General features: G+C 37.4%; 9 protein-coding genes, 4 long non-coding RNA genes and 1 other non-coding gene across 15 annotated transcripts in view; 3 read left to right on the top strand and 11 right to left on the bottom strand.

The window, feature by feature from the left end:
• The window catches only part of LOC103405885 (uncharacterized), a 4,700-nt gene extending 2,557 nt beyond the window's left edge, over positions 1 to 2,143 (bottom strand). Inside the window, exons 1-3 of the mRNA XM_008344908.4 lie at positions 1,115 to 2,143; positions 954 to 1,012; positions 707 to 835 (exon numbers count right to left, since the gene is read on the bottom strand). Coding sequence (XP_008343130.3) covers positions 707 to 835; positions 954 to 1,012; positions 1,115 to 1,813 — 887 coding nt within the window. The 5' untranslated portion in view covers positions 1,814 to 2,143. The remainder of the gene's footprint in view (positions 1 to 706; positions 836 to 953; positions 1,013 to 1,114) is intronic.
• A 6,507-nt stretch (positions 2,144 to 8,650) lies between these two features.
• On the top strand, positions 8,651 to 10,930 carry LOC103405884 (GDSL esterase/lipase At5g37690). Its single transcript, XM_008344907.4, has 6 exons — positions 8,651 to 8,918; positions 9,024 to 9,154; positions 9,271 to 9,397; positions 9,600 to 9,712; positions 10,106 to 10,355; positions 10,439 to 10,930. The coding sequence occupies exons 1-6, from the start codon at positions 8,678 to 8,680 to the stop codon at positions 10,627 to 10,629; spliced, it is 1,053 nt and encodes a 350-aa protein (XP_008343129.2). The 5' UTR covers positions 8,651 to 8,677; the 3' UTR covers positions 10,630 to 10,930.
• Positions 10,931 to 11,065: 135 nt separating this feature from the next.
• Positions 11,066 to 11,142, bottom strand: LOC114823026 (small nucleolar RNA Z122). Its single transcript, XR_003771191.1, has one exon. It is a non-coding gene; the product is annotated as a small nucleolar RNA Z122 (small nucleolar RNA).
• Positions 11,143 to 50,149: 39,007 nt separating this feature from the next.
• Positions 50,150 to 53,159, bottom strand: LOC103405883 (transcription factor MYB20-like). Its single transcript, XM_008344906.4, has 3 exons — positions 52,464 to 53,159; positions 51,836 to 51,965; positions 50,150 to 50,839 (listed from the first exon to the last, which is right to left on the bottom strand). The coding sequence occupies exons 1-3, from the start codon at positions 52,594 to 52,596 to the stop codon at positions 50,272 to 50,274; spliced, it is 831 nt and encodes a 276-aa protein (XP_008343128.1). The 5' UTR covers positions 52,597 to 53,159; the 3' UTR covers positions 50,150 to 50,271.
• A 10,375-nt stretch (positions 53,160 to 63,534) lies between these two features.
• LOC139193693 (uncharacterized) lies at positions 63,535 to 106,954 on the bottom strand. The gene is made up of 3 exons (XR_011578095.1): positions 106,454 to 106,954; positions 64,123 to 64,216; positions 63,535 to 63,635 (listed from the first exon to the last, which is right to left on the bottom strand). It is a non-coding gene; the product is annotated as an uncharacterized lncRNA (long non-coding RNA).
• Positions 73,149 to 76,837, top strand: LOC108169796 (uncharacterized). Of its 2 annotated transcripts, XR_011578094.1 has the most exons (4): positions 73,149 to 73,439; positions 73,882 to 73,964; positions 74,045 to 74,143; positions 76,715 to 76,837. It is a non-coding gene; the product is annotated as an uncharacterized lncRNA (long non-coding RNA). The 2 variants fall into 2 exon arrangements; XR_001786134.3 differs by lacking the exon at positions 76,715 to 76,837 and having other exon boundaries at positions 74,045 to 74,385.
• LOC139193694 (uncharacterized) lies at positions 73,732 to 81,168 on the bottom strand. Its single transcript, XR_011578096.1, has 2 exons — positions 80,890 to 81,168; positions 73,732 to 73,956 (listed from the first exon to the last, which is right to left on the bottom strand). It is a non-coding gene; the product is annotated as an uncharacterized lncRNA (long non-coding RNA).
• On the bottom strand, positions 81,828 to 94,787 carry LOC103405882 (ADP-ribosylation factor-like protein 8c). The gene is made up of 7 exons (XM_070817218.1): positions 94,687 to 94,787; positions 94,556 to 94,605; positions 83,284 to 83,365; positions 83,165 to 83,197; positions 82,909 to 83,030; positions 82,266 to 82,427; positions 81,828 to 82,172 (listed from the first exon to the last, which is right to left on the bottom strand). Exons 2-7 carry the CDS (start codon positions 94,591 to 94,593, stop codon positions 82,055 to 82,057), a joined length of 555 nt encoding a protein of 184 aa, XP_070673319.1. The 5' UTR covers positions 94,594 to 94,605; positions 94,687 to 94,787; the 3' UTR covers positions 81,828 to 82,054.
• On the bottom strand, positions 96,094 to 97,782 carry LOC103420773 (uncharacterized). Its single transcript, XM_008358813.4, has 3 exons — positions 96,669 to 97,782; positions 96,460 to 96,571; positions 96,094 to 96,294 (listed from the first exon to the last, which is right to left on the bottom strand). Exons 1-3 carry the CDS (start codon positions 97,772 to 97,774, stop codon positions 96,247 to 96,249), a joined length of 1,266 nt encoding a protein of 421 aa, XP_008357035.2. The 5' UTR covers positions 97,775 to 97,782; the 3' UTR covers positions 96,094 to 96,246.
• A 1,467-nt stretch (positions 106,955 to 108,421) lies between the features above and the next one.
• On the bottom strand, positions 108,422 to 112,036 carry LOC103417450 (probable inactive receptor kinase At1g48480). Its single transcript, XM_008355637.4, has 2 exons — positions 110,444 to 112,036; positions 108,422 to 109,394 (listed from the first exon to the last, which is right to left on the bottom strand). Exons 1-2 carry the CDS (start codon positions 111,696 to 111,698, stop codon positions 108,769 to 108,771), a joined length of 1,881 nt encoding a protein of 626 aa, XP_008353859.2. The 5' UTR covers positions 111,699 to 112,036; the 3' UTR covers positions 108,422 to 108,768.
• Positions 112,037 to 113,974: 1,938 nt separating this feature from the next.
• Positions 113,975 to 115,415, bottom strand: LOC103406010 (15.7 kDa heat shock protein, peroxisomal). The gene is given in 3 exon segments (XM_017324172.3): positions 113,975 to 114,441; positions 114,443 to 114,690; positions 115,274 to 115,415. Coding segments are annotated over 3 exon segments (438 nt in total). The 3' UTR covers positions 113,975 to 114,393.
• Positions 115,416 to 124,464: 9,049 nt separating this feature from the next.
• LOC103426218 (plasmodesmata-located protein 7) lies at positions 124,465 to 126,735 on the bottom strand. Its single transcript, XM_008364312.4, has 3 exons — positions 125,811 to 126,735; positions 125,053 to 125,166; positions 124,465 to 124,877 (listed from the first exon to the last, which is right to left on the bottom strand). The coding sequence occupies exons 1-3, from the start codon at positions 126,541 to 126,543 to the stop codon at positions 124,870 to 124,872; spliced, it is 855 nt and encodes a 284-aa protein (XP_008362534.2). The 5' UTR covers positions 126,544 to 126,735; the 3' UTR covers positions 124,465 to 124,869.
• Positions 126,736 to 132,067: 5,332 nt separating this feature from the next.
• LOC139193692 (uncharacterized) lies at positions 132,068 to 132,454 on the top strand. Its single transcript, XR_011578093.1, has 2 exons — positions 132,068 to 132,182; positions 132,263 to 132,454. It is a non-coding gene; the product is annotated as an uncharacterized lncRNA (long non-coding RNA).
• Positions 132,455 to 132,523: 69 nt separating this feature from the next.
• LOC103432310 (nudix hydrolase 18, mitochondrial-like) lies at positions 132,524 to 134,481 on the bottom strand. Its single transcript, XM_008370499.4, has 5 exons — positions 133,909 to 134,481; positions 133,584 to 133,698; positions 133,406 to 133,489; positions 133,029 to 133,157; positions 132,524 to 132,927 (listed from the first exon to the last, which is right to left on the bottom strand). The coding sequence occupies exons 1-5, from the start codon at positions 134,007 to 134,009 to the stop codon at positions 132,778 to 132,780; spliced, it is 579 nt and encodes a 192-aa protein (XP_008368721.1). The 5' UTR covers positions 134,010 to 134,481; the 3' UTR covers positions 132,524 to 132,777.
• Between the last annotated feature and the right edge of the window lie 9,698 nt (positions 134,482 to 144,179).

Raw genomic sequence — 144,179 nt, 5'->3', positions numbered from 1 at the left:
TTTGTAATGTTTGAGTAGTTCATTGGTAGGCTTAGTTCAAAGGATAGATTTTAAAGTTCATTGGGCTTTGAAAGTCCTCATCCAAATGTAGCATACATTTTTTCATGTTACGAGTTAGAGCATCTCCAACATGCTCCCTGAATGAGCCCCATAGCTAAAATTTAGGGAGGAGTCAGAAAAATTCAACTTCAATCATACTCCCTTTCCACCTCCTAAGGTAGGGATTCTTCTATGAGCTCTCTGAGGGAGAAAGGAGCTCCTAGAGGGTAGATCCTACAGAGTCTAACGACTAATGTTCTCACCAGATATACATAGTACATTAAAATGAAAAGCCACGAAGAATCCATTTCCTAAGTAGAACCTAAAGAGCAATTGCCTCCCGCTACCAGAGTCTGTGAATCACAAAGCAAAACAATTTCTAGGCCATGGAGCAACAGTTACCAAGGACACAAATTTCACATTGGTCTCAAAAAATCCAAAATCCTAAGCACCGGATTCATGCGGATGTGCAAATTAATGATATGATGTAAATGTGCAACAGCTGTAAGTAAGGCAAGTAGCATGCTTGCATTCATTCAGGAATTCATTACCCTTGACTCCATAAGTACCGAATGGCATCAAGGTTTCTTTGTCAATGGACATTCAACCACACTTTCAAGATTCACAAAAATAAAATGACAAGATTGTTGTAAGGATCATGGGGTACCTGCAACATTTGCGCTCAACAATATGATACATCCGACCAGGTGCGTAAAGCCTTCTGGGATCCCTAAGCTTCCTACCTTCTGGTATGAAAGTATCCCTCAAACAAACCAAAAACAAGAAGCAGGGCAAGCTGTCGAAAACCGCCAAAAGTGTTAGTAGTTCACTCCACTTTAAAATCTACAATTCCAATTAAATTTGTTTTATTTTTCGTGATATAATAAAATTTAATGGTTTCAACGAGTACCAACCAAAAGATGGACTTGAAAATATCTTCCAAAGGGGTTGCAGTTCTTGGCAAGAAATCATCCTACAAACACAATCACCAATTCCACAAGTCACGAAAACAATTCGAAACAAAACAAACACATTTACAAACACAAATGACAACCTTAAACTCAGACAAACCTACCTGCAAAACAACCGAGTAAATAACGTCGGCATACTTGACGGCCAAATTCAACGACATACAACGCGCCGGAGCAAGCGCATAGCACCTCACCTTGCTTCGGGGGACTCCGCCTAGCCGGTCCCGATGGTTGACCACAATGACAGTCAGCAGCGCCGCCACACCAGACCCCAAAGAGTGACCCGCAAACACCATATCGTAATTGGACCCGTTTTCGAGCCAGAGCCGCTTCAATGTCTCGCCCTCTTCGTTAAGCAGCCAAATCGCCGACTTCAAGAGGCCGTGGTGGACATATCCACCGTCGAACATCTGCATTCCGAGCTTGTTATCGAGCAAGAGCTTGTAGTCACTCTCTTTGACCAAATTGAGGCCGCGAATGGCGAGGACGAGCTCCTTGTGGTCGTGGTCGACGTAGATGAGGTAAGGAGGCGCCTGGCCGTCGGTTTGCTCGTAGGTGACGCGCTTGACTACCCAGTCGGGGTTGGGGCGGAATCCGCAGGTGGGGATGAAGTGGGGGTTGTGGAGATCGGCCTCGTAGACGGCGAGGACTAAGCGGCAGACACGGGGAACTGGGTCGAACTCGTCGGGAGAGGCGGATGTCCAGGTTGAGCTGTCGTTGGCGCCGATGTAGGTGCAGCGCCGCCACACCCAACGCATACAGCCCAACACAACCACGCACTCCATGCCACACGCCACCGACATTGCTGTTTGGTTTTTTGGTGGGATTAAGGATGGAAGATTTTGATGAATGGGTTTTTGTTTTGCTTCTGTTAAATTTGTGAGAAGCTCATGATTTTTTACGGCGGAGCTTCTGGCGGGAGAGACAGAAGGGAACTGAACAATGGGTGCTTGTCTTAAGCTCCAGGCTATTCTGTAACATGGTTGTCGTTTGCTTTTTTTTTTTTTAATATTTTTTTTTAAGGTAACTTTAACGAAAAGTTATGGTTCTGTTTATTTCAATTAAAAATTATATTTTTACATTAAAAAGTTAATTTTATTAGGGATACTTTGGATGCGATCCCTAATCCTTAACATTCTTTGACTAAAACCTTAATGGTATTCAAAGTTTGATCAAAGTCCCTTGACTTTGTACACCTCATTATATTACAATTAATATTTATATTTTTATATTTTTGACATTAATTGTTTGAGATTTTATAAGATTTATAATCCTATAAATTTAAAATCCCTCATTATAATACTATTGAAAACGGTTACAATAAAAAAATTCAAACATTTTGATTGAATAAATGGATAAAAACTATGTAAAAATAAGAAATAATAAATGGCAAGAGAATGTATCCATAGTGTTAAAAAAATGGGTACATTTCACATATAACAAAGCGGTACATTAATAAAGAAGAATGAGTACATTATAAATAAATTAGGGTACAAATAAAAGATTAAAAAATTATGAGTACAAATGAATTTTTAAAAAATATAGACGCTAAAAGAAATTAATACATGGGTACAAAATAAAACTAAAAAAAAATACTACAAATTTAAAAAAATGTTCCAAATTAAAAGTGGGTACAAACTAAAAATATAAATATATGATACAAAGTTTAGGCATAAAACATAAATATACCATATGTAATTTTTCTATCATTGATTAAATATACAACACATGGGTACAAACACAAATAAAACTTTAAAAAATATGGGCACAAAAAGAAACTAATATATGGGAACAAATTAAAAATGAAAAAAAATTGGTACAAATTAAAAATAGGTACCTACTAAAAATAAAAATATATGATAAAAAATTTAGCCATAAATATAAATATACTAATTGTAACATTTTTAACACTAAAGGAATATATTTAAAAATAAAAATATTTTATTAATCAAATAATTAATGATGTTATTAATACCAAGGACCTTGATCAAAAATTGAAAATGAATAAGATTTTAATCAATGGAGTAGCAAAAAAAAGGATGTGAACCTAATTTCTCCATTTTATTACTATTTACTTTACTTTTTATTTTATCATTTTTATTAAAACTTAAAGTTTTTAAACTCTTTTCATTAATTTTCGTTTTTTAAAGGGTTTTACACGCAAACTAAAACCATCATTTGGCATTTCCGACCACCAAAATGGGGAATACAAAGAGCACATGTGTGACTTTGGATTCTGCGGACTCAGTCATATTGGCCGTCTGATTCAAATCATGAGGCCAGGAATTGATTTAATTTTTTTTATTTCTTTCACAAAAATGGAGGTATTGATGTGGACTTCTTTATTCCTCTTTTCTTTCGTCTTCTTCTTTATTATTTTATCTTTATCTTTCCATCTCTTTTGAGCATGGAAGAAAATATCGATAATATCGATGATATATCGCCGATATTATCGGTTTTTCCCCAAACCGATATTTTAAGTGGTATCCAAGGGGTTTTCGTCAAAATATCGCGATATTATCGATAATATTGCGATATTTTGGAAATATCGCGATATTTTTTTAACGGTGCAATCGGAGAAGAACGCCGGAGATTGTGTGCCTATTTCCGAGCCGATTTCGTCCCAAAAACCTTGCAAAAACACGATTTTGAACTTCAATTTCACATATAAGGTTCAAATTTCACGCATGCAAGAGGTAATCAACATAGGGTTTAGTCGGATCTCACCTGAAAACTTGGGTGTGCCTGGGTGTGGGTGCGATCGGGGAAGCCGAGCTTCCTCTGTGCGTCGCCGTGCTTCCCAGAGACGGAGGAGAGGGAGGGAGAGTTCATGAGGATGGTGGAGATGCTGCGCTGGCATCGTGGTGGACGGATTTGGGTGTGCCTGGGTGTGGGTGCGATCGGGGAAATGGAGTGAGAGAACGAGAGTTCGAGAGAGAGATAGAGTTGAGAACTCTGAGAGAGTGAAGGGTCCGAGAGGGACTCAGGAAAAGAGAGAGAGATAGGGTGAGGGTTAGTGGGCTGCCACGTGGCAGCGTGACAGAGAGTGAGAATCAAGATGGAAGGTCCAGATTAGATTAGGAAAAGGACTCAATTGCACAATTTATATAATTTCAGAAAAAGAGTGAAAATATAAATTAATCTGGGGGTCTAGATTAGATTAGGATAAATGACTCAATTTCAGGGAAAAAGTGAAAATATATAATTTCAGGGAAATAGTAGAAGTTGTATTTATTGGTTAGGCATATGGAAATGCAAAAAATTGTTTTTCTAATGATTCTAATCAATTTCAAGAAAAATAATGAATTTATAAGGGTAAGATGAGTCTATAAAAGTGATATAATGAGTCTATAAGAGTGTCGGTCAGTTAGACAATTTAGATTTTTTTAATCATTTTTGCCAATTGGCTTGTTATCGCCTTGTTTAGATTTTGCATCACCATGTTTTATATTAGGATTTTTTTTTTTATCAAATTGGATTATTATTCATTAATATTATGTTTTATTATCAAATTGGATTATTATTCATTAATATTAGGTTTTTTTTATTATCAAATTGGATTATTATTCATTAAATTGGATTATTATCAAATTGGATTATTCATTAAATTGGATTATTATCAAATTGGATTATTATTCATCACCATGTTTTATATTAGGATTATTTTTTTATGAAATTGGATTATTATTCATTAAATTGGATTATTCATTAAATTGGAATACTACTCTTCACAATACACTCACTCTACACATAGAGATGATGAAGATAGTGAAAATTTTGAACCTCATAGGAACTCTATGTGGTACTAAGTCACTTATGTATCTTACCATGCAATGTATAAAGTGTAAAATATTGTACTAATTCATTATATATAAATGATTATGGTGTGTTTAGACTTCTTTCATTAATTACTACATATTTTCTACACTTACAATGTTTGTTGGCTCGCTATATAATCAACTTGATAATGTTAAATCCATCATGCAATGCATTTCTTTCCAATTTTTTGTGATAAACTAATAGATAATTGACTAAATAAACATCCTACAAAGTTTCAATAAAAATTTCCAAGTTTTTCTTCCAATTTCCGTAGTTTCCATGTAATTTTTATCGATATCGATATTTTACCGATATTTCTATCGATATTTCCGTGTTTTCGGACTACCGATATTTCCGATATTACCGATATTTTCTTCCTTGCTTTTGAGTTGTTTCTCTCAAATCTACCAATACCGTCCAATCCACTGTTGGTGACGACCAAAGAGCTAGAAACCACCCTAGTTTGTGGCTCTGGTCCAATTTCGTTGAATTTTGTTGGAAATTTTCATATTTCAAGAATATTTATTAATATTTATCTTTCGTGATTTGTTGCAAGAGAAGTAAAATTCGTATCGTCAAAATTTCTAACCTTTTGAGTTGTTAGAAATTTGAAAAAAGTGTTATTGAGTTGTCATGCTTTGAAAGAAAAATGCAACAAATAAAAAAAGTGTTATTAAGTTGTCATCCTTTGAAAAAGTGTTACTGACAAAATATTTATTAATATTCTTTATTTAATCGTCATGCTTATGAGTTTGGAAGTAGATTGTCTGCATTCTTATTTCCATACTTTTCACATGCCCTCCTGCGATGTGTGATTACAGTTAAACCACGTTAATATTTTATATTAATTTTTTATAAAATAATAAAATAAAAAGTAATAAAAATATAAAATATTGACGTGACTTAACTGTGACTATACAAACAAAAATAGATGGTAAAAGTATGGAAATGGAAGGGCAAACAGAAATATATTGTCATGAGTCATACTTTAAAAGAAAAAGCAAAAAAAAAAGTATAGCTAGCTGTACATTTGAGAACCTTCCTTCCAGGACTTATGAGTCATACTTTAAAAGAAAAAGGAAATAAAAAAGTATAGCTAGCTGTATGTTAAAGAATCTTCATGTATTCTTCTTTGATAAAGGTGTTACTGAGATGAGAGAAATTTGAAATTTTAAGATAAAACTCAGATGCACAAATAAACGTTTTTGCGACAACAAATTTATTTACTTGTTTACTCAATATTGTAAGTTTTTAAGGTTTTTAATACCCAAATTTGGTGCGCAAGCTCATTATTCAAATTTTATAATTTTATTTTCCTATCACAATTAAATAAAGAATATAGTCAATTAAAAATAATTATTCCTTTTTTTATGTCAAAAATTATTAAAGTTTAAACGAACAAAAAAGAAATTAGAGATTTTATACGAAACGTTAATAATAAATTTTTTTAAATGATAGTGAATATTAATTTAAGTTTGAACTCAAATTTCTGAATTTTTGTCATTGCTTCTCTGAGCTCCCTCTTTAGATTAGCCGATTAGTGGTTCCATTCTCAAAGTAGTGTAGTTGTCTTGTTGCCTAGGTTTGCAAGTGTTGTGGTTTCCACTTTGCGATGGCTATATTATGTGGTCTTGCCGTACAACAATGACTTGATGTGATCTCGCTCCTCTGCAATGATTTTACGTGATGTCACTTCAGCAATGACCGGTATAATCGCCAATAAAGGTTTATTGTATCTATCATTTTGAATAATGAGCTTGATGTGGTTCGGGAGTGCATTTTCAATAAGGTGGATATAGTTGAATGGATGAAAATGTCCATCTAAGATTAGAAGAACTACTATTCACTACTCCTGTTGGATTGGTCGTTGTGTTATGCTTGGTTTATGTGAATTTTGGTATTGATCTAGATTTACTCAATGATTTGATGGGGAGGAACTATATCACTGAACAGCTGCCGTCGGAGTTTTATGATACCCTCAAAAACAAGAGGAGCCGCAAATCTGTTAGCTTAGATGTCAATGTGCTCGCGGCAGCTCTTAAGATGGTAGCTAAAACTTGGTAATAGCAAGTTTTGGGACCAATTGTTCAAGGTTATGTTCAGATGCTATCTTTGTTGACATGGAAGGCCAACCAGTCGAGGGATGACATATTTAGAAAATTGTTTCGTAAACCACCCGTCCAAAAAGCTTCGCGAGCTGGATCTTGCAGTCGTGTGTATTGTGCAACCAATTCTGGGGAGGGGAAGACTGGTGCTCTGCATTAGATAAACCATGTGACGCCGGGGAAAGTTACACTATAGGTGAGGAAAATTGCGAATCCAGCAAGCATCCAGAGTCTCCGCAAACTGATGTTGTTTCTGTACCGAGTGAGACCGGGGACAGTCACATCATAGCCTAGGAGAATCGCATATGCAATGAGTCAAATCTGTTGGCTGATGCTGCGTCTGCTTCCCAATGTAACAGAAACAAGGGGAAGACAAAGAACAAGAACCAGAGGGGCAAGAACAAGGAGAGCAGAAAGTAGCCCGCTAGACATTATATATATGCGATCTGAACCTTGTTTTGCTGTGCAAGAACTTGCAGGTTCCCTTGATATAATATCAGACAACTTATCTTTGATGAGCATTGTTTGTTACAATTCATTACATGTTGCAATGTCAGTTTTGACTGGATACTGTTGGTTAAAGACGAAACCCCTAACTACCATGGCAATTCACCACTAGTAAATATTTACCATTTTATGTAATAATTTATGTAATTTTTTACTATATAGGTGGACCGTGGATCAGCTTCTCCTTTAATTGTTTCCATTATATTTCTCCGTTACAATTTGAAAATGCAAAATTAATAAGTGACGACACGTTAGGGATGTTCTTGAACAACTCTCTAGTTTGTGTGCAGGGAGTTAATGACCAATTACGACATTATTTTTTAAATAACAATATATTTACACTAAAAGAGTGGGGGAATAATTTGGTGAACAATGCTTGACTCCTCAAGGATGAGTAGAAACTTCTACTCAAAACTCTTTGTGTTCGAATCACAAAGCTTTGTGCTTATGATAAAAACCGTTCATATTATGAGTCATCTCTGCAAAAATGAATTAAAACTAACGTCGTTTAGTCGATCTATTGTAGTAAATACATAGACGGCTCATAATGCTTTTATCAATTCATTCATCTATTTTTATATAGTTCGATGACTAAACGACCTTAGTTTTAATTGATTTTTCATAGAGGCAATCTTTATAAAGTAATTTATAGTATGAACGGTTTTGATCAAAACACATCGACAAAGAACAATTTTGAGTAGGAATTCCTAATCATCATTTGAGTAGCCAAGTATTGTTCTAATTTAGTATCGAACTCACCATTTACGAGAATTGAATCTAAAACCTATTACTAGACCGCTCTTCGACATTCAGCAATTCCTCCTCCAGTTGACATACCCGACTCTTGTCCGAATATACTTACGTATAAAGTGATAGTGGTTTCAGAAGAGGTGATTCCATTGATTCGGTTGTTGACAGTACTAAGTAGTTGTTAAGCGTAGTTGGCATCTAACTAACCCAAAGTAGGCAGCCAAATAAGAAAACTCAGAGCAGAACAAGTGAACTTTGACATCATTGTGCATGCTTTCTGTTAATTTCGAAATTTAGTAATCTTTACACTCTGAAGCAACCACCACCTAACAAGTAACAAATCAAACTCTGCTGACTTAGGCAGCTGAGTTGGCCAACTCCCCAAACTGTGCTGCTTTAGACCTCATCAGAATTTTCACGATCAATTTACTATAAATTCTTGTCTCACTAGCTGCCACTTACTCCCCAAGTGAGAAACATTCAAAGATGGAAGTGACAATGTGGATGGCTCTAGCTACCACCATTTTCGCAACCATGGTAGCCGTGCCTTCATTGGCAGCGACTACCGTGACCTTCACCTTCGGTGACTCCTTGACAGATGTAGGAAACAACAACTATCTGCAGTATTCTCTTGCAAAGTCAAATTATCCTTGGTATGGTATCGATTATGTTGGTGGTCGACCTACTGGGAGGTTCAGTAATGGAAGAACCATCGGTGACGTAATATGTACTGTTCTTGATTCTTATACAGTTATACTTACCCGATGTCGATTTTTTTTCTTTTCCTTTGTATCTTGATGAACTTGTTGAATTTTGTTTGTGATTTTTGTAGCCCAAAAGATGGGGATCATTCCATCGCCACCACCTTATCTATCCTTGTCACCGAACGATGATCAACTGCTTAAAGGGGTTAATTATGCATCTGGTGGAGCAGGAATACTCAATAGCACTGGACTCTATTTTGTAATCACATTTCTTCCTAAAATATTTTGATCGCGTCGATGAACCCACAACTTCAGGTGCAGGAGTAAATGCTCTATAATCTTACATCCTTTTTTTTATATTTTTCTTCATGACAGATTCAGAGGCTGAGTCTTGATGATCAAATACAAGATTTCAAAAAGACAACGGATGTCATCAAGGCTAAGATTGGGGCACAGGCTGCAGCCAAGCTTTGCAAGGATGCCGTCTACTTCATTGGACTTGGTACTCTTTTATTAGACAAATGAAATCTTGTTCTAGATGAAAAGAACGCATTTTTTATGTAGACGTGGGATAAGTCAGTGACTAATTTCCTTGCACCCGAGTCTAAAGTCCCGTTTCCCGTAATTAGAGTAGTTTAGACAATTGCTCGTATATATCTAAGATCTTTTACTATATATTTTTTTCCTTTGCTTTTTTTTTTCAGGGAGCAATGATTATATCAACAATTACCTGCAACCCTTTTTACCTACTGGTCGGCAGTACACTCCCGAACAATTTGCGGAATTATTGGTCGGTACCTTAGAGAGACAATTTAAGGTTAGTAAACACTAACGAGTAAACGACACATCTCACATCTTTTACAATATTTTGAGAAAAGAAATACCGCGCTTTGCTTAAATATCAAGTTTTATATTCATATTTTAAATTGGTTACTTTAGCGAACGTATTTTAATTCACTCACAATCTTGGTCTTTGATCTTTCATTCCAAGCAAACTTTTTGTAAACTAGTTCGAGTTGTCTCATTCGAAAAAATCCAGGGTTTATACTCAAACTTGGCTTGTTTCTCATTGAGCCAAAGAACATAGGCTTCGATTGTTTCTTTCACAAGCTTCAACGATCCAAAACTGGTGCAAGCTCGAGCTCTTTCGAGCCGATTTACAGCCCTAAACCCTAGTTAATTAACAATGCATGTTCAAATTGTTTGTCAGAGGCTCTACCAGCTGGGTGCCCGAAATATGACGTTCCATGGTCTCGGACCACTTGGCTGCATTCCTTCTCAAAGAGTCAGATCAAACACAGGGCAGTGCTTAAACCAAGTGAACCAGATGATGCTAGGATTCAACTCCAAAGTACAAAAGCTCCTTGCCTCTCTTAACAGCCAACTCCCAGGGGCAAAACTCTCATTTGCAGACACATACGGAGACGTCCTCGACTTAATCCAAAACCCTACAGCTTCCGGTAATCAAACTCGATAACTCAAACTGTAGATTCGAAGTTGATTCGCAGACGTTTAACTTACAACGTACGTACCAATTTTTCAGGGTTTAAGGTTTCGAACCTTCCGTGTTGCAATGTGGCCACAAACATTGGAGGGCTATGCTTGCCTAACTCACAGGTATGCAGCAACCGGAGAGACTACGTGTTCTGGGACGCATTCCACCCTACCGACGCAGCGAACGCGGTTCTCGCAGATAAACTCTACCCGAAACTATTCGCGCCTCCTTCACCCTAGTAGGCATCTCTCCGATGATTACTCAAGGATACATTACCATTACTATTACCGTATGTAGTTCTGCAGAGTTATGTCAGCCGCGTTTTGTCTGCAGACAACAAGCAGATTTATTTTTCATCGCACCTTCCTACAAAGAATTTGCACTTCAATCTTAATTTGTTCCATTTGGATTGTAATCGGCGTTTTAGTCTTTGCTTAAGATCAAATTACCCGAGTGTAATGTACTATGAAGAAACGAATATATATTTATCTTTTCCCGCCAACCGATTGTTCATGAATCGGATGGTCATTCACCCTTAAATTTGATATCCGAAGAACTCATTCTTTTAATCCTTTAACATCAAATTCAAAAGTGACCAAGAAAACGGGACTCTCGGATTCAGATAATTAACAAATGACAGGAAAATGAAAATAACTTTTTTTTCTGAAGTGGGAATTTGGGATCAGACTGACGTGCAAACATAATTCAGCAGAGCAGAAGCCTATGTCACAGTTTAATCATCATTCCCCAAAATAAATGTCAAACATACGTTAAAGTATCACAATACAATTAGTTATTAAATAATTTTAAAAGTTTTTCAGTGTAATACAAAGTGTGGCGTATCAAATGTTATAATACAATTAGTTAAAAATTATTTTTACTTGCATTAAACAATCATCTAAGAGTTAAAAACCCTAAAAAATTCGACTACTAAACCTTAACCAAAATATTAAGAATAAAAGAGGGTAAGAAACCCAAAAAGATTACAAGAACCCTAAAAAATAAATTAGCAGAAAAATGGTGATTAGTTGCTCTCAGTCAAGGGCCAAAGTTTGTCCACATGAGAAACATCAAACAGTTGAAAAACAAACCCTAACAAGAATCAACCCAAAAAATCAAACAATGGGCTTCAAATGCTTGCCAAATCCTTCTTCTCTTCCCTAAAACCAGAGGTCAGATCCAAAAATCAACCTCTGTTATTAGAAAACGGAGTCATCAAGAAACACCAAGCACAAGAAGCACCGCCGTTGATCTGCGCGGTTAATTCAGGGGAGGGAAGATCCAACGGTTCTAGCCTCGCTTCGGTGTGGTTAAAGCAGATAAAATCATCATCGAGCAACAAGAAAAACAGAAAATTTGGGACTTTTGGGGTGTTTGGGAGGTGAGAAAAATTGTGGGACTTACGAGAAAAAGTCAGAACTCATCGTAGTGATATGAGAGCCTGCCTGTCCAGAAGTACCAAGTATCCTTTTGGACATTGATTTCGCATCTTTTCTTAGTCTCCCTGCCATTAACAACGGCAGAGAAGTTCGTAGTAGATGCCTTTCTGCAGATTCTTAATCAAGAAAATCAAATAAAAAATACGAAAAAATACAAAAAAAATTGAAGGTAAGAAGATTCATAGAGGAGGAAGGCAGAGATTGATAGCTGCGGAGGTGCTTGGGGTTGAATTTATATAGAAACAGAATGTTTAGGGTTTGTGGTTCTTGATGACTACGGAGCATATGCCTTCGGATTTGGTGTTTTGAATGGGCCGAATTTTGTGATTGGGCCTTAACACAACCAGCCTCAATCCAAATGGAGTTTCGGTCCAATATGCTTTCAAAAAGATAAGTTGAGAAACAGAGACTCATATAAGTCCAAATGCTTTTGAGAAGCAATATGTCACGAACCCAAAATTTTCTTTTCGATTTGTTTGTTTGATGCATTTTGTAGGAAGTATAATAAGCCGATGTAAGGAGTTTCGCACAAGGTTAAAATTACTTTGGTATTTCTTTAACCAATAAAAGAAAAAGACGAGTTAGACTTTGTCACACTGCCGGTGGTGAGCTGAGGATTTTTTTTGTATGAGAGCTTTAATCTGATAGATCTTTTGTTATTTATTAAAGATCTATATGAATAATCTTGTTTCGGAATCAATTAAATATACAAACTTTGGTCCCGAGATGTGTCTTTAATTTTGAGATAGTTTCTCCACTTTTTTTTTGCTCATTAAAGAAAGTACCAAGACATAGTAGTTAGTAGCATATTACTGGTGTCATACTTGGCCTTTACTGTATGTCTACACATATGGAACTTCACAACTAATACCAATTTAATTTGTAATGTATTCCCACCTACCTGATAAGGAGAGACTACTATCTGTTATTGCCTTCATTTGCTGGCATATTTGGAAGGCGCGCTGTAATCATATCTTCAATGACAAAGCCATCACACCTGCTCAGGTTATTCACTTCATTTCTTACACCTATGATGCCTACTGGGAGGCTAACCACCCATGCCCTTCACCCTCCCCGCCACCTCCGAACTCCCATCTGCTAGTCTTTCATTGGTGTCCCGCTAATGAGTCTTTTCTGAAGACCAACGTCGATGCCAGCTGGCTCCCCGCAGAGGGTAGGGGATGTTCTGCCGCGGTGGTGTGCAACCATGGGGGGCGCTTTGTGGCGGCCAGGAAGCTATCCATCTTGCCACGAAGGGTGGTGGTTGCTGAAGCGATGGCTTTGCTCCATGTCTGTGAGTTGGCTGCTGAACTAGGCTATCGGAGGGTCACTTTTGAATCTGACTCCTCGTAGATTATTTCCTCCCTGCAAAGTGATGTAGCCAATGGCAGGAACACTTGGGTCAGGCGACCCCAATCTTCACTGATCCACATTCTCAACAAGGAAGGTCTTCCTTGTCCTCCGTAATGGTTTTTTTGTAATGGGGGTGTTAGGGGTGACGTCCTTGCTTTAGGGGCATCGTCTTAGTCTTTGATTCCCTTTTCACCGCCCTTTCTTGTATGTATTTGCATTATGCTTGCCCCTTTCGTGGGCTTTCTTTGTATTGTTGACATTTGCCCTGGTTACGAAAATTTTCAATTCATCAAAAAAAAAAAAAAAGAGTTACAGGGTAGCGAGGTTCGGAAGCAGGGGTGCACCCTTCTACTTTTTGTGAACATGACTTCTTTTCTGCACTAAATTAATTAATATAACAGATTCAACATAAATAAAAAAAAATTACTTACTAGGGTTCCAAATTTTCAAACTCACCAAATCAACAACTTGAAATTTCAAAGTCACTTTGAGGGAAGAAAGTGTAAAGTCGATTTGTAGAATGCATGTATGCCGTCAATTTGGAGGAAGCAAGTAGGCCGTCGTTCCTCAACCCAAATTGCGAACAAAATTCAGTGCGGCTTTTGTGTCGCCATTGTCAAGTTTGGGTTGAGTTCATTTGGGCATTAAGTAACAGGAAAACTAATGAAAATGATTTGAAACTTTGAGTTTTAATGAAAAATCATACACTAATTTTATTTAATGATAAGGATAAAAATAAAAAATAAAAAACATAAAAAATAAAAATCGCGATCAGTGATGTTTGTAAAGAAGCAGTTGTCATTCGTTGCTTCCACGGCTGGACCAAGAAAAATCAATCGGTTTGTGATTTTTGTGTCTGTTTCAGTTGTCACCATGACTAATATCGACTTCTGTTTTCTTCTTCTTCTCAATATCCTTTGTGTAGCGTCCCCTACCCACCCACCTAAAACTCCATCAGACCCAGATTTCAAACCCAAATTTGATCCAAGATACTAGAAGACATTACTAGCAACATATTACAACAAAACCAAGCTAATTTTACCTCCTCTTTTCAAGGGTTGTAGCTTGATTCCATTAGAGCAACTCTCACCAAGAACCCCTGCTTGGATTATCCTACTTCCCATTACAAAATTTAACATGCAATGGTACCATAGGGATCCCCAGCTTGTGCATGTCTTGTATTTGGTGGTTTGGGGTCTCAATTAAAATTGGAATTTGTGGTGATGGTGCTTGGAGTTCTTTTTTGCTATGGTGGTTTAGAGAGAAGGTAGAGAGTTCGAAAAGAGAAAAGAGAGAGAGAGAGAGTTCTAGGGTGTTCACTGGGGAAAAGGAAAAAAAGAAAGAAAAGGGGAAGAAAAGAGAGTGGGCTGGGTTACAAACACAACACAAATGGTGTAGTATTGTTAAGTTTCATAAACAGTGTAGTAAATTTTATGAACAGTGTCGTAAGTTTTCATAAACAGTACAGTAAGTTTCATAAATAGTGTCGTAAGTTTCATAAATAGTGTAAAAGTTTCATAAACAATGTGAGGACGCATGAGTTCACGCGTTAGATTTTTTTTTTAAAATTTTTTTAATATTAAAATTATGTCATTTTCATTAAAATTTAAGTTCTTTTGTCATTTTTATTAAAACTTAAGGGTTTTTCATTAAAATTTAAGTCTTTTTAATTAAATAAAGTTATAGCATAATTTTTGTATTAAAATAAACTTACTCCAATCCATTTTCTTGAAAATTCCCGTAACGGATCATTTATGATCTGGTTTCACCCTAAGTTGGTTCTGGCTGATTAATTGTCAGCCGTTCAGCTAAAATCCAACGGTTTGCGTTGGTCCGCAAACCCAAGTCCGCCTAGTAAATTTGCGGGTTTGTTTCCTTTTCATTTTGTGAGTTTTGGGGTATTCTGGGCTCAGTGTCGTCGTGTACTGATCCAGGCCCACCAATGGAACCCTTCTTTTCCTTTTTTGCATTTTGATTACATTTGGGCCTTGTGGAGGTTTTTGTATTGAAGATTGGCGATACCTTTGCATTGTGGTCGATCCTGTAATTCAGCCATTGATTTTTGAAGTTTCCTTTCAAGGACTATCTAAACAAAAGCATAATCCAAACCGGTTTAGTCATCTAACTAACGTTGATCTTTTTTAGTAAAGCGAGGGGTTTAGATGGTTAGTTGTTATGGGGAAGGATCCGATGAGGATCATACTCGCCCTAAGGTGCATATGCATGATTGTTTTACGCGTTACATTTAGAGGGGTGTATTCAATTGAGAATTTGAGAGATTTTAATAGATTTATAAATCCATGGATTTTTATGGAGTTTAATTGATTTGTAGAGATTCCATATAAAATTTTGATTCAATTCCCTCGAAATCTCATGGGAATAGGTGAGATTTGTGGATGCTTAAAATACACTACAAAATCTCTCCAATTCCCTCTAATTCCTCAACTTTCTCAAATTCTTTAAAATCAATTTCTAATTGAATACACCTAGAATGTTATAAACTTCTTTAAAATCCTAATTGAATACACCCGGATTTCTAAGGATTTTAATAAACTATCTTAAAATTCTAATTGAATACACCTTGAATTTCAGATAATCACTTAAAATCCTGATTGAATACCTCTAGATTCATTAAAAGAATTAAAATCCCTTAAAATCCCAATTGAATACACCCCCTTTAAACAAGTAGATGTAGGGACTAGTAAAACAAAAAGAAACAAATTGATGTTGGGAGTTTTTTATTTTTATTTTTTTCTTAAAGGGGACCACTTGGTGGCGAAGCCATGATAGTTTACTGTTATGGGGCCTGGAAAGACTCACAGAGGCATTTCAGATTTTCTCTGACCACCATCATGTAATTCATCAATGCCAGTAATCGAACCTAGAATTCACCGCAACCACTGAGCCACCTATGGTGGTTGATGTATGGAGTGTTTTAAATAGACGGACAAATTAGTGTACTACTAATAATAAACTACATAACTTTATATTTGGCTTATGTTATAAGATTCCTAAGTAAAAAAATTTACAAAAAAAATTTAATAAACAAAACTCCCTTGCAATACTCACTTTCTGAAATGAAGGCATATTCCATGCTCATATTTAGGCTCTAGTATCTGATTTGGGCTCATAATCACCCACTTGAAGAATAAGGTAAATCATGACTCAACGTTAGCAAAGTTTTGATGTATATGGGAATTTTTGGCCGAATTCCTTCGTTTACTATCCTAAAACCGGGTATTAAGATTTAAGGACTCTTTTAGTATTTGTTATTTGTTTAGTTCGTTGATAGTATGCCTTGAAAGGCTAGGGTTAAAGGGCACTATAAGAGCAACTCCAGCCTTGCTGGTTGCTCGGGGGACAGTGGAGAGGAAAGGGCCCGAGGCCCTGTGGACTGAGCTCCAGCCGTGTGGAGCCCGAGCGAAGGGGGGGGTGGGGAGTCGATGGGCCTGTGGCCCGAGGGCTTTGCAATTTTTTATATTTTTTTTTGTGTCAGAGAGAGAGAGAGGGGGGGACCGGAGATTTTTTTTGTGTCAGAGAGAGAGAGAGAGAGAGAGGAGGACCGGAGCTGGGCTTCCATGGGTGCGGAAGGGAAGTGGGTCGTCGCGGGGGGGGGGGGGGTGGGGAGGGTGGGTCGTCGCGGGGGCGGGGGGTGGGGGGTGGGTCGTCTCGGCGGGGGGGGGGGGGGGGAGGTAGCTGGGTTCTGGTTTTTGCAGGGGGTTCTCGGGGGTGGGAGGAGAGGTGGAAGAAATGGATCGGGTTTCTGTTTTTTTTTTTTTTTTTAATTGGATTAATATTATAATATTTTTAATGTATAAAAAATTATTTATTTTTACCAAAGATTCTGAAAAGATAACGACATATGACACGATAACATTGGATAAAAATCTTATCGAAATCCTTAGCTAAATAATTGTTTTTTTTTTATAAAATGACACGTGGCGCAACGAGAACGATTTAAGAATTCTTATCCGAAATTACAAATAATTTTATTTTGTATTATTTAAACAAACAAAAAAAAACTATTATTTTAATTGTCTATTGCCAGGGGGAGGGCTCTAGGGGTGGAGATGCAAATGACAATTACTGTTTATTAATGGCAGTTACTATTCATTAAAGGCAGTTACTGTTCAAAAGGGTAGATTCAATACTGGATTGCCAGGGGGGAGGGCTTCATGGGTGGAGTTGCTCTAAGCATTCTCTTGGGTGCTAGGGTTGTAATCTTTTATATTATCATTCAATAATAAACTTGAGACTTGTAATATCATGGTGGGTTCCAGGTTTATTTTTATATTTTTATATTTTATGTTTTATATATTTTATATTTTTTTTTATGGGTTCCAGTTTGCAAGTGTATTCTAATTTAAGGTATTTCAATCGGTTTTCATGTTCAACAAACCCGTTTCCAAAAGAATAAAATGCGTTACTCACATTGTATTCTCAATTTCAGAAGAGCCAGAAAAGAATGGAATAATTTAGTAGCTTTTACTTTTATATCTAAATATAGTAAGACAACTTTAATTTGATTTTAGAAAGATAGGTTAGAAAATTGAGTATATCCATCCACCCACCTGCTTTCTTTATTATTATTATTAGTATTTTATTAAAAAAGGGTTTAGGTTAGAGGGACAGGGTACACCACAAGCCTCTTTGAGGATTTAATGATGGGTCTCAACTTATTTTGTGGTTTTTTTTATTTTTTTTATTTTTTTTTATAAATCATCCACCAAAAAGTATTGCCGACAATGGGACTTGAACCCACTGCCTTCTTTCAGTTTTGTTTCTCGTTCTAAATTAGAGAGCTTGGAAGTACAAAACTGGCAAACCCTACTTTAGTTTTATATATAGGGGAACTTTAATGAAAAGCTCATCGTACTGTTTATTTTAACGAAAAGCTACATTTTTACACTAAAAAGTCAATTCTGGTACTATTCACTTTACTCTTTATTTTGTCCTTATCATTAAAACTCAAAGTTTTCAAACCATTTTCATTAGTTTTCCTTTATATATATATATATATCCTAACAAATCAAAAGGGAACACAGCGTGTATAAACAAAGGTGATGTGTTTAAAAATAACTGATACAGGTCGAGCACCGACAAATATAATTGATAATCTCTGAGACTAGGGGAAATCCAAATACAATGCAGAAGGTTTATGTGTCTGAATATTACTGATCTCACGATAAATTATAAGAAAGAAAATGATACATGCATGATGCATGGGTACCCTCCATAACATTTTGTCTGTCCCCCTCTCACATTCCAATTATATTTTCTTTAGATTTATTTTTATTTGTAATCATGCTTTCTAATAATCTAAAGCCTCAAAATCGCACACCTTGACACAAGTCCAGAACAATGTAGAGGCATAATATATATATATATATATATGTATATATATATATATATATGTATATATGTGTGTGTGTGTGTGTGTTTTAGTGTTGCAGAAGATAATATTTTTTTTTTTGGCTACTGGATAGGGCACTATCAGCATGAAGAGAATCAAACGAAAACCCTTTTGTGCAGTTCATCATCATTACGAGAGAAAGTGGAAACTATAAAAAAATAATACAGAAACCCTAAATATTTGTTTGTGCGGTTTCAGGAATGCCTTGTAATGTTTTGTCTCCCTCTCGTTCTCTGATGTGGTGGCAGTTGGCAACCACAGAGATTAACATAAACATACTCATATGACCAAATCAAATGTAGTCGAGTGAGCATATTTTTTGGACCCAGTAACCAAATTCAAAGTCGACATCACCATAAACCGTGTACAGGGAAGCATGTAGTCGCTAAGCAATGTGGACCTTAACAACGAAAGACTAGTCTTTATCCATAAGGTGGTGTAGTGTAGAAAGCCAGAAAGGTCATCATTTTAATATCCAACAAACAGGAAAACGATGTGCGTAGGCAATATATTCAATGTTTCATTTAAAATTCTTTATTTCAACTTAAATGAAAATGTTCTCATACCATATTGTACAGTTGTTAGAATGTGAATGTGGATCATATCAATTAAATCATTTTGCCGGAATGTATATATCATATATGCATCATTCTCCAAACCTAAATCTGGCAAGTGAGGCTACATTTGGGTGAGGAATTTCCAAGTCTTAAGGAATTGAGGTCAAGTTAGTAAGAATTAATCACGAAATGGATAAATATGAGTATTACAAAGGCATCTGAGACGAATTTGCAAATTTGTAATGGGAAGGAGTATTATTTATCTGTTCCATTAGAATCACAAAGTCAAACTCGCTCCAACATTGCTATCATGAGAAGTGATTTAGGTGAATTTATTAATAAAAAAGAAAAGAAAAATATAATATGTTAAAGGGGACACATGAACCCAAACTCCGACCAATGGAAGAAGCCATGAAAAAACAAACCAAAATCACTTCTAGCAAAACTTACATCAAGTTGAGTCATTTATAAATGTCTTTGTAATGTTCATCATTCATATTTAAATGATTGTGATACATCCCTTACTATAACTTAACTCCATTCCTCGAGACTTGGAAATCACTCACAAGAAAGAACAATCTAGTATAAAAGAACAATATCCTAAAATCAAATATTCAAACCTAAAACATGGGTTGGCACTGCATCATCTTAGTGGTGGGTAGGTTAAATCATATGTGGTGTAAAAGTAGGAGTAACATATAGAGCACTTTAGGCCTTTTCCATTAGGATGTCAAAAGCATTGCGGAATTCTGGACTGCCACATGCCATCACACCTTTGGTAATCTTGATACAAATTTGGCAAGAACTATTGTCGATTGAGAACATTGGAACATTGATTAATCATGGTTCATAAGATTAACGAAAAGACTACCTCCTCTTTTTCTAAAGATTGGAGATCGATCGGAGGGACCAAAAATCCACTAAGATCAGAGACAGCAATGATACCAGTTCTGTCCATGAACAACCGGCCTATGATTCTGTGACCGCCCCATTGAGAAAAAAATATGCCTGCGAAACATGTAATTTCTAGTTTGGTCCTTGAATTGAATGCCACATTGCCCCTTTAAAAAGTGTTTGAAAAAAATACTGAAACAGCTAGGACTCACAAAATTATCATTTTCTCATCCCTTTTCCTGAAGAAAAAGAAATAATAACATATATGGCAACTTCTTCATCTTTTCTGCCTCTTCAATCTCCAAAAAAAAACCCTATCTGCTACCCTCCCATTCTCTGTCTGTATGTTGCATACCAATCCATTCACTCTTCCACTACCTATTTTCTCGTTTTTTTTCTTTCTCTGAACCTATATTATGTATATCCTTACGCGGTGGCAATCATTGCTTAAAGGGGACATGCACCCAACTTTTTACGTGTGCAATTTTATATTATGCACTTTATACGTTTAGCTTGTGTATTTTTTTTTCAATACCTTTTTTCTTTCGATTTTTTTTACTTTTGTCTTTCTTTTTTAGGGAAGACTCTTCTTTACCCTACACTCCTTTACCCTATAAGAATACAATGAATGAATTTGATCGTCAATCTAAAATATTTACATAAGTGGATACCACGATATCTTATGTTATACTTGATGAAAGTACAAATAAACTCTAAGTGTTAGTGAATCTATCGCTTTGATGGCATACGAATTCTATGAAACTAATTTTAACGATCGAACCGTCAAACTTGTTTGTATATGCTTCGAGATCGCATACGCCAAAAATCACAAAAAACAAACATTCAGAGATCAAGTAATGAGACAAAACTTTTCGACGGTTATAAAACAAAAAATGACGATTTAACGGTTATTTTAACTCCGATTTTGATGATTTTTTACAACTACACTCCTTGACCCTATATGAATACAATGAATGAATTCAATTTTCAATTTAAAATATTTACACTTGTGGATGCCACAAAATCTTATGTTATACTAAATGAAAGTATAAATAAACTCTAAGTGTTAGTGAATCTATTGTTTTGATGGGATACGAATTCTATGAAACTAATTTCAACAATCCAACCGTCAAACTTGTTTGTATATGCTTCGAGATCGCATACGCCAAAAATCACAAAAAACAAACATTCAGAGATCAAGTAATGAGACAAAACTTTTCGACGGTTATAAAACAAAAAATCACGATTTAATGGTTATTTTAACTCCGATTTTGATGATTTTTTTACAACTACACTCATTGACCCTATACGAATAAAATGAATGAATTTGATCGTCAATTTATAATATTTACACATGGATACCACAAAATCTTATGTTATACTTAATGAAAGTATAAATAAACTCAAGTGTTAGTGAATCTATTGTTTTGATGGGATACGAATTCTATTAAACTAATTTTAACGATCCAACCGTCAAAATTGTTTGTATATGCTTCGAGATCGCATACGTCAAAAATCACAAAAAACAAACATTTAGAGATCAAGTAATTAGACAAAACTTTTCGACGGTTATAAAACAAAAAATCACGATTTAACGGTTATTTTAACTCCGATTTTGATGGTTTTTTAAAACTACACTCCTTGACCCTATACGAATACAATGAATGAATTTGATCGTCAATTTAAAATATTTACACAAATGGATACCACAAAATCTTATGTTATACTTAATGAAAGTATAAATAAACTTTAAGTGTTAGTGAATCTACCGTTTTGATGGGATACGAATTCTATGAAACTAATTTTAACGATCCAACCGTCAAAAATCACAAACTTGTTTGTATATGCTTCGAGATCACAACCGTCAAACTTGTTTTTTTATTAGGCTCTTATTTTCGAGTGTAGATGTAGTACTTAAATGACAAATATATTTTAATGTTTTGAAGTAATATTTATGTGGTAATGTGTGGTATGTGCAAATTTAAGAAAATTTATATTTTTCTTAACGGGTTATAACGGGTCGGGTCACTTTATCCGTTGGGTAAAGTGACCCGACCTGTTAAGGACCCGTTAAAATAACAGGTGTGACACGACACGACCCGTTAAGATAACAGGTGTTACACGAAAATGACACGAATACGACAGACACAACCCATTTGCCAGGCCTAGGGAAGAGGAATGAGAGAACTGGAAGCGAAAACAAAAAGTAAAAAATGTATAATTTAAGCTATAGGAATTTAGGCTATCTCTAACCGAAAGTGGACCAAAGGCTATCTCATTTCTCCTTCATCATTTCTGATAATGTCTGGCCCATCCGACCGTCATTTTGACTTGAACTTTGGTGAAGAGGCAGCCATGCCTTCTCAAGACAACATATGGCGCCCATCTTTCTTATCCCTTACTGATCCTCTTACCATTGGGGACTTTGTGATGAAGAATGATATGACCGCTGCGGTGGTGGCTATGAACATTTTCACTCCAAAAGATAACAGATTACTTTCCAAACGGTTTGATGAGTTGGTTGTTAAGGATTTTCTGGCTCTCGGTGTTCAGTGTGCAGGTTCTGTGTCTAATATGGCCCAACGCCTATTTGCTCAAACCCGCCAAGTTGAATCATTGGCGGCTGAAGTAATAAGTCTCAAACAGGAGATCAGATGGCTCAAGCATGAGAATAAACAGTTACACAGGCTCGCACATGACTATGCTACAAACATGAAGAGGAAGCTCGACCAGCTGCAGGAATCTGATGGTCAGATTTTACTTGATCATCAGAGGTTTGTGGGTTTATTCCAAAGACATTTATTGCCTTCGTCTTCTAAGGCTGTACCGCGTAATGAAGCTCCAAATGATCAACCTTCGGTGCCTCCTCCTTCTGGGGTTATGCCTAGTACTGAGGCTTCGAATAATCACCCTTTGGTGCCTTCTCTTTCTGGGGCTCTGCCGACTGCTGAGACTTCTCCTGAGCAACCTTTGTGAAGGCTCCATTTTGTTTGTTTATTTTGATTCATGTATATGTACATATTTGTAACTTATAAAAGATATCAATAAACAAGATTTGCTTCATTTCAACATATTGTGTTAAATACACCAAAGCCTTTTTCACTAAGTTCTTTGAATTTTTCCTTTTGTTGAATCTTGTATGTTGAAGCTTTGTGAGTGAAGCATGTAGGTTGAGGTAGTGCTCCCTTAATTTCCTGAGTGAGGAAAACTTCTCATTTGGAGACTTGAAAAATCCAAGTCACTGAATGGTCGTGAAACTTCTGAGTATCAAGGTGCAGTAGCATATGGTAGGAGCCCCCCAAGTCTCCGGTCGAGGGAGTTGACGAATGAGGCATTTCCTTTCTAAGTGGTAGCCTAAAACTCATTCTTCATATGTATTTGTTACGAAAGTTGTTAGGCCTAAAGAAGAGGAGGCCTAGGCAATTTTTGGTTTTTTTTTTTGCGAAATTTTTTTTTCGATTTTTTTTAATTTTCAAATTTTTGAATTTCCGAATTTTTGAATTTTCGAATAATATATATATATATATATATATTTTTTTTAAGCTTTATGGGTGAAGCTTTGTAGGTGAAGCTTTGAGGTTGAAGCTTTGTTAGGCACCATGAATTGATTTTGCTTCACATTATCTTGATCAAGATAGTGTGAAGCTTTGTAGGTGAAGCTTTTGTGGGTGAAGCTTTTGTGGGTGAAGCTTTTGTGGGTGAAGCTTTTGTGGGTCAAGCTTTTGTGGGTCAAGCTTTTGTAGGTCAAGCTTCTGTTGGTCAAGCTTTTGTGGGTCAAGCTTTTGTGTTGAAGCTTTTGTAGGTGAAGCTTTGGAGTTGAAGCTTTGTAGGTGAAGCTTTGGAGTTGAAGCTTTTGTTAGGTACCATGAATTGATTTTGCTTCACACTATCTTGATCAAGATAGTGTGAAGTTTTTGAGAATTTGTAGTTGTCCTCCATTGATGAAGCGTTTGTTGGTGAAGCTTTGGAGTTGAAGTTTTGTAGCTGAAGCTTTGTAGGTGAAGCTTTGGAGTTGAAGCTTTTGTTGGGTACCATGAATTGATTTTGCTTCACACTATCTTGATCAAGATAGTGTGAAGCTTTTGAAAATTTGTAGTTGTCCTCCATTGATGAAGCTTTGTTGAATTTCCCAATTTTTTTTATTTTGGAAACTAGAAATTTGAAAATGTGGAAGAGACAACATATACAAATTTTGCTTCCACACTGTTGAGCAAGAGATTGTGATGCAAGCCACACCTTGTAGTAGTCGAAGGTTTGGACGAATCATATAAATTGAATTTGCTTTGAAGGTCTGAGAATTGTAGTTGCCCTCCATTGATGAAGCTTTTGTTGGCACATAAATTGGTTTTGCTTCACACTGTCTTAATCAAGAGTGTGTGAAGCTTTTGAGAATTGTGGTTGAACTCCTTTGATGAAGCTTTTGTTGGCACCATAAATTGGTTTTGCTTCACACTGCCTTGATTAAGAGTGTGTGAAGCTTTTGAGAATTGTGGTTGCCCTCTATTGATGAAGCTCTTGTTGGCACCATAAATTGGTTTTGTTTCACACTGTCTTGATCAAGAGTGTATGAAGCTTTCTACGAGTTTTAGTGTTTCCATTGTTACAGAAGGGAAATGTTTGAAGCAAATGCAAGAGGGCTGAATAGCTTGATCTTCGTATGCCATGCACTGAAGTTGTTATTGGCTTGCAATAAGACTTTGTTGGTGACTATAACTCTTGTTGGGCATAAATGCTCCCCTAGTTGAGTTGTCAAGCTTGAGGGTTTTTGATTATTTGTGAATGCTAGGAGTTCACATGTACAAGTTGTACCACTCGTCTTCTGGTAGGTGGAATGAATGGTGAGTTGCTTTCATCACTTGGTTGGTGGTATGAAGGTGTGTTCCTTCTTTCCCTGGTTGGTGGCATGAATGGCAAGTTTCCAAATGATATTAGAGTACGAGTTGTACATTTCATCACCTGGTTGGTGGCATGAAGGAGAGTACAGGTTGTACATTTCATCACCTGGTTGGTGGCATGAGTAGCAAGTTGCTAAATGATATTAGAGTACGGGTTGTACATTTCATCACCTGGTTGGTGGCATGAATGGAAAATTGCCAAATGATATTAGAGTACAGGTTGTACATTTCATCACCTGGTTGATGGCATGAAGGAGAGTACAGGTTGTACATTTCATCACCTGGTTGGTGGTATAAAGATGAGTTTCTTCTTCACCTGGTTAGTGGCATGAGTGGCAAGTTGCCAAATGATATTAGAGTACGGGTTGTACATTTCATCACCTGGTTAGTGGCATGAATGGCAAGTTACCAAATGATATTAAAGTACGGGTTGTACATTTCATCACTTGGTTGGTGGCATGAAAGAGAGTACGGGTTGTACATTTCATCACCTGGGTGGTGGCATGAAGAGAGAGTTCCCTCTTCACCTGGTTGGTGGCATGAGTGGGAAGTGGCCAAATGATATTAGAGTACGGGTTGTACATTTCATCACCGGATTGGTGGCATGAAGGAGAGTACGGGTTGTACATTTTATCACCTGGTTGGTGGCATGAAGATGAGTTTTTTCTTCACATTTCATCTCCTGATTAGTTAGAATAAGGGCAAGATGTCTAGGCACATTGTAACAAGTGTCGAATGACACAAAATATAGACCCTTTTCAAAGCACGGTTGGCTTATGTATGAATGTGTTGGAATGTATGATTGAACGAATATACTGTGAAGCTGTTCGTTTATTTGTATAGTCTTGTTGACATATACTTAGACTTTGTTTCATGTTGGAAGTATTCATGTTGAAGCTTTGAAGTCGAGTGTTTCATTGCTAGGAATGTAAGAGGATTAGGATCGAGTTGTCTAAATCACCTATTTATTAAATTCATGCCAAATAGTCTTCGTTACATAGGATGCTGAACGGCTAAAGTTTAACACTTGTACAATGTGAGTTTACTTGTAATAGTACTTCAAGTGATCAGCATTCCATGGATGGCTAAAGGTCTTGCCATCGGAGCTTTTAAGCTTGTAGGAGCTAGGGCGACTGATGCCAACAACTTCAAACGGTCCATCCCAGTTTGGACTAAGTGTTCCTTCACTCGAGACTCTGTCACAGAGTAATCTTTTCTTCAATACCCAGTCCCCTACTTTGAAAGAACGAGGTTTGACCCTTGAGTCATAGTAGTTGGAGATGCGCTGCTTGTAGGCGACATTCCTCAAGTGAGCCTGGTTTCTGTGTTCCTCGACTAGATCTAAGTTGAGGGTAAGTTGTTTGTCATTTTTGCTTTGCACGTAGTTCTGGACTCGAAACTTTGCTTGCTCAAGCTCAACTGGGACAATTGCCTCTGTACCAAAGGCAAGTGAGAATGGGGTTTCTCTTGTTGATGTCCGATACGAAGTGCGGTATAACCAAATAACTTGGGGTACAAATTCTAGCCAACAACCTTTAGCCTTGTCCAAGCTGGTTTTCAAAGTTCGCTTGATTATTTTGTTGATGGCTTCAACTTGTCCATTAGACTGGGGATGAGCTGGGGAGGCAAAACAAAAGTTGATGTTGAACTTAGAGCAGAACATCCTGAACTTATTGTTGTCGAACTGTCACCCGTCGTCAGTGACTATCGTATTGGGAATGCCGAATCTGCAAAGGATGTTCTTCCATACGAAGTCTTCTATTTTTGCCTCAGTAATAGTTGCCAAGGGTTCTACTTCGGCCCACTTTGTGAAGTGGTCAACTGCAACGATTGCATAGCCAACCTTGCCCTTCCTTGCAAGCATTGAGCCGATCAAATCAAGTCCCCATTAGGCCAATGGCCAAGGGCTGATCATAGGAGTGAGCGGCTCGGGAGGGGAGTGAGGAATAGTTACGTAATATTGACACTTATCACATGAGCGAGATATTCTGATGGCATCTTGGTGGAGTGTTAGCCAGTAATATCCTTGGCGAAAAGCCTTGTGTGCTAGGGATCGAGATCCAGCATGATCTCCCCAGACTCCTTCATGTATTTCTCGAAGGACAATTTCCGCCTCTGCAGGCGTAAGGCATCTTAGGTATGGTAGGTTAAAACCCCGCTTGTAGAGTTGGTCATTAATGATCAAGTAACGGGTAGCCTTGTATTGAATTTGCTTAGCTTGGACTTTGTCATTTGGAAGGGTGCCATGAACAAGGAATCTATAAATCGGGGTAATTCAACTATCTCCTTGTTGTAAGTTGCACACTTCCGCAGCCATAGTGCTTGGTGCTGCCAACAATTCGACCTGAATTTTTTTTCTAATCTTGTCTTCCACCGCTGAGGCGAGACGAGCCAAAGCATCTGCATGACTGTTTGCCGCTCGAGGAATTTGGGTGATCTGGTAGTGGAAGTGCTTGAGCAACAATTATGTTTGTGCCAGATATGCTGCCATGGAGCTATCCTTAGGTCAAAGTTGTTGGTGACCTGGTTAACCACCAATTGGGAGTCACTGAAGATATCAATTCGTTTAACCCCAAGGTGTTTGGCCAAACGTAAGCCTGCTAGGAAGGCTTCATATTCGACCTCATTGTTCGACGCCTTGAATTTGAAACGAAGAGCATACTCCATCGCCACTTTGTCAGGGGTCGTAAGGACTAGTCCTGCTCTACAACCCTGTTGGTTGGACGAGCCATCAACATATAGACTCTATGTTGGGGTTGTTGGTTCTATTTTCTGAGCTTCCGAGGGTAATGAAACCACTTCTTTAGGCGTAGAAACACTGTCAACAAAATATGTGAAGTCGGCGATGAAGTCTGCCACTGCTTGGCCCTTCTCAGCTGGCTTTGGTTTGTAAGAGATGTCAAACTCACCCAATGCTATCGCCCATTTGATCATTCACTCGGAAGTGTCAAGACTTTAGAGTATTTGTCGAAGATGATGATTGGTAAGCACGATGATGGAGTGTGCTTGGAAGCAAGGGCAAAGTTTTCGAGCAGACATGACCAATGTTATAGCCAATTTCTCAATGTTGGAGTATTGTGTCTTCGCATTTTGTAAGACCTTGCTAGCGTAGTAGACAGGCCGTTCGACATTACCATCATTTCGAATGAGAACGGAACTTACTGCTGAAGCCGATACCGACAGATAGATAATGAGAGTGTCACTAACCTCAGGTTTGAAGAGCAAAAGGGCTTTACTCATGTAGTCTTTGAGGTTCTTGAATGCCTCAGCGCATTCATCAGTCCATGTAATGTACTTCTTACTTCTCTTAAGTGCTTTGAAGAAATGATCACATCTGTCTGTGGTCTTAGAGATGAACTTAGTTAAGGCTGCCACCTTGCCAGTAAGGCTCTGGATGTCTTTTGAAGTTACCAGTTCTTTCATGTCGAGGATTGCTTTGATCTTCTCGGGATTAGCCTCAATGCCTCGTTGGCTTATTATGAAGCCTAAGAATTTACCAGAGCCTACGCCGAAGGCACATTTGTTGGGGTTCACCCTCATTCGATACCTCTTCAGAATAGTGAAAGTTTCAGATAGGTTGGTGATGTGTTGGTCAGCATGTTTGCTCTTGACTAACATATCATCAACGTAAACTTCCATGCTCTTCCCAATCTGTTCGGTGAACATTGAATTGACCAGTCTCTGATAAGTCGCTCCTGCATTCTTTAAGCCGAAGGGCATGACTTTATAGCAATATAGTCCCATGTCAGTAGTGAAGGCTATGTGTTCTTGGTCCGGAGGGTTCATGATGATTTGGTTGTATTCCTGAGTAAGCATCCATAAAGCTCAGGAGTTCACACCCTGCCGTAGAGTCTATAAGTCTGTTTATGAGAGGAAGAGGAAAACTATCCTTTGGGCATCCTTTGTTTAGAACGGTGTAATAGACACACATTCTCCACAAGACCTTTTGGAGCAGGAGACTTTCCTTGGTCGGATTCTTCTTAACAAGGACAACATTTGCTACCCACATTGGATAATTGACTTCGCGGATGAAGCCTATGCCTTTGAGTTTTTCAACTTTTGCTTTCATTGCCTCGTACCGTTCAGCGTCATAAGATCTTCGCTTCTGTCTCACTAGCTTGGTCTTGGGGTCAATACTTAAGTGATGACAGATTATATCGGGAGAGATGCCTGGCATGTCCTTGTATGACCAGGCGAAGACCTCAGTGTTCTCTTGCAAAAAAAGAGATCAATGGCAACCAAATGGGTGGTGACAAGGTGGTACCAATCTTCACCATGCGATCTGGATAATCTTTTGAGATAGAGACCTTCTTCAACTCTTCAGCGGGTTGTGCTTGCTGGGTGAAAGAGTCATCTCGAGGATCGTCGGGTTGATTGTTGCCACTGTGAAGATCCAAGTTGGCTTCGTCTGGGCTGGTCTTTATGACTTGGTCATGTATATAAAGGTTTTCCTTGGGCACATGCAGGTGCTGTTACTTGACCGAAGTGTTGTAACATGATTGTGCACTAAGTTGATCTCCTCTTATGTAACCATTGCCATAGGGGGTTGGGAATTTCATCAACAACATATGTGTGGATACCATGGCCTTGAGATCATTGATGCCTGTGCGTCCGAAGATGACATTGTATACCATTGGGCAATCAACCATTAAGAAGTTAGTGGTAATGGTAACTGTGTAAGGGCATGTACCAATGGTGAAAGGTAAGTGTATGCTCCCCAAAGGTTGCATGATATCACCGGAGAGGCTTATCAGAGGGGAAATCGAGCGGTTGAGCAAGTGTTCAGCTACATTAAGTGCCCTGAAAGCTTCAGCAAACATGATATTGACCGAAGCCCCCGTGTATACCAGGATTCGTCGTACTTCAAAGTTTGCTATGTGAACTTCCACGATCAGTGGGTCATTGTGAGGATAGATGATACATTTTTCTTCCTTAGGGTAGAAATATATTGGATCCCAGTTAGGCTTTTGATACTTACCTCCCCTGATGTTTTCCATGTGAAATGCTTGGTGGCTAGACCTTAAAGCTCGTTCACTATTTTTCATGGCCCTGTTGGAAGATTTAGATATGGGTGTGCCACCACTTATGGAATATATCACATTTACCTGACATTGGTTACGGTTACCCCATGGAGGGTGAATGAGAAATTGATCAATTTTTCCTTCACATTCCAAAGCTTCAATATGATCACGAAAGGTGATACACTTCTCGCTGTTATGACCATTATGCTCGTGGTAGCAGCAAAACGTGCCCGTGTTCTTCGTGGGCTTGTAATCTGGGTGCCTCAGCTTTGGCTTCGGTATCAAGTGTGCTATGCTGGGGTAAATGGCCACGCATGTGGCGTTCAAAGGTGTGTATGTCTTATACCTCGAGGTAGGGGCTGTCCTGACACGTGCTTGACCCACTATGTTGACTGCTTGGGGTCGGGGATTATCATGGTGATACCCTTGGTTATCGCGGTAGTGTCCCTTACTCATTTTACTAAAATGAGATTGGTGAGGATGAAAATTTTTCCTTTTACCCTGAGATTGATATGTCTGTTGACTTGGCAAAGTATTAAGTAAGGCAGGGGGAGGCACCGTTGCTGTTTGGAAGGTCGAGGTCTTCTCATTTGGTTGGATATGGCTTCCACTCCCTTGATATGTCATTGCCTCGGCGGAAACATGGTTGTAAGCATGTGCCATCACCTCAGAGTAAATCTTCCAAGTGTTGGCATTGATCATGTACTTGAAGAAACAATCACGTAGGCCTGCCGTGAAGGCCTTGAGGGCGGTCTTGTCATCTGCCTCAGCACAGTGAGAATACTCATGGCTAAAACGACCAGCATACTCTCGTAGTGACTCGTCCGGCTTCTGGCGAATAGTGTACAAGTCATCTACAAAATGCAAGCGATTGGTCTGAAAGATGTGTTGAGAGACAAACAGTTTCCTCAATTCCTCAAATGAGTCTACTGTCTCAGGTAGAAGACGGCAATACTAGTTTAGAGCTCCGCCAGAGAGGATGGAGGGGAAGAGAAGACATCGCTCTTCGTCGGTGTGTATCTGATATGCCATGATGGACTCAAAGAGGTTAAGGTGTTCAATTGGGTCCTCCCTTCCAGTATAGAGTTGTAAATCAAGCTTTTGTTTTGTTTTCGCTTGAATGGGGGTGTCAAGGATCCTTCTTGTGAGAGGGCCAGGCTTGGGTTGGTTCCAATCAGGTATCTCGGCCTGACGTTCGGCCTTTAACTTGTTTACTTCCTCAAGGAGCTGTAGGACAAGGGGGTCTTGAGTGGAGTTATGTACCACTGGGATTTTCTTTCGTAAGTCTCCATCACCTCTTAGAAGTAGGAAAGTTTGAGCAAAGGCGTGTGATTTTTCCTTGGACTCGTCGTACTGACTTCTAGGGCGAGTTTGTCGGAATACCTCAGAGTCCCCTGTACCTTTATGTTCCTCTAGGACATGTTGTTCTTTCCCTAGATTGGCAGCTGGCCTGGGTCCTAGGAGGGAATCGAGTCTTTCAGAAACCCTTGGATCATTGATCTTCAAACATATATGAAGGGGATTCTCTCGACGTTGCTTTAGGAAGTCTCGGCAGTCACGATAAATGACTTTCGATCCTTCCAACCCTTCTGCAATGAGGTGTCTTCCTCCACTTCTCCTGCTTCGGGTTGAAGCAGCTGGGTTGAGAGAAGTCTCATGTTGATCAATGTTTTGATGATTAGCTCACTCCTCATTAGGGATACCCATGTCGAAGGAAAGTGACCCTCAGTGTTGGAGGGCACCCAGATGATGGTTGATGTCCACGGGGGCAACAAGCTCGTGTGTTTGAGTACGCATAGTTTCGTGGAGCGTTTCAAAGAGCTTCTCATACTGCTTCGGGAGGACCACATTTTTCATTGCTATCTTGTTATTTTGAGCTTCTAGATCATCGACTTTAGCTTGAAGAGCAACCCTCTTTCCTTCCTTCTTTCGTTGCTTCGCACTAGGTGCAAAATGGGTGTCATTCTGTGTGTTGTGGCTTCCTTCGCTCCCCATGTTGGAGAGGGATGCCTGGTCAAAAGAGATTGTACGAATGGTGGAAACCAGCTTGACAAAGCTGAAGAGAGTGGGAATAAGTGTCGTTCCCACAGACGGCGCCAAATGTTGATGCACAAAATCAGTGAGGACTTTGGTACAACAGAAAGTGTTAAGTTTGTGACCTTCGCTAGATTGCTCCGGTCACTAGTGTGGATAAGTATGTAAATGGATAGGGACAGGGAAGCAAACACAAGATGTACGTGGTTCACCCAGATTGGCTACGTCCACGGAGAAGAGGAGTTCTCATTAATTGTGAAGGGTTTACACAAGTACATAGGTTCAAGCTCTCCTTTAGTGAGTACTAGTGAATGATTTAGTACAAATGATATTAGGAAATATTGTGAGAGAATGATCTCTATTTATAGAAGAGAGTTTCTGGTTTCATTCTGACATTGACACGTGTCGTGTTGTGATTGGCTTCTGATGTTGACACATGTCGCGCTATGATTGGCTTCTGATGTTGACACGTGTCGCGCTGTGATTGACTTCCTGGTTGTAGGGAAACTCTGCTGGGTCCTTGACGGTATAACGTTGACCGGTGCTCAGTAGTTTCGGGATTGGTCAAGTATGGTACAAACAGAGACTATAAGAAAAAATGTGAAATACTTGGAGCAAAGGGAAAACTTGGCACAAAACTGTGTGCAGTGACATTTTAGAATTCATACATCTGACTCTACTTAATAAGATAAGATTTTGTTATTGTTGTAATCTTCACGGAATATGAAACTTGACCATAATGGCACACTCCTATACTGTGCAATTCTTTGTGCTCGCCATTGTTGAAAGAAAGAAACAATAAAACAAGTTGAAAACAAAGTGATGAGGCCATTGCATTTGCGTACTGATTATTTTCGGGGTTTATGGACTTTTTATGCACGGATAATGAACTAAAATCAAGATTACTATTATGTATTATCGCAATCTCATAACGGCAATATGAAATTACCAAATCACCCTGGATGAAAATGTAATATCAAGCTTGATTAGACATCTAAGTTGAAGCACATACATTTGAAGGAAAACGATTCACACGTTCTTCTTTAACTTTCGTGCACAACTTTAATCTTAACTGTTGTTTTTGTTTGACTTATTAATTCAAGTTCGTAAAATAAAAAGCGATGTGTAAAGAACAAAAAATACTGTACAAAAACCAACTCATTATTAGAAATGATAGAACAAAACATTAAATGATTTGATATTCGAATTCAATAATACTTTTAATCGTTCACATATTTTTCTTTATTTTTGGTATTCGTATAAGTTGTCATCTGATCATTTGTTTTTTTTGGACAAATGTCACATCTGATCACATTCATAGTATCCTCATACCAAATCAACGATTTGAATCCGATTGATTGTGATGTAATTTGGTGAGAAGTGAAAAGTGAAGTGAGAAGGAGCCATATTCCGCTCCCAGTGTGACCTTAACCTCTAGAATTTCGTGGACTGGAATTTTGACTCTAGCTTATCGTCACGGTGACACGTGGAATAGGTCATCTTTTGTCTGGCACTGGCACCATCGAATCTCAAGTATTTTCGTGCCGCGTCCTGTTGTCCACGCATTTGTCAGCGAGTGGAGAAAAAGGGTGGGACAACCGCGTTTTGACCCTTTTTTGCACAAAGTCAGAGCCGCGATAGGAGCTCATGACGGTCGCCCCACGCGCAAGAACATTCTACTTCAGCGTTGGGGGAAAGAGAGGAAGCGACTTGTGGCGATCTGGTTCGCACTCCAAAATTGGAATGCTCTGTCACTGCTCCTGAACCGCCCCCCCCCCCCAAAAAAAAAAAAACAGTCATACGTTCGTCATTGTGTTGTCATAATTCGAACCATAATCTTTGCATACATTTTACACTTTATAATTTACCTTAAACCTTTTAGCTTTGACCAACTCTAAACCTTTAAATTAATCCAATCATTTTTTAGTGGTTAGGCTTAAAATAAATTTTGGGTTAAAACTTAAAATTTGGGCAAATTTTACTTAGAATTTATGTTAGAGTTAAAAGGCTGGCTCCACTAAAATTTAGGTTTTCAACTAATGATTGAGTCTAAAATAAGTATTAGATTAAAACCTAAAATGTGAGTAATTTTAAAATTTTAAATATATTAAATTCAATGGTTGAGATCAAATCAAATGGTAAAAAAAATCAGACAAAAACTCTTGAAATCTAAATATTTTTAGGTTAAAATGTTAATAAAAATAAACTATGATAATCTACATAATCCTGGAAAAAGTTATCGAAATTTTTTTTTAACCTAAATTCATTCTTTAATAATCTCATGCTTAAGTATTAACCCATAACCTAAAACATCCCATTGTTAATTTGACACGGACCAGAGTAGTTTAAAAAAGAAATCTGTATTCACCATGACAATCTACTAGTTGTTCAGTCTTCTATATAATTAGGATAGTTTTCCAAAACTAAAAAACAACTAAAAGAAAAACTACACTTTTATTTGTAATCAAAATATTATCACTTGCTACAAAAAAAGAATTTGAACTGAAGTGCAGAAGATGGAACACATTGCCGTAGTTAACTTGACCAAACCGAAGACTGTGCACTTGACAGTGTTAAGAATTTTACACCACATGATGGTGTTAGTGACGCAATCGTGGTATGAATTGGTAATTCATGGAAAATTAGCGTATGCAGTCCAAAAAGAAAAGAAAAAGGCGGCCTCCGAGTTGGAATTGTGAATGTGAACGAAAATTAGGGAATCTAGAAGTGATGGTGACTGAGAGTGTTGATATAATGCGCATGATACGTCCACTCCACTACAATATATATCCATTTCATGGGACCATCTCAGACTTTGATCATCACAAACTAAACATTTCAGAATCTCCAGGTGTAACATAATTATTAATTTATTATACAATAATTTTCAGCCCTATAAAATTTTACTGTTGGCCATTTACAAGATATGTCTATCTAGGCGGGTATGTGAGATTGATTCTTATTTGCAAACTGAAAATTTTCTCTCTGTTGGCATTGAGGGGAGTATGTAAATTATACTATGCAACCAATGGATTAAAATCATAAGATCTCTTAGGCCATCTCCAATCGAAGGTTGGCCAGAGGGCTCGTTTTAGCCCTCTGGCCCTCTAAGAAATTAATATTTTAATAAATAGTACATGACCATATTTCTTACTATCTCCAACCGAGGGCCAAATGGCCATAGAGCTCATTTTAGCCATGTCACTAAAAAAAAACTTCAACTAAGCGCCAAATGGCCAAATATAATTTATTATTTAAATTTAAAAACTACAACAACTTAAATTTAAAAATTACAACAAAATTTAAAAAATACAACTTAAATTTAATAGCTACAACTAAAATTTAAAAAATACAGCTTATGCTTATATATTTCAAGTCAAATGTGAGAGGTTTTATTTAGAGTATTAAAAAAACAAAAGGGAAGTGGGTGGGAGAGTCCCACATCTGCAGTGGGAGAGGAAGTAGGAAAAAAAAAGTGGGAGTCCCACATCGGGGGAGTGTAAAAAAAAACAAGGGAAGTGGGTGGGAGTCCCACATCGGCAGTGAGAGGAACTTGAGCAACCTCCAAAGCTTATAAAAAGAACACTCAAACGTTTAGTTAAACATACTTTGTGGGCGTATAATTAAATATTCTTTAAAACATTTTGGCCCAAAACCTTTAGTTAAACATTTCTATAAATAAAAAAATAAAATTATAACAGCTAGCTGATGTCAACAAGTAGCCGTTGGAAATTTGAAATCCAGCCCGGCTTGGGGTTGGCCGATGGGTTGGATTAGGCCAGCCAGTTGGCCCTTTCAGATTCTGTGGGGCTTACGAGCCCTCAACTTAAAAGTTATAAGGTTGTATTTGATTCTAAATGTAGTGACGTAAGTTACACCATCTTCAATGCATATATACAAAGTCAAATTTGGCTTAAATCAAATTTCAACTCTTGTTCATTAGGGAGGAATTAAGTCAAATTTAGAGTTAAATATAACTCTTGTATATTCTAAAGGTGGTAGTGTCATTTTTAACGAGTTATATCCAAAGTTAAATATGACTTTACATATAGCACAAAAGTTATATATATAAGACCCTAACTTTTTAGATGCATTGGAGAGGGATCGAGTCACATTTATATTTAACTATAGCATTTGACTCCAAATTTTTTGATACATTGGAGATAACCTCAGCAGACACCAACGTCTCTCCCAACATGCATAGACATAAAGACACATAAAGACACGTAAAGACACATAAAGAGTGTGAATACTGGACTTCAAGGAGTTCAAAGATTCATTTTTGGTCCGTAAAAGTCTCCAAAAGACATTGGGAATTTCACACCATGTAGGAAGGACACTGAAATTTTTTATGTTTACACTTTCGTCATTGCTGCCAGGGTCGGCCCTGAGTATTTAGGGGCTATGTGTAAAACTTAGATGGAGACCTTTCATTTTTTTTTTATGTTATAATTCTTTATTTTTTCAATTTTTTCATCTATAAAAGTAAAATATTACTAGTTATTGAACAAAAATAAGTTGTGTGATTGGCCAGACTTTTCTCCTTACCTTCAAAGGTCCTGAGTTCAATAAACGTTGTATGCGTTTTTGTTGTCTCCTTTTTATGTTTACAAATTTGCAAAAGAAAAATATAGGAAAGCAATATCAAAAGGATTCGAACCCAGCACATGGGCCACAAGGTAGTAGAGCTTAACCTTTAGCGCTAGAACCACAGATAAGATTGTCTTTTGCATCTAATATATTTATATGCATCTTTATACATGTAATGAAAATTTGGGGCCCTTCCGAATCGGGGGCCTTGTGTGGTGGCACCTTTTGCACACCCTTAAAGCCGGCTTTGATTGTTGCATAAAATAGAGTACAAAGAGTTTGTGGGTGTGAAGATTGCAGCAGCAGTAGTTTTAACGAAGACAATTAAGAAAACTTAGACATGTAGAAAGAGAGAAGAAGAAAGACTTTCTTGTATATTTCTTTTTAATTAAAATGTTTACATTTCTTACACCTTAGTTATATATCTATTGCTTACTGCATAAGCTAGTATCTTAACACACTAACTACACATTCTAACCACCAACAGATTCTAACAGACTCTAACATCCTTATAACTTCCCTTGGATCTTTTGACACTTGTCATCATCTAGGCCCTTGAATTCTCTTCACTTGGATTCTCATCTTTGTGTTTGTTTACACTCTTACATCCCCCCCTCAATCTCATGCTCGAGGGAACTAAGCATGAGATTGTCACAATGCTGCTGGAACAGAGGTGCAGATAAACCCTTTGTGAGTATATCAGCAAATTGGTTGGCAAATGAGACATGTTGAACTTGAAGATCACCCCTTGTAACCCTTTCACGAACAAAGTGATAGTCAATCTCAATATGTTTAGATTTTGCATGAAACACAAGATTGGTGGATAAAGAGATAGCTGAGAGGTTGTCACAGTAAAGCATCGGAGCTTGAGGAATAGAAATATGTAGGTCACAAAATAATTGCCTTATCCAAGCTAGTTCAGCTGCTGTGATAGCTAGGGCCCGATATTCTGCTTCTGTGGATGATCTTGACACAGTGTGTTGCTTCTTCGATGCCCAATAGATATGATTTGACCCGAGAAAAATTACAAACCCTGAGGTAGATCTTCGATCATTTGGATCCCCAGCCCAGTCAGCATCATTATAGGACTGCAGATGTATTGGCCCTGGTTTAAAATGAATTCCATAGTTTGATGTTCCCTTAAGATACCGGAGAATGCGTTTGACTGCAATGACATGAGACTCCATAGGATTATGCATGAATTGACATGTTTGATTGACAGAGAAGGCTATATCTGGTCTTGTAAAGGTGAGATACTGAAGAGCTCCAACCACACTGCGATATTGCTCCAGGCTATGATAAGGCTTGCCATCATTTTTGAGAAGTCTGTGATATGGCAAATAAGGAGTAGCACAGGGTTTGCAATCCTGCAAATCCACTTTGTCAATAAGCTCAGTGATATATTTAGATTGAGAAACAAATAATCCTTCATCTGTGTGACTAATCTGCAACCCCAGAAAATAATGCAGATTGCCTAAATCTTTCATCTCAAACTCTGTAGTGAGGTCTTTGATGACTTGAGAAATCAACTGAGATGAGCTTCCAGTTAATATGACATCATCAACATAAAGCAGTAATATGACAATGCCGTGGTGAGAATGAAGAACAAATAAGGATGAATCACCATGTGAGGGCTTAAAACCCAATACAGGTAGAAAACTGGTGAATCTGTCATTCTAAGCTCTTGGAGCTTGTTTAAGTCCATAGAGCGATTTTTAAAGCTTGCAGACGTAAGTTGAAGGATGTTGAAGGCTTTGAAAACCCGGAGGCTGCTCCATCTACACTTCTTCTTGTAAAAAACCATGTAAGAAGGCATTTTTCACATCTAATTGCCGTAGTTGCCATTTGAACTGAGCTGCTAAAGCAAAAACAAGTCGAATTTTTATAACCATAGGGTGCACATTCATTGGTATTGGAAGAACCACATGAAGGTGTTCTTGTTGGAAATCAGTATCCACAGGGACTAGATGCTGTGTAGGTGTAGTTGCTGGTATTTCAGAATGAAATAAGTGATTAGAACTAGGACTTGATGATGAAGGATTGAAAAATGAGTTTGCAGATGCATGTGTTTCCAAAGAATCTGAAGCTCGAGATGCAGGCAAAGAATCTGAGGCACTAGATGCAGTCAATGACTCTGAAGCACGAGATGCATTTGTAGATATTGAACTTGTGATATGTGATGCAGATGCATGAGAATGAGGTGGTGATGTGACTTGATTTGTTAAGGTAATGCATGGCAGAGATGGACAAGAATGCAGTGAAGTAGATGTGATTGGAGGGTGAGAAGATTTAGGAGAACTTGAAAACTGTTTGTATGGAAAAACTGATTCATCAAATAATACATGTCTAGATATATACAGTTTATTTTGAGCAATATCTAGACATATGAAGCCTTTATAATTTCCTGCATAACATAGAAAAACACATGTTGTTGTTTTTTGTTGTAACTTACTAGTGTTATATGATTTTAAGAGTGGAAAACATGCACAACCAAAGATTTTAAGATGAGTAATACTGGGAATTTGTCCATACAACATTTGATAGGGAGACTGCATTTTTAAGGTAGCACATGGCATTCTATTGATGAGATATGTTGCAGTAGCACAAGCATGAAACCAAAAAAGATTTGGTAATCTTGCAGTTTGAAGTCGTGTAATTGCAGTCTCTACAATGTGCCTATACTTTCTCTCAGCTAAACCATTTTGTTCAGGGGTATATGGACAGGATTTTTGATGAATAATACCATTTGTAGCTAGAAAAGATTGAAATTGTGAACTGGTATACTTTCCACCACCATCACTTTGGAGAACTTTTATTTTGACAGAAAATTGAGTGCACAGAAAAGCATGGAATTTGACAAAGAGAGCAAACACTTCTGATTTATTTTTCAATGGAAAAATCCATGTAAATCTTGTACATTCATCTATGAAAGTTACATAGTATCGAAATCTTTCATATGACAGGAGAGGGGCAGGTCCCCATACATCCCTATGGATGACTTCTAGTGGATGTACAGACTTAGTTGTAGGAAAAACAAAAGGTATTTTGGTGAATTTTCCTTCGAGACATGAATCATGATGTACAGACTGATTGACATGTATCTAAAGAGATAGAGACTTTATTTTGATGAAGCATTGCAGAGGTGATTGCATTAGATGTGTGACCTAGCCCTTAATGCCATAAACTGGTGCTAACAGGTTGTGCAAGAAAGCATTTTTGTGATTGAGATGATGCAGATGATGGTTTCTGAACAATATGGAAAGGAATATGGTAATTGCCAGCCCTACACAGCCCCTTGAGAAGAATTGTCCCTGTGAGTTTGTCCTAAACCCAAAAACATAGATCATCACATATGAATCTGCATCTATTATCCTTACATAGCTGATAAACTGATAATAGATGCTGATATATTTTTGGAACATATAACACATTCTTCAATGCAAGACTATGATTAGGAGTGTGTAATTTTGAAGTTCCAATGTGAGAAATGTGCAAACCTGCACCACTTGCTGTGGTTATTGTGTCATTGCCGTGATATGGATTTGCCAGATCCAAGTTGGCTAGCTCAGAGATCATATGGGAGGTTGCACCAGTATCTGCAACCCAGAACTGATCCATAGGTGCAGAGGGTTGATGATTGACATGCATGGCTACGAGATTTGAGGATGGTGACTTGCCTTAAAAGGCAAAATTGCCTCTGTGATAGCACTGAACTGCAGAGTGACCAAATTTCCAGCAAATTTGGCATTGAATCGGAGACTGTAAACTTGTGACTTGTGAACTATGTCTCTGAAAGCAATCAGCTGCAACATGCCCTTTTTTGTTACAAATTTGGCATGTTGGGATCTCAGAAGGATGATCAGGACAATGGGATCTCTGATACCATGTGAAGATTGCAGCAGCAGTAGTTTTAACGAAGACAATTAAGAAAACTTAGACATCTAGAGAGAGAAGAAAGACTTTCTTGTATATTTCTTTTTAATTAAAATGTTTACATTTCTTACACCTTAGTTATATATCTATTGCTTACTGCATTAGCTAGTATCTTAACAAACTAGCTACACATTCTAACCACCAACAGATTCTAACAGATTCTAACATCCTTATAACTTCCCTTGGATCTTGTGACACTTGTCATCATCTAGGCCCTTGAATTCTCTTCACTTGGATTCTCATCTTTGTGTTTGTTTACACTCTTACAGTGGGAACCCTTAAAAAAATTCTCATCGTCTTTGAATGGATGTGACTTATTTTCTTCTAGGTTGCTCTATTTTTTCACAAAACAATGAGGGTAATTTTAATTTTCTTTTTGGTATTATGATAATTGATGTCATCCTAATTAATTTTTGGATAATGATAGAGAGGTCAAGTTTTAAAATCAAATGATATGTCACCAATAAAAAATAAACACGTTAATTAACAATTAATTTTGTAGGTTTCAGGCACCCATTCAAGAGTGCTAGCCCTCGACATTGTCCAAATACATATATGTCATACTCCACATGTACGCTCCACTTGGAATTTTTATTATTGTAGTCCACCATTTGTGGTTTAGATAGATATAGTGAAATTTACATATACGCACACGCGGTTGCCCATTTTCTTTCTATTTTCTGTATAATATTATAAGTTATCATGATCGATGTACAGCGAAGATCAATCAACCAGCTCACAATTTAAATTTAAGCAAAAATTTAAATTTTCATAATATAAAGCTTATTTCCAATTCATGGGGATAGACAGGTAGTTAGTTTTTGTCACGGTAGACAAATTTCTATTAACCATAATGATCATCATTCAGATTGGGCTGCTGATATCAATACTCGAAGATCTATCACTGGTTATGTATATGGTTTATTTAGGCTGAAATCTTAATCCTGGCAATCTAAGATGCAATCTACAGTCTCTAAAAGCTCTACAGAGATTGAATACAAAGCTCTAACTCACTGTGCAGCTGATATGTTTTGGATTAGTTCGCTTCTCAAGGATGTTAATCAATGCCTATCTGCACCACCATGTCTACACTGGTTAATCTTTCTGCTCTTGCATTGTACCAAGCTCTGATTCTATCTTCCACTCTTGGATTAAACATTTGGACACAGACGTATGAGAGAAAGTTAAAAAAGGAGACCTTGTAGTTTAGTATATTCCCACAGAAGAGCAAGTAGTAAACATCCTTACAAAGGGCCTTCATAATCCTATGTTCCTCAAGCATTGTTGCAATCTCAACTTGGGAATTTCTAGCTTCATTTGAGCCGGGGAGTAATAACCATAATGACACTTGTCATACTTCATATTGGTTGGGTTAGTTGTAGGGATTAAGTTAGTTATATAGTAGTGTTGTAATTGTTTAGAGTGCAAGTATTCTATATAAGGCAATTGTAGGGATTGAGTTTTTTTTTTTTTTTTTTTGAACAAACGATATATCTATACTAAGAGGGTGGGGGAGTGAGCTAAACTAGGGATAGTCATAATAATGTGTTTCAAATTTGCCTTTGGGGAGAATCAAACCTAAGACCTCTCACTTATAAGTAAAGAGAAATATCACTAGACCGTAGTACTAAATGCACCTTAAAACATGATTTTTTTGGATCCAGATCTAAATGCACCTTGAAACAATTAAATAATCTTCATTTAAGTAGATTAATGAAGAATACGCTTTTTCTCTATTTTTTTTATATATTTAGGTTGCAAGAGAGAAGAGTATTAGTATAACAAGTTGATTTCTGTCAGGTTGAATTTTCATAGTCAAACATATAAAATTGGTTTCATCAAAATCAATAGGGTTTACTTAGAGTATTAGTATTACTACAGAAGTCTTCTTGGAAGCTACCTTACTTTAACAACGATCTTCAAATTACATATAGGGTTTACTTTGACTAGGTGTACGGATGACTCTTTCTTTTCTTTGAGAGAGCGGAGGAGAATCGTCCGAGATATTTTATTACTTGTGCTTACTTCTAGAGGGGAGCCTCAAACTTTTCTGACACCCGCAAAGTACAAGGTCTTGTAATTTAAAGTTGTTTTAGTCCAGATAATGAAGATGAACAAATTAGTTATGAGTCCGGTGATATTATATTTTTCTCAGACGTTATAGGGGATATTGTGGTTCCCAATACTATTGCTCCATTTATATATGCATAAAAAAGGTTAAAGACATTTGGATCTAATTGGATAGTAAATCATGTAGCATTGTGAATGATACATGATAAGTATAGATTACTAAAAGTATTATATTTGGAAAAACAAAATCATTTTTTTAAAGGAATTTTAATGAAAAGCTTCAAGTACTATTCACTTTAACGAAAACTCACATTTTAATACTAAAAAGTCAATTATAGTACTATTCACTTTACCCTTTATTTTGTCCTTATCGTTAAAACTCAAAGTTTTCAAGTCATTTTCATTAGTTTTTTTTTAAAGAGATATTATTTACTCTAGACCGTAAATACTAAGTGGGCTAGCAATAATGTGGTCCAAATTTCACTCAACCGTAGTACTAAGTGGCGAAAAAAATCATTAAAAATAGTATATAGTCGAAAACGTACTTATATACATGTTAAATATGTCTCTTAGAAAAAACTTAAGATTACACATGTCAAAATAAGATCACAACCTTATAATTACGAGCATATAAAAAATACAATACAATTCTTCAATCATGGAGGGCCTTTAGTCATAAACCCTAAACCCTAACATGAGGACTAAACATTTCAAGCCCGAAAACTATCGTAGAGGCTCCATGAGGAAAAGACTACACCAACCTCTAATGATCTTGCAATCGTTAGTAAAGAAGCTTTGCTATGAGTCCCCTCCAACAAACGTCGGGTTTTCCTTCTCATTGTATTTGCAGAGCACACAAATCATAAACATTACCATCTCAAATTTGTCTAGTTTTTGCAATAAAGATCTATGAGTGATGAACCGAAATATAGATGATTTGGATCACTAAAAAAGTTATGGAATGAAAGTCACAAAAAATGTGACAAAATATATGCCAAAAAATGTGTGCAATTAATCCTAACAATCCCACTTCGTTCTATTAGCGTTACACAGGTTTATCTTCCAGGACAAAACTTCAAAGCATGCAACATCATCTTTAATAAATAAATTAGTACTAATATTTCATGGCTGAATTAGGAGTATACCTATGAAGCAGTAGATGTTATATTCATCCCAAAGAAGTGTTCGGCATGACGTTATACGGTTGGACCAATATGTCTTTGTAACTCGTAGCCTACGGTTTTAACCTTCACGACAAACAATCATTTTGTACTCATTGCAAGCAAAGATATTGAATATACAGCTCATTTTATGAAATACATAACCAATTAATATAAAAATAGTGTATATTCAAACATCAAACATGACCTTCAAAGCTTAGAATTATTAAGAAACATGCATCTTTTTCATTAGGGTGTGACTTTGAGATTTAAATTTTAACAGAAGTTTTTAGTTGAATATTTAAGAGAGTAATGTTAAGGAGACCATATTTTTAAACCACATATAGGTGTACCATCTCAGGTGACAAGTGATGCATATAACCAATATCCAATCAAATAAGTTCATTAATAGACGTGACATGTATACATCAGTTGCTATGTCAAATGGTTGCTATGTCAAATGGTAGACCCATGTGGTACAAAAATATCGTCTCCCTAACATTTTCGTATTTAAGAAAACAAAAAAGTTGAACAAACAAAAGTGTTGGTATGAACTAACTATTAAGCAATATTTGTTGGAGACCAAACGGAGTGGATGAAAGATGCAGCAACACCAAAGTCTTCTACAAATACACCTAGCCGAATGCAACTATTTTATGGGAAATATTTATTGTGTGTGTCAAGTTTGGATGGACCTTAATATTTATACTGGCTAAGGCATTAGAGTTCCATCTATAAAGAAATCTCAAATCTCACTTTTTAAGCCTACCAATTAGGTATCATAATTGTCACAGCCCGTCCCGAATATTTAATTTCGATGATGTGAAATGACTATTTTGCCCTCAGACGTGTTATGTGATTATGTGATTTAAGTTTGGGAGTGGACTAATTCTTTAAGTCCTTATTATTTGGAACTAAAAAGGACTTGGTTGTTGGTTTGGTGGGTGACCACGTGGGACACACACACACTATCCCTCTCTTTCTTCTTTCCCGTACTCTCTCACCCTCGAACTCACTCTCTCTTCTTCCCTCACGTATGGACGACACCCAAAACCCTTTCAAACTTCATGTATCGACGTCAAAGAGGTAAGATTCTTGTTCCTTGTAAGCTTTTGAGTTCATTGGTACCATTTTTGAGAATGGAAAGCTTCGAAAACCCGAGAAACCTTAACCCCGAATTTGTGCACTGTTCATGCAGACGTAATTTTGAAGGTTTTAAGGAATTTGGAGCTTATAGATAGCTTAAGGAGGTTCCCACGAGGCTAGGAGTGATTCATTGGAAGAATTTGGACGTCGGAATAGCGAGAACGGCGAGTTGCAAGTTTTTGCCGGATTATCAAGGAGCTTTCCGGTGAATCTCGTAGGATTTAGGTCCTAAAACTGGTATGGTTTTGTTCATATTGATAAGATCTTCAAAATGGTTTAAATTTCATGTAATTTGGAGGAAAATTGACGAAGATATAAGGTTTAGAAAATTTCCCTAGTTTCCGGCGTCGGGGACGGTCGCCGGAGGTCCAAGGTTAAGAATGATGGAATATTCCACAACATCGGTTAATTTTAACAGATTCCGTTACTATTTGACGAAATATTCCTGACGGCGTTGACTGATGCCGTCAGTATGCCTGTCACGTGGCCGCGCATATTGCCGTGCCTTGGCCGGCGCGTGGGTGGTCAGTAAATTATTCTAAAAATATAGGGATGTTCGTGGAGTTGTGTAGATCACATTGGTATATTCAAACACCCCATTTTAAACATTGTATGATAAGTTATTAGTTAGTTCTGCCTATGTGCTTTAAATAACGTTTTTATAGTTAATTAACATATAGGTGAGACTTATCTCGAGGACGAGCGCGTTCAAGGGCGACTCAGGGGCTACGATCCTTCGACATACCAGTGAGTGGGCTTTTGGTTTTCAGTATATATTTATATACTTGATATTTTCCCAGAAATATGTGTTTAAATGAAAGTATGCCTTAAATGTCATGCATATGAATTGGTATTTCGTATATGAATTGGTATATGATGCATTATATATAATTGTGGTGTTGTGGATGCTCAGGTAAGCTCATGTGAGTTATGTTTGGTTATGTGAATTATCAATGGTGCGATATGTGATTGAATAATGTTGAGCTCATAAAACTGCACCTAGGGTGATTGTGATTTAGCCAGAGATATGGCACATGCCTGTTTATTATGTCACCTCCCGCACCATATGCTCATATTGGATCCAATTTAGGTGCACAATCCTGTTATATAGACCATCTTAGGTGGTTCCAACTCGTAAGTGACTAGCGATTTATCGCCCAACTATTATGTGTGAGTAGTATTGAGCATGATTATATTACGCCCATTATTGTCGTACAGACCTTTTCATTTGGCTTCGACTCTTATGCAGTATAATGCCGTATAGGTCATTGTAGTGACTCCGGCTAGATTGACTTTTGAGCTATGAATTCAGCCGTACAGACTGCCACAGGGGTTTCGGCTAACATGTTATATTTATATGAAATTATTCTCACCTGAATTGCTTACTCTGTTATATCTTGGCATGGCAAACATATGAATATGATATTGTGAAGCATGATTTGAATTAATATATTTACATATATATATATATATATTTATGTATATGCTTATCTTCTGAATCTGGGAAAAATTATAAATGTTTTACAACGAGGGGTTAGAAATGTTGATAATTGAAATGGTTTTGTAAAACATTTGTTTTTACCCACTCACGTTTTTTGTTTTATGCCCCTCCAAGTTTTAGGTAAGCTTGTTGTTGGTGGCCTTGAGGACTTCGGCAGTTCTGACATATCAAAATAATTGTAGGACATCTTATGGTACTGTATAACTAGTACTTGTCCTACTGGACTGCACCTAGACTTTCTATGCTCTGATTATGAGTACTTACTTTTGTATCTTACTCCTAACACTTCATGTTTTCTAGTGCACTCTAGTAGATTCGGTTTTAAATATTCGTATATTTCTTATCTTTATTGCTTCCGCACTGTACACTTGGCTACGTTACCCTCACGTGATGGCTAGCACGCCTTTATCTCGGTCGGGGTGTGTCAATAATTACATATAATCAAGGACTCAATCAATCTTAATTGTATCCCAAGACTACTAATATAAGATTGACACATAGGAAATCAAATCACAATATCTACATTAACACGTTACAGACATTTTTTTTTTGTAATTTTTTTATTTACAGACTCACTCTTTAGTCAAACTCTTTTACATATTTACATAAAAATATGCCATGACAACGTATAGCCATAGTAAAATACATGGATTTTGATTAACGACCAATTGATTTCATAAACAACTGGTTCTTAGAGCTCTATCTATCATTTCAAATTTCAGTAATTATTCATTATTTTCAGTTTGATCTTGTTAAGAATAAGCTGCCAACAGCCTCTATCAAAGAGTTGACATTCAGTGACCTCTATCAAAGAGTTGACATTCAGTGAAAGTTCCACACATATATAAAACAAACTGAATGAGTCCTCAATTGCATGCATGCCAGACAGCTTCTGGCTGGTAACTGATCTTCAGACACGGCATCGATCCATTTGTAAATACTTGCGCAAGCATTCTAGTAACTTAAACCTAAACCATGACAGAGAAATTTAAATATGATATATGTCATTTATTGTCAATTGCTTTTGACACACCGGAATATACAAATAAACTGATGGACAAACGATAGTATAAACTGAAATTTATCAGTAATTTGAAATTCACATGAAAATAGAGAAAATTTTAAAATTTCATCGATAATATAAATAAACAGAATTTCTCACTTACAAGTGAAAAAAAAAAGTATTAGATTGTAATACTAAGGTCATCTCCAACCAAGGGTTATAGGCCACAGTTAGTCCTAAAATTGACAAAATTAGTGTCCAACCAAAGGGCTAAAGGGAATCAGGTTAAAAGAATCATGTTAAGTTTGGCCCTAGGACACATGATATATAGCCTCAGGGCATGCTAAGTTTGGCGCCAAAAAGTAACAGAATATGAAGAGAAATACAATATGTATACAGTATATAGCCTTGCATGGTTGGAGATTGAAAAAATTATCCCTAAAATAGTCTTTAAAATATTAATTTTTGGAAGCTAAAACATAGCCAAGTCCTAGTTTAGCCCTCCATAATTGGAAATGGCCTAACTTACCACAAAGAAGTTAACACTATGGAAATTTTATTTGAACCTATATAATTAACCTCACCCAATTAAACTTTGAATGTGAATTACCTTTTTTTATCGTATTGTATAATTACCATCACATACAAGATAAAATTAATAATAAAATTAAAATTTAATGAACCCACAACTAAAAATATAACTCTTACCACCACCCAATCTTTTTTTTTCACGTCACAGATAGCCATTAAATTAAAGTCCACTGCTTGCTAAAGACAACGGATCTGTTGGAAAAATTGAAAGGACAAACTAATAGTGTAAATGCAATTGTAAAAAAATTCCATATTTCGTATTTATGGTGGAATTCAGTTGAATAAATCATACCGACATACATCATTTCCACTAGACCAAAAATGATGTTCGAATATCTTAGTTTGTTTTAGGATTTGTAGCTAGTGGAGTAAGGCTTTCATAAGAACTTTTCCCTTTGATTTCAATTGTGAAATCAAGCAAGGATTTTGTGTTTTAATTGAAGCCAACTTATTTAATTCTATAGGGATAATGCTTAGACCCTTTCAGGAGGACTTGTCCGCTCACTTTCGATTGAAACATCCTAATTCGTTGGAAACACAAGTTCCAGAAATCATACTAATATTCAACCAAAAAAAAAAAATTCTAGTGCAAAAGAAAAAAAAAATTACTGATTAGATAGTAATGACTAATGAGTGTTTCTACTGTTATTAAAGAGGAAATTCTTGGCTGAGGCGCCTATTGGTGGATGCTTTTAATTCGGGTTTCTCTTTACCATGTTTAAAATGAAGAAAGTTAAATCTCGACCATAAAATAATTTAGCAATATGTGAAACATAGCTTAACTTCAAATAAGCAAATGCAAAGTTCGTCAAGTTTTCGACATGAAACAACATCCTTTCAAAAACAGTGTGAACTGAGTAATAGTTTCTCTGTATCTAGTCACAGTCTTCAACCTAGGAATTGGGAAACTTGAAGGAAGTTTGATGTGATTTTGTGGACCAGTTTGGTTTCTCAAATCTTCTCCACTGCTCGTAGTTTAGATAAACTTAGGAGGATGTATTCAATAAAGATTTTCAGGAATTTTAATTCTTTTAATGGATTTAGGGGTATCCAATCAAGATTTTAAATGATTCTCTAATATTCAAGTGTATTCAATTAGGATTTAAAGATACTTTAATAAAATCCTTAGAAATCTGAGTGTATTCAATTAGAATTTTAAAGAAGTTTATAACAGTCCAAGTGTATTCAATGAGAAATTGATCTTAAAGAATTAAAAAAAGTTCAGGAATTTGAAAGAATTAGAGATATTTCTTAGTGTATTTTAAACATCCATAAATCTCACATCTCCTTTTGAGATTTCAAGGAAATTGAATCAAAATTTTACATAGAATCTCTACAAATCAATTAAATTCCACAAAAATACATGGATTTATAAATCCATTAAAATCTCTCAAATTCCCAAGTAGTGTAGATTATCATATTTTTGTCTTAAAAAATTTCTTTTTATTCAAGATATTCAATTTAATCCTAATTAATCTAAATTAAGGAAAGTGATTTAAACTTGAGAGTAGAGAGAGAACTAACTACTCTAGCTACCCAACTTGATTAATTTCAAATGTACCACTAAACAATACAAGTTTTGAATAAAAAGACGATGCAACTTAAATAATATGATCTCAGCAAAAGGAAAAAAGAACTTAATTAATCAACATGATACCTAAAATAAAAATAAAACATGATAATGAAATGTAACCAATCGGGATCTCCAAAAGGTTTACTGAATACTTCAAAACAAAGAATAAGAAAACATGATTAGAAAGATGAAACTGAGGCTACATCACATTAAAATAACAATCTAAATGCTTCCATTACACACAAAGTATTAAATTTAATTTATTTCATTTCACTTTCTCAAAGAGTAAAAAATGATATACACTTTTTTTTTTCTTACAAGAATTAGAATCTGGGGTTTACCTTTTGCGCACTCCATCCCAAAGTCACATAAAACAAATCTCATTTAAATAGATGTAGTTTTCTTTGTTGAAATATCCCACTTCGGAAAGAGATGGAGAAAAATAGGACTTTAAATATTTCAATCCATACTAATTAAAATTGAGGTTTTTTGTGACAAAACTTCACATATGTCGGATTGTGCAGATGATAATTAACAAGTTAGAGACAATATAGATATTATAAAAAGTATTTTTTTAACCTGTCTCTTTGATAATTTGACAATCTTCTCTCTATTCTTTATTTATTTTGTACTATTCGGAAAGTAATTAACAAGCAAATTACAATATATAATCCAAGCGGATAAATTTTAGTTCTTTTTTTTTTCTTTTTACAAAAGCCCATATGCCCAAGAATCTTGACCCCAGCTGCTGAAGTCATCATCCCACAAGCCCATGCTGTCATTGTTCTGGTTGTTGTTGTTGTTGTTGTTGCTGTAATCACAGTCAGGCCACTCAAAATCTGGGAGATGCAAGTCTTCAAGAAAAATGGATGATGAATTTGAAGAAGAAGATGAAGACGTTGATGAAGATGGAGCACAAGGAACTAAAATCTCATGGGGCTCAATTAGTGGAACTTCATCTATGCAGAATCCATCAATCAAGAACTCCATTTTATCCAATCCATTACCTCCCATGTTTTTGGAATCTTCCTCTTTGGCTTGAGTAGGGGTGTTTTGACCAATTTCAAAGCTGTCATTAGCTGCACAAGATTGTTCTTCTTCTCCTCCTTGTTTTTGACTTTGTGATTGTTGGCTTTGATCATCGACATTAGCAATTGGTTTGTGGGTGAGAGGATCAATCCCCATTTTTCTCAACTTCTTCTTGATGTGGGTGTTCCAGTGATTTTTAATCTCATTATCTGTTCTTCCAGGGAGATGAGAGGCAATCTTAGACCATCTGCCAAAATAGAAAGTAAAACATCATTTAATTTCGATGGTGCGATGTTTGAAACCTCTAATGAACAGGTTGGTGAAGCCGAACTTAATTGCAATGAGCTGGAAAACTGACTTGATTAAACAGCCTAACCCACATATACAACAAGAAAAACAATATTTGACTTAAGCACACAAGAAAACAAAGAAGCAGAAAAAAAAAATTAAATAATTGTTTGCAAGTGCTTTTCGCATCATGAAAGGTTGATGGACTTTGTGGCCACAAGAAAGCTCCAAGTAAATGTCCTTCAAAGATTAAAAATAGGAGAATATAAAGAAGGACGACTTCATATTCAGCACAGTTGAATTCAATGGATATTTATTAGTGAGTTTTAACAAAACACTCTTGATATTATTCATTTTTAACGAAAAATCACATTTATATCTTTTTCTGGTACTATTCACTATACCTTTAAAAAGGGTTTTTCATTAAAAAAGAAGTTTTTTTGAACTTTTCGTTAGTTTTTCTTATTTATTAACATGCAGTTATTTTATTTATCTCAAGACAAAAGATAAAAAGTTTAAATTAAAAAAAAAACAAAAACAAAGGGAATATATGTTGGAGTGGGTGTAAAAACGGAAGTAGGATTATCTCTTCTCTTTTTTTTTCTCTCTCCTTCCCCCCTTCTATTTAAAGTTAAGATACGTCAACATCTTATATTAATTTTGTATTGAAAGAGAAAAACAAAATAAAGAATGTAAGATAAGAGGATGAAAAGGGATGAAAGAGAATGAAAAAAGAAGGGAAGAGAATCCTAGTCCGTAAAAACCTCAGAAGTCTCATTTCCAAGGAATTGTGCAAAATCTGGTCTTCTACTTGCATGGTTTTATATTTATTAATATTTTACTAGAATTTACAAAGAACATAATCTGTTATTAACTTTAGGAGTGACAGACAGCTCAACAACTCTTGAAAGTTGCTTTTGGAAAAAGCACCTTCCTGAAATGAATAATCACAAACCTGTTGCCAAGTTGAGCATGAAGATCAATGACCATTTTCTCTTCATATTCTGATAAAAGACCTCTCTTTAAGTCTGGCCTCAAATAGTTGGTCCACCTCAGCCTGCAACTTTTTCCACACCTTAATAATCCTGCAATTAAACCATCCACCACATATAGTCAATGAACTGTTTACCATTTTTTTTATTCATTTTTTTCATTTAAATTTCACATTAATTCGGGCAATCATAAATTTTAGTTTGCAGGTGGTTTATTAAGCTCACTTCCTCCTCAGATTAAAACATAAACAATGAAACCAAAAGCAAAAGAGTTTTAAGCCACCATTTTCGGTTTTTTAAGAGGAATGAAAAATAAAAAACAAAGATCAAGAGGTGAAAAAATGAATTAAAACAAACCCCATTTGTGAAAACAAAGAAGAAACTGGTTAAAATTTTCAGATTTAAAAGATTAACAGATAACAAATGTTCTCCCACCCTTCTCCTCCCGAAGGAAAGAAAGAGAGTGAATAACAGAGCATTCAAATTTGCAGAAGCTCTCTCTCTCTCTCTCTCTCTCTCTCTCTCTCTCTCTCTCTCTAGAATGGCCATGGAGCGAGAAAAATGAAGTATATAGATGATCTGATATGAGACCTGCAAGCTTAGGGACAGCTCTCCAGCAGCATTGGCCATTGGCGAGGATGAACTTAATGAGCTTCTTGTCCTCTTCAGCTGTCCATGGTCCCTTCTTCAACCCAACTTTGTCACAGCATGGTTGCCTTCCCATTGAATATTCCTCACCAAAATCAACTCACCCACAAATTAGCTATAATATGAATAGCTAGCTCGATCAACTAGTTTTGTGATATGAGAGATGCGCAGATAACAAGGTTAGACTCATACCACTACCCACCTATATATACACACACAACTCATAAAAATATTAATATAACAAAAATAATTCAAAAGTACCCCCAAGGCTAAGAAGACTTCCCTTCTATGGACTTTTTGCTTGGCTTAGCTGGTTGGTGTATTTTATTTGTTTTACTCTCTCTCTCTCTCTCTCTCTTCTTATTCAACATTTGTAATTCACAAGTGACGAGCGTTTATCTTGACATTAAAACTATGTATTCAGGATATTAATTAAATTCGGATTTTTACAATGAAGTAATGAAGTTTTGTTACCGCATTCAATTTTATTTTAAAAACACCAAATAACTTCATTACAAACGCATCGTCATTACATGTGAGTTCAACTATTATAAATGAATCTTGCATATATTAGAGAATGTGTTGGTAATTCTATCGGCTTAACGTGGCAAATAATATTCATTCTTTCAATTTTTCTCCCATTCATATTCATTTTGATTCCCTACTTAAGAGAGCTTTTCCTCATACTTTGTGTATACACGTGTTGGCATGCTGGGGGTAACGCGTAACACACTGCGAGGGTCTTAATCAGAAAGCTCCACCTCATCAACTTCCATTGCTTGGGTATGAAGCATGAGACACTCTATTAGTCCATTCCCTAACACACCATTGAACATAAAACGACACCGCGACAAATCTTGAAGACGAAAACATGCGAGGAGGATCCTCGTCGGATCTTCTTTGTGAATCTTGTGGATCTTTGAATCACATTCGTTCATCATATATCGTGCGATAAGAAATCATTGTAATTTTTTATATTTAAAATTAAATATAAACAATACTTGATAAAAAATTAACCGCACAATATATGATTGGAGGATTCTCAGATCCTCACAAAGAGGATCTGGGAGGATCCTCTCTCGAAAATATGGAACCTTAATAATATATGCTTCTTGTACTTGTCGTCCTAACTTTAAAATTTACACTAAAAAAACAGTACTATAGGTATGATAGTTCCTTAATAGTCGTATGTAGCAAGCAAAAATAACAAATAAAAAAAAATCAACCAAAATCGGAGGTGAATAAGTTCAAATGACAATGTTGCTAGCATTCTTGTTTGATGAGAACTGAATCATGGGGACCTATCCTCATTTGACCACCTTACCTCGCCTCCCTCATCACTTGGGTTTATGAAATTTCCCCCTTTGATCATCATTATTATCACAGACAAGATGAAATCTATGAGTCATTTACAACATCAAGTGTTTTGTGCAATAGATGAGAAGATTAATTTAAGTGCTGTTATGATTGAGAATTTATTTTATTTCAATATAATACAGTTTAGTCGCCTTAGTTAATTAATTATCAAGTTAAATCATCATCTACATGTACTTATACTGTTTTAATTTGAAATTACTTCTTCTTTATAAATGCACTATACATTTTTTTTATTTAGATTTTGTACACGCCACATATGGTCCTACACACTTTGGTTTGAAGCAAAATTTTCCATCTGCGTATCCATGGAGTTCTTTTGGACTAGTAGGAAGTTTGATCAAATATTCTACTTCCTTAATTGGTGTCAGCTTTTGTGAGGACGTAAAAGTAAAATAATCTCACATCGGTGAAAAGAGAAACCATATAAGAGCTTATAAGTAAGTTAGGTTATTCCCCATATTACCATTTAATTTTATGGTGGAACCCCAACTTTATTCATGGTATCAGAATAGGCTGACCCACATGTGAAGCCCAATGGCCACACGTGCTCCATGTCACCCAATTTGTGTTGTCCACATATTTGGCTTAAAAACTCGTCACACATGTGAGGGCGTAAGGATGTGAAGATTTTTCAAGCCTTACGTGAGGGGCGTGTGAAAATGTGAAAGTAAAAGAGTTGGTTTTATGATAAAACCCTAACTTTCTTCAGTTTTGGGTTGGAAACATTCTCAATTGCTGCGTTCGTATGAATTGATTAGCACATCTTGATCACATGTGTCCTTGTTGTCTATATTTTCCTCATTTGTTCCCGTAAAATAAAATTAAGTCATCACATAAATCTACCAAGTGTGTGTTCATTGATTATAATTCCTGCTCTAATTATAATAAGGTTTCACCTAAATCTATCTACAAAGTTGTCACTTAAATCTGGTAAATAAGTATGTTCGTTGGTTATGCCAAGTTCCACCATCGAAACACGACGCGAAGACAACCTTTACGATAGCATCCCCATTCCCGACGAGCGACATTACTGACAGTGCTGGTACTACCAACACCAACAGGTTCCTCTCTGGATTATTTTGATAAGGATCTTGGGAATTCGTGAATCGTATTCGTTCATCGTACATCGTGCGGTCAGTTTTTGTTAAATATTGTTTGTGTTTAATTTTAAATAAAAATATTTAAAATAATTTCTGACTGTACAATGTACAATAAATAAACACGATTGATGGATTCTCGAGATCCTCACAAAGAGGATCCGGCAAGGATCTGAATTCCTACCAACATTCACTTGCAGGGAAATAATCATAACTTGTCAGCATTATGAAACCCTAACGAAATCTTAGACCAACTGCTTTGGTACGGAAGCAAATGTGACACATAAAAAAGTAAAATACAGCAAACTCTCCAGGATACAATTTTCAGCCTACTCGAGTTGCCAGCCTATGTTTCAGTTCAAATGACAAGTTTTTTTTTTTTTTTTTTTTATCAGAACCAGTTGTGTCTTCCATTTTGGCACATATAGATATAGTTACACATCAAAACAACTTGTTCATCTCAACACCAGCGCCCTTCAGTGGCAGCAGGAGAACCCCTCCAACCCGCCCGCCCATCATAGTTAATCTCTTTCAGCAACAACATGTTGGGGCTGTGACGTCATTTAATTATCTTGCCTAGTGACTTGATTCACATGACCGTCTCAGTTCACATAATTTAATTCAAGACCCAAATTCAAATAAGAAAAATAATTCCTCGTCCCAACCAATCATCCCAATTGCAAGAGAGAAAAACAAATGATTTTGGCGTAAAATAAAATCAAGTCAAATCAAGTCGTCACCTAAATCTACTAAGTGTGCGTTTGTTGATTATAACTCCGGCTCAAAATGTAAGGCCATCTCCAATGGGTTGATTTGCCAAAAAACTCATCTCCAACTGATGTCTGAGCTATAATTCTGTGAAGCCAACCAAGCTATTATTTGGCCCAAAGGGCTATCACGCAGACCAAATGTAGCCCCCCTCCTAGCCCTTTTTGGGACATAACTTCTCAGTTGCAATAATTAATTCAAATTCAATGACTACATTTAAAGAAAAATTTAACAACAGTTTCATTAAATTACCAATAAATTTAAAATATAAATTATTGAGAGGGACTATGTTTAGCTCATTCGGTTGGAGATGATATATGAGTATGGCCTGACACTATTCATTAAAAAATGATTTGTTGCAGGGCTACAATTCTGGACGGAGCTATGTTAAGCCCTTTCGGTTGGAGATGGCCTAATAAGTTTTCACCTAAATCTAGCAAGTGTGTTTGTTGGTTATGCCAAGTTCCCACCATTGAAACACAACGCAAAGATGACAAATTCACATGCAGGGAAAATAATCGTAACTTGTCATCATTATGAAACCCTAAGGAAATCTTAGACCAACTTCTTTGGTACGGAAGCAAAGGTAACACATAAAAGAGTAAATTACAGCAAACTCTCCTGGATACAACTTTCAGCCCACTCGAGTTGTTTCTCCTATTTCATATAATCTTTATCATCTTCATCATCGTCCCCAGTTGTCTCCTGTCTCGATAGAATCATATAGAATGTTGTGAATAATCTACCAAACAAATTTGGCTCGTAACTAAAACCAAAATATTAAGGTCTTGGTCCGCATTCAATCTTTTATTTTCGTTTGACAAAGCATATTTCTAAGCAATATGATTAGAAGTTAGGATGGTGTGTTACCTCGCTGTTCCATTCGTCTTTATCTGGTGAAAAACCGTAGTCTTCTGCATCTGCATCAGAAGCCGAACCATTTTCCTCTTCTACGGGTTCAAGACCATCGCACTCTTCGTCTCTGAGTCATAAAATTAAAAAGAAATCGTATAACTAATGGCATTGAAAAAATAGGGAAGAAGAAAAAGAACAAAGCAACTTACTTTGCGAAGCTATACCTAATACGGAAACTAGCCCCGCTGATGTCCACATCACATGGCGTCGAATGCAAGGTCTCGATATAGCTTCCTCCTCCACTTGCAATGACGATTCGGAACGTGGTGACCCACAGTGGTTGACAATCACTTCTGCAGCTCTCCATGGCAGTCTGGACAAGGCAAAAGTCTGAACCCCCCAGGTGAACGATATACTCCGTTCGCGAACTAGTAGGGTCACAATGCACAGACTCTGTGTGGCCTTTCAAACCTGGCAACGTCAATGGCCTGCTCACCGAGTAGGTAGTAGAATTGAAGTTGAACTCTATAACGTCACCATATCTGCATAGATGCTATCGCCCACAACCACGGCCCTCCCCCGGAAAGGATAACCACACTGGTCACGACAAGGTACTTCTTATTGGTGTATAAATGTATTTGCTGTGTTAGGTTTATTATAAGCATTGTGCAGGTTTTAATGTAAGCCATTGGATCACATTTCATATGGTATCTAGATTTAGAGTATAATGAGTCATATCTCATGACAAGTGTAAGCATCTTACATGATGGCTTAGAAATGAATGGTTGTGATGGATTTGTAATGTTGTGAGAGAGTGAATTTGTTTCTCACTCCTCCAACGGTAAATCATGTTCTTTGAGCTCTTTGTTTTAGAACAAGCTGAATACATTGAAACCTTGAAAAAAGCTCTGCTCTGTGTGTGTGTGTGCACTTACTGTTCCATTGAATCTACCCAGGAAATCAAACACTAATATGGTATCAGAGCAAGGTTGGATCTAAGTCTGGGCGTAAATCTGTGACAAGGTTCGCAGCTGAGGAACTCGACAGAGAATCGAGTTTGCTGCGATTGAAGAACGATCTGAAAATCTCTGGGTAACTCGATAACAAGTCTAATATGGCTGGATCGAGTGGTGCAGATCTTCGAGCACCGATTTTCAATGGGGAAAACTTTGATTTCTGGCAGATAAAGATGAAGACCATTTTCAGATCTCACGATCTGTGGGATATGGTTGAAACGGGGTATAATCCTCCGGTGAAGAAAGAAGACGAAGAACTCACTGTCGCTGAACTAAAGCAGCTGAAGGAGAACATGATCAAGGATGCTAAGGCTCTCGGGATTATTCAAGGTGCTGTGTCCGATGAAATCTTCCCACGAATCGCCATTCTGGAAACAGCAAAAGAAGCCTGGGATATACTGAAGCAAGAGTTTATTGGAGATAAACAGGTGAGATCTGTAAAACTTCAAAGCTTAAGGCGTGATTTTGAATATACTCGAATGAGTGAACATGAATCATTTTCTGTGTATCTTGTGCGGCTGTTGGATCTCATTACACAAATGAAAAGTTATGGTGAGAGTATTGGAAATCAAAGAATAATGCAGAAATTATTGATTAGTCTTCCTAGATCTTATGATAGTATTGTAGCTGTGATTGAGAATACTCGGGATTTGGAGTCAGTTGAGGTGCAAGATGTAGTTGCTACTCTAAAAGGGTTTGAGCAAAGAATTGAGAGACACTCTGAAAATAATACGGAAAAAGCCTTTGCTAGTTTAAGCATAGCTCCCAGGAAGAACAATTACAATGGGAATCAAAGTTTTAAACCCACAAAGAACTGGCAGACAAAAAGTAAGAAATGGGATAACAAATCTGTGCACCAAGGAAAATTTATTGGGCCTTCTAATAATGTCAAGAATGCTTGTAAGTACTGTGATAAACTTCACTTTGGAGAGTGTTGGTTCAAGGGGAAACCAAGATGTCATAACTGTGATAAGCCAGGACATTTTGTCAAGGATTGCAGGTCAAAGAAGGTTACTCAACAGGCCAATTATGCCAAACAAGTGGAGAACAATCCAACCATGTTCTATGTGTGTATGGCTGCTGCAGTGAAGAAGGGAGAAGATGTTTGGTATGTTGATAGTGGCTGCAGTAATCACATGACAGGAAGAGAAGATTTATTGGAGAACATTGATAGAAGTGTTACTGCCAAAGTTGAGATGGGCACAGGGGAGTTGGTTAATGTAGTTGGAAAATGAGAGTTAATGGTTGCAACTAAGCAAGGAAAAAGGTACATCAAGGAGATCATGTTGGTACCTGGTTTAAAGGAGAACCTATTCAGTGTGGGACAGATGATGGAGCATGGATATTATCTTGTATATGGAGGGATTGAAGTCAAAATTTATGAAGATTTTACATGCTCTAATCTGGTAGTTAAAGTTCCCATGAAGGGAAATCGAAGTTTTCCTTTGAAGTTGCAACCAGGAATTCAAATTGCTATGAAGGCAAATGTTAGACAAGATGCTGAGATATGGCATAGAAGACTCGGGCATCTACATATGAATGCTCTAATGCAACTCCAAGAGCATGACATGGTGACTGGTTTACCTGAGCTCAGAATGAACTCCACAGTATGTGAGGGATGTGCCCTTGGCAAGCATTCCAGAAATGCATTTCCTAAAGAAACCAAGTGGAGAGCTGCTCTACCATTGGAATTGATCCACACTGATATATGTGGTCCTATGCAAACACCAACCAAAGCAGGAAATAAGTACTTTATCACATTCACTGATGATTGTACCAGAATGGGATGGGTGTATTTTCTCAGGAACAAATCTGAGGCATTTGGTGTGTTCAAAAGGTTTAAAGCAACTGTTGAACTACAAAGTGGGTTCAAACTGAAAAAATTAAGAAGTGACATGGGAGGAGAGTATACTTCACTTTAATTTTCTCAGTTTTGTGAAGATTTTGGGTTGGAGAGACAGCTCACAGTGGCCTATTCTCCTCAGCAGAATGGTGTTGCAGAGAGGAGGAATAGAACCATTGTAGAAATGGCTAAGTGTATGATGCTGGAGAAGGGTATTCCATTTGAATTTTGGGCAGAAGCAGTTAACACTGCTGTCTATATTCTAAATAGATGTCCCACCAAAGCTTTGAACAAGAAAACTCCTTTTGAATCTTACAATGGAAGGAAACCTGGAGTGAAACATTTAAGAGTGTTTGGATCTCTATGCTATGCACAAGTTCCATCACAAATGAGGCAGAAACTGGATGCAACAAGTGTCAAATGCATTTTTCTTGGTTATGGATCCTGTGAGAAAGGTTACAGGTTATTCAATCCTGAAACCAAGAAGATTATTATCTCAAGAGATGTAATCTTTGATGAGAACTCTTGCTGGAATTGGAAAACTCATGTTGAGAAGAATCTGTCTATTTCTGTCTCTAATGGAGTACATTGTGATGAAGGGAGTAATGTTGAAAGTGAAGGAGATGAGGGGTGTACAGAATCTGTACTAGAGCAACAAGATCAAACTGTTGTTTCTCATTTAAGTCAAGAGGAACAAGTGAATCTTACTGAACCGCAAGAGTTTGATCACACACCTCTCAAATTCAGAAGTGTGAAAGATATATCTGAAAGGTGTAATTTCTGTGTGATAGAACCTGAGTGTTTTGAAGAAGCATCAGGTGATGAAGCTTGGAGAAAAGCTATGTCTACAGAAATTGAAATGATAGAAAAGAATGGTACATGGGAGTTAGTCAATAGGCCGTTTGATAAACCAATAATTGGTGTCAAATGGGTCTATAAGACAAAGCTTAATCTTGATGGATCAGTGCAGAAAAATAAGGCAAGATTAGTGGCAAAGGGCTATTCTCAAAAGCCTGGGGTTGACTTTAATGAGACCTTTGCACCAGTGGCAAGGCTTGATACCATTAGAACCTTGATTGCATTGGCAGCCCAAAAGGAATGGAAATTGTTCCAATTGGATGTTAAATCGTCATTCCTAAATGGTACACTACATGAGGAAGTATATGTTGATCAACCACAGGGGTTTGAAGTCAAATGGAAAGAAGACAAGGTTTACAGAATGAAAAAGGCCTTATATGGTCTGAAACAAGCTCTCAGAGTTTGGTATGATGAGATAGATACATATTTCAATCAGTCTGGTTTCAAGAGAAGTCAAAGTGAAGCTACTTTGTATACTAAATTCAGTGATGTAGGTGTGCTTATTGTATCTCTGTATGTAGATGACATTATCTACACAGGGAGTTCTGATAAGATGGATCAAGAATTCAAAAATGATATGATGAAACAGTATGAAATGTCAGATTTGGGATTGTTGCATCATTTCCTTGGCTTAGGCATCATTCAGGCAGATAATGGCATATTCATTCATCAAAAGAAGTACGCCAAGTCTTTACTGGAAAAATTTGGTTTGAATGACTGTAAAGCTGTGAAAACTCCACTTGCTATTACTGACAGATTATCCAAAGTTGATGGAAGTGAGGAAGCTGATGAAGGTTTATACAGGAAAATGGTTGGTAGTTTGTTATATCTAATAGCTACTAGACCAGATTTAATGTATGCATCATGCTTGTTGGCAAGATTTATGCATAAACCTACCATGAAGCACATGGGAACAGCTAAAAGGGTATTGAGATATGTACAAGGCACATTGGATTTTGGAATTGAATATGTGAAGGGTAAAGCTACTGTGTTAATAGGCTATTGTGATAGTGACTGGGCAGGAAGCTTGGATGATATGAAAAGTACCTCGGGCTATGCATTCAGTTTTGGTTCAGGGGTATTCTCTTGGGCTTCTGTTAAACAATGCAGTGTGGCACTATCTACTGCAGAAGCTGAATATGTATCTGCTGCAGTAGCCACAACACAAGCACTGTGGCTGAGATTTGTGTTGTCTGATTTTGGAGAAGAACAAGTAGAGGCTACATTTTTGCTCTGTGATAATACCTCTGCCATAGCCATGTCCAAGAATCCAGTATTCCATCAGAAAACAAGGCATATCAACAGAAAATATCACTTCATAAAGGATGCTATTCAAGATGGCACCATTGAATTACACTACTGCAGAACAGATGAGCAATTGGCAGACATGTTTACAAAGGCACTTCCTAAAGATCGGTTTGAATACTTGAGAAATGCACTTGGAGTAAAATCAGCAAAACATTTAGAAGGGAGTATTGGTGTATAAATGTATTTGCTGTGTTAGGTTTATTATAAGCATTGTGCAGGTTTTAATGTAAGCCATTGGATCACATTCCATATGGTATCTAGATTAGAGTATAATGAGTCATATCTTATGACAAGTGTAAGCATCTTACATAATGGCTTAGAAATGAATGGTTGTGATGGATTTGTAATGTTGTGAGAGAGTGAATTTGTTTCTCACTCCTCCAATGGTAAATCATGCTCTTTGAGCTCTTTGTTTTAGAACAAGCTGAATACATTGAAACCTTGAAAAAAGCTCTGCTGTGTGTGTGTGTGTGTGCACTTACTGTTCCATTGAATCTACCCAAGAAATCAAACACTAATACTTCTGACTTTACAGGGTACCATTTTTCTCAAGCTACGTGAAATGCCATGAATCTAAATCCTTTGCTACCATATAATGAAACCAAAATATAGCCGCAGCATACGACATAACCAACTATCTCCTCACAATACACAGGTTTGGAGGGTAGAATTGGGAGAGTCTCCTAACGGTCTGCGCCGGGATCATATCGCTCAAGGGGTGGAGATGGCATCTCATATACGAGGCATGCTGGACTTGCAAGATAATAAAGCTTTCCATACGCAGCAATCATGGTTCCAATTGGCTTAGATGACTTGGGGGACCTGAACGTACCCCATGACATACTCTGTGTGTCATAAACATATCCCTTCAATGAGTCGGGTGTCATGGAAGGAGGGGGGCCAAGGGGCATGGCTAGTGTGGATGCAAATTTTCTCCTCCTCGATCTTAGACGATTTTGTACCTACAAAACAAGTAGCACCTTAGGTTAGGCGAAAAGCCTCACGCGCCCACGATGAATGGGGGGCTTTGGTCGAAGAACCTCAAATGCCAAAGTTAGAATTTTAGATAGAAAGAGTGTTTAGAGCATTTGGGATTTTTTTGTAAGAGAATTGGAATGAATATTTGGTGAAAATAGGAGCCTATTTATAGGGCTAGGTTGGTTCACTTTAGAGAGGAAATGTAGCCGGCCACTTAGTAGGGTTTTTAGGTTTTATTTTGGTTTAATTAGCCAATTAATTGGCTAATTAAACATAAAAGGAAATGGTTTGGTGGTTATGGAATTTATTGGATAATAAAAAGGAAGAAATGGTGAAAAAAGGTAGAAAAAGTGATGGATTAGGTTTTGAAAGGGGATAGCCGGCCCTCTAGTAATTTTAGGTTTGAATGGGTGTTTCAATTGACAATTAAGGGATTGATTAGGTAACTAATCCCTTAATTAGTCAATTTTTAGGAAATATGAAAGGAAAATAATATTTAGCTAATTGATTAGCTAAATAATGGAATATAAAACATATAGAATAAATTAGGTTTTGGGAATTACCTTAAATGAGGATGGATGAGATAGGTTTTAAATTGTTACCTATTTTGGGCACTTTTGACTTGGTTGAAAGATGATTGTCCACTTCTTGCGCATAGGAATCCTAGTATGCCTCAAGGGTATTTTTGTCCTCTTTTGTCCAAAAGTCCACGTGTCGCCTAGTGAATATTTTTGGCTCCACAGCTAGGTTATTTAGCAACATGTATAACTTGGAGGGAGTTGAGGGGCTGCACGCGCTCGCACCGTGCAAGACAGCTTGACGCGAGAACAGCAAACCCACTTGATCAAAAAACCTGGCTACAGGTTGTTTAGCAATGTGAGTGGCTCCTCATGTTCCTTCTGATCCTTGATGGATTTCGACTTCATATAACTTGCCTTTATATGGGGGTTGACAAGATCCCGCCAATACAAACACAGATTTATAAGCTCTTCTCTCCTGCCTTATCATGTGCAAGCTGGACAACAGTAGTAAATGCCACATGAAGACAGAGATTAAAGATTTATTTAGGGGAGTTTAGAAAATTTCAAATTTCCTAAATTAATTTTATTTATTTATTCATTTAGGTAGGGAATGGAATCTCATGTAATTTGGTTTGATTAATGTAGTACAGTAGTAGTAGGGTCTTTCTGAGTTATATTTTCCTATTATTGTTGTTGGTTGGGGTACAAGGAAAAAAATGGTTTTGCGAAAAAAATTTGCCAAAGTTTAACTCACAGCTTCAAGAACACAAAGCCAATTCTGGGAAGGTCACTAAAACAAGTACATGCATGATCATCCTCTAATGACTACTCGAAATCGAAATTTAAAACAATTCACAATTCCAACCCAATCCAATCCAACCGACAGATAGCAGAAAAATAAAAAAATAAAAAAAATCAAACTTTTCACAAATTCACAAAGACCAAAAAGGAAGGAGAGGATATGAGAGGAGAGAATGGTACCTGGAAAGTTTGGAAAGTCTGCCTAATACACGTATATGATCAGACTGATCAGAATAAGAAGACGATGACAATGACAACAAAGTGGCAACAAGACCTTCATTCCCCGGTGAATGTCCAAGGAAGTCGAGCTCAATTTTGGGATTTCGCCAGCCAACTTCCGCAAACCCTCCATTACTCAATGTTTACAGAAAACCCAATCCACAACACCTAATCTTGTTCACGAATGTGTAACCTTAACGCTAATTATGCTTTCCAATTCTCAACTTTGTAACACCGTAGTTGTGGAGCCCAAAACAATCAAGAGACGACAATGGGTTTTAGGGTAAAAATAACAAAATTACTCTCGAGGAACACTGGAATTCGTACGCGCGAGTAGTGGATAATCATCTCACTATCAAGTCAAAAGTGCCCAAAATAGGTATTTATTCAAAACCTATTTCATGCATCCTCATCAAATCTTCTCCACAAGGTAACCCCCAAAACATTCATTTCAAATTATATTAATTAGCTAATTAATTGATTTATTACCTAATTAATCTATTAATTGGCTAATTAACTACCAATTATACCCCAAAAATGCCTGGTTACCATCTCTCCAAAGAGGGCCGGCCATGCTCTATATATACTACCCCATTTTCTCTAAAACCCTAAGTTCTACACTCTTGCTAAATTCTCTAAATTCTCTAAACATTTTTCCCTCAAAATTATAACTAAGGCATCGAAGGTTCTTCGGCCAAAGCCCCCCATTCATTGTGGCGCATGAGGCTCTTGGCCTTGACCCAAGGTGTTATTTGTTTTGTAGGTGCAATTTTGTCCAAGAAGAAGAAAACGGAAATTTGCATCCACAAATTGATGTTTTCATTGAGAGTTGAGTCACACACTCGTATAAGTCTCTTGCATCTAAGGTTTTTTGTTTCTTTGCTTATTTGTAGATTTTTCGTACGTTCTTATTCTTGAAATTTTTATTTCTAAAAATTGTTTGATAAAACGTAAAAAAAAAAGTACAATGGTAAGAGATTGGGAAACCTCGACAAACAAAAATTCCAACGTTCAAGGATTAGGACCGCGACGATCTACAAAGCTCTACATAGCAGTGAATGAAGCGGCACCCCCACGAGGCACCACCATGGCAACCATCACAGTGGCCACCACGGCAGCCACCCTTGGCAAAACCCACATCTCCAAAGCCATGGCCCAAGCCGTGCCATTTCAACCTTCAAGGGCCCAAGCCCCAGCCGAGCCAACCCGTGCTGCCCAAATCCAACGTGAGCCCAATGCGTTGCCAAACCAAGCCTTAGCCTCGCACCCATGTGCATCACACACCGAGCAGCCCACTCATGTGGCCCAGCCTGCTCTCGTGGCCTTCCAAGCAGCCCAAATTGGTCCAAGATTAGGTCAACCATCCCGACTTCAAATTTCTGGGCCTACGGTTGAAACAGGGGGTATTTTCACCATAGTTCTCTGCGTATTTGATATTTCCCAACTCAAATCTCGCGCCAAAGTCTACTACACTTCCACTGCTCAAGGAGACGCATTCCTTCCAAGCTCTTCCAATCCAGATGGAGAATAACACTTGTCTCGACAAGTCATAGAATTGATGAGCGCCCTTGCACGACAGACGACCTTGGTGAATCAGCTCTTGCAGCGCACCGAGATGCAACGTGCCCTAGACGAGATGTCCCGAAGTAGGACAAGGCAAACAAAAAACCTCTCCAGCAGTGTCCTGGCAAGCAGCTACTCGACTAGCCACGAACCGAGCGTTCGGGCAGTGTACACTTCTGATTGAGGCCCCAAGATAGCGTATACTCCCGTCTTAGCTCGCGGATGAGCATGTACTCTCAGTCAAGCCCACAGACGAGTATATACTCACGGTTGAGGTCAACCTTCGATAATCAACATAAGCAACCTTCCAGGCGAAGTGTTTATTCACGGCTAAGCCCGCAAGGAGCATCCTTCACCTTACATCGGAGTTGGCAGCATGACGGACGGAGAGAAGCAGTTACTCAATCCGGCTCAAGTTCAACCAGTAGCCTGTGAAGAACTCGCCCGTCTGCTAAGAACGCATCACATGCGCTGCAACCGCAGCATAGACTAGCCAAACAAATGGAAGAACAGCCTAGACCAGCAGGTCATGACTGAGGGCAGTCGAAAGTTCCGCTACCCTAACAAAGGCAAATTCAGGAAGAAGTAGAAAGGCTCCTGACCAAGCGATTGTGCGATTTCCAACGTAACGAGGTCGTTGATGAGGCACTACGACGAGACATGACCAACATAAGCAGGTCACCCTTCACAAATGAGATCGAGCAGGCAGAGCCTCCATGTAAGTTCAGTAAACCACATTTCACATCATTCAAAGGGGATAAAGACCTGGAGAGACACCTAAAACACTATCGAAGCACCATGATCCTCTATTGAAACAACGACGATCTCATGTGCAAGATATTCACCACCACTCTACAAGGTGAGGCGCAAGATTGGTTCTACACCCTGCCGCCACAATCCATCCGGAGTTTCGATGAATTTTCTTTGATTTTTACCAAAGAATATTCATCATATCACTTGATAAAGAAAAAGTCCTACCACTTGTTCGACGTCAAGAAGAACCCAAAAGAGTCGTCTCGCGACTATGTGAAGAGATTCAAAGCAGAGAAGGCAAAGATAGTCGGATGCAACAACTCGATAGCTAGAGTAACCTTCCAAAAAGGACTCCTAACAGACCACCCGTTGTTCAGAGAATTGATCATGAAAGAAGATCTAACTCTGGTAGACTCTTTCGCTTTGGCAAAGAAGCAAGCACTTTGGGACGAGGTTCGCCGATGCAAATTCAAGGCAAATCCAAGCAATCTTGAATATGAAGTCCCCTACTACTCTGAATGAGATTCAAGGTTTGAATGGACAAGCAGCCACATCTGAAGCAGCAATAAGCTCTACCATCATACGAGAAAAGCTGGGGGCCTGACTACCTATATTTCACAGTTCAAAAGCTCTCCTTGATGCTACCAAAAATTCAAAAGCTAACTTTGGAGATAGTTGTTGCAACCCGAAAGCTTAAGTTTTACCTTCAAACGCACGCAATCATCCTTATGACGCACTATTCCACTCAATTCAGATGCGCGACAATAAAAGGCACGACAAGGGCAGACGAACACTAACGAATCAAAGTTTTCTAACAAACGCAATAACTCAGCCCAAAAGGCACGACAAGGGTAGACGAACACTAGAAGAAAGTTGGCTTATTTCCTCCACATGTCCATCTCCCAAGTCTGCCAACATCCTTACTCACAATAAAGCCACTGCTTCAAACCATGTGGATAAACATTCCCACATGAAACTTTTGGTATATTTGCACACCAATCCCCCCAAAATGTCATATTTTGGCTTTAAAATCAAATAAGTAAATTTGTGCATATTTTAGTTGCAAACACATGGAACATTGGTAGAGCCTAGAATGATTGACAAACTCCTTAAATAAGACATTGAAAATGTGGGGGTTTCTTGCACAAGTGCACTAGATCAGATATGGCTTATGTAGTAAGCAAAATCAAGTTTGGCTATTTTGATGTGTTATTCATGGTTTTAAGGTACTAAAGGTACATTATCATGGACTATAATTACGATCTGCAAAGTATATCGTCCACTGTACTAAATGGTTTGATGATGTTTGATAATTGATTTTTGATAATATGAAGTAAAAAATATACATGCAAGTCAAATCTCAAATAAAAGTGCATTGCACAGTTCGAAGAGGAAGCGCACTGGCTTCAAAAGATTTTAGAGGATAATCCTATGTAAATATTGTGATGGTTTGTCGAATTGAGCAAAGCACAATGTCTAAGTGCGAAAGAGTTATTTGCATCTTATAATGAATATTTTAAGGTATGGAGAGGTTAAAGACCTTCCTATGAATACCTTAAATGTGGGGGAATAGATTCAAGTGTTAGCAAATTACTTACAAAAGACCCAACATATATATACTTTTAAGGACTTGACATTGGAAACAACTACTCTCGTAGCCAACATAGCTAATGAATCAACAGGGCGGAAACCTAACTTAGTTGATTGGCGATCTATGGTCTAAATTCAATAGGCAAACTGGTTGGGCATGATTCAAAGAGTTAACACACTATATACCTCATTCCTATGATGGAAGAAGTGTGTTATCTGCAGAAGTTATAGGTTGTGTATTTATACTTAATGACAATGATATATTAACAATAAAAGGAATATAGCAAACTATTCTTAATCAGTGGTCACCTATATGAGAGTATAAGTGGGTCGTTTCTATGAGAATGAGATGATTAAATTCTCTAAAGCTCTCATGAATTCGGGATTTGTTCGGGACCAAAATGAACACAACCGTATGAACCGTAATATATTAGGATTAGTGATGTGCGTTGCTTATTGTCTTAGTTTACTACTGCGGTGAACAGTTCAAGATTCAATATCCACTGCGTCCCCAAGTAAATCCGATAAGTATTCACTAAGGTAGGTTTAAGTCCAAAAGACACATCTCCTTATGCATCTCTTGTTCGCATGTACTTTCAAATTCTTCTAATTTTTTATTCATGTGGGGGATTGTTGGAAATTATATATTATAATATGAAATATTGTTATATATAATTTTAATAATTGAATGAAAAATAGTGTTAACCATATTTCATAAAAAAAAAAGTTATGTTGTTTTGCATTCTCTTGCTAAATGATATATACTTATAGATGAAAAATTACATCTCTTTAACAAGAAGTACTTGAGTTCTATGTAAACTCATGCAACCATATGTGTTAAGAAGAAAAAATTAGAGTTCATTTTTACTCTTGAGAAATAAGGTTTCTCCACTTTATTTATCTCATTTTTCGTTTGTCAAATTCTAAGTCATGTCTTGAAAGTACGGAATATATAAATTCGCCAGAGTCCGAAGATTGAAGTGCTTCGACTTCGGATTATAGATTGTTGAATCCTGGGAGACGGACGCCTACCAAACTATAAGCACAAGAGTAAGGACGAAATTCTGTCTTTAGTACATTACATTTTTGCAAGCCTCAATCTCCAAGTTTGTCAGTTTTTCTAACTTTCTCTCTTGTTGTTTATATTAATCTCAAACATAATTGATGTTGTGATTTTCTTTAGATTATAATCATTGGAATTATATTATTATTTATCATATTTTCTAATATTACTCCAACAACACTCACCAATTGTTTTCAACAAATGCCTTTTATTTGTACTTCCCACTAATCCTAGCTAGTCACATGATACATTATGGGTGTTTAAATATCCTAACCCAACTTCAACTAACACTGAGGCCTTTTGAGATAATACTCCACACCTGAAGGATTGTACAAGTGGTAATTACCAAGTTGGTGACAGTATCGGTGTTGTTGGAAGTGGGCCAAGGGCCTGTCCCTTGATAATTCAACATGGTATCAGAGCCAGGGAGCGAGCTTGTATTGTACTGCCATGTGATGGATGGATCCCCTTGGCCCCGCGCAATGATGGTGGGTCCATTGGCACTACATGTAGGGTGAGTCTCCTTGGCTCCACGATGTGTGGATCTCCCACGCGTGACCCACTAATTAGGTCCCACGTGAGCAAGCGTGTTGAAATGTCCCACATCGACCGTATCAATGAAAAAATCCACTCCAACTAACACCGATGCCTTTTGTGATAAAACCCCTCACCTGACGGATTGTGCAGGTAGTAATTATCAAGTTAGAGACAATATCAGTGTTGTTAGAAGTGAGCCAAAGACCTGTCTCTCTGAGAATTCTACAACAACCAATCAATTTGGGCTTGAAACAAAACAGAAAGACCCAAGTATTTTATTTTGCAATGCACATGCACGTCTTTTATTTTATTTTTCTCAGTCCCAAACAATATGCAAGTCAATTTAGTCATGTCCTTTATCGATCCACGCAGATTTCAACTACAAGTTGGCTTTAACAGATAAATGGTGTGTTTCAACCTTCACTTGATTTGAAATTGAAATGGTTACAGAGGAACAAGGGTAGTTTTGTTAAGGCCGAACCCATGAAATGCCGTGGGCTTTGGATCTTGATCACTCACACTCATGTCACAAATAAGAAAGAAAAAAAGTAAACTAGGCTGAACCCATAGAACTTGACCAATTGGATCGGTGGTAATGGATTACAACAATGACAAACCGAGCATATAAGGTCGGCTTGGCTAGCCGTTCGGGGTTCTACTGGAGGCGACCTACCTAATGCCCACCCTTGGAGCTAGGGTTAGTTTTTGGCTATGTAAGATGGGAATATATGTACATGAGAGGAGGAGGAGGTGAAGGAGGATGATTACTTCAGCTTTTTATAGGCTCCACTTCAAGTTATGGATTTTTTGAATATTTTATTGCACAACCCGTTAACTCGACACAACACAAAAATAACAGATTTTGGTTTAATTCTTTAACGAATTGGGTTGTTAGCAAATCACGTGTTAATAATATTTTTTTTAACAAACGATATAATATCTATTAAGGGGAGGGAGATAGGCTTGGTCTCACAATGGGCTAACAATAATGTGGTTCAAATTCGCCTTTGACGAGAATCGAACCTACGACCTCTCACTTACAAGTAAAGAGGAATACTACTAGACCGTAAAACTAAATGGCAAGAACATGTTAAGATAACGAGTTTGACATAAGACCATCCATTAAGATAACGAATATGATATGAAACACGACAAACAAAACCCGTTTGTAAGTCTAATTTTAAGGCATACGATGCCATTCTAATCTCTCTCTCAATCATTAGTCTCAAAGGCATAAGGTTTAGTTATTAAGGAATGGGCTATAACTACTGAGATATATGGGATGATAAATGCTCGTAAAGAGTAGTACAAAGACATGTGAGAGGGATTATAAAATCCCTATGTGGAAAAAATTATGGAGTAATTAGGTTTTCATCCTTATTTTTACTACTCTATTGATTAAAACCTTATTATTTTTCAATTTTTGATCAAGGTCCTTTGTATTAATAATATCATTAATTATTTCAATAATAAAATATTTTTTATTTCTAAATATATTCATTTAATATTAAAAATGTTACAATTAGTATATTTATTCTTATGGCTAAATTTTTTATCATATATTTTTATTTTTAGTTTGTACCCATTTTTAATTTGCAACCCCTTTTTAATTTGTACCAATTTTCCTTTCAGTTTTAATTTGTACCCATATATTAAATTCTTTTTGTGCCCATATTTTTTAAAGTTTTATTTGTATTGTACCCATATTTTTTTATTTATTTGTACCCATTTTTATTTTTGCTAAATGTACCCATTTTGAAGAATGTACCCATGTTTTGATACAATAATTTTTTGGTTATTTTTATGAATGTACCCATGTTTACACACACACACACACACACACAATAGTATATTTATATTTTAATATTTTTAATCCCACAAATTATGGTTTTTTATTTAAAATCTCATTACTATAAACAACTATAAATTTTAATTTTTAATTTAAAAAATATAGTAACGTACATAGAAATAAATTATCAATTAATTTCAGGGACTTGGATCAAAAATTGAAAACCAATAAGGTTTCAGTCAAAGATTGTTCATAACTAGGGACCACATCCAAAGTCTCCCAAAAATTATTTACACGTTATTCATACATGCTTTTGCAACGATCATCAAGAGCATTTCTAATCGTTTTATGTAAGGGAACTTTAACGAATAGCTCCGAGTACTATTTACTTTAATGAAAAATCATATTTTTACACTAAAAAATCAATCATGATATTATTCACTTTATCCTTTATTTTATCATTATCATTAAATCTCAATTTTCAAATATTTTTTATTAATTTTCCTTTTATGGTAATAGTGTATAGTTCATTCCCCACTAACTTGACCTCATTTCCTTGGAATTTGAAAATCCCTTACCGAAACATAGCATTGGTGCCATATTACCATAAAGAGGGAACTTTGGGTTTATGTGTGCATAACAGGCATGCATGAAAAAGGAGGCAAATGGTATTTGCCTAGTTTTCTTTTATATATTCAGGCTCCCTTTTTGTTAAGCAATGAGTCTCCCTTTTTGTCTATTTGGTATTTAGGCTCTATGGTATTTGTCAAGGTTTTTTTGTCTAGTGGCATTTATAGATTCTTCAAACAGATAAGCTCAGTCTTTTGTTCCAAAACACACACCTAGATAGTCCCTAATTATATTGTATATAAAAAGGCTTTATTTATTAAATTCAAACTCTTGGATGTAGGAAAATGAAATTTAAGGTATGTTTACTTGCCATGAAAGTAAATGACAAGACTAGACTCGATCTCAAGTGTTACCACTCTCTAGTAGTATTTTTCTTCATTTGTAAGTGAGATGCTTTAGGTTTGATTCTCGCAAAGACAAATTTGGACCATATTATTGCTAGCTCATTGTGAGACTTAGCACACTCTCTTACCCATCAATGTAGATAATATCGTTTATTAAAAAGTCTTTCGTATTTCTAAATTTCTAATCCATATTCATGTGCATTTACTAATGAGTGTGCTTAATATTTTTTGCAATTGATTCAGAATTTAATTGCATGAAACCCAGTATTTATTTTCTCTTATATATTATAAAGATAGCAATTAACTCTAATTTTTCCAAAAAATAATTCGCATATATAGAACGAAAGAATTGGACAGCAGGTACTAGTGATGAGCGGAGGCAAAGGTCATGGGCGAATTTGATTAATTTGAAACATGAGGGGTCAAAATGAAGAGTAAGTCAAACTTTAGGGACTATTCAGGATAAAATCAATAGTGTTCATCCTTCTTATTAGTACTTTCTTAGGACTGCAACTTCTCTGATAAAACTTCTTGTTTCTGCATCCTTTGCACTTTTCATAACTTACTGTTTGAGTTCGTAAAGTTCGATAACACGTGGATTAAGACAATTGGGCTTGCAAAGGTATTAATAAATTAGAACTATTTCAAAATAAAAAATCACAAAAAATTAGATCTTTTAGGTTATAAAATTTGACCTAGGTTATAAAAATTAGATATATTCGCTGCAAAATCAAATGTATGAGTTTGTCCGACTCCGTCAAAACGCGAGCGGTTCCCTTCGAAGCTTGGCGGCTGTGGCACCACATTTGGATTCCTACTCCTACCTGCATTTGTGAGAGGCATAAATCCTAGTCTCCTAGCACCGCCTACACCACCGCAGCTCAGACTTGTTCTCTCATCTCTGACGCACGGCCTCTCAGTCTCTCTAGATGCTCCACTATTTGTTCGCGACTTCAGCCTGTCTCACCTGCTTCCAGTGACCTCTCATCCAGTTCCTTTCAGCTTTCAGGTTCATTATGCTCTTTGGGTTTCTGAATTTGGCTTTTACTTTCTTGACTTTCTTGGAAATAATTTGCATCCCCTACTTAGAGACGATTGGGTGAAAGGTCGAAACCTTGTTTCTTTTGCCCCTTGTGGGGATTGAAAACTATACCCTACAAATTCAGCTCCTTCAAATACAGAATGAAATAAAAAATTAGAATGGAAAAGATTTCACTCTATATTTTGTTTAGTAGAGATTTCGGTTAGTATTAAGTTCAACAGCGGGTTGTTTCCTCACTCTAACAAGTAAACAAGTTATATGAAGTTAATGAAACATTTCACAAGAATATTTCACAAAGCTATCAACCAATATTATCAACTACTCAAACCGCCCGGTTCGTTATTACATGTTTCCCAAATGATTTCGAAACCTAGTTTAATTTACTTCCCCCCTTTCATCTTTGGCATAGAAAACTATAGCTCAATGGAGTGGGCAATGCACATAGTAGAGGAAGTCCAGCAAGAAAGGAACCGCAATAATCTTCCTGAAAAGGTAAGCAAATGTTTACTTATAACCATAATGTGTTGTGGCTATTGTTGATTAATGTCATGTACCCTTGTATGTTATTGCAGGTATTTTGTGCAAGTGTTATTCCTTACTGGTACAAGTTCAAAGAGGGCGCATCCGCATTTGATGGGTTAATGCGATTAGGCCACAGCAAAGAAAAAAAGGTGACATATCCTTAAACACAGGCCTATAGCATTGTCGCAAACACCTCGGGCTTAAATCACCACGCAATCCTTAAGGTTTGGTTTGCAACATATTGCAATACAAGAAACATGTGGCTCGTGTGCTACGATCTTTTTGATTGCTATCTGAGACCTTGGTTAAACTGGAAAAATAATGCTACTAAAGTAGTGCCACTAGAACAGAGTAGTGATGTTCCCAATCATCGGTGGTGCAATTTTATACCGTAAGTGTTCTATATTCGTGACCTAATTTATTATTTTTAGTTTTGAAAATGGTGTTGCATTTTAAGTCAAAATGTGATTTCTCTTTTCATTTGTTCTTTGTTGTACATATGATGTGAATATAGGATGATTTTAGAGGTAGCCCACTACATGCACAGTCATGGAAGTTATCATGGAGATTTGAGTTGCATTGATAGTTTCGTGATGGTGGGGAGAAAGGTCAAGCTAGTTAACATCGAGAATGCGTTTCATGACATGCATGGCCCACGAGCGTTGTCACACAAGCTTTCAAATCTAAAGGCATTTCGAGATTTATTAAGGGATGAGTTGAAGCCCGAAATTGATTACGAGGATTGAGGCCTCTTTTTGGGTATTTTGATAAGTATTTTACACTAATAGTGAATCAAGGGTAAGATCTTTAATCTACGGTTGTGTTCATTCGTGTTATGGTACATGTTAATTTTGTCAAAAATAGTTGATTGTTTGTTTTTCTCCTTATGGTTTGTTCAATTACGATTATTTCGTGTGGAGGCTAATCACACATCCGTACCTTTTGAGCCCCGAAGAACGACTTGGGTACTTTTTCAAAGTGCAATGGGCCATTGTACATAGGACCATATTGCTTCCTTCAACGGTGCAACTCATTTTGGATGACAACTTTGTATGTGTTGATGGCTTTGGTCAATTCACATATTGGGTGGCAAAGATTGGAAGCAATTCGGTATTGGTTCATATCAGAGACTATAATAAGGTGCTTAATCCTTTGACCATCATAAGCATCCTTTTTATAGTCTCTGGTATGGACTAATACTGAATTGTTTCCAATCTTTGCCACCCAATCTGTGAATTGACCAAAGCCATCAACACATGCAAAGTTGTCATCCAAAATGTGTTGCACCGTTGAAGGAAGCAATATGGTCCTATGTACCATGTCCCATTGCACTTTGAAAAGAAGTATCCAAGTTGTTCTTTAGGGCTCAAAAGGTACGGATGTGTGATTGGCCTCCACACGAAATAATCGTAACTGGACAAACCATAAGGAGAAAAACAAACAATTAACTATTTTTGACAAAATTAACATGTACCATAACACAAATAAACACAACCGTAGATTAAAGATCTTACCCTTGATTCACTATTAGTGTAAAGTACTTATCAAAATACCCCAAAAAGAGGTCTCGATCCTCGCAATCAATTTTGGGCTTCAACTCATCCCTTAACAAATCTCGAAACGCCTTTAGGTCTGAAAGCTTGTGTGACAACGCTAGAGGGCCATGCATGCCGTGAAACTCATTCTTGATGTTAACTAGCTTGACCTTTTTCCCCACTATCAATGCAACTCAAATCTTCATGATAACTTCCATGACCGTGCATGTAGTGGCCAACCTCTAAAACCATCCTATATTCACATCACATGTACAACAAAGAACAAACGAGAGAAAACAAAATTGGACTTAACATGCAACACCATTTTCAAAACTAAATAGAATAAATGAGGTCACAATATGGAACACTTACTGTATAAAATTGCACCACCATGGATTGAGAACATCACTACTCCGTTCTAGTGGCACTACTTTAGTAGTATTATTTTTCCGGTTTAACCAAGGTCTCAGATAGCAATCGAAACGATCGTAGCACGAGCCACATGTTTCCTTGTGTTGCAAACCAAACCCTAAGGATTGTGTCAAAACACAAGCGGTTCCCTTGGCAGCTGTGGCACCACTTTTGGATTCCTACTCCTACCTGCATTTGTGAGAGGCATAAATCCTAGTCTCCTTACACCACCGCTCGACTTGTTCTCTCATCTCTGACGCACAACCTCTCTAGTATTTGTTCTCGACTTCAGCCTGTCTCACCTGCTTCCAGTGACCTCTCATCTAGTTCCTTTCAGGTTCATTATGCTCTTTGCGTTTCTGAATTTGGCTTTTACTTTCTTGATTTTCTTAGAAATAATTTGCATCCCCTGCTTTGACGATAGGGTGATGGACAAACCCTAAGCTTTTTTGCCCAAATTATTAAGGTCGAAACCTTGTTACTTTTGCCCCTTGTGGGGATTGAAAACTATACTCTACAAATTCAGCTCCTTCAAACCCATAATGAAATCAAAATTAGAACGGAAATTATTTAACTCTATACTTTGTTTAGTAGAGATTTCGGTTAGTATTAAGTTCAACAGCGGGTTGTCTCCTCACTTTAACAAGTAAGCAAGTTATATGAAATCTTTCACAAAACTATCAATTACTTAGACAGCCCGGTTCATTATTACATGTTTCCCAAATGATTTTGAAACCTTGTTTAATTTACTTCCCCCTTCCATCTTTGGCATAGAAAACTATAGCTCAAGGAGTGGGCAATGCATATAGTAGAGGAAGTCCAGCAAGAAGGAACTGCAATAATCTTCCAGAAAAGGTAAGCAAATGTTTAATTATGGCCATAATGTGTTGTGTGTTGGGAAATGTCATGTTGGCTTATATGTTATTAGGTATTTTGTGCAAGTGTTATTCCTTACTGGTATAAGTTCAAAGAGGGCGCATCCACATTTGATAGGTTAATTCAATTAGGCAACGGCAAAGAAAAGAAGGTGACATTTGTGATATATCCTTAAACACAAGCCAAGAGCATTGTCGCAAACACCTTGGACTTAAATCACGATGCAATCCTTATGGTTTGGTTTGCAACATATTGCAATACAAGAAATATGTGGCTCGTGTGCTACGATCGTTTCGATTGCTATCTGAGACCTTGGTTAAACCGGAAAAATAATGCTACTAAAGTAGTGCCACTAGAACATAATAGCGATGATCTCAATCCATGGTGGTGCAATTTTATATAGTAAGTGTTCCATATTCGTGACCTCATTTATTATATTTAGTTTTGAAAATGGTGTTGCATGTTAAGTCAAAATGTGATTTATCTTTTCGTTTGTTCTTTGTTGTACATGTGATGTGAATATAGAATGGTTTTAAAGGCTGCCCACTACATGCACAATCATGGAAGTTATCATGGAGATTTGAGTTGCATTGGTGGTTTCGTTATGGTGGGGAAAAATGTCAAGCTAGTTAACATCGAAAAGGGGTTTCACGGCATGCATGGCCTACGAGCATTGTCGCACAAACTTTCAAAACCTAAAGGTGTTTCAAGATTTGTTAAGGGATGAGTTGAAGCCCGAAATTGAGTGCGAGGATCAAGACCTCTTCTTTCAACTGATCATTTTACAAATCTCGAAATGCCTTAAGGCTCAAAGCTTGTGCAACAACGCCCGTGGACCATGTATGCCGTGAAACCCCTACTCGATGTTAACTAGCTTGACTTTTTTCCCCACCATCATGAAACTACCAATGCAACTCAAATCTTCATGATAACTTTCATAACTGTGCATGTAGTGGGTAGCCTCTAAAACCGTCTATATTCACATTACATGTACAACAAATAACAAACGAAAAGATAAATCACATTTTGACTTAACATGCAACACTATTTTCAAAACTAAATAGAATTAATGAGGTCACGAATATGGAACACTTACTGTATAAAATTGCACCACCATGGATTGAGATCATCACTACTCTGTTCTAGTGGCACTACTTTAGTAGCATTATTTTTCCGGTTTAACGAAGGTCTCAGATAGCAGTCGAAACGATCGTAGCACATGAGCCACATGTTTCTTGTATTGCAATATGTTGCAAACCAAATCCTGAGGATTGTGTCGTGATTTAAGCTCGAGGTGTTTGCAACAATGCTCTTGGCTTGTGTTTCAAGATATGTCACCTTCTTTTATTTGTCGTCACCTAATCGAATTAACGCATCAAATGCGGATGCGCCCTCTTTGAACTTGTACTAGTAAGGAATAACACTTGCACAAATTACTTGCAATAACATATAAGCCTACAAGACATTTGCTATTGTTGTCCAGCTTGCACATGGTATTTGCTTATAGAGCCCTAATCCTGTTGTTTGGGGCCCTGAAAATTCTGAGCTTCCTTAAGTAAATCTTTAATCTCTATTTTCTTGATATGGCATTTGCTACTGTTGTCCAGCTTGCACATGCTAAGAGGGAGAGAAAAGCTTGTAAATCTGTTTGTCTAATCCCTACGTGTTAATGTTTTCAAAACCTATTTTAATTTCTTTCCCGCTTTTATCTTTAGGATTAAAAATATAGTGCAAAGGAAATGGAATGGACGTTGCACATACTAGAGACAAAGAAACAAACCACAATGAACTCTAAGATATGGCAAGCAAATGTTTATTTATGGCCATAATGTGTTGGGAAATGCCATGTTGGCTTATATGTTATTACAAGTATTTTGTGCAAGTGTTATTCCTTACCGGTATAAGTTCAAAGAGGACGCATCCGCATTTGATGGGTTAATTCAATTAGGCGATGACAAAGAAAAGAAGGTTACATTTGTGACATATCCTGAAACACAAGCCAAGAGCATTGTCACAAACACATCGGGCTTAAATCACGACGCAATCCTCAGGGTTTGGTTTGCAAAATATTGCAATACAAGAAACATGTGGCTCGTTTGCTACGATCGTTTCGATTGCTATATGAGACCTTGGTTAAACCGGAAAAATAATGCTACTAAAGTAGTGCCATTAGAACATAGTAGTGATGATCTCAATTCATGGTGATGCAATTTTATTCAGTAAGTGTTCCATAATCGTGACCTCATTTATTATATTTAGTTTTGAAAATGGTGTTGCATGTTAAGTCAAAATGTGATTTATCTTTTTGTTTGTTCTTTGTTATACATGTGATGTGAATATAGGATGGTTTTAGAGGCTACCCACTACATACATAGTCATGGAAGTTATCATGGAGATTTGAGTTGCATTGGTAGTTTCGTGATCGTGGGGAAAAAGGTCAAGCTAGTTAACATCGAAAAGGAGTTTCACAGCATGCATGGCCTACGAGCGTTGTCGCACAAGCTTTCAAAACCTAAGGGTGTTTCAAGATTTGTTAAGGGATGAGTTGAAGCCTGAAATTGAGTACGAGGATCGAGACCTCTTCTTTCAACTGATCATTTTACAAATCTCGAAATGCCTTAAAGTCTCAAAGCTTCTGCAACAACGCTCGTGGACCATGTATGCTGTGAAACCCCTTCTCGATGTTAAGTAGCTTCACCCTTTTCCCCACCATCACGAAACTACCAATGCAACTCAAATCTCCATGATAACTTTCATAACTGTGCATTTAGTGGGCAGCCTCTAAAACCATCCTATATTCACATCACATGTACAACAAATAACAAACGAAAAGATAAATCACATTTTGACTTAACATGCAACACTATTTTCAAAACTAAATAGAATAAATGAGGTCACGAATATGGAACACTTACTGTATAAAATTGCACAACCATGGATTGAGATCATCACTACTCTGTTCTAGTGGCACTATTTTAGTAGCATTATTTTTCCGGTTTAACAAAGGCCTCAGATAGTAGTCGAAACGATCGTAGCACACAAGCCACATGTTTCTTGTATTGCAATATTTTGCAAACCAAACCCTGAGGATTGCATCGTGATTTAAGCCCGAGGTGTTTGTGACAATGCTCTAGGCTTGTGTTTCAGGATATGTCACAAATGTAACCTTTTTTTCTTTGTCGTCGCCTAATCGAATTAACGCATCAAATGCGGATGCGCCCTCTTTGAACTTGTACCAGTAAGGAATAACATTTGCACAAATTACATGCAATAACATATACGCCTACATGACATTTCCCAACACATTATGGCCGTAAATAAACATTTGCTCCGTATCTTAGAGTTCATTGTGGTTTGTTTCTTCGTCTCTAGTATGTGCAATGTCCATTCCATTTCCTTTGCACTATATTTTTAATCCTAAAGATAAAAGCGGGAAAGAAATTAAAACAGGTTTTGAACATTAACACGTAGAGATTAGCCAAACAGATTTACAAGCTTTTCTCTCCTGCTTACCATGTGCAAGCTGGACAACAGTAGCAAATGCCATATCAAGAAAATAGAGATTAAAGATTTATTTAAGGAAGGTCAGAATTTTCAGGGCCCCAAGCAACAGGATTAGGGCTCTATAAGAGAACAAGTTCAAACCTCCTAAATTAATTCATATTTATTTATTCATTTATGTAGGAAATTAAATCTCATGTACCTTGGTTGGTTTAATTATATTTATTGATTCTTATTGTTGGTGTACAAGCAAAAAATTGGTTTTGGGAAAAACTTTCCAAACCTTAACTCACAGCTTCAAGAACAAGGTCACTAAAACAAGTAAATGCATGATTATCCTCGAAATGACTATTCGAAATTTAAAGACAATTCCAATCCATACGGAAAAAAAAGGTCGTACCCAGTGCACAAGGCTCCCGCTTTACGCAGGGTCTGGGAGAGGTGAATGTCGTACCCAATCCATACAAAAAAAAAAGGTCGTACCCAATCCATACGAAAGATAGAAGAAAAAATTATTAAACCTTTCACAAAGACCTAGCTAACAGGAAGGAGAGGAGAGGAGAAAATGGTACCTGGAAACGTCAAACAAGTTGGGGTTGTAGGTTTCACCATTGAGAAACCCCAACACTCAGGTCTGCATTTCATTTCTCAACTTTGGAACTCTCTAGTCTATTAAACAAGTTGGGGTTCTAGGTTTTACAAGCCTATATTAACACAACATTTTCCCACAAAACTGAAACGTCAAACAAATTTCTGAGGAAACAAACAGTGGATGTGTAGAGAGAGAGATACCATTGTTGTGGATTGGAGGGTCGCTGGCTGTGAAGAGCAAAACGGCTGCTACTTTCTTCTTCTCGAGCAATAGAAGAAATCTAATTTATTTATCTATGGATGAAAGTTTAAATGTATGTCACGTGATGCGCTGTAATTGGTTGAAAATCTTATCAAAAATTATCCACAAAGATTCTGAATAGATAGCGTCATGTGGTGCGACATGATTGGTTAAAAATCTATCTACAAAATTCTTACTCGATCATGAAACATGGCATTACGAGATTGGTTAAAAAATTTATCGAAAATTTATCCACTAAAATTGTAATTTCAAGTAACCACACCCGGAGTGACGGATTTAGTTAAAAATAAACATGAAATTATCTTTTATTATATTTTTACTCGCATCTATCCAAGTCCTCATCATCGTAATACAAATAGCCAAAGTTTTAGAGCAAGTACAACCAATGTGGCTGGTTCAAAGCCTGTAAGAACATGAGCGATGAATGAGAGGATCCTAAAGAAGATCAGGAAATCTTTTAATCGTGTCTGTTTATCGTACATCGTGCGATCAGAAACTATTTTAATTTTTTTTTATTTAAAATTAGACACAAACAATAACTAACGAAAACTGACCGTACGATATACAATAAATAGACACAATTAAAAGATTTCCAGGATCCCTGAGAGGATCCTCATTCTTGAGTGATAACATAGAAATATTTAATTAACAATAAGGTGCTTCTAATTTGGGATCCTTCATTTGAAATTGAAATGGTTACCAAGGAAGGAACAAGGGAAAATATAACCAAAGCATCACACACTTCGCAACTATACAAATCCTGTACAGATCTCTATTCGGAGAGTAGCTACCTACTATAGCTACAGAGTCTCGAAACGGTTGTTTTCATCGACATTTCTTTCAGCGCCTGATTGTCGCCTCGAAATGCAAGGGCCATTCGCGGATCATTTTGCTGTTTTGGAGTGTTTGATAAGCCAATCAATGACGACGTCTATGTTTACGGAGTCCTTGCATGAAATCATATAGCAGCATACTTCTTTGTCCGTGATTGAATCAAGGCCTCTGAAAACACCCAATGAAAAACATCAAGTAGAAATCAGCAACAAAACGAAAATGGTGGGTGAAGTATCAACTTGTAGAATATTCTGTACTCACAGCTGATCAACCAATGCTTGCTTGGAAAGAGCCTCAGACTTGTCGATTTTGTTGCCAAGAACAAGTAACGGAATCCTGCTTAAAGAAGGTTTCATCAAGAGGTCGTGCAGCTCACTTCGAGCTATTGGAACACTGTCTCTGTCAGCAGCATCAACTACATAGCTGTGACAACATCCATCATGAAATAACTATTATGTGTACGAAAAAGAATAAACTAATATGACAAGTCTTGAAATAGATTTGCCGTCTGATGAAACCATACATTGTTATCTCAAGAGAAACATATATTGTTGAAAAAAACTGATTAATGTCGCCAAAGAGAACGATAATGAATGACAGATAGCCTACTTTGTATAATACCGGATGTAAGAATAAAAGTAAGGAATCTTCGTTTTTCAATAATATAATTACCAGTTAAATTGCCATGGTTCTTAGAAGAATAAAATATCAAAAAAGAAAAAAGAGCCCAATTTCGATTCAGGATTAAGTTTCAGGAACAAAATATAATGTTCCTGCACAGTAGCAGGCATTTGCTGGTTTCCTGAAAAGCCAGAAACATCTGAAAAGCAATTGATGGCAAAAGAAAGATATGTGATATTAAAACGAGAGAAACTAAGAGATAGTAAATGACTGAAAGACTTACACAATTACAGAGACGCCACGACAGTAACGCTCCCACATTGAGCGGAACCTTCTTTGCCCTCCAAGGTCCCAAACCTTAATTGTCACGTTTCCCTTGGTTACTTTTCGCATGTTGAATCCAACCTAGTTTTCATAGAACGAATATTCGTCGTAAGTACTAGAAGTATTACTTTTCATGTTATATGCTTATTTATTTATTTATTTGATCATATAAAATGTCTGCTTAATTCCTTAGTTTGTTCAAGAGATATGCTTACGGTTGGAATCATGTCCTCACTGTAGCCCCCTGTCTGGTAAAGAAAACATAGAACGATTAATGTGAAGGGAAAGCAATTGTACATGGTATAAAGGACATGCAACGTTTGCGTTCACTCACAGCAATGGCATTTAAAAGAGATGTCTTTCCTGCATTCTGAAGCCCTACTAGTGAAAGTTCCATTTCCTGTTTAAAAAATAAGCTGACATGTACGCACACGGTTGGGTGACACAAAGTTAGCAAACTGATAAGATAAACCCAGAAACCTTTCAATTTGAAACATTTTCATAATAACAGAAAGGCGAACCCCAATAAGACTCACTGCAAACAATTTAAGGAAACGTGAAAGTATATAGAAGCCAATAGTTCTCACATGTTACAGCTTTTAAATGTTCAATCATGCCTGTATTCTAAGAAAATTACATGCTTCAACCAAAGGATCGCAGTCATCATATGCAGAATCCACAAGGATGAAAATGCATCCTCAAACTTGTCCCATATCATGTCCAACAGTTTTACTACAGTTAACACTTTCTCATGCAAGGAAATTCGGTTGTAAAACAAGTCTAATGACTCCAAGGTAGAGACCATTCTATCCTTGTATTATGTATTTTTAAATCATCATGTTCAGCCAAGAAAAGAGATACGTCTCAATGTCGCTAGACTGTTTGAACAGAAATAATAGACGACTTCAGATGAGTAGTTGGGATGGATTAGAAGGAACAAACACTTCAGGGGATAAAATAATTTAGACATGTCATAGGAATGATATGGGTTAAGAGGTTTGAGCTAGTGAGACGGAACATAGTCCATTATGCTTCAAAGTCATCGCCTTGATCGGAATCATCTAGGGATTCTAGGGACTTTCCATTTATATTGCTCATGTTTCAAGGACCTAAGAACTTATTTCACTAGACATTGCTCAATAAGAGCTACTACCTCTTCCTAGAACAGGAGAAGTATACAAAATCGAGTGTCGATATCAAGAAACAACATTAGAGAGAAAGAAGAGTTCAAATTGCTCCATCTCTTGACAAAACAATCCCAGATTATATTAGCTAAGATTTGTCAGCTAGCTTTTAATCCATTAGAATAGTTTATCAAATGAAACCAAACAGAAAGTTTTTACACTAATCTGGATCAGATGAGAACTCCTATATTTGTGTCAGGATTCTGATACAACAACAACAACAACAACAAAGCCTTTTCCCACTAAGTGGGGTCGGCTATATGAATCCTAGAACGCCATTGCGCTCGGTTTTGTGTCATGTCCTCCGTTAGATCCAAGTACTCTAAGTCTTTTCTTAGAGTCTCTTCCAAAGTTTTCCTAGGTCTTCCTCTACCCCTTTGGCCCTGAACCTCTGTCCCGTAGTCACATCTTCGAACCGGAGCGTCAGTCGGCCTTCTTTGCACATGTCCAAATCATCGGAGCCGATTTTCTCTCATCTTTCCTACAATTTCGGCTACTCCTACTTTACCTCGGATATCCTCATTCCCAATCTTATCCTTTCTCGTGTGCCCACACATCCCACGAAGCATCCTCATCTCCGCTACACCCATTTTGTGTACGTGTTGATGCTTCACCGCCCAACATTCTGTGCCATACAACATCGCTGGCCTTATTGCCGTCCTATAAAATTTTCCCTTGAGCTTCAGTGGCCTACGACGGTCACACAACACGCCAGATGCACTCTTACACTTCATCCATCCAGCTCGTATTCTATGGTTGAGATCTCCATCTAATTCTCCGTTCTCTTGCAAGATAGATCCTAGGTAGCGAAAACGGTCGCTTTTTGTGATCTTCGCTAGATTGCTCCGGTCATTAGTGTGGATAAGTATATAAATGGATAGAGATAGGAAAGCAAACACAAGATGTACGTGGTTCACCCAGATTGGCTACGTCCACGGAATAGAAGAGTTCTCATTAATTGTGAAGGGTTTACACAAGTACATAGGTTCAAGCTTTCCTTTAGTGAGTACAAGTGAATGATTTAGTACAAATGACATTAGGAAATATTGTGGGAGAATGATCTCGTAATCACGAAACTTCTAAGTATCGGAGTGTGGTGTCGTCTTGACTTGCCTTATCTGTCTCATAGGTAGATGTGGCATCTTCTCTGGAAGTACTCTTCCTCCATCCAGGGGTGGTATCTTTAACTGGTGGAGATGCACAAGGTAATGTATCAATTTCACTTGAAGCTTACTTGTAGTCTCAGGCTTGGTCAAGCGCGATACAAACCATGTAGTAGGAGTCTCCCAAGTCGCCGAGCTAGGGGGTCTGCTGAAAGAGGTGACAGACAAGGTAAGCAATCAGAGCTCCGACTGATTGTTCACCTTCTCCCCATCTTGCAGCAGCATGAAGGATAAAAAGAAGAAAAATGAGAAGAGATGATATGAGATACTTTTGCTTTTGAAGAAGTAACTTTCCACAGGCTTATTCTTGAACTGAGCTGGAGGGTTTTCTGGTTTCCTCCAGAGTATAAGGCCGACTGAAGAATTTGAGGGTCAAAACAAGTCCATCAAATCTAGAGTACGTTCCACCCTGCTGATATGGGATACTTTTGCTTTTGACAGAGTAATGGGTGTATCGGCACGTGTGCTGTTACGCTTGTCTCCACATGCTTCCTTGTATCCTTCGCACTTGCCCTATCTGTTCCTCAAGTAGATGCGGAATCTTCCCTGGAAACATAAGATGTTGAAGATGAGTACTCGAGAGCAATGCCAGGTAAGTAATCAGGTAAGGGGTTCCAGGCAGTCAGTTCCTGGCTGGAAGCTTGATCCAAGTGCTGACTGATTGCTCTCTTTCTCCTTGTCTTGCAGGTAAAAACAAGGCCAAAGGAAAAGATAGGGAAAAAGCATGATATGGGATACTCTTGCTTTTAACCCTGATGATATGAGATATTCTTGCTCTAGTATAGCTTGTTTGCAGAGGTATTATCGGGGGGAAAGAAAGCTGAATATTTCGAAAGGCTTCGTTGGGAGTGCCCTCTCAGATATGATGAAGGGTTGAGCATTTTTGCAGGTCTGCCTGTCCGTTGGGGATGGAGGTCGACATATATAGGAGTCTCCCTAACAACAAGTAGTAATGCTATTCCTTTACCCTGCTTGGTCATAGCACGGTAGTGGGAGCTGCCAGTTTCACATGTTTTAACTCTGTCAGAGCACTTTGAAAAAGTGGTCTGTGGTATCTGGCTCTCGAGATTCGGAGAACGATGCCTCTTCGATTTTTGAGAAAGCAATCATGCTGGGGGTCTGGCTCTCGAGATTCGTAGAGCAGTGTCTCTTCGATTTTTGAGGAAGTAATCATGTTGGGAGTCTGGCTCTCGAGATTCGGAGAGCGGTGCCTCTTCGATTTTGGAGCAAGCAATCCAGTTGGGAGTGTTGTCTCGAATGTGAGTAAAGGTTGGGCATGTTTGCTAGTCTACCTTGCCACGAAGCACAAAGGTTGACACACAGAGACTTTCCAATTATCCAGCAATGGTACTGTTCCTTTACCCTCTCTTCGCTTTTGAGAAAGTAGTCATGTTGGGAGTCTGGCTCTCGAGATTCGGAGGACGGTGCCTCTTCGATTTTGGAGCAAGCAATCTTGTTGGGAGTGTTTTCTCGAAAGTGAGTAAAGGTTGGGCATGTTTGCTAGTCTACATTGCCTTGAAGCACAGAGGTTGACACACAGGGACTTTCCAATTATCCAGCAGTGGTACTGTTCCTTTACCCTTGTGGGTAATAATATGGTAGCTAGACCTTCAAAATTTATGTGTCTAAACTTTGTTAGTGCTGTTTCTTTGCTATTCTTTTACCTTTCTTGGTTAGAGCGATGTAGTGGGAGCTGCAAGCTTCACGTGCTCAACTTTGGCAGAGAACTTTGGCAAAGTTATCTGTGGTACCCATGAGCTATTGTTGCGTGTGGGAAGTGGGTGATTGAACAGTAAGATTCATGTGCTTTCTACTTCACCAGAAGTCTTCGACAGAATTCCCATAATTTCTGCAAAGCTGAGTGCGTGTGACAGGTGCTGACAAGGCTAGAAAAGTAGGTGCCTCTTCGATTTCTGAGATCGGCCCTCGTGGTCTCTGAGCAGCCCAGCTTTTGAGAAAGCGAGCGCCTCTTCGATTGATTCGGAGAACGATGCCTCATCGATTTTTGAGAAAGCAATCATGCTGGGGGTCTGGCTCTCGAAGATTCGGGGAGCAGTGTCTCTTCGATTTTTGAGAAAGTAATCACGTTGGGAGTCTGGCTCTCGAGATTCGGAGGGCGGTGCCTCTTCGATTTTGGAGCAAGCAATCTTGTTGGGAGTGTTTTCTCGAATGTGAGTAAAGGTTGGGCATGTTTGCTAGTCTACCTTGCCACGAAGCACAGAGGTTGACACACAGGGGCTTTCCAATTATCCAGCAATGGTACTGTTCCTTTACCCTCTCTTTGATTTTTAAGAAAGTAGTCATGTTGGGAGTCTGGCTCTCGAGATTCGGAGGACGGTGCCTCTTCGATTTTGGAGCAAGCAATCTTATTGGGAGTGTTTTCTCGAATGTGAGTAAAGGTTGGGCATGTTTGCTAGTCTACCTTGCCACGAAGCACAGAGGTTGACACACAGGGACTTTCCAATTATCCAGCAGTGGTACTGTTCCTTTACCCTTGTGGGTAATAATATGGTAGCTAGACCTTCAAAATTTATGGGTCTAAACTTTGTTAGTGCTGTTTCTTTGCTATTCTTTTACCCTTCTTGGTCAGAGCGATGTAGTGGGAGCTGCAAGCTTCACGTGCTCAACTTTGGCAGAGAACTTTGGCAAAGTTATCTGTGGTACCCATGAGCTATTGTTGCGTGTGGGAAGTGGGTGATTGAACAGTAAGATTCATGTGTTTTCTACTTCCCCAGAAGTCTTCGACAGAATGCCCATAATTTCTGCAAAGCTGAGTGTGCGTGTGACGGGTGCTGACAAGGCTGGAAAAGTAGGTGCCTCTTCGATTTCTGAGATCGGCCCTCGTGGTCTCTGGGGAGCCCAGCTTTTGAGAAAGCGAGCGCCTCTTCGATTTCTGAGATCGGCCTTCGTGGTCTTTGAGCAGCCCAACTTTTGAGAAAGCAAACGCCTCTTCGATTTCTGAGATCAACCCTCGTGATCTCTAAGCAGCCCAGCTTTTGAGAAAGCAAACGCCTCTTCGATTTCTGAGCAGGCGCCTCTTCGATTTCCGAAGCTCCGTCGAGTGCAGATTTTTATAGAGGCTGACATTAAGTTCCAAAGCACACTTGAATCTCCACCAGTAGAAGCTTCATTCTTGCACTTCTAAGATCTTGATTTGTCCGACCTCTTCTATCTTCAACACCTTTGAAAATGTCTGGCCCCTCCGACCGTCGTTTTGACTTGAACCTTGTTGAAGAGGCAGCCCCACCTTCTCCAGACAACATATGGCGCCCATCCTTCGTCTCTCCTACTGGTCCTCTTACCGTTGGGGATTCCGTGATGAAGAATGATATGTCCGCTGCGGTGGTGGCCAGGAACCTTCTCACTCCCAAAGATAACAGACTACTTTCCAAACGGTCTGATGAGTTAGCTGTTAAGGATTCGCTGGCTCTCAGTGTTCAGTGTGCAGGTTCTGTGTCTAATATGGCCCAACGCCTATTTGCTCGAACCCGCCAAGTTGAATCCTTGGCGGCTGAAGTGATGAGTCTCAAACAGGAGATTAGAGGGCTCAAGCATGAGAATAAACAGTTGCACCGGCTCGCACATGACTATGCTACAAACATGAAGAGGAAGCTTGACCAGATGAAGGAAACTGATGGTCAGGTTTTACTTGATCATCAGAGATTTGTGGGTTTGTTCCAAAGGCATTTATTGCCTTCGTCTTCTGGGGCTGTACCGCGTAATGAAGCTCCGAATGATCAACCTCTGATGCCTCCTCCTTCTAGGGTTCTGTCCAGTACTGAGGCTCCAAATGATCCCCCTCCGGTGCCTTCTCTTTCTGGGGCTCTACCGACTGCTGAGACTTCTCCTAAGCAACCTTTGTGAAGGCTCCGTCTTGTGTGTTTATTTTGACTCATGTATATGTACATATTTGTAGCTGATCGGGGATATCAATAAATAAGCTTTCCTTCATTTCAACGTATTGTGTTAAATACACCAAAGCCTTCTTCGCTAAGTTCTTTGAATTTTCTTTTGTTGAAGCTTGTATGTTGAAGCTTTCTGAGTGGAGCATGTAGGTTGGGGTAGTGTTCCCTTAATTTCCCGAGTGAGGAAAACTTCTCGATTGGAGACTTGGAAAATCCAAGTCACCGAGTGGGATCGGCTATATGAATCTTAGAACGCCATTGTGCTCGATCCTGTGTCATGTCCTCCGTTAGATCCAAGTACTCTAAGTCTTTTCTTAGAGTCTCTTCCAAAGTTTTCCTAGGTCTTCCTCTACCCCTTCGGCCCTGAACCTCTGTCCCATAGTCGCATCTTCTAATCGGAGCGTCAGTAGGCCTTCTTTGCACATGTCCAAACCACCGTAACCGATTTTCTCTCATCTTTCCTTCAATTTCGGCTACTCCTACTTTACCCCGGATATCCTCATTCTTAATCTTATCCTTTCTCGTGTGCCCACACATCCAACGAAGCATCCTCATCTCCGCTACACCCATTTTGTGTACGTGTTGATGTTTCACCGCCCAACATTCTGTGCCATACAGCATCGCCGACCTTATTGCCGTCCTATAAAATTTTCCCTTGAGCTTCAATGGCATACGGCGGTCACACAACACACCGGATGCACTCTTCCACTTCATCCATCCAGCTTGTATTCTATGGTTGAGATCTCCATCTAATTCTCCGTTCTTTTGCAAGATAGATCCTAGGTAACGAAAACGGTCGCTTTTTGGTATTTCTTGATCTCCGATCCTCACCCCTAACTCGTTTTGGCCTCCATTTGCACTGAACTTGCACTCCATATATTCTGTCTTTGATCGGCTTAGGCGAAGACCTTTTGATTCCAACACTTCTCTCCAAAGGTTAAGCTTTGCATTTACCCCTTCCTGAGTTTCATCTATCAACACTATATCGTCTGCGAAAAGCATACACCAAGGAATATCATCTTGAATATGTCCTGTTAACTCATCCATTACCAACGCAAAAAGGTAAGGACTTAAGGATGAGCCTTGATGTAATCCTACAGTTATGGGGAAGCTTTCGGTTTGTCCTTCATGAGTTCTTACGGCAGTCTTTGCTCCTTCATACATATCCTTTATAGCTTGGATATATGCTACTCGTACTCCTTTCTTCTCTAAAATCCTCCAAAGAATGTCTCTTGGGACCCTATCATACGCTTTTTCCAAATCTATAAAGACCATGTGTAAATCCTTTTTCCCATCTCTATATCTTTCCATCAATCTTCGTAAGAGATAGATTGCCTCCATGGTTGAGCGCCCTGGCATGAACCCGAATTGGTTGTCCGAAACCCGTGTCTCTTGCCTCAATCTATGCTCAATGACTCTCTCCCAGAGCTTCATTGTATGACTCATTAGCTTAATACCCCTATAGTTCATGCAATTTTGTACGTCGCCCTTGTTCTTGTAGATAGGCACCAAAGTGCTCGTTCGCCACTCATTTGGCATCTTCTTCGTTTTCAAAATCCTATTGAAAAGGTCAGTGAGCCATGTTATACCTGTCTCTCCCAAAAGTTTCCACACTTCGATTGGTATATTGTCTGGGCCTATTGCTTTTTTATGCTTCATCTTCTTCAAAGCTACAACCACTTCTTCCTTCCGGATTCGACGATAAAAAGAGTAGTTTCTACACTCTTCTGAGTTACTCAACTCCCCTAAAGAATCACTCATTTCATGTCCTTCATTGAAAAGATTATGAAAATAACCTCTCCATCTGTCTTTAACCGCGTTCTCTGTAGCAAGAACCTTTCCATCCTCATCCTTGATGCACCTCACTTGGTTTAGGTCCCTTGTCTTCTTTTCCCTTGCTCTAGATAGTTTATAGATATCCAACTCTCCTTCTTTGGTATCTAGTCGTTTATACATATCGTCGTAAGCCGCTAACTTAGCTTCTCTGACAGCTTTTTTCGCCTCTTGCTTCGCTTTTCTATACTTTTCACCATTTTCATCGGTCCTCTCCTTGTATAAGGCTTTACAACATTCCTTCTTAGCCTTCACCTTTGTTTGTACCTCCTCATTCCACCACCAAGATTCCTTTTGGTGTGGGGCAAAGCCCTTGGACTCTCCTAATACCTCTTTTGCTACTTTTCGGATACAACTAGCCATGGAATCCCACATTTGGCTAGCTTCCCCCTCTCTATCCCACACACATTGGGTGATTACCTTCTCTTTGAAAATGACTTGTTTTTCTTCTTTTAGATTCCACCATCTAGTCCTTGGGCACTTCCAAGTCTTGTTCTTTTGTCTTACTCTTTTGATATGTACATCCATCACCAACAAGCGATGTTGATTAGCCACGCTCTCTCCTGGTATAACTTTGCAATCCTTACAAGTTATACGATCCCCTTTCCTCATTAGAAGAAAATCTATTTGTGTTTTTGACGACCCACTCTTGTAGGTGATCACATGTTCTTCTCTCTTCTTAAAGAAGGTGTTGGCTAAGAAGAGATCATATGCCATTGCAAAATCCAAGATAGCTTCCCCATCCTCGTTTCTCTCCCCAAAACCATGGCCACCATGAAAACCTCCATAGTTGCCTGTCTCCCTGCCCACGTGTCCATTTAAATCTCCTCCTATAAATAACTTCTCCGTCTGAGCAATTCCTTGCACCAAGTCTACAAGATCTTCCCAAAATTTCTCCTTCGAACTCGTATCCAACCCTACTTGAGGTGCGTACGCACTAATCACATTGATAAGTTCTTGTCCTATTACAATCTTGATTGCCATGATTCTATCTCCTACCCTCTTGACATCTACAACATCTTGTACCAAGGTCTTGTCCACGATGATGCCAACACCGTTTCTCGTTCTATTTGTGCCCGAATACCAAAGTTTAAACCCTGAGTTTTCTAGATCCTTTGCCTTACTACCAACCCACTTAGTTTCTTGTAGGCACATAATATTTATCCTTCTCCTCACCATAACTTCCACTACTTCCATAGATTTTCCCGTTAAGGTTCCTATATTCCACGTTCCTAAACGCATTTTGCTCTCTTGAACTCTACCCTTCTGTCCTAGCTTCTTCACCCTCCCCCGTCTAATAGGATCAAAGTACTTCTTTTGTGTGTCCCGGGTAAAGTTGATAGGAGCATATGCTCCCAAACAACTTTGAGTGGAGTCGTTCGAAAAGAAGTTTCTATGGCCCCCTTGCTCATTTAACACTGCATCCGGGTGCCGATGGAGATGCAGCGACCCTTGCTCACTTATCACTGTGCTCAGGCCACACAGCGCGCCACTTACGGGTGACGCCCTAGCTTTAGCGCGATTTTGTTCTGGATTCATTTTCATAAGGATTCGACGTGATCATGGAGTGCCGGCTGTCGACTACCTGACGCCCTCCCCCTCCTCCTTTATCCGGGCTTGGGACCGGCCATGTAAGACATAGGCGGAGTTTGTGTCAGGATTCTGATAAGTTGAAAATTTTAAGAGTTTAAGTTTCCTTATTCTTGCTTCTGACACTTTCTTGTTTTAGTGTTCTAGGTACTGGATCTAAAAAAGCTTTTAAGATAACGTGAATAACAAGTTCCAAAGTTTTTGTATGAACTTTTGAACTTGCACATTAAGTTTATATAGTTCTCTCGTTATGTTTTTGTCTTCTTTTCTTTTCTTTTTTTGAGTATTACTATTAGAACTTCAACTTAGTGCTCAGTTGATTTTAAGAGGATTGTACATCTTCTTTATGTTCATGAAATGTGCAATGTGTACCCCCATTTAGGTATAGGAAATTCAATATCAAATAACACCATGAAAACTATATGTAATTATTTAAAAGGATTTAGAGCAACACATATGTGCTGCCCCTCAGGGAAACTCGAATTCCAACTTATGCATTGCTTCACTTGGTGGTGTCCAATGTTTCCAATATTTAAGCAGTAATGCAACCAAAACTTCAAAAGTCGCACAGGCATAGACTACAGTTAGCCTATCTCAACAAAGAGTATAATTGGTTTTTCAGTTCTGTAGATGGAAGACTCAAAGAAGGGTACCTTTAGGTTCCGGTAACAATAAAGCTACAATTAGGTTCCAGTAACAATAAAGCTATATCAGATATTTATTCAAACGTGTTCTTTATCCCTTGGAAGGGTAGGGAGGGAGGAGTAAAATTAAAACCCTAATAGTATCAACATGATATCGCTCCCAAAGTCCCACCAATAAGATCTTAACAATAGCATGGATTCTTTCACCTTCGCGAGTGTCACTACTATGGTTTTAACAATGAAGATGACCTCAATCAGAATAACCACAAAGTTGCAATGTTGACAGAACGAAAAGATCAAATTCCTAAATTTTCTCAGTCCACATATCTTTTCAGCAGCTATTACACAGTAAGAAAATCGTCTTGGTTCTCATGATTTAACTACTAAGTGCTCGAACCCATTGGAGTCACAAAGCCTAAAAGAAACCTAATTTGAGACTGATATTAAACATGGAGTTCTCAACCGAAATTGAACAGTGTGTTGGAATTGGCATAAAATCAATATGTGCCTAATCTAAAACAAGTATCAATATAGGATATAAAGATGTACGTTTTTTGGGTTCATCTGGACGCAAGCTAACTATAAGCGTGATATCCTATTTTGTTAAGGATATTGTTTTAGTCTAGGATTTGGTTTCCTATGTATTGTCGGATTTGGTTTCCTACTAGGTTTTGGCTGTAACCTATGTCATCTATTAGTCTAAACAGACGATCATCGGAGCAGTTTTAAACAGAAGATTGTGAGGCATTCATTGTGTACTTGAGAGCTATTGTGAATTTGTGAGTTCTCATGTATTTGATTGGTGATTAACAAAAGGTTCCATTGGTAGAGAGGCACTCCTGTTTGCATTCGAGAAAACAATCTCTTTGCAAAGCAACGCGAGCAGAGAGCCTTGTTGGCTTGGGGTCGCCTTTTTGGTAGAGAGATACTCCTATCGGAGGAAATTGTTTTGTGTTGTTTGCAATTTCGTTTATCGCTTGGTTTGGTTTTCGGTTTAAGGAATAACACAAAGCTCAGGGTAATACACAGATTCAACAAAACAAACCCCATCCCATCAAGCAAATCACTTTTCGGTTTCAATTGTACTATTTATTGATTGACAGCAACTTTTAGCACCTCAAATCTTGAAAATACAAAGTTGAGCACATAAATCAGAGAACTAGAATACACATTCCAACGGAAACAAATCCAAAAACTCAAAAAAACAAATTAACGAAACAAAAGAAAGTGAAAAAAATTAACATAAAAAAAAAAAAAAAGAAGTAGAAGAAGAAAACGGAGAGGTACCTGCGGAGCCAATTGAGGAAGGAATCCAGCAAACCCATTTTTCGAAACAACAGAGGAATGGAGAATTTGATGTTAAGAAAAGCAAGCAAACGGGAAGGAGGAGGAAAAAGAAGCAGAGGAAGGAAACCAACAAGAAAGGAAACTTGGAAACTTGGGCGGACTCTGATGATTCCTTTGTTTTATCAATCCTTCTGTTTTTCAGCTTCCCTCTCTTGTGGTGACCGACCGCTGCTCCCCTGTTTTTTTTTTTTTTTTTTTTCTCACTTTTCTTAATTTATTATTATTATTTTTTGGAAACTGACCGAACCGACTGATCCAAACTGACCGAACCGACTGATCCGAACCATTTTAGTTGGTTTTGTTTGATTTTGATAAAGACAAAAGCTAAACAATTTAAAAACTAAGCGCTAGGAGTGCATTTTTGGAAAATGATACTTTTCCTAGGGATCCTCCTGTGATCATTATCTTTTATTGTATATCGTGCGATCAGTTTTTGTTAGGTAATATTTATATTTAATTTTAAATTTTAAATTTTAAAATAATTTTTGACCGCACAATATACGGTCACGATCACGATCACTGGTTGGAGGGAAACTCTTATGGGTTCTTGACGGTATAACGTTGACCGGTGCTCAGTAATTTCGGGATTGATCAAGTATAGTACAAACATATTAGTGTTTGCACCTAGCCATGCTTCTAGTTTTCTAGGCATGGGTATCTGTTGCTTATCTGTCACGTGTGGCCCAAGAATGTGTTGATTTTCTAATTGCACATACTGGTGCGAGGTTGTATAAATAATATAGGTATGCGAAGTTGAAAGATTGGAATTGAATTGGAAGAACTAAGGACTACATGTGCAATGGGATTTTGTACAGAATATCAAAGCATAGCTGATAAAAATAGTAATCCCAAGTGTCAACACAAAGTCAAGTTGTACCTTTGGGCCTTGTGGTGTAGCCTGTAGGTATATAAACCTCTTAAATATTGAGATTTTTACAATTTGAATACCTTAATTTGGGGGATTTCAAACCCGCATTTTACTGTAGTTAATGATGATTGGGGCAATAATGTAATCTTGGATTTGTCAAATGGTTAGAAGGACCTAATCTAAGAAAAAGAAAATTACTGAAGTTTTGTCTAAATTAATGTGGATGATAATTATGTTGAGCCTGCCAGACCATTATTTGGCTTAAGGTCATCAGGCAGGCCAAATGTAGCCCCCCTCCTAAGCACTTTTTTGGAACCTAACTCCTCAGTTGCAATAATTAATTCAAATTCAATGACTGTATTTAAAAAAAAGTTCAACCGCAGTTTAACTAAATTACCAATAAATTTAAAGTATAAATTAAAACTAATAAATTAGCACACGAGTATGGCCTCATTAATGATTTGTTGCAGGGTTATAATTCTGGACGGGGCTATGTTAAGCCCTTTCAGTTGGAGATGACCTAATAAGTTTTCACCTAAATCTAGCAAGTGTGTGTTGGTTATGCCGAGTTCCCACCATCGAAACACAACGCAAAGATAACAAATTCACATGCAGGGAAAATAATCGTAACTTGTCATCGTTATGAAACCCTAACGAAATCTTGGACCAACTTCTTTGGTACGGAAGTAAAGGTTACACATAAAAGAGTAAATTACAGCAAACTCTCCTGGATACAACTTTCAGCCCGCTCGAGTTGTTTCTCCTATTTCATATAATCTTTATCATCTTCGTCATCTTCCCCACTTGTCTCCTGTCTCGATAGAATCATACAGAATGTTGTGAATAATCTACCAAACAAATTTGGCTCGTAACTAAAACCAAGCAATTAAGGTCTTGGTCGGCATTCAATCTTTTATTTTCGTTTGACAAAACATATTTCTAAGCAATATGATCGGAAGTTAGGATGGTGTGTTACCTCGCTGTTCGATTCGTCTTCATCCGGTGAAAAACCGTAGTCTTCTGCATCTGCATCAGAGGCCGAACCATTTTCCTCTTCTACGGGTCCAACACCATCGCACTCCTCGTCTCTGAGTCATATAATTAAAAAGAAATCATATAAACTAATGGCATTGAAAAAATAGGGAAGAAGAAAAAGAAACGCGACGAAAGAACAAAGGAACTTACTTTGCAAAGCTGTACCTAATATGGAAACTAGCCCCGCCGATGTCCACATCACATGCCGTTGAATGCAAGGTCTCGATATAGCTTCCTCCTCCACTTGCAACGACGATTCGGAACGTGGTGACCCACAGTGGTTGACAATCACTTCTGCAGCTCTCCATGGCAGTCTGGACAAGGCAAAAGTCTGAACCCCCCAGGTGAACGAAATAATCCGTTCGCCTTCTAGTAGGGTCGCAATGCACAGACTCTGTGTGGCATTTCAAACCTGGCAACGTCAATGGCCTGCTCACCGAATAGGTAGTAGAATTGAAGTTGAACTCTATAACGTCGCCATATCTGTTGGACGAGGCATAGATGCTATCGCCCACAACCACGGCCCTCCCCCGGAAAGGATAACCGCACCGGTCACGACGAGGTACTTCTGACTTTACAGGGTACCATTTTTCTCGAGTTACGTGAAATGCCATGAATCTAAATCCTTTGCTGCCATATAATGAAACCAAAATATAACCGCAGCATACGGCATAACCAACTATCTCCTCACAATACACAGGTTTGGAGGGTAGAATTGGGAGAGTCTCCCAACGGTCTGCGCCGGGATCATATCGCTCAAAGGGTGGAGATGGCATCTCATATACGAGGCATGCTGGACTTGCAAGATAATAAAGCTTTCCATACGCAGCAATCATGGTTCCAATTGGCTTAGATGACTTGGGGGACCTGAACGTACCCCATGACATACTCTGTGTGTCATAAACATATCCCTTCAATGAGTCGGGTGTCATGGAGGGAGGGGGGCCAAGGGGCATGGGTAGGTTATTTAGCAACATGTATAACTTGGAGGGAGTTGAGGGGCTGCAGATGCTCGCACCGTGCAAGACAGCTTGACGCGAGAACAGCAAACCCTCTTGATCAAAAAACCTGGCCACGGGTTGTTTAGCAATGTGAGTGGCTCCTCCTGTTCCTTCTGATCCTTGACGGATTTCGACTTCATATAACTTGCCCTTATATGGGGGTTGACAAGATCCCGCCAATACAAACACAGATTTATAAGCTCTTCTCTCCTGCCTTATCATGTGCAAGCTGGGCAACAGTAGTAAATGCCACATCAGGACAGAGATTAAAGATTTATTTAGGGGAGTTTAGAATTTTCAGTGCCCAAAGCAACAGGATCAAGAGAAAATTTCAAATTTCCTAAATTAATTATATTTATTTATTCATTTATGTAGGGAGCCTTGTGCACTGGGTACGACCTTTTATTCATTTATGTAGGGAATGGAATCTCATGTAATTTGGTTTGATTAATGTAGTACAGTAGTAGTAGGGTCTTTCTGAGTTATATTTTCCTATTATTGTTGTTGGTTGGGTTACAAGGAAAAAACATGGTTTTGCGAAAAAAAATTTGCCAAAGTTAAACTCACAGCTTCAAGAACACAAAGCCAATTCTGGGAAGGTCACTAAAACAAGTACATGCATGATCATCCTCTAATGACTACTCGAAATCGAAATTTAAAACAACTCACAAATCCAACACAATCCAATCCAAACGACAGATAGCAGAAAAAACAACAACAACAACAACAACAAAGCCTTTTCCCACTATGTGGGGTCGGCTATATGAATCCTAGAACGCCATTGCGCTCGGTTTTGTGTCATGTCCAAAATTAGATCCAAGTACTCTAAGTCTTTTCTTAGAGTCTCTTCCAAAGTTTTCCTAGGTCTTCCTCTACCCCTTCGGCCCTGAACCTCTGTCCTGTAGTCACATCTTCGAACCGGAGCGTCAGTCGGCCTTCTTTGCACATGTCCAAATCACCGGAGCCGATTTTCTCTTATCTTTCCTACAATTTCGGCTACTCTTACTTTACCTCGGATATCCTCATTCCCAATCTTATCCTTTCTCGTGTGCCCACACATCCCACGAAGCATCCTCATCTCCGCTACACCCATTTTGTGTACATGTTGATGCTTCACCGCCCAACATTCTGTGCCATACAACATCGCTGGCCTTATTGCCGTCCTATAAAATTTTCCCTTGAGCTTCAGTGGCCTACGACGGTCACACAACACGCCGGATGCGCTCTTACACTTCATCCATCCAGCTCGTATTCTATGGTTGAGATCTCCATCTAATTCTCCGTTCTCTTGCAAGATAGATCCTAGGTAGCGAAAACGGTCGCTTTTTGTGATCTTCGCTAGATTGCTCCGGTCATTAGTGTGGATAAGTATATAAATGGATAGAGATAGGAAAGCAAACACAAGATGTACGTGGTTCATCCAGATTGGCTACGTCCACGGAATAGAAGAGTTCTCATTAATTGTGAAGGGTTTACACAAGTACATAGGTTCAAGCTCTCCTTTAGTGAGTACAAGTGAATGATTTAGTACAAATGACATTAGGAAATATTGTGGGAGAATGATCTCGTAATCACGAAACTTCTAAGTATCGGAGTGTGGTGTCGTCTTGACTTGCCTTAATAGTCTCATAGGTAGATGTGGCATCTTCTCTGGAAGTACTTTTCCTCCATCCAGGGGTGGTATCTTTAACTGGTGGAGATGCACAAGGTAATGTATCAATTTCACTTGAAGCTTACTTGTAGTTTCAGGCTTGGTCAAGCGCGATACAAACCATGTAGTAGGAGTCCCCCAAGTCGCCAAGCTAGGGGGTCTGCTGAAAGAGGTGACAGACAAGGTAAGCAATCAGAGCTCCGACTGATTGTTCACCTTCTCCCCATCTTGCAACAGCATGAAGGATAAAGAGAAGAAAAATGAGAAGAGATGATATGAGATACTTTTGCTTTTGAAGAAGTAACTTTCCACAGGCTTATTCTTGAACTGAGCTGGAGGGTTTTCTGGTTTCCTCCAGAGTATAAGGCCGACTGAAGAATTTGAGGGTCAAAACAAGTCCATCAAATCTAGAGTACGTTCCACCCTGCTGATATGGGATACTTTTGCTTTTGACAGAGTAATGGATGTATCGGCACGTGTGCTGTTACGCTTGTCTCCACATGCTTCCTTGTATCCTTCGCACTTGCCCTATCTGTTCCTCAAGCAGATGCGGAATCTTCCCTGGAAACATAAGATGTTGAAGATGAGTACTCGAGAGCAATGCCAGGTAAGTAATCAGGTAAGGGGTTCCAAGCAGTCAGTTCCTGGCTGGAAGCTTGATTCCAAGTGCTGACTGATTGCTCTCTTTCTCCTTGTCTTACAGGTAAAAACAAGGCCAAAGGAAAAGACAGGGAAAAAGCATGATATGGGATACTCTTGCTTTTAACCCTGATGATATGAGATATTCTTGCTCTAGTATAGCTTGTTTGCAGAGGTATTATCGGGGGGAAAGAAAGCTGAATATTTCGAAAGGCTTCGTTGGGAGTGCCCTCTCAGATATGATGAAGGGTTGAGCATTTTTGCAGGTCTGCCTGTCCGTTGGGGATGGAGGTCGACATATATAGGAGTCTCCCTAACAACAAGTAGTAATGCTATTCCTTTACCCTGCTTGGTCATAGCACGGTAGTGGGAGCTGTCAGTTTCACATGTTTTAACTCTGTCAGAGCACTTTGAAAAAGTGGTCTGTGGTATCTGGCTCTCGAGATTCGGAGAACGATGCCTCTTCGATTTTTGAGAAAGCAATCATGCTGGGGGTCTGGCTCTCGAGATTCGGAGAGCAGTGTCTCTTCGATTTTTGAGGAAGTAATCATGTTGGGAGTCTGGCTCTCGAGATTCGGAGGGCGGTGCCTCTTCGATTTTGGAGCAAGCAATCTTGTTGGGAGTGTTGTCTCGAATGTGAGTAAAGGTTGGACATGTTTGCTAGTCTACCTTGCCACGAAGCACAAAGGTTGACACACAGGGACTTTCCAATTATCCAGCAATGGTACTGTTCCTTTACCCTCTCTTCTATTTTGAGAAAGTAGTCATGTTGGGAGTCTGGCTCTCGAGATTCGGAGGACGGTGCCTCTTCGATTTTGGAGCAAGCAATCTTGTTGGGAGTGTTTTCTCGAATGTGAGTAAAGGTTGGGCATGTTTGCTAGTCTACCTTGCCACGAAGCAGAGAGGTTGACACACAGGGACTTTCCAATTATCCAGCAGTGGTACTGTTCTTTTACCCTTGTGGGTAATAATATGGTAGCTAGACCTTCAAAATTTATGTGTCTAAACTTTGTTAGTGTTGTTTCTTTGCTATTCTTTTACCTTTCTTGGTCAGAGCGATTTAGTGGGAGCTGCAAGCTTCACGTGCTCAACTTTGGCAGAGAACTTTGGCAAAGTTATCTGTGGTACCCATGAGCTATTGTTGCGTGTGGGAAGTGGGTAATTGAACAGTAAGATTCATGTGCTTTCTACTTCACCAGAAATCTTCGACAGAATGCCCCTAATTTCTGCAAAGCTGAGTGTGCGTGTGACAGATGCTGACAAGGCTAGAAAAGTAGGTGCCTCTTCGATTTCTGAGATCGGCCCTCGTGGTCTCTGAGCAGCCCAGCTTTTGAGAAAGCGAGCGCCTCTTCGATTGATTCGGAGAACGATGCCTCATCGATTTTTGAGAAAGCAATCAGGCTGGGGGTCTGGCTCTCGAAGATTCGGGGAGCAGTGTCTCTTCGATTTTTGAGAAAGTAATCATGTTGGGAGTCTGGCTCTCGAGATTCGGAAGGCGGTGCCTCTTCGATTTTGGAGCAAGCAATCTTGTTGGGAGTGTTTTCTCGAATGTGAGTAAAGGTTGGGCATGTTTGCTAGTCTACCTTGCCACGAAGCACAGAGGTTGACACACAGGGACTTTCCAATTATCCAGCAACGGTACTGTTCCTTTACCCTCTCTTCGATTTTTAATAAAGTAGTCATGTTGGGAGTCTGGCTCTCGAGATTCGGAGGACGGTGCCTCTTCGATTTTGGAGCAAGCAATCTTATTAGGAGTGTTTTCTCGAATGTGAGTAAAGGTTGGGCATGTTTGCTAGTCTACCTTGCCACGAAGCACAGAGGTTGACACACATGGACTTTCCAATTATCCAGCAGTGGTACTGTTCCTTTACCCTTGTGGGTAATAATATGGTAGCTAGACCTTCAAAATTTATGGGTCTAAACTTTGTTAGTGCTGTTTCTTTGCTATTCTTTTACCCTTCTTGGTCAGAGCGATGTAGTGGGAGCTGCAAGCTTCACGTGCTCAACCTTGGCAGAGAACTTTGGCAAAGTTATCTGTGGTACCCATGAGCTATTGTTGCGTGTGGGAAGTGGGTGATTGAACAGTAAGATTCATGTGTTTTCTACTTCCCCAGAAGTCTTCGACAGAATGCCCATAATTTCCGCAAAGCTGAGTGTGCGTGTGACAGGTGCTGACAAGGCTGGAAAAGTAGGTGCCTCTTCGATTTTTGAGATCGGCCCTCGTGATCTCTGGGGAGCCCAGCTTTTGAGAAAGCGAGCGCCTCTTCGATTTCTGAGATCGGCCTTCGTGGTCTTTGAGCAGCCCAACTTTTGAGAAAGCAAACGCCTCTTCGATTTCTGAGATCAACCCTCGTGATCTCTAAGCAGCTCAGCTTTTGAGAAAGCAAACGCCTCTTCGATTTCTGAGCAGGCGCCTCTTCGATTTCTGAAGCTCCGTCGAGTGCAGATTTTTATAGGGGCTGGCATTAAGTTCCAAAGCACACTTGAATCTCCACCAGTAGAAGCTTCATTCTTGCACTTCTAAGATCTTGATTTGTCCGACCTCTTCTCTCTTCAACACCTTTGAAAATGTCTGGCCCCTCCGACCGTCGTTTTGACTTGAACCTTGTTGAAGAGGCAGCCCCGCCTTCTCCAGACAACATATGGCGCCCATCCTTCGTCTCCCCTACTGGTCCTCTTACCGTTGGGGATTCCGTGATGAAGAATGATATGACCGCTGCGGTGGTGGCCAGGAACCTTCTCACTCCCAAAGATAACAGACTACTTTCCAAACGGTCTGATGAGTTAGCTGTTAAGGATTCGCTGGCTCTCAGTGTTCAGTGTGCAGGTTCTGTGTCTAATATGGCCCAACGCCTATTTGCTCGAACCCGCCAAGTTGAATCATTGGCGGCTGAAGTGATGAGTCTCAAACAGGAGATTAGAGGGCTCAAGCATGAGAATAAACAGTTGCACCGGCTCGCACATGACTATGCTACAAACATGAAGAGGAAGCTTGACCAGATGAAGGAAACTGATGGTCAGGTTTTACTTGATCATCAGAGATTTGTGGGTTTGTTCCAATGGCATTTATTGCCTTCGTCTTCTGGGGCTGTACCGCGTAATGAAGCTCCAAATGATCAACCTCTGATGCCTCCTCCTTCTAGGGTTCTATCCAGTACTGAGGCTCCAAATGATCCCCCTCCGGTGCCTTCTCTTTCTGGGGCTCTACCGACTGCTGAGACTTCTCCTAAGCAACCTTTGTGAAGGCTCCCTCTTGTGTGTTTATTTTGACTCATGTATATGTACATATTTGTAGCTTATCGGGGATATCAATAAATAAGCTTTCCTTCATTTCAACGTATTGTGCTAAATACACCAAAGCCTTCTTCGCTAAGTTCTTTGAATTTTCTTTTGTTGAAGCTTGTATGTTGAAGCTTTCTGAGTGGAGCATGTAGGTTGGGGTAGTGTTCCCTTAATTTCCCGAGTGAGGAAAACTTCTCAGTTGGAGACTTGGAAAATCCAAGTCACTGAGTGGGATCGGCTATATGAATCTTAGAACGCCATTGTGCTCGATCCTGTGTCATGTCCTTCGTTAGATCCAAGTACTCTAAGTCTTTTCTTAGAGTCTCTTCCAAAGTTTTCCTAGGTCTTCCTCTACCCCTTCGGCCCTGAACCTCTGTCCCATAGTCGCATCTTCTAATCGAAGCGTCAATAGGCCTTCTTTGCACATGTCCAAACCACCGTAACCGATTTTCTCTCATCTTTCCTTCAATTTCGGCTACTCCTACTTTACCCCGGATATCCTCATTCCTAATCTTATCCTTTCTCGTGTGCCCACACATCCAACGAAGCATCCTCATCTCCGCTACACCCATTTTGTGTACGTGTTGATGTTTCACCGCCCAACATTCTGTGCCATACAGCATCGCCGGCCTTATTGCCGTCCTATAAAATTTTCCCTTGAGCTTCAGTGGCATACGGCGGTCACACAACACGCCGGATGCACTCTTCCACTTCATCCATCCAGCTTGTATTCTATGGTTGAGATCTCCATCTAATTCTCCGTTCTTTTGCAAGATAGATCCTAGGTAACGAAAACGGTCGCTCTTTGGTATTTCTTGATCTCCGATCCTCACCCCTAACTCGTTTTGGCCTCCATTTGCACTGAACTTGCACTCCATATATTCTGTCTTTGATCGGCTTAGGCGAAGACCTTTAGATTCCAACACTTCTCTCCAAAGGTTAAGCTTTGCATTTACCCATTCCTGAGTTTCATCTATCAACACTATATCGTCTGCGAAAAGCATACACCAAGGAATATCATCTTGAATATGTCCTGTTAACTCATCCATTACCAACGCAAAAAGGTAAGGACTTAAGGATGAGCCTTGATGTAATCTTACAGTTATGGGAAAGCTTTCGGTTTGTCCTTCATGAGTTCTTACAAAAGTCTTTGCTCCTTCATACATATCCTTTATAGCTTGGATATATGCTACTCGTACTCCTTTCTTCTCTAAAATCCTCCAAAGAATGTCTCTTGGGACCCTATCATACGCTTTTTCCAAATCTATAAAGACCATGTGTAAATCCTTTTTCCCATCTCTATATCTTTCCATCAATCTTCGTAAGAGATAGATTGCCTCCATGGTTGAGCGCCCTGGCATGAACCCGAATTGGTTGTCCGAAACCCGTGTCTCTTGCCTCAATCTATGCTCAATGACTCTCTCCTAGAGCTTCATTGTATGACTCATTAGCTTAATACCCCTATAGTTCATGCAATTTTGTACGTCGCCCTTATTCTTGTAGATAGGCACCAAAGTGCTCGTTCGCCACTCATTTGGCATCTTCTTCGTTTTCAAAATCCTATTGAAAAGGTCAGTGAGCCATGTTATACCTGTCTCTCCCAAAAGTTTCCACACTTCGATTGGTATATCGTCTGGGCCTATTGCTTTTTTATGCTTCATCTTCTTCAAAGCTACAACCACTTCTTCCTTCCGGATTCGACGATAAAAATAGTAGTTTCTACACTCTTCTGAGTTACTCAACTCCCCTAAAGAAGCACTCATTTCATGTCCTTCATTGAAAAGATTATGAAAATAACCTCTCCATCTGTCTTTAACCGCGTTCTCTGTAGCAAGAACCTTTCCATCCTCATCCTTGATGCACCTCACTTGGTTTAGGTCCCTTGTCTTCTTTTCCCTTGCTCTAGATAGTTTATAGATATCCAACTCTCCTTCTTTGGTATCTAGTCGTTTATACATATCGTCGTAAGCCGCTAACTTAGCTTCTCTGACAGCTTTCTTCGCCTCTTGCTTCGCTTTTCTATACCTTTCACCATTTTCATCGGTCCTCTCCTTGTATAAGGCTTTACAACATTCCTTCTTAGCCTTCACCTTCGTTTGTACCTCCTCATTCCACCACCAAGATTCCTTTTGGTGTGGGGCAAAGCCCTTGGACTCTCCTAATACCTCTTTTGCTACTTTTCGGATACAACTAGCCATGGAATCCCACATTTGGCTAGCTTCCCCCTCTCTATCCCACACACATTGGGTGATTACCTTCTCTTTGAAAATGGCTTGTTTTTCTTCTTTTAGATTCCACCATCTAGTCCTTGGGCACTTCCAAGTCTTGTTCTTTTGTCTTACTCTTTTGATATGTACATCCATCACCAACAAGCGATGTTGATTAGCCACGCTCTCTCCTGGTATAACTTTGCAATCCTTACAAGTTATACGATCCCCTTTCCTCATTAGAAGAAAATCTATTTGTGTTTTTGACGACCCACTCTTGTAGGTGATCACATGTTCTTCTCTCTTCTTAAAGAAGGTGTTGGCTAAGAAGAGATCATATGCCATTGCAAAATCCAAGATAGCTTCCCCATCCTCGTTTCTCTCCCCAAAACCATGGCCACCATGAAAACCTCCATAGTTGCCTGTCTCCCTGCCCACGTGTCCATTTAAATCTCCTCCTATAAATAACTTCTCCGTCTGAGCAATTCCTTGCACCAAGTCTCCAAGATCTTCCTAAAATTTCTCCTTCGAACTCGTATCCAACCCTACTTGAGGTGCGTACGCACTAATCACATTGATAAGTTCTTGTCCTATTACAATCTTGATTGCCATGATTCTATCTCCTACCCTCTTGACATCTACAACATCTTGTACCAAGGTCTTGTCCACGATGATGCCAACACCGTTTCTCGTTCTATTTGTGCCCGAATACCAAAGTTTAAACCCTGAGTTTTCTAGATCCTTTGCCTTACTACCAACCCACTTAGTTTCTTGTAGGCACATAATATTTATCCTTCTCCTCACCATAACTTCCACTACTTCCATAGATTTTCCCGTTAAGGTTCTTATATTCCACGTTCCTAAACGCATTTTGCTCTCTTGAACTCTACCCTTCTGTCCTAGCTTCTTCACCCTCCCCGTCTAATAGGATCAAAGTACTTCTTTTGTGTGTTCCGGGTAAAGTTGATATGAGCATATGCTCCCAAACAACTTTGAGTGGAGTCGTTCGAAAAGAAGTTTCTATGGCCCCCTTGCTCATTTAACACTGCATCCGGGTGCCGATGGAGATACAGCGACCCTTGCTCACTTATCACTGTGCTCAGGCCACACAGCGCGCCACTTACGGGTGACGCCCTAACTTTAGCGCAGCAAGACCTTCACTCCCCTGGTGACTGTCCGAGGAAGTTGAGCTCAATTTCGGGATTTCCCCAGCCAACTTAAGCAAACCCTCCATTACTCAATGTTAGCAGATAACCCAATCCACAACACCTAATCCTGTTCACGATTTTGAGTAACCCTAACCCTAATTATGCTTTCCAATTCTCAACTTTGTAACACTGTAGTGTATTAACACGTTGGGGTTCTTGGGTTCATTACCATTTTGACTCGCTCGGTCCAACTTTGATGCACCGCCCACTGTTTTTATGCTTATTTATCCTATGTTGACGTACTCCAAATGAAAATTCAACCACAACCCACAAAGTCAGCACAATGTACCTGCCGCCGGCGCTGGACAAACAACCTTTGGCAATTCCTCTTCTCCCTCTGCAAATTTCACCCCTGCTGGCGGAGTGGGTGTTCGGGATTTCGAAGAATTGCAGACGCTGTGGGATGTCTCTTTTGACGGACGTGGATCTGAGTTGAGAATTGCAGGCGCCGCAAAGGTGAGCGCAGAGGGATTGAATCTGAGATATGTCTCTTTTGACGGAGGCGGAAAGTTTCCGGGAGTCGATGCCGCCGCCTGCGTGCTCCAGCCTCCCAAGGCCGCCTCTGGTTCCAAATTCGGTGCGGGGAAAAAGAAAGAACGAAGGAGAAAATTCACTCTATATTTTGTTTAGTAGAGATTTCGGTTAGTATTAAGTTCAATCTGTCTGTTTTTCAGCTTCCCTCTTATGATGGCCGACCGCTGCTCCCCTGTTTTTTTTTTAATAATCTTTCTCAAGTTTTTAAGTGCGGGTGGGCTTCAAACTGACCGAACCGACTGATCCGAACCATTTTAGTTGGTTTTGTTTGATTTTGATCAAGAAAAAAGCTAAACAATTTAAAAACTAAGCGCTAGGTCGTGCGATCAGTTTTCGTTAGGTACTATTTATATTTAATTTTAAAATTTAAATTTTGAAATAATTTTTTACTGCATAATATACGATCAACGGTCACGATCACTATATCCCTAGGATGCCGGATCATTTTTCTACATTTTTTGGCTTGTTGCATAGCTAAATGGGACTAGCATTGATTTGGTTTGGTTTTGATACTTTTGAAACTGACCAAAATCAAAACGAACCAATTATATATATTTAAATTACAATTTTATTATTTTAACCCATTCCGTTTCGAGTTGAATCCTCTCCTTCTAGTGTAAATTAAGATAGTATTATCATTCGTATTATAAAATAAACAAGAGTTTACTGTTTAATGAAATTCCCCTTAATAGGGCCACTATTTTAGTGGGTCTATCGATCAACCCAAACAATACGGATTGAGTCGGGTTGAGTTATAAACATTAATAATTTATTTATGATTAAGAACTTAAAGACTCATGCTATAAGTAGGTTGGGTTGGGTTAAACTATTATTAGCCCAATTGAAACCGAAGCACTCGAATGACAATAATTCTTAAACATACATGTATATTAGGTGGATATATACATATAATTGAGTAACTTTTAAACGTATTTGTTCATTAATTCTTGATTTGAATAGTTAAATTTATGTATTAGTAGTATGTAGTGATATAACATCATCAAATCCACAAGATTTAGGCCTAATTTGACACAATTTGTCACTCCTGCTCACATTAAAAATAACAAAGAAACCAATTAAACCCAACACATGGAATCCGCCCAACCCAACCCACCAAAGAATGATTTGGGTGGGTTGGTTTACCCATTTTCTTGAGTGAAAATGAGTCAGAACAATTCCAACCCGAGCATGTTGGGTTGGCCAACAGGTTGAAGTCTAACCCGACCAACCCACTTAAACCCAATTTGGGATCCCAGAAAAGAAGAGAACCCTCAAATCACCAAAGTGCTCAAAACTATCTGATAAAATTATTCTCCAAGCAAAAAGAGATAATGCTTGATTAGCTGAAATTAAAGAACAAATGAAGGCCAGTACTGAAAACTTTAGAAAGCAACTGAAGCATTTTCAAATCAATAAAATTTGCATCGAGCTCAAAGCCAAGAAGAAACAGAAGAGGTGAGAACACCTCACTCAGGCAAACTCAGATATCCCCCTCCACAAACATGAAACAGCATAAACGGTAATATACAGGGGGCAAAAGAAGAATACTATTAAGAAAACAAATATGGTGAAAATGATAAAGAACCATGATCCCGGCTGTAAATTTTCTCTCACGAAAAACTCAAGAATAAACAAATTATGCCTGACCGGAAGGGCAATGCAGGAAGAATGCAGATCTTTGTTCAATCCTTCCGGTGGTGGTATGCGCTTGTCAGCTGAAAAATACTGCTAAGAAAGTCCATCGTCTCCATCATGAGATATATCAGGATTAGGATCATGTCCGTGCTGTAAGCTGGAACTGTAAAGCTCCTGGATTCGGCTAGTCACCTCACTCATTGAAGGGCGGCTATCAGGGTACGTAACAGTACATTCAAGTGCAATCTGTAAAAGCTGAACCATATCCTCCTCGACATTTTGGTACCTGAGAAGCTCGGAGTCAAACACCTCGGCAGTCCACTCCTCTTGAACCACTGAGCGAACCCATCTTGGAAGGTCAACTCCTTCGTCATTCATGATAGCTTGGGTTGGAGGCTTTCCTGTAAGTAGCTCCAAAAGCAATACGCCAAAGCTGTAAACATCTGCCTTTTGGGTTACTTTGCTGGTATCTGCGAGTTCTGGGGCTCGATAACCAGAAATGAGGTTCGGAGTAGAGGTTGGGCTTGCAAGATGAGCAAGGCAAAAATCAGAGACACAGGCTTCATAGGATCTAGTGAGAAGGATGTTTGAAGATTTAATATTTCCATGGGAGGTCGTGGGACCCTGAGAATGTAGATATGTAATTGCACGAGCAGCTCCGACAGCAATACCAGACCTTGTTTCCCAAATCAATGGAGTCCGTCCAGAGCCTCTGGCTCCTGTAGTGAAAAGATAAATAAATGAAATGCTAACAGAAAGATGGTGAACAAAGAGAACAAAGAGGTCCAGCAACATTGTTGTTTTCCAACTTTCGATGTGGGTTTTTGAATTTTAGCACTGTTGAAGAACACGACATTGGCGTTTGGTGTGAGACTGCTAGCATTATTAAAAATTTGACCAATATTTGCTAATTACTTAACAGAAACATTAAATAAAATATCATATTATACTAACAAATGAGCTAAGAGCACCAATACATCATCAATATAAACAATAACAAAGGTGCCAAAAACTGAATTGAACTGGCATACCAGTTGTTTCCTACCAAAAAGACAATAAAAACATTATGCACTGCATATGCACAAATCAGTCACACACACACACAGAATTACGAAAGATGCTTCTTGCTTTCAGGAAATAAATAAAAACTTAATGATTGACTCATCCAATGTGATTTATTGCCAACGAATAATGGATTAAAAAATAAAAGATAGAAACTGCTTCAAGTACGTCAAAGCTCAGAAGCTTCCAGCATGTCTTTGCACCTGGTCTATGTAAGTTCTGCTAGCATATGGGACTAAATGCCACATCTCTTATCCAATACAAGGGACCAGTAATCAAATAAAGACATCCTTCTTATGCCTATGTAGCTTAATACTTTCTTAGGAACTCACATTTTGCTTCATCCATGTAACAGAAACAGCTCTGATGGGTCACAATCCTAGTTGCTCTCGGACGAGATTCAGTACGATCTATTATTTATTCCGTGTCTTTTTCAATATGTATTGATATGTATAGCAAGCGATGACAAACAAAAGGCTTCCACATCTCTAGTCCAATTCCAAAGATGTGACAACAAAACGACAATGCAGTTGACATAGGAAATGTACCAAAAATCCATCCAACGGAGAAACACAATCAAGAAAAACTCAATTAACATCATATACCAACAGAAACCATTTACAGAAAAACGAACGGGAAAATACCAACAAAAATAATAGCTACAAATCATAATGCAACTAATGGAATCCCAGAAAGAAATGCTCACCGTGCAAAAGAGCAGATAAGCTTCCCATAGGCATGTAATCATACACAAGAAGCTTCTCATCCCTGCTATAGTAGTAAGCCCTGAGTGGGACCAAATTTACATGATCCATTCTCCCAATCTCTTCAATCTTCTCCCTGAATTCCTTCTCTGATACAGCCACTTCCTTCAACCTCTTCACTGCCATTGACACCCGCATATCCAAAGCGGCCTTGTACGTAGTCCCAAAAGTCCCCTTTCCAAGTACCTCAGCAGATGCCCTCAACAAATCCTCCAAATCAAACACCCTCACCGCATCCCCGAAGAACACTAAACTCTTATTCCCATCACCACTCTTCACAGTCCCTTTCGGTGCAGATGAGGAACCAGTACTCAAACTCCTATCCATCACCGCCCTTTCACGGGCGGTTTCAGCCTCCTGAGGTTTCCCTGTCACGACAAAGTTTGTACCTTTTTCGCCATTTTTCTTTCTTTTACACAAAAATATCACAATGGCAACAAACACCAAGAACCCAATAATACTACCAATCACAATCCCTGCAATTGCCCCACCAGCCAACTTATTCTTCTTCCCAGCACTCTCAGTCTCATTACAGGGCTTCAACGGCTTCCCACAGAGCAAATTCCCCTCAAACGCGGTTTTGGGCCAACGTGAAAGCTTCGCTGGGACCGACCCGTTCAACTGGTTAAAGGAAACGTTGAATTGTCCCAGAGACGGCAAACCCAGCTCAGGAATTGACCCAGTAAGCTCATTTTCTTCCAAATGCAGACTTACCAAACTCATCAAATTATTAAACCCCGGAGAAATTTCACCGGAGAATTTATTTTTATCAAGGTTCAATCTCGTAAGGTTTTTCAATTTGAACAAAAACTCAGGAATTGGACCGGAAAACGAGTTACCTTGCAAGTAGAGATTCTGAAGGTTGACTAGGTTGACAAGGTCGTTCGGGAGTGGACCGGAGAGCGCATTTACGCGCAGAGAGAGGCTCAAGAGCTGTGTCAAGTTCCCGAGGCCCAGAGGGAGCTGCCCGACGAGTTTCCGACCCGGAAGCCTCAACTCGGTGACCCGGTCCGACTCGCATTTGACGCCGGGCCACGAACAGGGGTTGGTCTCCGTCACGTTCCAACCCATTGTACGGCCTCTCACAGCGGTCCTGAGCGCCAGCAAGGCCTCTCTGTCGGACGCCAGATCAGAATTCGCAGTCAGGAAAACACCAAGCCAACATACCAGTAACGAAATCAGCTTCGGGGGCTTCATTTGTTCAACTCCAATGGCGAAAAACAGAGGTGGGTTTTGTTCTTCGGGGCGCGTTACGAAATGGGTTTCATCCGTCTTGTGAGTTGAACTCGAATTTGGTTCTGTAGTGTCTGTTTGGCTGGCGAGAAAGTGAGAGAAAACGAGAGAAAATTGAAGGAAGGAGGGGGAAGGTTGAGAACTTGAGAGGACACTGAGGTTGTTGCGTTTGAATTAAGCGCACCGGAAATTCAGAAATGGCGTTTAAAACGCGACCGATTCTGTACGTGCAGGTGTAAATAGTTATAATGCAGCCACTGACTTTTTTCTTCTGAAACATTAAAGTACGTGTGGGAATGGTTGAAAATTTTGGGGTTTTGGGGAAGGTTAAGAGCCAATCATCAACACAAAGGAAGCTTCGGAATGGGACCCATTAAACATTAGGACGGTCTTCAAGTCTTCAAAATGTATATGTGAATTTATTATGCGGATGTGCTATATATATTTTTTTTTTCTTTTAACGTACCTATTTAATCTACGATCGTCGGATTAAATAAATTAAAAAATATCAAATGATAAAATTAATAAAAGATATGTATCTCACACACCTCTTATTATATAGTTTTGATTTTTTTAGTCAAATGGTCTATTAGATTGTCAGGTTCCTAAGATTTAAAATTGATACCTGAGATATAAAAACAATACCTGAAATTGTCCACCGTCGATTAATTTGGTTCTTCTATGAAAAATCTCCGTAAAGAAACCACTAGTTTAAATGAAGGGGTTAATTTGACAAAATACTATCAATTTAATTGAGATTTTTTACAAAATGACCAAAATGATTGACGGTGCACAATTTCATTAACAACTTCTCTTGATTTTAGATCTCATAGATCAAAATGACAAGTTATTCTAGTCTCAAATACCATTTTGACTATAAAAAACTTATAATTTTTGAGTGTGCATTAAATGCTGGGTTGAAATTTGGGAGCATATCATGCCATGACTTGGATGGACTTACCTTTGTCAATAAGAAAATGGATACGGCCAATTAGGAAGTGTATTAAGGTACGTCAAACTATTTGTCATAGACAATGAAAGGAAATTGATTTTTACCAATTTTTTTTCTTCTCTATTTATGTGTCTAATTTGTTTATATCGGTTGATTTTCTTTTTATTCATTTAATTTAACGGTCTATATAATTATGGGCTACAGAGAGAAAGGATGTCTTTAAATTAATACCTTAAAAAAATCATTTAGCTAAAAAAGAAATTGTGTAAGGAATAATTGATTACATAACACCTTCAAGTTCTCAAATTGATTGGATTTTTTGATAATTTGAAATCGTTTTTGTTTGTAAAAAGATTTTGCTTTTACTTTGTATATAACGGTCATTTATTGGAAATATACGGTATAGGTAATGGGATTTTTGGAATGTTTGAGCCAAATCAAATCTGAAATTATGAGAGACTTTTTTTTTAATTATTAATACCCTAATCGTTTTGGTCAATATATAAAAAATAAAAAAAATAACCCAAAAAATTAAACAAATAAAACCCCAAAAAGGCCAACCAACCAAGTCACACGTCACATGCCTATTAGAACCAGTTCATACTTTTATATAATGTATTTTTTGTTTCGGAATAATTCATATGATACTACATCTTTTTGTGTTTATGCTCGACATGATTTGATTATAGAACAACCTCTTTTACATGTATTATGGTGGAAGTGCTCTCTCAAACAAAGAAAATAATTTGAATTATGGTTTTTCTCTTTAACTTAGTGTTTTTCAAGTTCAAGCGCTTACACTCTCTTTAGTGGAGATTACCATAGAATATCATAAAAAAGAAAATAGTTTAAATCTCACTATTATGAGTTTGAGACTAATTTATTATCTCATCACCTAATGTAAATATATTTTATCTCGTCGAATAAATACACCGTTGTTAGATTTATGTAACTTTAAGAATTTAAAAAATATAATTTTAGATGATGTTTTACTGTAGTGAACAAAAATAATTATTTTTTTACTTTTCATGAAATTGAACATATTTAATTCAAGTCCATGTTTATTTTTTCAAGGCCATATCTAATTCGAACGAGCACTTCATGAAATTAAAATCTTATGACGATAGATTCTTCAGCGATTTAGAATGCAATATGATACACCAAGGACTAATACAAGTGACACGACATTGAAAAACATTATGATAGGTAACGTACCGACTTGTATTTTAAGCATGTGAAAATATCTCTCATACATGACAATATTTAGACATATATGGTTGGAGGAGAATTCAAAAAAGAGCTCTTTTATTGTTCTTAGTTGGAGAGGAGACATGTTTTTATTGGAAATAGTTGAAGAGTACAATAATTCCGGCTAACCAGTGCTAGAAAATAAAATACCACCAACCAGCTCTGCCGAAATGTGAAATTATTTATTGACCTAATCAAAGTTTCTAAATATTTCTCACTCTTAGCTTGGGACATGCATGGCTTGGCACTTAGAATTTGCTTCACTTGGTTGCTTTGCGTTTGAACTTGATTCACACGAGCTATTTATTCCCCCATCTCAAATATCGCTTGTATAAAACACGGATTTATTACTAACTACAGTACATATATTATACTTTTCGTTATAGGTTGTAGCACAATACATTACACATTCAAACCATTATTTTTGAACCATATGACAACACCTACATATGCATATGCTTAGAGCTTGCTAGTGATATTGATGTTTCGCACTTTGGATGGTTTTGGGGGTCGTATCTTTTGGGACAACAATGGTGAGAACACCATTCTCAACCTGAGCTTTTATCTGATCGACTTTCACATTTTCCGGCAATGCGATTTCCCGGGAAAAGTCTCCTTTTCCCGTCCCCCTCTCCGCGACGTTCCAAACAGTGTATTTTGCTGCATGAGCCTCCTCTCTTTCTTTCCCGCCTTCCCCTTTCATCTGCAAAATATTCCCTTCTTCTATCTGCCCTTTTATGTCCTCTTTTCTAAAACCTATTTTGCCACAAAATCTCTGTCACAACCGTGAATCGTTGAACCCACTTTTCCTAGTGAAAATAAATGGTTCACTCCTAAAAGATTTTGGAGAATTGGTCCTAAATTTTAGTCAAATTAGAGCTTTTGTCTTTGAAAGAAAAATCAGCGAGTATTATGATATTGTTTAAAAAGACCGTTGTTTTGTTCTATATTGTGACAAATTCAGAGATTACTAGTCACAATTTTTAATTCAAGGAACAAAACTTCATCTAACCAACAAAGTGATGACATGTATTTCAACTTTTCTAAGTGTTATTCATTCTTTAACTCTAGAAGGTCACCGTGACATTTGACCAAAAGCCATGTCATATATTTCAACTTTTCTACATGACATTATTGATACAAGATGTCAAGGTGACATATTAAGTGTAGTTTTCACTAAGAACCCAAATTAAACTTACAGTATAATGGGAGCAAAGAATCCATATCTTACACAAAAGTTTTAATTCCAAATAATAAAAAATTCAGGGGCAGAGATGAATAACTTATAAACCCTATTAATATTTGATTAGGGAAATAAAGAGAGAATTAGTGATAGTACCTGGAACATTGACCTTGATTATGGGGGAATTAGGGGATTCAAACCAGTCCATGAGGGCCGTTGATCCGGACCATTCTCGGAAAATCGGAGGGCTCCAGAGGAGGCGCCTGAATGGCTAACCAAATATGCTATCAGCTGCCATTTGCGTTTGGTTGGAACAATTTTGATGAAGCAACTAAAAAGCTTGACGTGGATCAATTTGATCACTAAGCCAGGAAGTCTCCCTAACTCTACAATTTCTTATTCGATCGGGGATCCTTTTACTGGTATTACGTACCGTTTGTTTAAGGGCGGAGCCAGGATTTTTTCTTTGGGTGGGCTAATTGAAAATAGTACTATAAAATCATAGGTTTATTTTTTGCTTATATAAACTTATATAATAATCAATATAAAAGAACAACAATATAATATAAATTATTCTCAAAATCATAACCCTAACCGATAAATTCATGGACCATATAAATAATTAACCTACTAATTAAATCAAGAATAAGTAAATATAGAGATTAAGAAAGTACCAAAGGTGACATTTATTGGAAAATCGCAACGGAAATTAAGGAATTGCGGAGATAAGAATTTAATTATGGATTTAAAGAAATTATTTTTCTTTTCTTGAGTAATAAGCACAAATTAAATTACATAGGGTAAATGGTCTTTTTCTTTAAAGAATATGATAAAGAGGGGCTGGAGATAGAACTAATTTATAATTTTTAGCATAAAACGTATTATTTATTACCTATCCTCTATAAAATATACATTAAATAATAATCTCTATTGAAATTGGGTAAGCTATAAACATAATTTTACAAAAGAATAGTTATATTCGCAAACCCATTTTTACTTCCAACACAGCCTTATTAATTATTTGTCAATGATCATCTCCAACTCATTCAATTTGAACAACCGAAAATTAAGAAAGGTATATGAGAAGTAAAAATGAGTGCATAAATAATACTACTCTTACAGAAAACCTCCCTGGGCTACAGCCCACCTTAGCCTTGTGGGTGGCTACGCCATTGTGTTTGGTACGCAGACGGGACGGAACGAAACAAAGGTTCCATGCTACGTTTGGTGTACGCTCAGGCTGTAATGGAACGAAGGATTAAACTGTGGAATTTTTCAAGTCGACAGGCCGAGGGCCCACTCCAACAACACAGATATTGTCCCCACTTAACCATCTGCACAATCCTCATGTGTGGGGTTTTATCACAAAATGTCTCGATATTTGTTAGAGTGGGGTAATTTTATTTAAATTGCTTTGCTTTCCTTCCCATAGCCGATGTGGGACAAATAAGGGGTTCCAACACCCCCCCCCCACGCACGTGACACCCCATTTATGGGTCACACGTGAAAATCCACATCGGCAACCACGCAGAGCCATGTTAGGACTCTCCCATCACACGGGGTCAATGGGGACCCACCTAATCACGTGGCATCTTTGGCCTACGTGGAGCCATGTCGGGACTCACCCATCACGCGGGGTCAATGGGGACCCATCCAATCACGCGGCATCTTTGGCCTACGTGAAGCCATGTCGGGGCTCACCCATTGCGCGGGGCCAAATGGGGACCCACCCAATCACGTGGTTGTACAGGCCCGCCTCCTGGCTTTGATACCATGTGGAATTTTTTAGGTCGATAGGTCAAGGGCCCACTCCAACAACACCGATACTGTCTCCACTTAACCACCTGCACAATCCTCAGGTGAGCGGTTTTATCACAAAAGACCTCGATATTAGTTAGAGTGGGGTAATTCTATTTAAATTGCTTTGCTTTCCTTCCCCTAGCCGATGCGGGACAAACATAGGGTTCCAACATAAACAACAATCGTACCCATCCTGTAACATCCCACATCACCCAGGGGAGTAATCCTTAAATGTATATTCACATCTCTACCTAGTATGAGGCCTTTTGGGAGCCCAATGACTTCGGGTTCTGTAGGAACTCCGAAGTTAAGCGAGAAAGAGGCTAGAGCACTTCCAGGATGAGTGATCTAATGGGAAGTTGCTCGTGAGTTCCTAAAAACAAAACCATGAGGGAATGGTAAGCTCAAAGCGGACAATATCGTGCTACGGTGGTGGAGATGGCCCGGGAAGTGGTCCATCCCAGGCTGGGATTTGACAATTTCTCCCTGATTTGCCCTCTGATTCCTCCCCCTTTTTTTTCCTCCTTTCTTTCTCTCCCGCAATCCCCCATTTTTATTTTTTCTTTCTTTTTTCCCCTCTTCTTGCTGGTCTCTGGCAGCGTCTAATCCGTCTCTTCTTTTTTTTTTCTTCCTTTTTCCGCTGCCATCAGGCAGTTTTTCTTTTATTTTATTTTTTTCTTCTTTTCCTGATAGGTTGTCTCTCCTTCCTCCCAATTCGTCCTCTTTCCCACAAAGTAGGAGTCTAAATAATTCCTAAAATCTATAGTATCACAACTTCAAACGTCTGTAACTATACCGTTATAACCCGAACTCGCAAACGGCTTTCGCCTATGCGTTCATGATCTCGAAATCTAATCAACAATATAAATTGTGACCTCGAATGGTCTACGTATTTTAAATAATTAATTTCCCAAAAAATAATATAAAAACTCAATAATACTAATACTTGGATTATAATAATGAAATCCAGGAATGAGATTTCACACATCCACTCCGACAAGTTCAACCTTACTTGAGCCACCGCCGATGAGTTCAACATTATCCTTCACATCTTCCGCCTAATCTTTGTGGTCCCATCCCTCGAGTGACGGCGTCGGCAACGTCTTGCAAGTGGGTGGTCTTGAGGTTTTCGCGATGGGGGCGACGGTCTCGTTGTGGGACTAGTAGGGATGAGGGAGGCGGCGAGAGAAAGGTGGGGTTGGGTTCAAATGGGTTTATTGGGATTGGGTTAGTCTGGGTTGCTGGGTTTGTGGTGTAGGAGAAGGAGGTTACAGGAGAGAGGGAGGGTAGAAGAAAGGGAGGCTACGAGATAGAGATGGTAGATAGTGAAATTAATGAAAAATGGGAGGGGTATTGTTCTCCAAAAAGTTATAATTTTGTGTTCCATGGGCTGAAACAAATCGTTCCAGGGAGGAGGGTGGCACAAAAAATTGACTAAAATCCGTTCCATGGGACAACACGTTCCAGGCAAATTGGTGCACCAAACGTGGGATGAGTGTGTCCCATCCCACTGTATTCCATCTCATCCCACGTATCAAACGGTACCTAAGGTATTTGAAGAGTGAATACCACGGGTGTCATGGGTGCCATATATATTTCCTTGGTTTGGGTATTGGGCTATTGAATTGGGCCATGAGTATTAAAACATGTTATACCCTTGCAAATTGACAAGTTAATTTGTTATTAATAAATGGATAATACTAAGGAGACTAAATTTCTAAATCAAATTTTATAAACTAAATAATATGGATGTGGATGTTTATGATTGGATTATTACTTAAGTGTTGATTAACGTACTTATTTTCTATTGGTGACACGTCATTTAGTTTTCAAATTTGATTTAAAAGTTTGGTTTCCCTAACATCATCCTTAATAATTTCATTTAGAGCAAGTCCATCATACCCGATTGCCTTGGCAATTGGGCAATTATTGTCTCAAAATCCAAAATATCATCTCCATCTTAGCCCAAAAAGTCAGGCAAATGGTGGACCCAAATTAGCTCGATGGGCTAGTCAGGCAATTTCTACCGAACTCTACACCTAAGTGTTGTGTGATGTCAGCCACGTTTTAAATTTTTTGCGTGAGGCGAGTGCATAATACGAGGATGTGGGTGGCACTTTGGCAAACAAAAAAGGCCGATGCGACCAACTTGCAGTGCACTCAGCGTAAATTCTGTATGGATGACATTGCCTGTATACATCTAAAAGATTTTCAACGGTAATATAAAATTTTGATTTCTAATCCAATGACTAGTACACGTGGCGAGATGTGGACCATTGAATTTCTAACTGTCCTATAATCCCATAGTCCATATTAAGCTGTCATTTGCAAAGATAATTTAAAAATAATAATAAAAAATAAAAAAAATCCTACTAGCCGTTTTGCCCACGTGGCACAACATGGGCTGTTGGATTGCAAAAAAAAAATTGCATCCAACGGTCCATATTAATTTGTTTAGAAAATAATGTTAAAATTTGAAAAATACAGAAAAATAGAAGAAAATTTTGAATATTTCATATAAATACACAATCATACTTTTCCACAGCATGATTGTACTTTAAAAAATAATTAACACGTGACATTTTTTAATAGGACCAAATCAGAAAGTGATCAGTGTTGTACTTTTACGCGCAAACGGAAGCGAATTATAACAAAGTACCAAATATCAATGTCGTAGGTGAAAACTAAAACAAACAATCTCAAACTGACACAAGAGATTTACGTGGTTCGGCGTAAAGCCTACTCCACAGGCGAAGCACGACGAGGAATTTCACTAAACAAACGGAGATTACAAAAGAGTGTTTAAACTCTCACAACCCAAATCCCACAAATTACAAACCCTAAACCAAATGAGTAGAGAACTCAAACAAACGAAAAAGATTCTCCCAAATTGCTCTCTAACTCACAAACTCACAAATTGACTCTCACCAAATTTGCCAAACGAATGAGCCACAAATTTGCCACACACTCATGACTCCAAACGGTGACCTCCACCCAAAACCAAAATAGAGAAAAGCTTTCTAAACCATGATGAGGCACACAAAATACACTAACCCTAAGGTACTATTTATAGTGCATAGGACTTAGGTTACAATATGAATCCTAATAGGAAATAAATCTAAATCCTAATCAAATAGGTAATTAACAAAATCTCTCTACCAAGGAAACTAACTAAAAAGTCAAAACCAAACCCAAATAGGACACCAAAACCAAATAGGTAACACAAACCTAATTTATTGCATCATCCTAATTTTGAGCCAAAAACCCAACAATCTCCACCTCGGCGAGAAATTAGCAAACTTCCAAATTTGGGATACCAAAATACAAACGCAAACGTTCACCAAATTCTTTCGAAACTGATCTCCACCTAGACTCAAAAAATCCAAAAGTCTTCAAACTTGAAATTTCCTCAAACGCCTTCTCCAACAAATTCCATTATGGAAACTAACAAATACGAAACAAAATCCAAGCAAAAGCTTGAACATACGAACAAAAAGTGCAAATTGCACTCCACCCAAAGAGCTTGAGTACCAAGCTCCACCTCTTCACATAACCTTTAGAGGAGTTCAGAACAACGATCTTCTGCAATGTTTGCATCAACACTAGCAAAAGACTTATCAAACAACTTCTTTTTGCCCTTGAGTTTAGGGCAATCTACTTTCCAATGACCTTCCTTATAACAATAGCTACAAGTGTTCATTCCAAGTTTGCTCATTTCCTTATTCCTTCCTTGAACTACCAAAGCTCCATCTTGTGTGTCAGACACTTTATTCTTCAGCTCTTTAGAATTCAAAACGACTTTAACATCTTCCAAACTAAGACTTTCTCTACCAAATAGCATGGTATCGACAAAGTGTTCATACGAAGGAGATAAAGAACACAACAAAGTTGTCGCATAATCCTCATCACTAATTTGGTTGTCCACACTTTTCAAATCCATCATAAGTTTATTGAATTCATCAACATGCTTATGAATTGACGTACCTTCATCCATACGAAGAGTATGCAAAATTTTCTTCAAATACAACCGTTTAGCAAGGGATTTGGTCATATACAAGCTCTCCAATTTTATCCACAACTCCGGTGCAGATTTGATGCTACCAACTTCACGCAAGACTTCATTTGATAAAGTCAGCAGGATTGCTCCAAGTGCCCGTTCCATAACGTCTGCTTTTTCTTCATCAGTCCACGAATCCGGCAAAGCCTTCACACCCTTTAGCATTTTCAAAAGTCCTTGTTGAACTAACAAAGCACACATCTTCAATTGCCAAATACCGAAGTCATTGCCGTCAAACTTTTCAATATCAACTTTCACTGATGACACAGAAGGCTTCATAATGACTACCAAGCAAAACCCAAGCCAAAACCTGGGCTCTGATACCACTTGTTATACTTTTATGTGCAAACAGAAGCGAATTATAACAAAGTACCAAATATCAACGTCGTAGGTGAAAGCTAAAACAAACAATCTCAAACTAAGACAAGAGATTTACGTGGTTTGGCGTAAAGCCTACTCCACGGGCCAAGCATGGTGAGGAATTTCACTAAACAAACGGAGATTACAAAAGAGTGTTAAACTCTCACAACCCAAATCCCACAAATTACAAACCCTTAACCAAATGAGTAGAGAACTCAAACAAACGGAGTAGATTCTCCCAAATTGCTCTCTAACTCACAAACTCACAAATTGACTCTCACCAAATTTGCCAAACGAATGAGCCACAAATTTGCCACACACTCATGACTCCAAACAGTGACCTCCACCCAAAACCAAAATAGAGAAAAGCTCTCTAAACCATGATGAGGCACACAAAATACACTAACCCTAAGGTCCTATTTATAGTGCATAGGACTTAGGTTACAATATGAATCCTAATAGGAAATAAATCTAAATCCTAATCAAATAGGTAATTAACAAAATCTCTCCACCAAGGAAACTAACTAAAAAGTCAAAACCAAACCCAAATAGGACACCAAAATCAAATAGGTAACACAAACCTAATTTATTGCATTATCCTAATTTTGAGCATAAAACCCAACAATCAGTACCTCACTAGTAAAAATGAAAAGGGTAATGTTAGGTGGACCAAATCTTTAAACCAAATTTTGCAAATCAAATGATGTGATTGTTGATGATTGGATTATTACTTAAGTGATGATTAACGTGCTTATTTCTTATTAGTGATACATCAGATAGTTTGCAATTAAGTTTAAAAATCTGATCTACCTAGCATTACTCGAATGAAACATTTATATAAAGTCCATGGTTTTTAGTATTACCATGAGAGTGAGAATATACATATACCTCCCATGGTTTTTGGCTTGTTTCTTCTTCTTTATCTTTTTTCTTACTTAGAGCTCATTTGGATGTGCTTTTAAATAACTAAACGCGCTTTTGGTGAAAATATTTTTTGAAACAATCCTTACTAAAAATGCTAGTAAATCCTGAAAAAGCACTTAAAGTGCTTTCTAGAAGAAGCACATAACGGTGCTTCTTCCAGAAAGCACTTTAAGTGCTTTTGGAACAAAAAATATTTTCTCCAAAAACGCTTTTAGTCATTTTAAAAACATATCCAAACGAACCCTCAATCTTTGCATATGTCGATGGATTGCGACAAATGCAAACGAAGCCATCAATGAAGAAGACTCGTCAAAATATAAAGAACTAAAGCACGCATGAGGTGACAATTACAGGTGCTAATAAAAAATTTTGATCTCAAAGGAGGAATAATATCGCACGGATAAAGCACCCACAATAAAGGATACGAAGGCAATCTTTTTTGTACGAGTTGTTATCACTTGTACCATACAAAACAAGACAAGTAGTAGCACAGTTTGCTGCTCTGCTTCTCTTGTTTTGTATGGTATAAGTTATAACAACTCTTTGTGGACGTCTTACGCGTGAGTTATTATTCCGCTCTTGAGATCAAAAGTTTATTAGAGATAGCACCTAAAAGTGGCTACTTGTATATGTTTGATTAAGGCTTCTTTATTTGTTGCTTGGTAGTGAAATTGTTCACAGTTGAGCGACATCTTAAACATTGCAGAAGAAAAAACATGAAATCATGCAAAAGACAACGGAAAATAAAAACAAAAACATAACCTTTCTATAGATCTGAAATGCAAAAAATGGGAGAATAGACAGATAGCAATAAGGCACATTTACAAGGTTGATAAGGTAACTTTTTATGCATTTTGGTCTTGAAGGATGCAAAAGGGAAACAATTACCAACATGTAATAGCCTCTACGATTTCAAGAGTTACAACTACGGTTTCCCCTATCACGAGGGCAATTTTGTTCCTCCATGTGGCCTTCCGCAAAAAGAAATCTTATAGCATTTTTTGCACATAATCTCGCCTGCATACCTTGCAACCTTGGGGATTTGCATGAACTAATAAAAGTGAGAAATTTTCTGTCTATCGCATTGCATTTACAAGGAAATAGTTGTACAGACATCTAATAAGAAGGAATACATTATACAATTTAACTCCAATCAAAACTGTAGTGTGTATTATGTATGATGAATATCTGATCTGCCGTCAAGTGAAAGCAGATTGGTACCGTCAAGTTAATTTTGAAGCGGGTTTGGTACTGCAGTGCAAGAACACGTCGCGAAACTGTGTGGACAAGGTTAGGTTCAAACGTTGGATTTGCTTCTGAACAATTTCAATGTTGTTAATGCATTAAAAATTTCTTGATGAGTTTCAAAGTTTTAAAAGCGCTTTCATAATCTGGACCGTGGCGTGCACACAACTTTCTCTTCATTGTAAGGGGGTGTATTCAATTGAGATTTTAAGGGATTTTAATTCTTTTAATGAATCTAGAGGTATTTAATCAGGATTTTAAGTGATTCTGTGAAATTCTAGATGTATTCAACTAGAATTTTAAGATAATTTATTAAAATCCTTAGAAATCCAGGGGTATTCAATTAAGATTTTAAAGAAGTTTATAACATTCCAGGTGTATTCAATTAGAAATTGATTTTAAAGAATTTGAGAAAGTTGAGGAGTTAGAGGGAATTTGAGAGATTTCGTAGTGTATTTTAAGCATCCACAAATCTCACATATTCGCATGATTTCGAGGGAATTGAATCAAAATTTTATATAGAATCTAACAAATCAATTAAACTCCATAAAAATCCACGGATTTATAAATCTATTAAAATCTCTCACATTCTCAATTGAATACACCCCCTAAATCTAAGAAGGGGTTTCCACAGTTTAGTAGCAATGCATATTGGATGTAACGTCCAACATTGTTCTTCTGTGTATGATGTTCAATTCAATCAAACCGTGAAATCTTATTCATAATCTTCGAGTGGTTAAAAAGGATGAAGGTAAGCTTATGCCTAAGTTCAAATATTCATGAGCGCACATATATATGAGTTTACTCGACGAATAGTTTGAATGTGATTGCACGTATTTAATGTTTACCTTTAGCTTTAAGTTTTGTACTTCAATGAAGGAGTGAAGGGTGAAAATTTTCCTTATTTCCTCGTTAAACTTTGATATGATAACAAAGTTGTTTAAATAATGGCAAAACTTCATGACGAAGAAATTAACCATACAAAATTGAATTATAAGGTGACATTTTAGAAAGTACCAAACAGTCACAGAAAGAAAATATCATCTGCCCTTTTACAAAATGAATATGCATCTTTTTTTTTCTTTTTTTTTTAAACACACTTTTGTTTAAGTGGAGAGGAGATTGGAATCTTTAGCCTTTCTTTTTCTCACCCTCCTTTCAACTTTGATTTTGGGTAAGTGCCCCCATCGTACATATTTCCATCATCTTTTCAATGAACTCTGTACTTTGGGAGAGAGACATAAAGTAATTAAATCAAAGAAATTAAAGCATAAAGACAGGGAGGAACGAAAGTAGACATGACGAAGAGAAAACATAACCAAAAGCAAGGTCACTCGGGAAGCCAATAACTTTGCATGTTCATTATTTATTTACCTGCACAGAAAGTAACGGCCAGAAAATTTTGTTAAGATATTTCTGCATATATGGTATCTACTTCTGGTTCTAAAGTTAAAGAAGATTAATAATAAAATATGAACCATGAAATGATTTTAAAAAAAAAGTGAAATGAAGGTAAAAAGAAAGACAATCAAGGGAAAATTCTACGTACCATTGCCCCCAAAAATCCTTCTGATGAAAGTAAGAAAGACGATAAGTAGGGCAACTCCAGCCAATAATCCAATTATCACAGCAAATGTCTTCTCACCATCATTGATGGACTTATCTGCCATTCATGGTTGAAAATAAAAAAGAAAGAGTAAATCCACAAAATAATAAAATTCTATAGAAATTAACATAGTAAAAAAACATGCTTACTTAATAGAAATAGGAGAATGAATGATTGACCCCAGAGAACTTAGAAATAAAAGAACTAAGAAACAAAAATGGGACCCGTCGATCTGATCCCTGGATTTCAGATATTTGACTATGAATTTTAAGAAAAAACTCACACTTTGCGATTCCACGTGTGTTTGTAAACAATTGAAAAAGTTGAGAATGAAATCATTCTCATTCCATATTTTAGTAAATGCACATAAATCATGAACAAAATCAAGAATAAACAATTTATTCAAATTCTTATTCCCTATAAGTAAATATGTTCATTAAAGAATAAAAAATGCTAGGGTCATCAAATTCCCCTCTCTCTTCTACTCATATCGAGCTAGGTCTGCATAGCTTTTTTTTTTTTTGAATTATTATTAAAGGGAGGTGGAGTGTTAGAAATTATACAATAATTTGAGAGAGAAGAGAATATCGTAGTAGAAACCTAGCATCTTATCAACTAAGATATTGTACCAGATACCTAAATTGATTATATGACTATTATTCACAAAATAACGTGACCGTAAAGGTTCCTGTCTAACTTACCATGATGATGGACCTTGGTGTAAACATCTGATCCACCAGTTGAGTACCTAGCATAGCACTTGGCCAAGAACATATCACCATAAACTGCGCCACCACACTCACTTTTCACCCGTCCGATTGCCTCCGATATGCAATCCTCACACTCGGCCAAGCTTAAATCGCCGACGCATTGAGCCAAACCTTGTACGTCCCCTGAACCACCCACCCGGTATGGTCCGCTAGACCCCACCAAGGCAGCCAACACTGAATCTCTACGGCTCATTCCATCAGCATCATACCCAATCGACGGTCCACATTTCTTCAACACTACAGTCTTATCCTCCAGACCCAAGAAAGTAGTGTTGTCATACTTGATGTAGCATCCTTGTAGCTGAAGAGCGCCACCGGAAGTGTAGGCGCAGAGGTGTCCAACCTGGCTCACTGCACGCGCAACGCAGGTGGCGCAGTCGGGCATGGCAAGGTCGCCGCGGCATTGGTACAGCCCGTAGATTACGTCTTGTGTGCTTGAGCCCATGATGGTGTAGTTGTTGTAGGAGGAATAGGTAGCTGAGTTGACTAAGGAGGTGAGGAGTGAGTTGAGATTGGACTCGTAGGGTGAGTTGGGTGCGTACTTTTCCTGCGTGCAGCCTCCGAAGACAAAGGAGTCTGTGGAGGAGGAACATGATGATGGAAGGTACAGATATGAAACAGAAACAAGGAATGTGAAGAGGGAGAGAATAGTACAACTTGCCATTAGCGAGAGAGAGATTACACTTCTCTACCAGTGTTTAGCTTACTTAACACCGGATCTTAAATCACTTAATAAAGGACTAACAAGTAATAATCAACTTGCTGCTATCTTTTTTAGGAGTTTTTCTTAAAAAGAACCAAAACGAAAGGTTAATAACATATACTACAAAAGCTGCACCTTTTCCATTACAAAAAATGGATACAGCTTTATCTTTTTCGGTATATTATAATACATAATGTGACAGTATTGCCGACGTATCAAACATATATGTTATCCTTATTCATTACTCTAGCTGCAATCATAACAGATGGTGATTGTATGATGTATTTTGAATATGCGGAATCATCTTCAAACTACATGCACATATTCGAGGTGTTTGATCTTGTTTCATTCATCTTTAATGAAGCGAAATGATATAAATTTTAATATTTTGAGTAGAGCAATAGTGTTAGTAGGTTAGTTAATTAGTTGTTAGGGGAAGAGAAATTGGTGGGAATGACTAAAGTGCATATACATGATTGTTTTCCGTCATTGTTGTAAAGCATCATCTGCATATAAATAGATTGTATATTTAGGTCCCACATCGACAAATTTCTGACTCTGTTAATGTCGTGACCCAGGAACCTCTACCCCATCATCGTTTGTATTTATTATGTTGTTGATGTCTTATTTTGAAGTTCTAGTCACAAAACCAATTGACAAGTCATGGACTGACTAAACTCCTTATAAACTCTCGGTTTCTTAACTTTCCAACGTGAGATATTATTCACATCATGACTTATAGAACGTATAAATTGTTACCTTCTGATTTATGGTATATTCAGTGTACAACGAAAAGAACCTCAAGACGCAGAAAGGCTTGCACTTCTTTTCTTTTTCTATAATTTCTAGTGGGACTTTATATTCATCGAATCATAGGTAGGCGCTTTACCATGAATTATAGATAGACCTTTTGCGAGTGAAGACACAAACACAACGGTGCCCATCCCACAATAGTATAAGTTGCACTCTCGCCTTACTTTACAGGCATAGGACAGCTTAATTACTTCAAGAGAAAGAAACCTTTGTTTCTGTTAATTAGCTAACATGAAAGTTTTGTATCCTAACCAATGTTTTAAAAGACGAAGATGAAACTAAGTCGTTTCATGAATAGCTTCGTCTATGTGAGGTAATAACCGCCAAGAGAAAGAAATCTTTGTTTCTGTGCATTATTTAGCAAAAACTTAGCACAATTACCTCAAAATTATTATAATGCTTGATTATATAATATAAAACCTTGTAAAACAATCAAGCAAGCATGTCAATAAATCAAATATTTGACTATTTTTATTATTTCTCTAATTGACATCATAAAGTCATAATAACCTAAACTAAGTTAGGAACATAAAAATTAGCATGATTTAGATAAACATTATGCTCAAAACGACATCGTTTTGGGCTTAGACTGTTTTTAGAAATAATAAATAAATAAATTCAAATGCTCAGGTAATGCCTCAACAACACTTAGGGCGCGTTTACTAATCCGTAATCAAATTGAGAGGAATTGGATTGAGGAGGAATTGGATTGAGGAGGAATTGAAATGAGGTGGAATCAGAATCAGATTCCTGTTGAAATTGTTTACTAAAACTGTCTGGAATCGGAATACAATTCCATAAAGCTGTTTACTAATTCAGCAGAATCGGAATATAAACCAGTATGATTACTAAAATGTCATTTGTCCCAAATCGAAATTGAGTTCATATAAGTTGTTTACTAATTTAGATGAATTGAAATAAATATCAATATGATTACAAAATTGCCTTTGTTTATTTTATTTTATTTTATTCTATATTTATGTTTATAAACATTTTAATTAGATATTTTTATTTATTTAATTAAAGTAAAGAGTTAAAATATGCACTATTGATTTATTGTGTATAAATTAGATTATACATAGTAATATGAAGGGCAGTGTTGGAATAATCACAACCAAGTGAGGGCATAATTGGTAAAAAAGTCCATTCCCGATTCCCCTCCAATCCAGGAATTGAAATACCTCCCTTTTGTAGGGAGTTCAATTCCTCCAAAATCAGGAGTGGGATTCCCCAATTGGTGTGGACCCCACATGTTTTTTGATTCCCCAAGATTAAGTAAACAAAGGTGTATCCCGTAATCGGAATCTAATTCCATAAATTGATTCCCATTACGGGTACGTAAACGTGCCCTTAGGCTACCGCTTCAGGCGCCTATGCTAGTCTATAGTCCACTCCTGTTGGACAGAGGCATTTTTTTGAAAGCCCGATTCAAACAACCCACCTAGGCTAGTCTCATTACTAGTTTTTTTAAAGGGAATTTTAACGAAAAGCATTCGGTACTGTTAATTTTAACGAAAAACCACATTTTTACACTAAAAAGTCAATCATGGTACTATTCACTTTACCCTTTATTTTGTCCTTATCATTAAAACTCAAAGTTTTCAAGCTCTTTTCATTAGTTTTCCTTTTTTTAAAACGTTGTTACTAGTAAGTAAAAGCAAAAAATGAACAACTCATAGGCGTAGGCGTCTATCATGCAATTGAACTCATAACTCAGTGTTAATAATGTGTTGATATTTAGATGTGTCAATCTTAAGTGGCTTATCACTGTAAATTTGGGACTAATTCAGGAATTAAAAAGTCATATTGAAAGTTAGATCCAAATGACATTAATCTTATACTCATGTATTGGAGCTTTTAGTATTTCTTTTGCAGTCCTTGAATGCACCATATGGCTTTGGATAGTTCTTGTGGATTTGGTGAAACCGTGTATAGAATATGGTTTTATTATTGATATATTTACTATTGTAGCTCACTGGTTAAAATTATTCTCTGTTGCACCAAGGTCTTGAGGTTGAATCTCTTCTATTTGAATATCGTTTCTATAACATACACACACATATATGAGTTAGGATTTGGGAATACACATTTTGACATACATTGTGTAGGGTCTACTTCGTAATGTATTTTAATGATCCGAATCTTCTATATTTTATTACATTATTCATAGATCATCGTTGCAAAAAAAAAGTATTCAAATCCAAAACCACTGAAAAATTCATTTATATTAAAGAAAATAAACGAATACAGTTCTACAAATAAACAAAATTTAATCCAACGGTCATGTTTCAGATTTGAGTGACTTTTGTTAGACATGATCTTTGAGAAAATACATAAAAATAAAGAATTGGATTGTTGAAACATAACGTGTATGTATATACTCTTGTTATACACTCTCGTGAATATTGATTAGATCTAACCTAAGAGAGCAAAATGGCAATGACAAAGGCATGGTGGGATTTTATACGTACCACAAGTGTGAAGTACGTAGAGCCTTGTGGTGCACGGCACGAAGAGACCAAGACAAAATACCATAAATTTAATAAGACATTACTGAATTGAACACTCATCATTCTGTGTTATGAGGGAAAAACAAAGTAACATACACACCAATTGGCCACCGTCCCGATTAATGTCTAGATGTTTGAAAATTAAGAAATTGTATCTACTGAGGCGCTTGCATTGGACCCCCTAACCCTCCTAGCCCGCCTAACCATCTGCCTAGGTCGACTAGACACACCTTGGCACCCGCCTAGGTTGCAACTCATTAGACAGAAAATAGATAACTTTCATTTTGCATTTTATTCTTTTCAATAAATTGTAAGAGACTTCTTGAATACTAAATGAACACAAATTATATGATTGTTCCCTATGTTTTCATTATGTTCCAATACTTCATAATATATATTTTTTGTAATTTATGATGAAATTATATATATTTTAAGTATATACATGTACTTATTTACATGAAATATAATAGATTTACTTAAATTCGCCTAATTTGCCTAAGCGCCCGCTTATGGTCTGTCTAGGCGCCTAAGTGCTAGGCCCTAACCCGCCGTCCAATTAACGCCTAACGTCTTTTAGAACCTTGCATACACATGCAGCTAGCCTGCCCACCTCTCCTCCACTATTTCATATATAATTTACTACAGAGAGTTACTTAACAAAACAAGAAAACAAATATGTATTATGGCAGAGAGAAAGCGGCCGATACCACAAGTGTTTACTGTGCACAGTGGAATGGGAGCAACAATCTCGAAGCATTGAACTCACACTGCCCCATTTTTTTTTACAAACACTACAACAAAAAACTAGTGGTATGCAGTAGAAAAAAGTGGTGTGCAGAAATCATATCCCGTTATCGAATTTAATGTTCGTCAAATAGACAAAATTCTGCGGAAGTATTCTCAGGAATTTATATCTACCTATATTTTTTCAGTGCAAAATGGGCAGGACCAGTCTGATCAGGCCTGAGGTATAGACGGGTAGACCTCTCCCAGCCTAAGTTCTGTAAGATTCAACTCTCTGTTCAGGCTGAGCTTCCCAACCCAGATGAGAAAAAGTCAGGCCCGGGTCTATTCCCTAGTCCAAATGGTTGAATGGGCCGTTAAAACAGTCCCAAAATTTACCGAGCGACCTTACTCTTTAATGAGTTTGTTTCTCAAAATTTGAATGATTACAACTTCTGTTTACTCAAAGCCCTTAAAAGTTTCAAATGATCTTTCATTTAAAAACTTTGTTTCAGTGTTAATTTTTAGGCTTTTTAGCCAAAATGATCCTTGAAATTTGCATAACATATCACTTTGGTCCTTGAGATTGAAAATCAATATAAATAGTCCTGATATTGTCCACCATCCATTATTTTGGTCATTCTGTTAAGTGTCCCAGAGCTCTTGGCCGGAAGTTTGGTCCCTAAGATTGATAGGTGACTGGTCTGTGGGAAAACTAGAAAACTTGCCTGAAACTGATTAAAATTTAAACGTTTATAACTTCTTCAATACTCAATGAAATCGAGTGATTCAAAAATGAAAATAATACTTCTCGACAAGACAAAGACAATGGTATCTTTTTAAATGGCTAATTCACCGTGGTTTGGCTGGAAAACAGCTCGAACTTGGCTGGCTTGATCTTGAGTTAGCCACTTTCGAGCCATTTTCGGCCAAACCACGGCGAATTAGCTATCGAGAAAGGTACCATTCTCTTCTTCTCGTCGAGAAGTATGATTTTTGTTTATGGATCACTGGATTTCGTTGATTATTGAAGAAGTTATGAACGTTTAAAGTTTACCCAGTTTCAGGCGAGTTTTCCAGTTTTCCAGTTTTCCCACGGACCAGTTACCTTTCAAGCTATTGTCCATCCATCTCCACAACCATTGGGCTTCCAAATAGATATAATCTTGTTGTGCACTTTCCTATCTTCATTTTGATATATTATGAGTCGAATTTGGTTAAAAAACGATTGAGTTACGAAGCTTTGAAAATTACTCAAAGTTCCGGCCAAGAGTTATGAGACACTTAATGGAGATTTTAACGGAAGGATCAAAACAATGGATGGTGGACAATCTCAGGGACTATTTCTATTGATTTTCAATCTCAATGACTAAAGTGATGTGTTATGCAAATCTCATAGACCATTTTGGCTAAGAAACCTAATTTTTATGTCCCTTTCTTCTATTTCCAATATTACACTCTCCCTTCTCTCTCAGGTACACATAAACGGGAAAGAGATGGCCCCAAAACGAAGAAACGTGGCTTCGAGGAGGAAAAGAAAAGAGGAGAAAACACGTAAACATTCTCGTTCCTTTTTCGATCCTTTGTGTGTTCTGTTAGGACTCTGTGTGTATTGATATTGGCATTCCTTTCAGGTTTGAGAGGTCAGCAGAGAAAGCGAAAGAAACAACTGATTATATTAACTTGAATGTTCTTCGACTATGTAGTTTCTTAAACAGTTTTGTTCTTGTAGCTCTGTTTTGATTTCAACTTGGTACAAAGACGAAAGTGAAATTACGAGCAAATTACAGGCGATTCATTTGATGAAAGAGTACCCATTTTTTCCATTTCCTTTTGCATTCCTTTTACATAATTCAAGCTCGAAAGTCCATAGATTAGCCGAACAGCAAACGAAGTTGCGAAAAACGAAACGTCTTTATTATTTGAAACAATCTTGCTCACATTCTTTAGCTTCAACCAACATGATTGATACAAAATTTTCTGGAATTAGAATTCCAGCAAAACAAAAACAAGAAGCAAATGCTTTTCAGTTGTGGCTTTTTTCTTGCTTGTTTGAATCCCATAGGAGAGTACTGTACCTAAATGCTTTTTGTCGAAGAGGAAAAAGCAATACTGATATCTCCGTAAGCACTTCTCCGAAAGCACTTGTCTATAAACATGCGATCAGATTTTCCTTCCTAGATTTAAGAAGAGGGCCTTGATCCTTTTGTTGCTGAGTTGTTAGTCGATTTACTAATCTGTCCAAGGCTTCTTTCATCCACCAATGCTGACAAACTTCTCTTGCATCTTCAACACTCATCTATTTTTCGCAATTATTTCCAAATTAAGTCAGCAATTATATTACATTAATTGGATAAAATAATTGGTCAAATTAAACATGCACATAAAAAAAAAACATACCCAAATTCTTTGCCTGAGGTTCTTCTCCGGCCAGAAATCCAACTGCTCCTGAACAAGTAAAGGGAACATGTAGCCTTCTTTGTAAGAATCATGGCTTTTGCTATTGAAACTCCATTCACCCAATTCACGCTGCAAAAAAATAACAAGAACATCAAAATTATGGTATTTCCTAAATCAATTGTAACAAGCTAGCTAATCAACTGACGACGAGCATTGCTACTTGGACCACATTTACTGACCACATTGCTGATCACCTCTCGAATATGTGCGGATCCCACATATCATAGAAGAGGTGATTAGCAAGGTAGTGAGTAAATACGGTACAAATAGCATTACTCTGAACTAAATAATAAGTAACAGAGAAGATCATCGCTAACCTCAATGAGTCCCCGTACTCCTGCTTCCTCTAGCGTCTCTCGTGCCGCTGCCCCTTCCTTGGATTCGTCTAGTTCCCATCCTCCCTGTTAGGATTAATGGAAAATTTTGTATGATTTAAACTAAACTAATTACTGCAACAAATCACCATTAATTTGATAGAAAAGAAGATTAGGGTACCTTTGGAAAGAGCATCCCCTTTCCCTTCTGCGAGCTAATGACAAGAACTTCAAGTTCTTTTGCATCATTCTTAAAGGGAGTTTGCTTGGAAGCTTTATATCTATACGGAATACATCTGCACAAACAGTACAAAAGGCAATACCTCCATCAGTAACCAAAAACATCAATTTTTCTTCGTTAATACAAGCGATACTACTATTATAAGTTATACTAAGCGAAAGAAGGAGGGTTTAAACATGGGACACAGAGGGTTGAAGAAGAAGAAGCCCCTCCACTAATAAGTAATGCGGCAGATATACAAGTTGAGAGAGAGAGAGAGACTAACCCTACAACTTGGCGATGACCTTTGCTGTAACGCTGCATATGCCTTCCAGTGCGAGATACCAAAGCAGCAACCATGTTTTCTTGGGGTATCAAAGCTACCATTTTTTTGTTTCAGATAGAATCTTGCAAGTTAGAAACCAAACCAAACCCACCCTTCTTTTATAAACAAAAATAAGAGGAAAGCTTCCACACACAAAAAAACAAAATAAGAGGAACGGAATCTTTGGAAAATCAGAAAGATGTATCATATTGAAACCAGAAAAATATATTATATTTTGTTTTATATTTATTGCTGACCACTAGTAATATATAAATAAAGGAAATTAATAGTTAGACATATTGATGGCGGATCCTGACTTCCATGTGTTCTGTTATCCAAATAAAGGACAGCTGACCTACTCGTGCCATCCCATTTAATTCGGATGAGCGCGGTTCAGTTTGAATTTGTTTAATATAAAAAATACAATCGAATTAACAAACATTTAGCTGTTCAATTTGATTTGGTGTTGACGAATGCCATCATTGAAATATTACCATATCAAATTATTGTTAATCGCTTTGGTTCAATCGGTTTAAGAATATTATTTTTTGTAGTACATCGATATTTTTATATTAAGGAGAGAGAGAATTCGGCTAAGTCACACAATGGACAACCTAATTTGGTATCGAATTCGTCATCCATGAGATTCGAACATAAAACCTCTCACTTCCAAGTAATAAAAAAAGAGTGTTATTAGACTCACTCCATTATCCTATTTTCCAATCCACCTTATAATTTCACTCCCCTTAAAAAGTTAAAAATACTTAATACTCTTTCTCCACCCACTTTTATTCCAGAAATATCCTAAATACAATTAACATCATCTGACTCAATTCAACAACAACCTCCTTCCCACCAGAAACAATTTTTTCTCTCTGGAAATTTGGAGGGGAAGGCCTTGACGTGGCCCATTTTGACTAGGAGGAGGATGAGCGACATCCACGACAACATCCATGGTTGAAGTTGAGTTTTATTATTTGTGAGTTCGATTGAGATGAAGGAAAATATTAGGTTGAAGTGTCAAGCCGGTGGAGGATGGCTGCCGTCAAACTGGTTAGAATTATGGATAAGAAGATTCGTGGGATGCGAGTTCTAGAGAGTGGAACCGAACTGCGAGAGGTCTAAAAGAGGGAGGGAGAGAGAAGGTTCTATATTATTTAGGTATTTACATCATTTGACATAGGGGTAAACATGTCATTAAAAGTAAATTAATAAAAGGGTAGGGAAATAGGATTTTTTTTGGGAGGGGGTGGGATTAACAACTCTCTAAAAAAATCCCCACATTTCAAGAGTTTTAATTTTCTAAACATCCACACATCTTACACGTTAATTTGACCAAAAGATTAAACTTTTCACAACATTATCAAGTCCAAATACAACTAGAACTTAGCATCAATTAAATAACATATCATACTAGCAAACAATTTATTAGTTACAATCTTATACTTCAAGTGTTTTTTTATCCAAAAATATTTTCTTTAAACGCACTTTCATTTTAAAAGTACTTCCAAATACACCTTATTTTTAACCCTCCAAAATAATTTTTACATATAATTCAAGCTCTTTTTTTTTTCGTCTCCAACAATAATTTGAGGGGTGTGATGTCCACACATCCCTTTTTACTTCTCCCACATCTTTTTAGTTTTCAACAATCGGATCGGATGAATTAAAAAGATAAACGGACAAAAATTAACAATGGATGTATGAGAAGTAAAATGAGGTGTCTGAATAGTACACCCCTAATTTGATAATGTTCTGAAAAAATAAAAGAGATTTGGTCATGTGATTTTTTTTCTTTTTTCTTTTTTGTGCGTTAGGTGCGTGGATTACATCGCATGTGAGAGGCACGTTAAAGGACAAAAAAGGTGGGTCCCGCAGTGCAGCACACTTAGTGCAACTGACAGGTAGGCGGCGTGGCCCTTTTATAGTCGTTGGATTTTCAAAGGTAAAAAATCTGGACCGTGGCTTTCAATGGCAAGAAAAAAAAATGGGAAGACAAGAAAGTGTGGTGGGTCCCGCAGAGCAGCACACTCAGTCCAAATCAAGCAGATATTTTTAGGGTTTCCCATCATTTAAGTGTAGATTTAAATAAAAAATATGTGACATTTTTAGGGTTAAGAATTAAAAAAAAAATGAAAATGTGGGATATAGTCGTTGGGGTCCACAATCTGGGTTGTTAAATTGCAAAAAGGTATTAATCTAACGGTCCATATTAATTCAGTTAGATAAAATTTTAAAAAATTAAAAATACACAAAAATGAAAAGAAAAAAAAAAACAATTTCCTAGAATTACCCAACCATCCTCTTCCATCCTACACTACATCTCAATATTTTCAAAATTCATACCGGATCATAACACGTGACGCTACATATTAGTTAAAAATCTTATCTAAAATCTATCCACAAAAATTATAATTTCAAATGATAACACGTGACGTGACGAGATCAGTTGAAAATCTTATCTGAAATTAAACTTAATATCATCCTTTTATTAATTTAAAAATAATAATAATAACAATTGCCCAAGCAATTCAATTACTATATAAAAATACACTCGAATTGTTATTATTTACTAAAACAATAATTGCCTATTGCCCAGTTGTCCGGGAAATTATTGCATTGAGGAGTGGACTTCCTCCTACGCCATAAAAAAGGAGCCTTTTAGACCAAGACTGGAGATGCTTGCTTTCCTACATGTAAAGGGTAGCTTTATCCAGTTAGCTTATTGCCACTCTTGATTAAACTTCTTGCAAATGATAAAAAAATATTTTCTTTAAGTGCAAAAAAACTAAATAAGAAATTTTAATAGTGTTTACCTAAGTAGCATGATTTGTATCCTTAATTGTTGAAAAAAAAACTAAGGTTAATAGGTATATTTTTGTTACAAGCAATTAAAGTTTAATTGTTACATTAACCACATAGAAATTCAAAAATGATTCAATGCAGCTAAATATCGGATTTAGTGTAAATGAAAAATCGTAAACAATGTTAAATGCACATGAAACATGGATTAATTTACGCCTGATTATATTAGGACAACGGTTTTAAGGGGTAATTTCAAATTTTCATTAGAAGGGTTCATCTTAACATACTTAACTCTCACTCTTGGAATGAGGAAAAGTTTGAACTCGGGACATAGGGAGTTGAAGATGAAGGCTCTAATCATTAGGGTAATCCACCACTTCCTAGATTGTTGACAATACTTTAGGAGTTGTCGAAATAGTGGAACTGTAAGAATTTTGTAATAATATGTCGATATTTCGGCCTACTTGTCGGATTATGCTGATATTTTTGGTGGAACCTAAATAAACTCCACACATGTTGTCAAGATTTCATAGAGATAGGCTAGCATGCCCTTAATAACCGCTATGATATTGTCCTTCAAATTGCATATTATTACATACACTTCACGTTATGCGTGCGAGTTTTATCATAGAAGTCTCGATATCATTAATGATAAATATTATAACTTATTTTTCAAGTTTTCAACACGTGAAATTATGCAAGTTCGGACATCAAGTGGTTGATTAACAATCATCGTTAGTCTGAGCCTTGAAATCAAGCAGTATAAATTTTGAAACCCACCAGCAAATATGGGAGGAATCTCAAGATTTATTGAATAAGAACTTATAATTATAATTGTTTTAGACTTTGTTTGGAAATACTTTTAAAATGGCTGAAAACTGTTTTGGTAAAATTATATTTTAGTTTTAAAAGCACTTCAAGTGCTTTTTTTACAATTTGCTTGCATTTTTAGTAATGATTAGTTTTAAAACACTTTCACCAAAAGTATTTTCAACACTTTCAAATAAGTTTTTAGACTAAATAGTATTATTCTATTTATACGAATCTAAATTATATTGAGGGAGACTTTGAGGAACCATCAATTGGCTAAGTCATGCTATGTAGCCAAAATAAAATCTTAAATATAATGAAGGAGACTCTCAAAGTCGCTATCATCAATTGTGTCCACTTATAAACTTTTAAAATCAATAATAAAGTCCACTTTCTAGAATATTGAAGAGGTTAAGGCTCACAAGTCACCATTTCTCTTAAGAAACTAATATCTTATCTTATTTTTTTATTGCTTTAGTTAAAGATTAAAGCAAAATGTATAGTAAAAATAAGAAAAGAGAAAAGAAGGAAGGATTGGAATGAGAGAGTAGGGTAAAATATTATACATTACTAAAACGATAAATTAAGATCTAAACAAACTACTTTTCTTTCGACGTTCTTATTTTATACATTATCTTTCGTTTATCGACCATACATTTCTGTTTATATTTTTTCTGATATTTTAAAATGAAAACTAACCATAAAATAAAGGGTTCTTTAGAAAATGGCCCTTGAAACTCTTATTTTCCAAACAAAAACCCACCTAATATTAAATATCCAAATAAAACCCAAATTTCAAATAGAATACCATGTAGACAAATATGTAACCAATTATTATCACATATTTACAACTTATGCCACAAAACCCTAATTATGTCAATAAATATTATTACTTACCCTAATTATGATTAGTAATTAACCCCATATGGAAAATTTCACCTTTCTTGTATGGTAAATATTAGGAATATATATATATATATATATATATATATATATATTAATTTAACCATGTTCATAAACAATTATGGGCACATTTTTCATATGAAAAAAAAAATCCTTGTACAATCAGTTATTTGCATCAAATAATATTGTTGGATAAAAAACAATAAAGAACCAATTAATATTCTTTTATGTTGTAGGTAAATTATTTTACCTAGATTATTACATACGTTAGGCATTTTTTGTTTGTTATCATATATGCTTGTTAAAAATAATTTATCTATATTTGTATGTAAAATATAAGTAAATTAATTTTGAATCAAATAGCATTTATTTTGTAGGTAAATTAAAATAGTAGTTCCATTATTTTGGTAAAGTTAAACAGTGCCTAAATTATTTCGTAAGAATTAAACCAAGACAAATTATCTCTACTAAAATAAAACAGTAGATATTCGACAAAAAATCAATAAAAAATAAAACAGTAGATACATTATTTTCTTATAAGATTAAACAATAGGTAAATTATATTGTAGGTACATTATGTTTGTAATATAAAAAAAAGAAATTGAAATTTATAAACAAAAAGTAGTAGATATATTATTTTTTAATCAAATTTCCTTTATTTGTAGGTGAATTATTTTCATGCATTATTATATATATTGGGCACATTTTACTACTAATATATATGTGTGCAATAATTTACCTATATTATTATATAAAATATAGATAAATTTATTTTGAAATCAAATAACATTTTTTATTTTATAAGTAAATTATTTTACATGTATCATTACATATACAGGGCAAATTTATTACTAATACACATGTCCAAATAATTTACCTATATTTTTTAAATATAGCTAAATTATTTTATAGTGCTCTTTCATATTTTCATTTGGTAAGAAAATGACAAGATTAAATTAAAATTGTCTAATTTTATGCAAATTTGAAAAACAATTACGAAATCTTAAGGAAAGTATAACATTATTAGTTCTTTTTTTCCTTAACATACAATTTGTTATGACATATTATTATTTTAAACATTAATGCATTTTTTTCCATTAATCTCTCCTTTCAAAATTTGCATAGAATTAAATGTTTACATTAAAACGGTAATTAGGGGTATTTTAGGCATCTGCAAAATGTAAAATGTGTAAAGGCAAGCAAAATTAATGAATTTGCTTATGTGGAGCCTAGTCATTGGGTTTTATTCAGATAAAAAGACTATGTCGGGTTTTATGTAAAGAAACTTAAGTTTCAGAGGCTAAAGTCATATTTTCAGTAAAATAAAATATGGTTGTCAAATAGAATGAGTCTTAGAATGCTCCTCACTTTGTTCATTTTTCTTTAACAATTTGTGTCAGTTTTTGGGGCATCTTGAGTTAAATCTTTTGTTAATTTGGACTTGTGTATATTGGAATTTTCGTGGTGTTAGGTTTTCTCGAGTAGTTTCATCTTTTTTCATCATAAAAAGGATTTAAAATAGTTAGATGCCAAAGTGAAATAATTGTTAAAAGGAGTCGACCATATAAAGTTGACAATGAAATGAAGCAAAAGGGACCCGTTGTGAGTCATCGACACGTACTCGCATGCGTGCCTCTCCATTTGTTAGGTAACATTAAAAAGTTAAAACAAAACAATCACTTGGTCCCCATTCCCCAGTCTCTCTCTCTCTTCCTTTTCAAAATTTGTGTTTATACACTGTACACATAGTTTTATTCCTCATCCTCTCATTTCACTGCTAGATATTTTTTAATTTTAAAATTTACATTTATACATTGTATAAATTTTAAAATTTAAACTTATTTAACGATAATAGATAATGATGAGGAAAAAACAATTCTTCCCCATAAAGGATGCATAAGATTCAAAAGTCGCGCTGCAATATTATAGAGAAAAGAGTGTTAGTTATTATCCATGTGTACCCTCAATTCTAAATTATTATAATTTTTTCTTTTAAAATAATTACTAGTTTGTTTCGATTTATCATTGGATTTTGAACATGATAGGTAGTCAAGCCTAATTGTTTTTTAAGTAATAAGAAAACAGAAACGATAAGGACATTTATTATTCTTTATTAAAGTTTTTTTTAACTATTGAATTGAATAAATTAAACGAAAATAATAAAGAAATTAAATAATGGCGTGTAAATGTTTGTAGTTATCATTTCTCTTTAAAAAAAAAAAACAATGGCATCACTTGAGAGTTGAAAGCCCTTCCGATTTCCACAAGTATAGTTTATGTGTTTATCCTTTGATGGTCTAGTGTTTAGTTGTTTATATATCCATTGATACATTGAGAGTGGATCGTGAATCGATATGGTCGTAAATTCAAGGTTAAATCAAGTTTTTAATATAAGACAATATTATTTAGGAATTATGATTAGCACTCAAAAAATTTCATTCTACATTGCTCACAAATGTATTTTTCTTTCTAATTATAAAAAGTTTGGAGTGCCAAATAAAATCTTTGAAGTGCTAATAACAATTCCCTATTATTTTTACATTAATTCAAATTAAACTGCACATAATCAAATTGGACAGATTCACACTCGAATGTGAGAGGAACACATAATCAAATTAGGCAAAGTAACTGCTCCCTGTCGACATCGTTTTTTGCTTTGTGTTTCTTAATCCCATCTGCTTTTTACAAGTTGTGATTGGCCTTTTTTCGGTTGGATTTTTCCATCTTTGTTTCTTTCTCCCTTTTTATTAACCTTTTCCCATTGATATCAGCCAGAGAACTACTTGTGACAGTGTGTGAACGCACCCAAGTTACTCCCACTAGAAGAAACCTTATCCAAGAGAAGTTTTATGGACGATTTGAAGCTTTCAAAACCTCTGGCCGAAATCTCTGCCTAACCTTCCAATGTTCCAATTGAAAACTAGCTACCACAAAAAATGCATTTGTCCTTTGTGTTGAAATGGCAAGAGTTACGTCTCTCTAGTGTAAATGCATCCTCGTCACGCCCACATGTCAAGAAAAATACAAGTCTATGTAATATCCTTTTTCTCTATAGGAAAAAAAAATGCTTTTCCTTTTATTTAGAGAGCTGTTATTTCCACCTCAATGTCTTATCTTCCCACCCACCTTTTATGAAATTTTTAATTACAAATTTGTCAATTTGTAAAATGACTAATAAGGACCTTGGTTACCCCCTTTCGCATTACTTTTTTTTTAATAAAAAAGAAAAAAGAAAAGTTTGGGCGTGATAACTCTCGCTCTATGTTTAGACGATTTATCTCCCTTAAACCCTAACTCATCATTCCCATCTTCTTTCATTCAGAGAAAGCAAAAAGAATGAACTTAGAAGATGATGTTTCTATGGAAGAAGTAGATGATTATGTTTCCATCGAAAAGGTAAAAGATAATTTTATGTGGATCATCTTGATTTGTCGACATCATATAATTGAAGCATAGCTCTGTGACTTTTTATCCCTATGTATATATATATATATATATATTAAGGGTTATTTTAGGAATAGTAGTGGGTGGAAAAATAAGACAAATTGGTGGATCTAGCAGCACTCTTTGTTTAAGTATGTAGAACATATGTTTTTCAAAGCTTGAAGTGCGTATTTGATACATAAGATTATGGTACAAAACAAACTTCTGTAGAGAGGATACATATGATTCCAGTTTTGTTAGTTCACTCCATATTTAGTTTATGTTAAGACTGATGATAAATATTCTAATTCAATCCTAAATCGATCAAACAATCACCCTAGAAATTTCTTTCGTTAATGCATTGTAGTTGTGCGTGCATGCTAGGGTTCCAATAGTGGAGTAGTGATTCCAGGGCCAACATGTTAAAACGTGAATAGTATGATTCATAAATCCATTCCCTATGCATGTTACCATTTCTGTACTTTAAGCATTTTAGTTGTGGAAATACATTAAGCCAGCCAAATAAATGAACTCTTGTTCGTGATACACGATTCACCAATAAGTCGGCGAGATATGTCGGCTAGGGTTGAATTTTATAACGCAGTTGTTTTTTGTTTTTTATTTTTAGGAAAAATTAGTATCCGGTCCTTAGTTTTTACTGTTCATTGACTAACACCTTATTAGTTCTCAAATTTTGATTCAAGTCCCTAGCATTAATGTGATAATGAATTTACATGTTTATTATATAATTTTTTTAATATAAAAATTAGTAATTAATTTAGGGTTTAATACTCACACCTCTATTAAACTTCTAATTAATTTTCAATTCAAACATTTCCAAAATAATAAAAAATTAAATTAAATTAAGTTTGTACCTATTAGTTTTTTTTTATATATAAAAAGATTCTCAATTTTTTAATTTTAAATGTACCCATTCATATAATTTTTCAATTTTTTTAATCTTAAATGTACCCATTCTCAAATATATCAATTTGTTATATGTAAAATGTACCCTTTTTTAATATAAAATCCATTCAAATTTTTTAATCCATGTTTAAACTTATATGGGTACATTCTTTTTCGTTGATTTGAGAATGTCCATGTTTTGGTACAATAACTTTTTTTGTTAATTTTGGTTAATGTACCCATACATATATGTACACACACACACAATATATAGAGAGAATAATTTATATTTTATTATTTTTAATCCCATAATTATGGGTTTTATTTAAAATCTCATTAATATAAACAATTACAAATTTCAATTGTTAATTTTTAATTAAAAAAATATAGTAACTTACATTATTACATTAATATCAGGGACCTCAATCAAAAACTAAAAACTAACAAGATTTCAATCAAAGGATATTGATAACTAGGGACCGCATCCAAAGTGTCCCTTATTTTTATTTATGTATGTACTTCGTTACTGCCTCATGGTACCATCCATGCGAGGATCCTCTCCGGATCCGATTCCTTTCGGATTCTTCTTTTTTAAAGGCCGAGTCAGCGTCATGGGTCTTCTCGAAGCTGATTATTGGCAATGTCGGAATAATTGTCGATGACGTACTCTAGCTTGTGGTTTTGAAAAACAGAGCGTGTAGAAGTTTCTCGATTAACATACAAAAAAAGTGAAGAAGAAGACGCAAAATTGAAGAATGATTATTGAAGAAGAAGAAGACGACGACGAAGCAGAAGCAAAACTTCATCGAAGAAAGAAGGAGAATTCGGGGGTCTGAAGAGGATCCTCTCCCCATGCATAGGGTTTCATGGCAGACAGAGTATTTATATAGATTGTCGGAAAATTAAGGTTTTATCATAAAAATCTGACATTATGAGAAGTAATCCAAATTACTTATAAATCTATATGAAGTATTTAATGTAGAATTCTCTCAATATGGACATTTTCTTTTCTTGTTGAATCTGTCCACGTTACGTAACGATGGGATTTCTCCAATAGGCACATCACTAGGAGAAATATTTCAACATCTATGTGAGTTGGCACATGTGGTTTCCACCGTGACTTTTGGGTTGCAAGATTACCTAAACAAAACAAACTCTTCTGGAAAATGACTTCCAAGTAAATTCCAAATCCCCAACAAACCTCTCATTTCAAAAACTGAAGCAAAAGTCTTAGTATCATTATCAAATCATAATACGATGGTCTTGCAGCCAAAATCATCATCTAAATTAGTATATCTCCTCATTTTGATCCCTGATAATGAAAACTAATAGAAGTGATTCCTAAATTTGTTTACCGTAAATTATTTTGGTAATTCCTTGAAAAA

The sequence above is a fragment of the Malus domestica genome, chromosome 17 (assembly GCF_042453785.1).
Source record: "Malus domestica chromosome 17, GDT2T_hap1".
Lineage (NCBI taxonomy): Eukaryota > Viridiplantae > Streptophyta > Magnoliopsida > Rosales > Rosaceae > Malus > Malus domestica.
The sequence above is the reverse complement of the archived record's forward strand: the minus strand, read 5'-3'. Positions and strand labels throughout refer to the sequence as shown.

Bases quoted from the DNA above. Each gene is read 5' to 3' on its own strand.
- LOC103405884 (XM_008344907.4), top strand. From the start codon at position 8,678: ATGGAAGTGACAATGTGGATGGCTCTAGCTACCACCATTTTCGCAACC. The intron at 9,155-9,270 runs GTAATCACATTT...TCTTCATGACAG, and splicing joins ATAGCACTGGACTCTATTTT to ATTCAGAGGCTGAGTCTTGA. The intron at 9,398-9,599 runs GTACTCTTTTAT...TTTTTTTTTCAG, and splicing joins CGTCTACTTCATTGGACTTG to GGAGCAATGATTATATCAAC.
- LOC103405883 (XM_008344906.4), bottom strand. From the start codon at position 52,596: ATGGGAAGGCAACCATGCTGTGACAAAGTTGGGTTGAAGAAGGGACCA. The intron at 51,966-52,463 runs GTCTCATATCAG...GTTTAATTGCAG, and splicing joins AGCTGTCCCTAAGCTTGCAG to GATTATTAAGGTGTGGAAAA. The intron at 50,840-51,835 runs GTTTGTGATTAT...CTATTTTGGCAG, and splicing joins CATGCTCAACTTGGCAACAG to ATGGTCTAAGATTGCCTCTC.
- LOC103405882 (XM_070817218.1), bottom strand. From the start codon at position 94,593: ATGGGTTTGCTGGATTCCTTCCTCAATTGGCTCCGCAG. The intron at 83,198-83,283 runs GTGAGTGAACGC...TTTCTTTACCAG, and splicing joins CTCTTTTAAATGCCATTGCT to ACAGGGGGCTACAGTGAGGA. The intron at 82,173-82,265 runs GTGAGTACAGAA...GGGTGTTTTCAG, and splicing joins CAAGCATTGGTTGATCAGCT to AGGCCTTGATTCAATCACGG.
- LOC103420773 (XM_008358813.4), bottom strand. From the start codon at position 97,774: ATGTGGCATTTACTACTGTTGCCCAGCTTGCACATGATAAGGCAGGAG. The intron at 96,572-96,668 runs GTAAGTTCCTTT...TATATGACTCAG, and splicing joins ATTAGGTACAGCTTTGCAAA to AGACGAGGAGTGCGATGGTG. The intron at 96,295-96,459 runs GTAACACACCAT...CTATCGAGACAG, and splicing joins AAGACGAATCGAACAGCGAG to GAGACAAGTGGGGAAGATGA.
- LOC103417450 (XM_008355637.4), bottom strand. From the start codon at position 111,698: ATGAAGCCCCCGAAGCTGATTTCGTTACTGGTATGTTGGCTTGGTGTT. The intron at 109,395-110,443 runs GTGAGCATTTCT...TTTTCACTACAG, and splicing joins CTTATCTGCTCTTTTGCACG to GAGCCAGAGGCTCTGGACGG.
- LOC103426218 (XM_008364312.4), bottom strand. From the start codon at position 126,543: ATGGCAAGTTGTACTATTCTCTCCCTCTTCACATTCCTTGTTTCTGTT. The intron at 125,167-125,810 runs GTAAGTTAGACA...CATGAATGGCAG, and splicing joins CACCAAGGTCCATCATCATG to ATAAGTCCATCAATGATGGT.
- LOC103432310 (XM_008370499.4), bottom strand. From the start codon at position 134,009: ATGGTAGCTTTGATACCCCAAGAAAACATGGTTGCTGCTTTGGTATCT. The intron at 133,158-133,405 runs GTTAGCGATGAT...ATTTTTTTGCAG, and splicing joins GAGTACGGGGACTCATTGAG to CGTGAATTGGGTGAATGGAG. The intron at 132,928-133,028 runs GTATGTTTTTTT...TGCGAAAAATAG, and splicing joins ACCTCAGGCAAAGAATTTGG to ATGAGTGTTGAAGATGCAAG.